At 38.4% G+C, this 140867-nt stretch overlaps 15 protein-coding genes and 1 long non-coding RNA gene across 19 annotated transcripts in view; 10 read left to right on the top strand and 6 right to left on the bottom strand.

Moving 5' to 3' along the window:
- LOC126609406 (serine/threonine-protein kinase BRI1-like 2) overlaps window positions 1-2431 on the bottom strand; it is a 3741-nt gene extending 1310 nt beyond the window's left edge. Inside the window, exon 1 of the mRNA XM_050277345.1 lies at window positions 1-2431. This exon is cut by the window's left edge and continues 1310 nt beyond it. Coding sequence (XP_050133302.1) covers window positions 1-2317 — 2317 coding nt within the window. The 5' untranslated portion in view covers window positions 2318-2431.
- Window positions 2432-16596: 14165 nt separating this feature from the next.
- On the top strand, window positions 16597-18598 carry LOC126608385 (D-galacturonate reductase-like). The gene is made up of 4 exons (XM_050276262.1): window positions 16597-17004; window positions 17435-17678; window positions 17785-17964; window positions 18172-18598. The coding sequence occupies exons 1-4, from the start codon at window positions 16685-16687 to the stop codon at window positions 18382-18384; spliced, it is 957 nt and encodes a 318-aa protein (XP_050132219.1). The 5' UTR covers window positions 16597-16684; the 3' UTR covers window positions 18385-18598.
- A 760-nt stretch (window positions 18599-19358) lies between these two features.
- Window positions 19359-21039, top strand: LOC126606477 (uncharacterized). 3 transcript variants are annotated; one of them, XR_007617216.1, is made up of 3 exons: window positions 19444-19766; window positions 20173-20331; window positions 20774-21039. It is a non-coding gene; the product is annotated as an uncharacterized LOC126606477 (long non-coding RNA). The 3 variants fall into 3 exon arrangements; XR_007617215.1 differs by having other exon boundaries at window positions 19446-19766; window positions 20173-20285; XR_007617214.1 differs by lacking the exon at window positions 20774-21039 and having other exon boundaries at window positions 19359-19766; window positions 20173-20454.
- A 26947-nt stretch (window positions 21040-47986) lies between these two features.
- Window positions 47987-49855, top strand: LOC126606293 (D-galacturonate reductase-like). Its single transcript, XM_050273664.1, has 4 exons — window positions 47987-48409; window positions 48659-48902; window positions 49000-49179; window positions 49393-49855. The coding sequence occupies exons 1-4, from the start codon at window positions 48090-48092 to the stop codon at window positions 49603-49605; spliced, it is 957 nt and encodes a 318-aa protein (XP_050129621.1). The 5' UTR covers window positions 47987-48089; the 3' UTR covers window positions 49606-49855.
- Window positions 49856-52928: 3073 nt separating this feature from the next.
- LOC126606292 (transmembrane 9 superfamily member 3) lies at window positions 52929-56292 on the bottom strand. The gene is made up of 7 exons (XM_050273663.1): window positions 56060-56292; window positions 55886-55926; window positions 54953-55538; window positions 54708-54845; window positions 54472-54628; window positions 53890-54374; window positions 52929-53436 (listed from the first exon to the last, which is right to left on the bottom strand). Exons 1-7 carry the CDS (start codon window positions 56209-56211, stop codon window positions 53217-53219), a joined length of 1779 nt encoding a protein of 592 aa, XP_050129620.1. The 5' UTR covers window positions 56212-56292; the 3' UTR covers window positions 52929-53216.
- A 6925-nt stretch (window positions 56293-63217) lies between these two features.
- Window positions 63218-80264, top strand: LOC126606289 (sodium/hydrogen exchanger 8-like). Of its 2 annotated transcripts, XM_050273660.1 has the most exons (22): window positions 63218-63611; window positions 72830-72880; window positions 72982-73073; window positions 73334-73411; window positions 73481-73638; window positions 73826-73927; window positions 74000-74117; window positions 74526-74578; window positions 74655-74720; window positions 74930-74974; window positions 75069-75121; window positions 75565-75749; window positions 76232-76279; window positions 76417-76524; window positions 77138-77369; window positions 77547-77849; window positions 77991-78220; window positions 78316-78534; window positions 78613-78819; window positions 78953-79217; window positions 79328-79632; window positions 79731-80264. In XM_050273660.1, the coding sequence occupies exons 1-22, from the start codon at window positions 63407-63409 to the stop codon at window positions 80094-80096; spliced, it is 3489 nt and encodes a 1162-aa protein (XP_050129617.1). In that variant the 5' UTR covers window positions 63218-63406; the 3' UTR covers window positions 80097-80264. The 2 variants fall into 2 exon arrangements, with proteins under 2 accessions (XP_050129617.1, XP_050129618.1); XM_050273661.1 differs by lacking the exons at window positions 63218-63611; window positions 72830-72880; window positions 72982-73073; window positions 73334-73411 and having other exon boundaries at window positions 73496-73638; window positions 73831-73927.
- A 3492-nt stretch (window positions 80265-83756) lies between these two features.
- LOC126606291 (sodium/hydrogen exchanger 8-like) lies at window positions 83757-91883 on the top strand. Its single transcript, XM_050273662.1, has 23 exons — window positions 83757-84312; window positions 84823-84873; window positions 84981-85072; window positions 85336-85413; window positions 85483-85640; window positions 85832-85933; window positions 86006-86123; window positions 86546-86598; window positions 86675-86740; window positions 86955-86999; window positions 87093-87145; window positions 87451-87635; window positions 87990-88037; window positions 88174-88281; window positions 88534-88765; window positions 88957-89259; window positions 89381-89493; window positions 89674-89805; window positions 89901-90119; window positions 90199-90405; window positions 90617-90881; window positions 90992-91299; window positions 91399-91883. The coding sequence occupies exons 1-23, from the start codon at window positions 84105-84107 to the stop codon at window positions 91729-91731; spliced, it is 3477 nt and encodes a 1158-aa protein (XP_050129619.1). The 5' UTR covers window positions 83757-84104; the 3' UTR covers window positions 91732-91883.
- Window positions 91884-98226: 6343 nt separating this feature from the next.
- On the bottom strand, window positions 98227-99989 carry LOC126606532 (protein XRI1-like). Its single transcript, XM_050273918.1, has 5 exons — window positions 99813-99989; window positions 99483-99673; window positions 99283-99364; window positions 98937-99173; window positions 98227-98741 (listed from the first exon to the last, which is right to left on the bottom strand). The coding sequence occupies exons 1-5, from the start codon at window positions 99931-99933 to the stop codon at window positions 98452-98454; spliced, it is 921 nt and encodes a 306-aa protein (XP_050129875.1). The 5' UTR covers window positions 99934-99989; the 3' UTR covers window positions 98227-98451.
- Window positions 99990-102417: 2428 nt separating this feature from the next.
- LOC126606435 (non-specific lipid transfer protein GPI-anchored 15-like) lies at window positions 102418-103185 on the bottom strand. The gene is made up of 2 exons (XM_050273830.1): window positions 102762-103185; window positions 102418-102678 (listed from the first exon to the last, which is right to left on the bottom strand). The coding sequence occupies exons 1-2, from the start codon at window positions 103093-103095 to the stop codon at window positions 102662-102664; spliced, it is 351 nt and encodes a 116-aa protein (XP_050129787.1). The 5' UTR covers window positions 103096-103185; the 3' UTR covers window positions 102418-102661.
- A 1395-nt stretch (window positions 103186-104580) lies between these two features.
- Window positions 104581-106393, top strand: LOC126606601 (L-lactate dehydrogenase B-like). Its single transcript, XM_050273991.1, has 2 exons — window positions 104581-105262; window positions 105679-106393. The coding sequence occupies exons 1-2, from the start codon at window positions 104645-104647 to the stop codon at window positions 106126-106128; spliced, it is 1068 nt and encodes a 355-aa protein (XP_050129948.1). The 5' UTR covers window positions 104581-104644; the 3' UTR covers window positions 106129-106393.
- A 4561-nt stretch (window positions 106394-110954) lies between these two features.
- Window positions 110955-114028, bottom strand: LOC126606622 (glutamate decarboxylase 4-like). Its single transcript, XM_050274004.1, has 5 exons — window positions 113787-114028; window positions 113418-113622; window positions 112755-112955; window positions 112110-112631; window positions 110955-111706 (listed from the first exon to the last, which is right to left on the bottom strand). The coding sequence occupies exons 1-5, from the start codon at window positions 113864-113866 to the stop codon at window positions 111182-111184; spliced, it is 1533 nt and encodes a 510-aa protein (XP_050129961.1). The 5' UTR covers window positions 113867-114028; the 3' UTR covers window positions 110955-111181.
- Window positions 114029-118942: 4914 nt separating this feature from the next.
- LOC126606352 (protein NRT1/ PTR FAMILY 8.3-like) lies at window positions 118943-122392 on the top strand. The gene is made up of 5 exons (XM_050273723.1): window positions 118943-119193; window positions 119717-119822; window positions 119904-120121; window positions 120274-120830; window positions 121333-122392. The coding sequence occupies exons 1-5, from the start codon at window positions 119140-119142 to the stop codon at window positions 122153-122155; spliced, it is 1758 nt and encodes a 585-aa protein (XP_050129680.1). The 5' UTR covers window positions 118943-119139; the 3' UTR covers window positions 122156-122392.
- A 576-nt stretch (window positions 122393-122968) lies between these two features.
- Window positions 122969-126258, top strand: LOC126606353 (protein NRT1/ PTR FAMILY 8.3-like). The gene is made up of 5 exons (XM_050273724.1): window positions 122969-123135; window positions 124065-124170; window positions 124260-124477; window positions 124573-125126; window positions 125229-126258. The coding sequence occupies exons 1-5, from the start codon at window positions 123088-123090 to the stop codon at window positions 126058-126060; spliced, it is 1758 nt and encodes a 585-aa protein (XP_050129681.1). The 5' UTR covers window positions 122969-123087; the 3' UTR covers window positions 126061-126258.
- Window positions 126259-126585: 327 nt separating this feature from the next.
- On the top strand, window positions 126586-129158 carry LOC126606354 (eukaryotic translation initiation factor 3 subunit I-like). Its single transcript, XM_050273725.1, has 7 exons — window positions 126586-127165; window positions 127257-127384; window positions 127498-127617; window positions 127714-127803; window positions 128159-128245; window positions 128350-128429; window positions 128886-129158. The coding sequence occupies exons 1-7, from the start codon at window positions 126766-126768 to the stop codon at window positions 128959-128961; spliced, it is 981 nt and encodes a 326-aa protein (XP_050129682.1). The 5' UTR covers window positions 126586-126765; the 3' UTR covers window positions 128962-129158.
- Window positions 129082-130421, bottom strand: LOC126606355 (short-chain dehydrogenase reductase ATA1-like). Its single transcript, XM_050273726.1, has 2 exons — window positions 130124-130421; window positions 129082-130038 (listed from the first exon to the last, which is right to left on the bottom strand). The coding sequence occupies exons 1-2, from the start codon at window positions 130261-130263 to the stop codon at window positions 129222-129224; spliced, it is 957 nt and encodes a 318-aa protein (XP_050129683.1). The 5' UTR covers window positions 130264-130421; the 3' UTR covers window positions 129082-129221.
- Window positions 130422-130764: 343 nt separating this feature from the next.
- On the top strand, window positions 130765-133496 carry LOC126606357 (NADH dehydrogenase [ubiquinone] 1 beta subcomplex subunit 7-like). Its single transcript, XM_050273727.1, has 2 exons — window positions 130765-131288; window positions 133269-133496. The coding sequence occupies exon 1, from the start codon at window positions 130960-130962 to the stop codon at window positions 131266-131268; it is 309 nt and encodes a 102-aa protein (XP_050129684.1). The 5' UTR covers window positions 130765-130959; the 3' UTR covers window positions 131269-131288; window positions 133269-133496.
- The last annotated feature ends 7371 nt before the right edge of the window (window positions 133497-140867 follow it).

The raw sequence follows: 140867 nt of genomic DNA, 5'->3' as shown, positions 1-140867 counted from the left end.
CTGTATCCTGATCGCTCGGAGTCGTGGATGGTTGGTCGTTGCTGCTCTGGCAATCGGGCAATGGGACCCCACAGAGTCCAGGGTTGTTAGCATACTGGGTAGCAGGAAGTGTACTCAGCTGACCCCTAGAGGGAATTTCTCCGGTTAACTCATTGTTGGACAAGTCAATTTGCACCAAGAAAGATAGGTTCTCCAAAGAATCGGGGATATGACCCTGCAGTCTGTTATGTGATGCATCAAACACCCCTAAATCTTTGAGCTGACCAAGTGATGCAGGAATCTCACCTGATAACTGGTTGTGGGATAACTCAAGAACTTGCAACGCAATCATGTCCCCCATTTCTTCAGGGATTTTCCCGCGAAGCTGATTGTATGATAGATCAAGATACTCCAGTGTTTGGTATTTTGTAAAGAGACTCAGGACAGGACCAGAGTACAATCTGGCGAAGTCACAAGTCCTCAATGTTGGGTCCTGCTGAAGCCTTTCAGGTCGGATTCCTGCAAACTCTAATAAGCCTCCCACTCCTTTACAAGAGTTTCCCACATTCCGTACAAACACCAAAGTATTGCCGGAGAGTATTCCGCTCAGTGCTTTAGCTCCAATCTGCCTCCCAAGTCGAGGTGGGATCTCTCCGGTGAGTCTGTTGCTGTTCAAATCCAACCAAACCAAACTGCTGCAATTTCCGAGCTCTCCTGGTATCTTGCCACTCAAGCTATTGTTCCCAAGTTGTAGAACCGCCAGTCGTGTCAATAGGCCAAATTCCTCTGGGATTTCACCACTGAGTTGATTGCTTGTGAGTGATATCCATTCAAGGTTGCTGCAGCTGAACAATTCAACTGGGATTCCACCACTCAGATTGTTATTATTGAGAATAAGATCCTTGAGATTCTTGCATTTTCCCAAGTCTGGTGGGATTTTCCCCTCTAAGCCATTGTACCATGCTATTAGCTGCTGCAAATTCTCCAGCTTCCCAAGCTCAGCTGGAATCGAGCCGTTGAGATAGTTCAAACTAAAATCGATCGTCTTCAGCTGAGAACATTGTGACAGTTGAGCAGGGATTTCGCCCACAATGAGGTTGTCCGGCATTCTCAGCTCCTCAAGTGACGAGGCTCCTGGACATATATCTGGTGGGATGACACCGGATATTTTATTAGAACTCAAGTCTATAACCTGTAGGCTTTTGCAAGCTGATATGGAACCCGGAAGTGATCCAGAAATGATGTTATTCCTCAACACCAAGCTCTGTAAGGAGGTGAGGTTCTGAAAGATAGAATCTGGTAGGGGACCTGTCAAGTTGTTGTTAGAGAGATCGAGAAGCTCCAGCGAAGAACACGAGGAGAAAGAGGCTGGAATTGGGCCGGTAATGTTGTTAAACGAAAGCTTAAGTTCGACAAGCAGAGCGCATGCATTTCCTAATTCAGGAGGTATCCAACCGGTTATCTGATTGTGAGAAAGATCCAATCTCTGTAGACTGCCCAGTAGCCCAAACGATCTTGGGATTTCGCCTGTCACATTGTTGGTCGATAAACTCATAGTTTTGAGACTGGTGCAGTTTGCCAAGGACATAGGAATGGAACCCGTAATACGGTTTCCTGACAAATCAAGCTGCAACAAAGAAGGGCAAGAGTACTTCTCAATTCTCAGACCAGAAATCGACCCGGTTAGATTGTTGTAAGAGATGTCGAGGGTTTGAAGTTTGTCGGAATTCAACAAGAGATCTTTGGGTAGAGGACCGGTTAAGTTGTTAAAAGCAAGATTCACAGAGACAAGATTTGGACATTTTGAGGAAAGAGTCTCAGGAAGAACACCGAAAAGTGCGTTGAAAGATAAATCGAGCTGTTTTAGAGCATATGGGAGTTGAAGCAAAGAGGTTGAGTTTATACTGAATTTATTGGAAGGCAAATTTAAGACAGAAAGCATGTCTAGAGAGGCCAAGGGTTCAAAAGAGATTGTCCCAACAAGAAAACAACCGCTAAGATCGAGCTGAGTTGCTCGGTTCATGGAGCATGTAACTCCATACCAGCTGCACGGGCTGGTGCCGAGCTTCCAACCCGACAACACGCCATTCGGGTCCGTGTCAATCATCTTTTTGAAGTTGAGAAGAGAAACTGCGTCGGTTTTGATCGATGGAGTGACTTGTTGATCAGCTGTGGAAACAGAAACAAAGTGAAGTCCTACCAATACAAGTATTGCAGACAGATGAAGAAAAACCTGGACCGGATTGAAGTTCTCCATTGTCGAAACAAGTTTTAATTCTCCGGAAGACAATTTAGAGAGAGTGCGAGTGAGTGAGTGGTGTGAGTGAGTGCATATCATGAGAAAATGTTGTGAGAAAGGAAAGGAGGGAGCTTTAGGAAAAGGAGATGCTTTATTGTGTTTAATAAAATGGACAGAACGGAACGTGGAAAGGAACAAGAAAAGGGCATTAGAATGTGGTTGGTGGTGGGTTTGTACTTATACGGTTCTTGAGTACCATGAACTGTAGAGATAGAGAGAGAGAGAGAGGAGAATGTAGTGAGAGATTGAATTGACTTTTGGTCAAAAGAAGTAGGATCCACATCCTACAGACAAGTTTTATCTAAAGATCGGCGCTATATCCTTAAAAAAATAGTTTATATAAATAATATTGGTTTGTGTATATGAATCAAGAGCCACTCTCTGTCAGTAAGCGTGAGAAAGTTCCCTATTAGGAAAGTGAATGAGCATTATACATATATATAGATATATATACGCACCCACACTGTCCCTATGGGTATTTCAGTCGTGTTGTTGCATGCATTTCACGAGGGAGGAGGAGATTGTAACTAGAAATATCGATACATGATTGTATATTATTGGTGACAAAGTAGATTTTCTCGGAGAAGAAGAGGGTAGAGTAGTGTGGGACCCAAAGGCTGAAATTTGAAGGAGAAGGAATGATACTGTTCCATTGCCCTGCCTGGAAAGATAAAAATGTAGAGAGGAGGAAGCGAGTGAAGAGAAACAGAGAGAGGCCCACAGATACAGGGGGAGGCAACATCATCAAGGCAGTCTGGGCGTTAATGGCATTTGGCATGGGAGGTTATGATGCCTCCAATTTTTGCTTTTCTTTTAATGCCAAGAAGACTCTCTCAAAATGAGACTCTACATGAAATTTATGTTACGTCACAATTTAACGTTAGTTTTTGCACCAATATTATAAAACATTACGCCAAAAACATAAGGTAACAAAAAGTTTATGGGTAGTCCCCCCGCTTGTTTTACTTTTCCTTTTTTCTTCTTCTTATTAATAAAATCCAATAGAGGGGGATGAGCCGGGGATTTCTGGGTACAACAATCTTTTATCTATCGAGGGAGGGTTGGTGCCTTGCAAGGATCGTTAATGAAGAGCTAATCTCGTCTATTCCTTGTCTACAAAATTTATATTAAAAAAATAAAGTCCATAGATAGATAGTATCATTTTTGAAAGTCTCCTTAGCATTTCTCTTCGAAATAATATTCATCCTCTCCAGCCCCGGATTGGATTGGATTTCAAACCATATAATCTCAGAGTTTAAAGTAATGACCTTTATGGCTGGTTTATGGGACCATTTTTGTGCTCTGTTTAACTTTGATAGTTGATGAAATGATGCATCTTCTCTTGGGTTCTGATATGTAAAGTCAGCTACTATCCTACTGCTTACCTGTATTATGATCATCTTTCAAGCAATCCATCATATTGGCCTCATACAAACTAAATAATTGCCAACGTTGTCTATAGTTCAATCGGTTACTGATGTTGATTAGGTCAGTTGATCCCGACAATGCTTCTTCTTTCGCAATCAAATTCTAATTTCTCTTTTTGTAGATTAGAGTAGTATGCAATACCGCTTTGTTTAAAAAAAAAAAAAAAAAAAAAGATAATTAGTTGTTAATGCCTTGCATCCAACCAAGAGTAATTGATGAGGGGTGAATTCAACAAGTGAAGATCAATTTTGTATTATGATCTTTAGTATGAACATCAAAATGAAACAGGAAAAAATACGTGAAATTAGAAACAAAAATTTTAACCGGTTGGATAAATTGTAGAGTTTTGGTAATTTTAGTACCATTTTATTGCTAATCACTTCATATCAATCAATCATTTGATTAATGATGGCATCCTAACATTATCGTGACGAGGTAGGAGACCGCAACCGATGATCCCTGGATGCTCGTTCTTCATAAAAAGAAGAGCAATGCTTGAATCACGACATCTGCACGCGTAAGTAACTATCAGTTATTGAAGCAATTGAGTTTCATGATAATTTAGGCGACTAAAGGCAGCATAATTCTAAAAAGAAGTAAAGAAAAGCCTTAGCCTCACTCCTAAATGAACTTTATCCTGGCGCGTGATAGATGAGCATATACAATGAAGCAGATTGGTGCCTCCCACCATTTTTCAACCCAATTGCTTAGAGGCATAGACCCAATGAGAGAACTAGGAAGCATGGAAATCCACTCACTTCAAAGCATACAGAGACAACTCATGCTATGGGAGGATTGCATTTTGACCATAATAAAGGTCTTAGAATCTTTAATTATTAAATTTATAATTAGTGCCTTAATTTGTCCTTCTGAATAATCATTTTCATTTTGGCAACCCGCTGTTCTTGTATAAATCTTTCGATTTCGTTTTCAACAGTTATCGATTGTACTTCTTTTTTGCTCGGTATAAATAAGAAAATGATTTTCACTTATTATTTTTCTCCTTGTAAAAACCATTGTTTCATTTTACTCTCTTAGTTATGTTTTAATTTATTCAATCAAGGGGTATTTTGAAATGGGTCTAAAGTAATTAAAAATTAGACCTATTTCAAAAATAAGCTTATAAAAATTGGACCAATTTCAAATTTTTCCTTCAATCAAATCATCATAAATAAACAGAGATTGAGAAAAAGATGTGAAAATCACTTCCCTACAAATATTTTGTTGCAATTCTCTGTGTGCTCTGAGCAACGAGGGCAATTAGGCAAAAGTGGAAATGCCATCATAAACTGTAGTTCTAGAGGCATTCAGCAACTTCCGGGATCAGAGCCTGAAAAAAGAGAAAAAAACTGTTTGTTTCCTTTGGTTATAGTTAAAAGAATAATTACCATCTTCACAGCTTGGTCAACTTTGGGGAGAAGAACCCTAAGCTTTAAACCTTTTTACAGTTGTGGATAGAGCCTGACAACTTTTGAGACAAACAAATCAAGATATGCGTTTTACTCACCGCTCTTAAGTAATGGTAATGATAATTATCCTATTTATTATCGTTTGATGAATTTAATTTTGAGATTTATGTCTATCTACTACATAGATCTTAAAATTTAAGCTCCGTGACAAATAAGATGATGAGCATCACCATCACTTGAAAGCGATGAGCAAAAAATATTCTCATAAAGAAGCTACAAACTTTGGTTAACAACAACTTGTTATATGTTCAAATCATTAATTTTTATTAGCTTGGATATCTTATCGTAATTCTTATTCACTTGTGTTGTAATTAACGTATTCCCAATGTACAATAATTCCTATCAACTAGAAAACGAAAGGAAACGAAAATGTATACTCAGATGAATCATACGTGAATGATATGTAATGCAATGTAAGCCACTCAAGTTTAGCCAATTTTGACGGTCCATGAAATGATAAATTCCCCATCCCATCAAAAGCTATGGAACTTGAAAACACCTTCTACCCCAGCAAAGACTTGCACGCCACGGGAATCATCTTCATCATTTGCATAGGTCCCTTTTTTTTTTTTTTTTTTTTTTAACTTTGAGTTTTTTAAATCCTAATATTTTCTTGGCAAAGATTACACAAAGAAGGAGGAAATTGAATTTGAAATTGGAGTGACAAAAACTGAAGGGATGTGGTAGTTCTTGGGGTCACCACCAATCATTTGGATGATGTAAAAATGCAATTAGTGGGAAGTGATACATGTATGAGTCGGGGGCCCTTTGGCGTGCCATCAACGACAACTTGGTCTTACCATTCTTTCTACATTTGTGCCATTTGCATCAAAAGCCACACCCCGATACTAGTTCCCCCCTATATTTTCAATATAGTTAGTGATTTTCACACTTTTTTTTATTCGCAACGGTGTTTAATGATTAAATTATTTAATTTTTAGTCTATATTTTAAAGGGTAACTTTGTAAAGAACCAATCGAATTATAAATTGCAAAATCTAGTTTTTAAATGAGAAATATAGTTCATTTATTAGTTGAATAAACGTTAGATGACTAAATGACTTTGGTTTAAAGAGCGACTTAAAAAATAGACAGTTCGAACCGTTGTTTACCATTGCAGAATGAGAATGAGAAGCGATAAGGATAACTTGGGATTTGTTTTAGTACCAATTTCTAGTGAATTACGGATGAGGGTTCGGGTGAAAACAAATGAGATATGTAAGATGTAACTGGTGGGATTTGATAAGCATGAAGATCTTGGTAGGGCCTATTGTAATCATATATGTTTTGGACAAGCTTACCTGTTGAAATCCTTATATTAATAAATTCCATTCATACGCACAATTAAATTAGAGTTTAAACATTATGCCTGCAGCCTCACAAATGCTACAGAAGAGAAATCATTTTGAACGTTATAATTAAAAGTAATTTTATCTGAGATTAGTACAGTAGAAAATAATGATAATGGATCTTCCTATGGGGCCTTTTTTGGTCGAACATTGGGCTTAAATTTGGTGTTACAAGATCTTAATTTCTCTTTGGACAAACTGTGATTGGACTTGAATTTATGGAAGCAAACCCAATATATTACTAACAAAAAAAAAAAAAACCTAATTATTTGAAAAATCAATAGCTAAAAATGATATTTATTCGATAGATATTTTCTTACAACGTTTTGAATAATAGTTAATGTTTTTTATATAAGCGATCGTCTATACTAATTTATCAAAATTATGTGGTGGAAGATTTGAACTTAGGTGGTGTACGGAAAGCAATACTGCTATAACAAACAAGGCTAAGCTAATTTCTACAAGGCTAAATTGTCAAAATGGTCCTTGAGATTTGCATAACTCATCACTTTAGTCCCTGATATTCCAAATCGATAAAAGTGGTCCCTGAGATTGTCCACCATCCATCATTTTGGTCATTCCGTTAAAAACTCTATTAAGTGTCCTGGAGCTCTTGGCCGGAAGTTTGGGCAATTTTCAAAACTTCGTAACTCAATTGTTTCTTAACCAAATTTGACCCATAATATATCAAAATGAAGATAGGAAAGTGTAGAATAAGATTATACCTATTTCTAAGCCCAATGGTTGCCAGAGATGGCCGGAAAATAGCCTCAAAGTTGACTGGTCCGAATGAAAACTTGAAAACTCGTCGAAAACTGGGTAAACTTTAAACGTTCATAATTTCTTCAATACTCAATGAAATCAAGTGATTCAAAAATGAAAATCATACTTCTTGACGAGACGAAGATAATGGTACTTTTTTCGATGGCTAATTCGCCATGGTTTGGCCGAAAAATGGCTCAAAAGTGGCTATCTTGGTCTCAAGTTAGCCACTTTCAAGCCATTTTTTGGCCAAACCACGGCGATCTAGCAGTCGAAAAAGGTACCATTCTCCTTGTCTCGTCAAGAAGTATGATTTTCATTTTTGAATCACTTGATTTCGTTGAGTATTGAAGAAGTTATAAACGATTAAAGTTTACCCAGTTTCCGGCGAGTTTTCCAGTTTTCGCTCGGACTAGTCAACTTTGAGACTATTTTCCGGTCATTTCTGGCAACCATTGGGCTTTGAAATAGGTATAATTTTATTCTACACCTTTCTATCTTTATTTTGATATATTATGAGTCGAATTTGGTTAAGAAACGATTGAGTTACGAAGTTTTGAAAATTGTCCAAACTTCTGGCCAAGAGTTATGAGACACATCTATTTAAATTATATTTTATAAATTATATGACGTAGTTGTGATGTTGAATTATTACTTAATTTACATCCGTATATTCTATTGGTGACACTTCACATAGTTTGCAAATGTAATTTAAAAAGTTGTTTACCTAGCATAACTCTTTATCATAAGGTTATAGTTTCCCATGGCCAACATCTTTTAATTCATTTTTAAGGGGTTTTGGACCTAAACCAACAGGTAAACTTATTTTACTTTCATCGACATGCTCGCGACAATTTTTAACATAAGATCTGCAGCTTACAATTCAAAGCAGTTTTGAGGTGAAGCCATTTCAGAAGCGCTTTCTCTTGGCCTCATCAATTCCCAGAATGACCTTTTCATCACAGTACTAGAAATTTCGGCTTTACTGACAAAATCAGTTTGTCGGCAAAGGGTCTTTTCCGACGAAATTTTTTGTCACACAAAGCATCTTGTGTAAGATCTTTTCCGAAGAATTTTGGTATTTCCTCGGCTTTGAGCTCAACCGTCAAAATTGTGCCTGCCACTAAAATAGTTGACAGAATAATATGTCAGCAATTGTGTTATTGCTCGTCAAAATATTTGTCAGCATAGATTTTCCACGACAAAAATATTCGTCCAAAAAGGTAGACTTGGCATTCGTGTCGTATTTTCTGTGTTCGTGTCGTTTGCGTGTCATACCCGATATCTTAACGAGTCGTGTCATGTAACACCCGTTAAAATAAACAGGTAAAATGACCCGACCGTAAATCGACCCGATAATATTAACAGGTAATATGACCCAATCCATTATCCGTTAAGGAAAATATATTTTAAATCAATAAATACTCAAATGAAAAACATAATATTAAATAACTATATTGTCACATCCAAACTATAAAAACGCATTTTTCTTTTAAGTATATTTTCACTTATCTAAAGTCTTTAATAGTTTTTTAATTAATGTAGAAGTGTAAAAAAATATAGAAAAAATATATAAACGCTCGTAATGACAAGCTTTACAACTTTCATGAAGAGCTTAACTTCGAAATTCGCCACTATAATCATATAAATCATAGATCAAAATTTAACCGTTGATTGTTGTTTACATTTACGCTCCATTGTTCTCATCAAATTTTGTTTTTCAGATTTTCTTTTTTGAAAACTTGATCTATTAGAGGATGTAGGAAGATGAACGGTTTGGATGGTTGATATTATATTTAGAGTTTTACGGTTAGTGAAAATATTACTGATGTTTATAAAGTTTCTACAAACTATATGACATCGACTCATATTTCAGTTAATCGTAAATATTGAAACGTGATATCAAATATCTGAACCGTTCATCTTCTTACATTCGCCAGATGATCATGTTTTCAAAAATGAAATTCAGTAAGAAGAATAAAGCGTAAATGACAATCGACGGTTAAATATAAATTTAAGGTTTATGAATTATAGTGTTGGATTTCGAAGCTGATCCCTTCATGAAAGTTGTAAAGTTTGTCACTATGAGTGATTGTATATTTTTTTTACATTTTTTACACTTCTACAATAATTATTATTAATTTTATTAATTTTGCCCTCAAATAAAAAAACATTATTCATGAAGGCCTGGAGGATTTTAAAAATCTAAACGATAATGTAAATGTAACCATTATATACTCGTGGAGGAATAATGATGAATCACGAGTGTTTATATATTCTTTCACATTTTTCATACTTGTATGTATGTCTTCTTAGTTCTTGGCTATACAAATACTATATTAGTTTATTTTAATTTTGGACAACAACATGTTAAGTAAAATTTATCCTGGTAATAATAATAAGGAGAGCATAATAAAAATAAATAATGACTAAAACTTTTTTTTAAAACTTATATAGAATAATAATACAAAGCTATATATTTAATATAGAATATATTGTATATATTAATATGGCTATTGTATTTTATAATAAATCTTTTAGTAATTAAACTTTAAAATTATCAAAATAATTTTTTTCTTAACGGGTCGAAACAGGTTACCCATGTGTATACCTGTTAAGAACCCGTTATTAACAGGTCACCCGATAATGACCTGATAAATTATTGTTTTAATCCGAAACCCGTTATTTTCGCGTCGTGTCAGAATTGCTGAGTCTACAAAAAGGTGAAACTCTTTGTCGACAATTTTTTTTTCAGCTTAGTACCCAATGCCGACAAACTCTTTGCCGACAATATTTTGCCGGGAGAGATTTCCATTGCCGAAACGCAAAACAACATTATGAAATAATGAAGAGTTACAAATTAAACCCATCAATATACACGTACCAAATGTTATATAACATTAGATATAATGCATCCACAAACAGTAGAGTAAGTATATTGGAAAATGAGTAGTTTGGTATCTAAACCATTCGCAGATGAGTAATAAGTTCCAAACGAAAAAGGAGTCTGGTAAGCATTTATGTCATCCTCATCCTCACCCACATGTTTATCGGAATTTGTGTGTGGTGGTACAATCATTGGGGGAGGTACAAACCCAAGGGCTTTCTTCGCTAGCTGCTGCATGGTTTGCCTCTACGACCGTATGAAAAGTCCAAGACTTTACTGGACTTCTACGCGAGCTGCATCAGCTGCATTCACTCTCTGATCTGCTGCCTCTCGCGCTGCTCTCTCTGATGCCAGCTGCTCCTCCAACTGCTGGGGTGTCAATGAAGATCCCTTCATCCTAAAAAAGATTTAGTCAAGACAGTAGAATTTAATGCAACGTCAATTATATAACTAAAGTAGAATGTTTATCATAACCTCAAAATGTAAAACTTACAAATTTGGCCTTAGCAGTATCATTGGTCCAATTCTTATTATTCCTGGCATATGCTATATCAAAGGTATCAATCTTCGGAAATGGGACTTAGTTCCAAGATTACATATTGTTAGATGACAAATATGAGCCAAATCTGTCTAATTATGGGCTTGGGAGGAAACCAGTAGAGAAAATGATGACACTGGTGGTGTTCTATCATTTGCAGCGTCTAATTCTAGTCTCACTGCTTCACTGAAATTCTGTTTTGTCTCTTTTATGGGGTTTGATTTTTCTGCAACTCTGGATATGTTTGGAGAAAGGACAAGGATTGTCTGCCCTCCCACTTCCGGTGCCCTCCCGTGCCCTCTTGTTTGTGTGGTCACGGTTAAGCCACGTCAACATTTTATATTACTATCCATTTTTATCTTATTATCTCTATAAAAAAATAATATAAAATGTTAACGTGATTTAACCGTGACCACACAAAACAAGAAGGCACGGGAGGGCATCGGAAGTGGGAGGGCGGACAATCCTTGTCCTTGGAGAAATGAGTATGGACTCTTGAGCTTTATGGTTATTTAGATTATGGTTTGTGCTAAATTGAGAAGTGTGATGTCTGAGAAGATAGTTCAAAAACTTATTGAGGAGTCTGTGTAGTATATTTCCTTATCACAGCTTATAATGTCAAGCTTAACAAACATTCTAACAACTTAAGTTGATGTGACATTGATTACACACGGTAATCAATAATCAAGATCACGATGCTGACTGGATTTTTATCCCTTGTAGCATAACGTTTCTGCTTACGGTTAGTAATTAGCATAACAATATTCAATTGTTCAATGATAACGCAACATTGCTCACAAAAGTATAAATATTATTTACTTTTGAAAGAAAATGATATCCACACAGTGAGCTCTATTTGAATATATGAAAGACATTACCACATCATTTCCTTTTAGGGAAAAAGTTGTTTGCATGATTAATTTATATATTCAAGACCGAAGTTTGAAAATTTCTTTCCCCACGCTAATTTGATGTATAATTAATAATAATATTATTGATTACTTTTATGAAAACAGAAGAAGCATGGTTTATGTACAACGCACCTTTGTGAAAGCAAAAACCCACAATCTGGGAAAAGGGGTTCCAAATCCAAAGTTAGTTTTCCATTTGCACACATGAAAAAAACAGATCGCAGTTTATTTTTGAATTTTAATTCATATTTGGTTGATGAATTTCTCCAAGGTCAAGTTTATTATTGACTCCTGGCCAACAAAGAAAAAGCTTATGATTGACCAAAGAATGAATCAAGTTTATTAACTTATTACATTACAAAGAAATTAACGGAAGAGGGAGAAGGGAGTTGAGGAATTGGGTTGTTTGGTCAGTAATGTTGGCTAACTTCATGTCTTCATGCATGCATGCGTGCATGTCTATCGACTGGTAGAAATTTGTATTGTATCAACAAAACAAGGTAGTATATTATGTGTTATAACATACGTAGATAACAGAGTTGATTTGCTTTATTTTAAGATATATTTTTTGGTTAATCTCAATTTACTATCCTGAAGTTTCATGGTTTTCAACATTTATTACATGAAGTTTTTTTCATCCCAAAATGGTACCTAAAGTTATAATCTTGGGATACTTTCATACATCCGTTAAGGTTATTGTTAAATCAACCGTTAACTGATGACGTACCCACGTGAACAATGACTGAGCGCCACATAAATATTAAAAATAAATTAAATTAAAAAATTTAAAGTAATTAAATAACTAAAATTAAAAAACTAAAAACCCCATTTCCTTTCCCTTCTCCTCCTCCGCCTGAGCTACCCTCTTCTCCGAAACCCCATTTCTCCATTTCCCTTCCTACCTCCTTCGACGAAAACCAACTGGAACTGGGAACGTGCACGACATCGGCATTGGACCTGATTCATCACTACGTTCTCCACCTGGGTCCTGGAGCCCAACCCTCTATCGCTCCGCTCCTCCCCTTACTTCCCCGGTCACCTCGTCGATCTGGAACGCACCCTCGAATCCATCTTCTCCTTCTCTACATCCTCCGCGGTAGTCGATAATTAGAGAGGCCCAAGAGCCCAGAACCTTCTAGGTAATTTCACTCAATGCTAACCGGGATTGTAATTGAACCTAGAAAGATCTCTGGTGGGTCTGAGTCCATTCCGAGTCAGACTCGACACGCAGCTCGTAGAACCCACAAAAAAGGAGAAGAAGCAGAGATAGGCGTTGGAGGAAACTAGTAAGCGCTCCATTGGCAGTCTTTTGACACTCTCAGTTCATAAAAAATCTCAGACCAAAATCTGGATACCAATCAACCCCATTTCCAAGATTTGGTTTTGGAAGAAAAACTCAAATCTTGAAAAAGTGTAATTTATTGTTGTAATTTGATTACATATCTTAGGGGCGAGGGAGATTTATAAGAACCAAAGTCACATGGGGAGGTGGGTAAATGAAGGAGGATGATCATCTCTTTGCCTTGATCTCAGAAACCCAGAAAGAGTTCCTTATGGTTTAGCTTTTAGGGTTATATATCCACGTGGCGCCCATAAAGAAGAAGGAGAAGAAGCATAGATAGGTGGTGGAGGAAACTGGTGGCGATGGGGTTGGATTGGAGGGTGGCTAGCGGTGAGGGTGGATTGCAGGATGTGTAGATGGGGATTGAAAGGGTGGTTGGGGATAGCGATGGGCAATCATTACTACGGACGGGTAACAGCGGTTATTTATCCACAACCGATTATTCTCATACCCACATAACGGTTTACCCGTTGGGTAATTGTCTAAACGGTTACACCCATACCTATAACCGTGTACCCATTTAACCGTAACCATTTAGTACCCGTTTACCCATTTATCAGTTTTAAACCCGTTTATCCTTTTTTTTTTACAATTTACTCATTTTTCACCCATCTACGTGCTTTTTTAACAACTTGAAAATTAAAAAAGAAAAATTTGTCATAATTTTTTTTCTAACAATTAAACACCGTTATAGGTACATTCATCATACATTTCTGCATTTTAATTTTTTAAGTTTGTATATCATTCCAATAATTGAAATAATAGTTTACAGACGATATTTTTAACTGTTAGCAATGAAGGTAATATAAAATTTACTAAGTATTATTGGGTTACGAAAACTGTTAAAAGACAGTATTATTGGGTTATTTGAGTCGGAATGTAAAATAGTAACATAATATATATAATGGACCATGAAATTTAAAGTGGTTAAGGAAAACTATATTATATTAGCTATAGAAATCATAAAACTCTGAGATGAAAAAAAAAACTTTATATACTAAATGTTGAAAAACGTAAAATTTTAAGATAGTAAATTAAGATTAATCTTATATTTTTTATGTTTATTTACTTACATTATGACATATTGTGAATTACTTTATGTTCCGAATATACTGAAAAAGGAACAGTACTGTTGACTCGTTATACATGTCAAGGAGTTTGACTGTTCAACGAGCGTACATTATGGGTTGGAAAATTGGAAATCGAGCGTATAAGACAAAATTAAGAAACAGTCTATAAAAAAGGCTACAGAAATCGTATTTGTTCTACAAATTTCCAACGCCTTGGTCGCCAGGTAATGCTTCACATTTTTTTCAATTGCCAATTAATTAAGGGTGGTGTATTTACATATTTCATTTTCTCTTTTACACATATTTTTTAATTTTAAACAGTATGATGGAATGAGTATGTGAAAAGTAAAAATGGAAATGTGATAGCACCATCATTAATTAATCAGTTGGTTACAAAGGGTCCTTCTCATGCATTATTAATTTTTTTTTAACAAACGATATCATTTATATTAAAGAGGAGGGAGTTAGGTTAAGCCTCACAATGAACTAACAATAATGTGGTTCAAATTCATCTTTGACGAGAATCGAACCTAAAACCTTTAACTTACAAGTAAAAACAAAAACATGACTAGATCGTAGTATTAAGTGACATGCATTATTGAATTAATTCATGCTTCCTCTTAAGTCTGAAAACTGAATCCAATAGAGTTATCCAATTCTAAAAGGGGTGTGCTATCCACACACCCATTTTTACTTCTCACACACCCTTTGTTAATTTCTGTCCGTTGATCTTCTTCAATTCATCCGATCCAACGGCCGAAAACCAAAAAGGTGTGGGATAAGTAAAAAGGAATGTGTGGATATCATACCCCTTCTAAAAAATAAAAAAGGATTAAAATTATGAATGTAGTTGGACGACTAAATATTTATGCAGTTTTTTACTCCAGCTTTCTCTATTTGCACTGGCAATTTGTCTAATAAATTAATCTCTCGCTTTGACTAAAAAGAGGGTAAGAAAAAGAATGAGTTTTCGTTTCATATTGGAGCCAGAACCAACATCAGTTTGTCTTTATTCGATAGTTACATGTTACTGATTCTTCAACTGGAATGTTCTGTTCGACATATTCAAGTCTTTGCGAAAAGTCGTAGGTCACAATAATACTGTAATTCAAATGTCAAGTAAGCAAGTCAACTTCTAAATCATTATTGTCTAAGAGTAATATTATTCATACCATATTTTTATACCATAATTCTATATCAGCTTAGGTGACCTCTAATATGGACAGCCACATTATTTGAAAAATTTGCAAAACATAAGGAAAACAAAGAGAAAGACTCATCGTATACCATAATCATCATTTAATTAATTAATTTTTCTTAATTATTAGTTTAGTAAATAATGAACTAAATTTAAAAATCTAATTAATTCAAATGATGTGGCTGTCCACATCAAATGCCACCTAAGGTGATATGAAAGTATGGTACAAAAACATGGTATGAACAACATTACTCATTGTCTAATAATACGAATTTCAATTTCTAAGACATTGTTTTCAAATAATAAAAATTTCATCGATGCCAGTAAGCAATTCAAATTTGAACTTTTAAAACATTATTGTCTAATAATACTGTAATCCGTATCTTAGATACTCACAGCATTAACATTATTTATCTGTTATTGGTGAGCAACTTGCGTAATGACCGATTCTCATAATCGAATTCGAACATGTTTACTTATTTAAAATGAGAAAAATCTTGAATAAAAATGAAATAAGAATGATAAGTACAATAATTGTTCAAAGTATGTAAATAACAACCTCCCTTGGTGATCTTGAGCTCGTACCTGATTTTTCATGTAAGACATACCTAATTTCAATGTGCGATCTAATTACTTTTACATTTCGAACACCAAATCGGCCACCTCCTGATCTTCGACGCAAGCCAAGGCAATAAATCATATCCAGCCAGTCCAGCTGAAAATGTGTCTAAGATAGCATAATGAATGTGTTTCTACGCACTGACAATATTTCTTTTCTTTCGCACGATATCTTTATCTTATTGAGTTATAGTCCTAGGGTAATATATATATATATATATAATTTATATGCTCATAAAATTTTCTTTTAATAAAAAATTATATTTATACTTGAGAGTGAGATCAATGAGGATGAGCAAAGTCACACAACAAAATTTGTCATAATAATTTAGTATCAAATTTGTCAATCACGTGAGTCAAATTTAAAATTTCTTACTTACAGAACTTCAATATTAAGTGACAAATTCATAAGTAAGTAAGATGATATGTATAATTTGTAAAAGCAAATTTTAAAGAAACGTAAAAAGCCAGGCTAGCAACAAAATTCATAATTTTGTTTACATTACATTTGGTATTTTACATTACATTTGGTATAATTTGGTATTTTACATTACATTTGTTTGCCGGATAGATACGACTACGACATATTCTGGTAGGCCAAAAACCAAGAAACGTCTTTTAACCGCTGCCATCACACGTCATGACATTCAAACCATAAACTGTAACTAAATAAATGACTTATGACATGGTCTACACGCAGGTGCATGCCTATATAAACGGAAGACAATGGTAAAGCTGGATACCAAGATATCTTCTAGTTCCATAGACTTCTCTCTAATTTCTTGACGAGAATATTTGAAAGCTTAAATTCTTGATCGGCGTACGCTAATTAGTAATGACGCCAATGATAGTTCCTGAGGTAACACTGAGCTCCTGTGACACGACGATGCCAGTGATCGGCATGGGGACTTCATCGTACCCTAAAGTTGACCCTGAAACAGCCAAGGCTGCAATTCTTGAAGCCATCAGAGCGGGCTACCGCCACTTCGACACTGCCTTTGTATACGGGTCAGAGCAAGATCTGGGGGAAGCCATAGCTGAGGCACTGCGTCTTGGACTCGTCAAGTCCAGGAGTGAGCTCTTCATCACCACCAAGCTTTTTGCCAGCTTTGCTGAAAGAGAGCTTGTAGTGCCTGCCATCAACAAGAGTTTAAGGTTTGAATGATAGTATGACAAAGGGAGGCAGATTGTTTGCATATTCTTATTGCTTTTTGTCTTATTATCTCTATAAAAAATCAATATAAAATGTTGACGTGGCTTAACTGTGACCGCACATAATAGGAGGGGATGGAAAGGGTACCCAAACAGGAGGGCAGACAATCTACCTCCATGACAAAGTTACAGTTTAATCAATCAATTCATATTTCATATTATTAAGGACTCGTTTGATAACATTTCACGTTTCAAATTCCAATTTTAAAAACTCACAAAATAGCTTTCAATTTTTAGTTATAAATTTTCTGATAAAATAAAAACTGAAAAATCAAATATTTATGAAATAGCTCCTAAATGAAAGTTGAAACCCTAGCTAATTAACTTTTGTTTGCTATTAGTTAACACTATAAATCATGAATGAATTATGTAGGAATCTGCAATTGGAGTATGTGGATATGTACCTAATACATTGGCCCTTCAAATTTGGGAAAGTGGTGAGCTCTATGCCAGTGGAAAAGGGGGTGCTGCTACCCTTAGACATCAAGTCAGTTTGGGAAGGCATGGAAGAATGCAAGAGATTGGGCCTTGCGAGGGGCATTGGCGTGAGTAACTTCACTTCCGAGATGATTGAGGACCTCCTTTCCATCGCCAAAATCCCTCCCGCCCTCAACCAAGTACATATACATTCCTACTTTATGATCAGTTATCTTTTTATATATACATGCATGTATAAGGCTATATATTTTATTTGTTAATTCATTTGTATGTTATACTATACAGTTGGAGATGAACCCACTTTGGCAGCTGAAGAAACTGAGGGAGTTCTGTAAGGCAAAGGGCATTCATGTAACGGCCTACTCTCCGTTAGGTTCATCCGGGACTAAATTTGGAGGCAACAAAGTCTTAGGCTCAAAAGTCCTCCAAGACATTGCCTTATCCAAAGGAAAAACAACTGCTCAGGTAGCTAGTTAATCAGTCTTGAAGACGAAGTTAAATTCCCTTATAATGAATGGTTCCACGGTACACATGTAACTGAAGAAAATGATATTGTTTTAAATTAGTAGTGGACCGCTGAACTGTCTCTAAAACTTTAATAATTAGCACAACTACTTTTGTTTAATTTGCCACCTAATATAAATTTTCTTCTTTCTTTTTAATGATCTGCAGATAGCGTTGAGATGGGTGTACCAGCAAGGGGTGAGCTTGGTAACAAAGAGCGTCAACAAGGAAAGAATGAATCAGAACATTGACATCTTCGGTTGGTCCTTGACTGAGGAGGAATTAGACGAGATTAGTCGTCTTCCTCAACACAAAACAATCACCTTCGCCTCAATTATGGGACCGCATGATGTTGTGCTCCAGATCGATGCTGGATTATGATCAATCCATCATTTCAGATCTTCACTTCATCCTAGCTAGGATCCCCCGTACTCTTTTATCTTTTATTCTTAATTATACTGTATTCTTTTTCTCTTTCTTTTGCCGTTCAGAATTCCATAAGTTTCCGCAAGTTCCACGGTTGTTTGGAACTTTCGGCATATATGTGTGTGTACTAGTCGAAGTTCCATAATATATCCAATTACTGTTCCCGCAAGTTCCACTGTTTCAAAAACTAAGACAAAAATATTAGTAATTGAAAAAAGGGGCTTTTAGATTTAGGTCATAGAATGTTTTTAGGAGTGAGTCCAGTTATCTAATTATATGTTTTGATTTCTTTTATACTCATTTTATATTTTCTAAAAATATTAAAATCAATTAAAATCTTCTAATATTATGCATTTTTCAACTCCAAAAAATATAATTAATATCTTATAACAAAAAAACTAATATACTAACATAAATTTATCTACAAAACATTCTAACAAATATATGAATGTATATTATACCTATACATGAGATATGAAATCTAATTAAAAGGTAGAAAAAAATAACATACCTACAAGTAAGACACATTAATCTGTGACATGTTGATTATTAAAAAAAAAATCTGTCATATAGGTAGATAAATATAATTAACCTGTGATATAAGTTGATTATAAAAATTAAAAATAAAATATATAAATAGGGTTTAAAGCAGAAGGAAGAATAAGAAATAACAAAAAGATAAACAAAAAGAAATAAGCAAAGAGATAATTGGGAAGAAATTTGATTTTAACAATAAATCTTATCATTGAACTAGGGCTGGGCAAACGGGTACAGGAACCGCGGGTAGGGGCGGGTAATGACGGTTCGGGGCGGGTACGGGCCTGTTCCTACTTTTAAAAAAGAGAAACGGGGCGGGCCGGGGCGGGCCTTTGTGATTTTCGGTTCGGGCCGGTTCCTAGAGTATAGGAACCGCGGGTACCTGAACCGGCCCGTTTGTAATTAAAATGAATGGACCAGATTGATGAATAAGCTACCATATCTAATCTGAGCCGTTGTTTTAGTTTTACCTAAGTTCTCTATCTTTCTCATCCCCGATTCCCGACTCTCTCACTGTCACTCTCTCAAACTCTCAGACCTCAGTCCCTCGACTCGACAGTTCCCGTCCTTCGACTCCCTCGACTCCCTCGACTCCAATCCCCTCACCAACCGTCGATTCTCCTCGACGAATACAACGGCACCACCCATCATCCTCCTCGACAACATCCCAGAGAACCCAAGCCATCACCCTTGCCGTCGATTCTCTCATGTTCGACAGCAACCCCCGCCGTCGTGATCGCCATCACCCCATCACCGTCGTCGAGGACACTGGTACCAGCCATCATCCCTCTAAAATTTAGGTAATTTTGAATTAGGGTTTTGTTATTAATTTGAATTTTGGGTGTAGGGATTTTAGGGTTTTTAAATTGGAATTTGGGATTTTGGGGTTTTCGGGATTTTAGGGTTTTTAAATTGGATTTTATGTTTGAAGATATGACTCCAATTTGTTATAATCGGTCCATTGAGGAGAGGCATGGACTTGGTAGCTACAAATCTCTGTCTTCTTAATAAAAACTATCCGGATTAGCAAAAACCTAGTCACAACTTTGTTGTTTTCTCCACAAGCTTGTACATTTAGTTCGGATTTTGATAGCATGGTGCTCACTATCCATTAGGCAGAAAAGGTGTTGGTTTTCTGTCCATTTTTTTCCCATGAACCAGCGACTTCCCGTCTTGTTTTAATGATGTTACTTTGCCTACTTTCAGCTTTCTGCTCTTGGAAGGTATCTAGTTTGAGGTAGCTTTGGGCAAGATGGCAGGAAAGAAGGGATAAAAATGACGGGTCTTCGGATGACAGACGGTCTAATGCTGATGAATAGGTTTTCATATGTTGACTACGCTTGAATTGGAACATAGAAACTGCAAGTTACTTTTTGGATTCCTTGAGTGTGCTTAGTAAAGAAAGTGTTTTCTGTTTCATTTTCCAGTCTTGATTTCGTTACGACTTATAAGATTTACTGCTAGTTATTAGATCCGTTCATTGTTTTCTGGGATGTGGTTTTACGTTCACACAACTTCTGCATTGCCTAGTGAATTAAAGTGAAAGAATGTCATAGTATAATAACATGATGATACTTCTCAGCCTTTTTGGTCTTTTGTCGGTCAACAATCTGTGTGTTGTGTGTTCACTCTGTTTAATTGTGCTGCCTGCTTGTGTTTCCCATCCCAGAGAGTAATTATTTGCTTTGAACCAATCAGAAAGCAACAAAGTCAGGGTTTAAATTATGGTTTAAAGTCAGGGTTTAATTATTTGCTGCCTGCTTGACATTTTTTCACGTTTCTAATAAAATCTGTTTATGTTATGCAGGACACACCTCTGGAGAAGTTGGAGTCGGACATACCTTGGTTAGACTGATATAATTCAGTGGCAGAGGCAGAGGCTCTCTCTTTTCTAGCGGAGTTCCAGTGGCAGAGGCTCTCTCTTTTCTTAAACAGGTGGTTTTTAATAAAAATGTTGTCACTAATAAGACTGCATTATTGCAATCTGTGCAATGTGTTTTGTGCAAACTGCAATCAGTGTAAACTGGAATCTGTGCAATCTGTGCAATATGTGCAATTTTTTTCAAACTGCAATCTGTGATTTTTTCCATACTGGAATCTGTGCAAACTGTAAACTGGAATCTGTGCAGTTTTTTCAAACTGCAATCTGTGCAACAAACATTTTTAAACAGCAAAAAAAAAAAAAGGACCCGTGTACCCGGACCGAACCGGCCCGTTTCAACCAGGTCGGGTAAGGTCCGGTTCCTATTTTCAGATTTGTAATGCCCGCCCCGGCCCGCCCCGTCTCCTTTAATTCAGGGTTCGGTCCGGTCCCTTCAAAAATGGGCCCGGCCCGGCCCGTGCCCAGCCCTACATTGAACAGATAACTATTGATAATTAAATAATTAAATATAACAAATTGGACTTATTTTAATAAACTAGACTATTCCTACTATTGGCTTAAAAAATTGGACTTATATCAAGTTTGCCTTTGAAAAAAATAAAAAAATTGGGAGCCTGTTCATCTTCCACATCTCCCTCACCCAAACATATGAAAATTCAATCATCATCTTCCACATGGATGTCACATTCAAGAATCCTTCGAACATAATCGTTCGAGTTATGAATTCCAGTCGGTTTCACAATTGCTTCATCCTCCTCTTCCTCCGTCCTCTTCATCTCCACTTCCCTTATGTTCTCCAACCACTTCACAGAATTCATCAGCTAGCCCTCGTCCTCTTTATCTCCACCTCCTCTCCCCAAACCCCAAGTCCGTCCTCCTGTCACGGCTCAAACTTCCTGGTAGCGCAGGACTCCACGGCGTAGCCGGAGTTCTTGGGATCGTTTTTTATGGTGATTTCGGCGGAGCGGTTGATGCAATTGATGTAAAATCTGAAATGTTTCCAAAATAGGCTTCTTCGGAGACTTGAATTGGATTTGATGCTTTTGGACATGAAATTACAAAGGGTCTGCCATTCTTTTTATTTTTTCAATTACCAATATTTTTGTTTTTTTTGAACTCAAAAAGAAAAAAAATGAAATAGTAATTGAGTTGGAGTAAAAATCGATTGGGCTTGAATTTTATGAGGGGGACAAGTGGAAAGAAAACGGCTAGTTTTTAAACACAATAAGTATGAAGGGTTGATAAATTCATCCTATTATCCTATTTTTTTCACCCACATTTTAATGAAAATATTAGTGACATGTTTATTCTTATAGAAAAAGACTTTTAAACCCAACCCCTTTTCTCCCCCCCCTCAACCGTCTCTCTTTGCGTCCCTTGTGGTTTGCTCTCTCTTCCGTTTCATCTCTTCCTCGGCTTCAACAGCCACGACAGAAAGTTGTTGTTGGTCTAAAACTTTCTTGTAGCCTAGACCGCAATAGTTACTTATTGTTGGAGAAGGCAAGAGACTAATGACCATCCAAATTTCAAAGGAAACAATAAGCTCATTTGGGATTTTGCCCTTGTATTATTTCAGTACCAAGATTGGAGATTTTGGGTTGAAAACAGAGGCAGAGGATCAGAGGAAGCATGGGAGATTGTGGTGGTGGAGGAAGGGCAAGGAGAGGAGGAGGAGAAGGAGAGCGGCGGAATGAGAAGAGGGAAGGGATGATAAGGGGAAAGAGGGTTAGTTGTCCTTCGTGGGCTACTCTTTCTTCCCTACTTTGTCTTCTTGACTTGCAACCATGGCTACTAATTAACGCATTTGGCTACTACAGGAAGTTCAAGGAGGGTCTGGGGGTGCAAAGAATGAAGGTGTAGTGGGTGGGAAAATAAGGTTTTAGTTTATTACATTTTTTATAATGGGTGAAATTATAAAGTAACTCCTCTTGTGTAAGTTTATCTTACATTGTCGGTCCCAAGCTCGGATAAAGGATGAGGGAGAGGGCGTCAGGTAGTCGACAGTCGACACTCCTAGTTACGTCGAATCCTTATGGAAAATGAATCCAGAACAAAATCGCGCTAAACCTAGGGCGTCACCCGTAAATGACGCGCTGTGTGGCCCGAGCACAGTGACAAATGAGCAAGGGTTGTTGTATCTTAATCGACACCCGGATGCAGTGTTAAATGAGCAAGGGGGTCATAGAAACTTCTTTTTGAACAACTCCACTCAAAGTTGTTTGGAAGCATATGCTTCTGTCAACTTTACACATGACACACAAAAGAAGTACTTTGATCCTATTAGACGAGGGAGGATGAATAAGCTAGGACAGAAGGGTAGAGTTCAAGAGAGTAAAATGCGTTTAGGAACGTGGAATATAGGAACCTTGATGGGAAAATATATGGAAGTAGTGGAAGTTATGGTGAGGAGATGGATAAGTATTATGTGTCTACAAGAAACTAAGTGGGTTGGTCTTAAGGCAAATGATCTAGAAACTCAGGTTTTAAACTTTGGTATTCGGGCACAAATAGAATGAGAAACGGTGTTGGCATCATCATGGACAAGACCTTAACACAAGATGTTGTAGATGTCAAAAGGGTAGGAGATAGAATTATGGCAATCAAGATTGTAATAGGACAAGAACTCATCAATGTGATTAGTGCGTACGCACCTCAAGTAGGGTTGGATACGAGTTTGAATGAGAAATTTTGGAAATATCTTGGAGACTTGGTGCAAGGAATTGCTCAGACAAAGAAAATATTTATATGAGGAGATTTAAATGGACACGTGGGCAAGGAGACATGCAACTATGGAGGTTTTCATGGTGGCCATGGTTTTGGGGAGATAAACGAGAATGGGGAAGCCATCTTGGATTTTGCAATGGCATATGATCTCTTCTTAGTCAACACCTTATTTAAGAAGAGAGAAGAACATGTGATCACCCACAAGAATAGATCGGCAAAAACACAAATAGATTTTCTTCTAATGAGGAAAAGGGATCGTATAACTTATAAGGATTGCAAAGTTATACCGGGAGAGAGCTTGGCTAATCAACATCGCTTGTTAGTGATGTATGTACATATCAAAAGAGAGAAAAAAAGAACAAGACCTGAAAGTGCGCAAGGACTAGATGGTGGAATCTAAAAGGAGAAAAACAAGTCATTTTCAAAGAGAAATTATTCACCCAATGCGTATGGGATAGAGAGGGGGAAGCTAGCCAAATGTGGGATTTCATGGCTAGTTGTATCCGAAAAGTAGCAAAAGAGGTATTAGGAGAGTCCAAAGGCTTTCCTCCACACCAAAAGGAATCTTGGTGGTGGAATGAGGAGGTACAAACAAAGGTGAAGGCTAAGAAGGAATGTTGTAAAGCCCTATACAAGGATATGACGGATGAAAATGGTGAAATGTATAGAATAACGAAGCAGGAGGTGAAGAAAGCTGTGAGAGAAGCTAAGCTAGTGGCTTATGACGATATGTATAAGCAACTAGATACCTGTTTGTACCATACTTGACCAATCCCGAAACTACCGAGCACCGGCCAACGCTATACTGTCAAGGACCCAGAAGAGTTCCCCTCCGACCAGGAGGCCAATCACTACTCGACACGTGTCAAGATTAAAAGCCAATCAGAGCGCAGCACGTGTCGACATCAAGAACCAATCACAACATGACACATGTCAATGTGACAAAGCTACAAGTTTTTCTATAAATAGGGGTCATTCCCCCACAATATTGCCTAATGCCATTTTGTGTTAAATCATTCACAAGAACTCACTAAATTGAGAGCTTGATCCTTTGTACTTGTGTAAGCCCTTCACTACTAATAAGAACTCCTCTACTCCGTGGACGTAGCCAATCTGGGTGAACCACGTACATCCTGTGTTTGCTTCTCTGTCTCTATTCATTTACGTACTTATCCTCACTAGTGACTGAAGCAACCAAGCAACCAAGCGAAGGTCACAAAACCTGACACTTTCTGTTGTACCAAAGTCCTCGCTGATTTTGTGCATCAACATTTGGCGCCGTCTGTGGGAACGACACTTATTCCTACTCTCTTCAGCTGTGTCAAGCTGGTTTCTATCATTCGTACACTTTCTTTTGACCAGGCATCCCTCTCCAACATGGGAAGCGAAGGAAGCCACAGCACACAGAATGACACCCCCCTTGCACATAGTGCGAAACAACGAAAGAATGAAGGAAAACGAGTTCTTCTTCAAGCTAAAGTCGATGAGTTGGAAGCTCAGAACAACAAGATAGCAATGAAGAATGAGGTCCTCCAGGAGCAATATGAGAAGCTCTTCGAGACACTCCACGAAGCTAGGCAAGCTCAGACACGCGAGCTTGTTGCCCCCGTGGAAGTCAACCATCAACTGGGTGCCCTCCAACATGGAGGGTCACATGCATTCGACATAGATATCCCTGATAGGGAACAGATTACCCCTCGACTTGATAATCAACATGAGGCTTCTCTTAACCCAGTTGCTTCAACCCGAACCATGAGAAGTGGAGGGAGACACCTCTTTACTGAAGGGGCAGAAGGATCGAAAGCCGTCTTTCGCGATTGTCGGGATTTCCTGAAGCAACGTCGAGAGAATTCCATCCATATAAGCTCAAAGATTAATGACCCAAGGATTTCTGAGAGACTCGGTCCCCTGCCACGGCCCAAGCCGGCCACCAATTTGGGGAAGGGGCAACAAGTCCCAGAGAGACATGAGGGTACAGGGGACTCAGAGGTGTTCCGACAGACATACCCTGGAAGCCAGTACAGCGAGTCCAGGGAAAAATCACATGCCCTTGATCAAACCTTCCTAATTCCAAGAGGAGATGGAGATTTACGAAAGAAAGCTCCAGTGACACATAACTCCGCTCAGGACCCCCTTGTCCTACAACTTCTTGAGGAAGTAAACAAGTTGAAGGCTGAACGTCAGGCTGAAATACCTGACTGGAACCAACCCAGGCCTGGCCCTCTTACAAGGAGGATCCTCAACACCCCCCTTCAAGCAAAGACAAAGCAAAAGCTTGGCTTGCAACTTTATACTGGAAAAGAGGACCCGATTGAGCACCTTAACCTCTTTGAGTCCACCATGGCATACCGGATGCACACCGACGAAGAGCGATGTCTTCTCTTCCCCTCCACCCTCTCTGGTGGAGCTCTAAATTGGTATTGTCGTCTTACACCTGAGACGGTAGACTCATTTGAGGAATTGAGGAAACTATTTGTTTCCCAACACATTTTCCAAACCGATCGCTTGCACTCTGCAGATGACTTGTACACTATCCGCCAGAAGCCAGACGAGTCATTACGTATGTATGCTGGCCGCTTCAGCCATGAATACTCCCGGTGTGCCGAAGCAGATGACAAGACTGCCCTCAAAGCCTTCACGGCAGGCCTACGTGATTGTTTCTTTAAATACATGATCAATGCCAATACTTGGAAGACTTACTCTGAGGTGATGGCGCAGGCTTATAACCATGCCTCCGCCGAGGCAAAGACATATCAGGAGAAACCCCCTACAACCATCCTTTATCAACAAGTGGGAGGTGGAAGCCAGACTCACCTAAATGAGAAGACCTCGACTTCCCAAACAGCAGTGGCACCTCCCCATGCCTTGCATAATGCTTCACCGAATCAACAGACATATCAATTTCAAGGCAAGAGGAAGGATTTCCATCCTCACCACTCTCCTTTCAGTAAAAAGAGTAAGGGACACTATCCCGATAACCAAGGGTATCGCCACAATAACGCTCGCCCCCAGGCAGTCAATGCAGTGGGTCAAACCCGCGTCAAGATACCCCCTACCCCAAGGTATGAGACATACACGCCCTTGAATGCCACATGCGCGGCCATTTACCCCAGCATAGCTCACCTGATACCAAAACCAAAGCCGAGGCACCCAGATTACACGCCCCCGAATAACGCGGGCACGTTTTGTTGCTACCATGAGCATAACGGCCATGATAGCGAGAAATGTATCATCCTCCGTGATCGTATTGAAGCTTTGGCACGAGAAGGAAAAATTGATCAATTCCTTCTTCACCCTCAAAGGGATAACCGTAACCAACGCCAGGTGAATGTCATATATTCCATAAGCGGCGGCACACCCATATCTGAATCTTCCAATAGGGCCATGAAAAACAGTGAACGAAGTCTGAGGCCTGGTCACCAAGTGTTTCACGTGGAAGACATCAGGGGAGGGAAGTATCAAAAACCTAACTGGGATCCGATATGCTTCTACCCTGAGGAAGAAAGAGGCATCATCTACCCTCATAACGACCCATTGATCGTGGAGGCTCACATAGCCAACTTTGATGTTCGACGAATCCTCGTAGACACAGGGGCTTCGGTCAATATCATGTTTGCCGAAGCTTTCAGGGCGCTCAGTGTAGCTGAACACTTGCTCGATCGCTCGATTTCTCCTCTGATAAGCTTCTCCGGTGATATCGTGCAACCCTTAGGGAGCATACATTTACCCTTTACTATTGGTACAGGCCCTTACACGGCTACCATTACCACTAACTTCCTAGTGGTTGACTGCCCAACGGCATACAATGTCATCTTTGGGCGCACAGGCATCAATGACCTCAAGGCTATGGTATCCACGCATATGCTGTTGATGAAATTTCCAACCCCCCATGGCAACGGCTACATCAGAGGAGATCAGCTTAGTGCACGATCATGTTACAACACTTCAGTTAAGCAACAACACTTGCCCGGACCCAAGGAAACCCTGTCTGTACATGACCAAGTCACAAAGACCAGCTTAGATGAAGCGAACTTGGATCTTCCTGATAGCAACAATCAACCCGATGATCCTCGAGATGACTCTTTCACCCAGCAAGCCCAACCTGCTGAAGAGTTGGAGAAGGTACCTATCTCAAGAGATTATCCAGATCGCATGGTGAAGATTGGCACCACATTGTCACCACCCCTTCGGTTAGCATTGATATCTTTTTTGAAAGAGAACACTGAAGTCTTCGCCTGGTCATACGAGGACATGCCAGGCATCTCTCCCGATGTCATCTGTCATCGTTTGAGTATTGACCCCAAGATCAAGCCGGTGAGACAGAAGCGAAGATCTTATGACGCTGAACGATACGAGGCAATGAAAGCAGAAGTTGAAAAACTCAAAGGCATAGGCTTTGTCCGCGAAGTCAATTACCCGACATGGGTAGCAAATGTGGTCCTTGTTAAGAAAAATCCGACCAAAGAAAGTCTTTTGCTTCAAAAGGTCTTGTGGAGAATGTGTGTTGACTACACCGACCTAAACAAAGGGTGTCCGAAAGATAGCTTCCCTCTTCCTCTTATTGACAGACTTATAGACTCTACGGCCGGGTGTGAACTCCTGAGCTTCATGGATGCTTACTCAGGATACAACCAAATCCTCATGAACCCTTCGGATCAAGAACACACAGCCTTCACTACCGACAGAGGACTATACTGCTATAAAGTCATGCCTTTCGGCCTAAAGAATGCAGGAGCGACTTATCAGAGACTAGTCAACTCAATGTTCACCGAGCAGATTGGGAAGAGCATGGAAGTTTACGTTGATGATATGTTAGTCAAGAGCAAACATGCTGACCAACACATCACCAACCTATCTGAAACTTTCACTATTTTGAAGAGGTATCGAATGAGGTTAAACCCCAACAAATGTGCCTTCGGCGTAGGCTCTGGTAAATTCTTAGGTTTCATGATTAGCCAACGAGGCATTGAAGCTAATCCCGAGAAGATCAAAGCAATCCTCGACATGAAGGAACCGGTAACTTCAAAGGACATCCAGAGCCTTACTGGCAAGGTGGCAGCCTTAACCAGGTTCATTTCTAAGGCCACAGACAAATGTGCTCCCTTTTTTAAAGCACTTAAGGGAAGTAGGAAGTACATTACATGGACTGATGAATGTGCCGAGGCATTCAAAAACCTCAAGGAGTACATGAGTAAAGCCCCTCTACTCTCCAAGCCCGAGGTAGGAGACATTCTCATTATCTACCTATCGGTATCAGCTTCAGCCGTAAGTTCCGTTCTCATTCGAAAGGATGGGAATATTGAGCGACCTGTCTACTACGCTAGCAAAGCCCTACAAGATGCGGAGACACGATACTCCAACATTGAGAAATTAGCTCTAGCATTGGTCATGTCTGCTCGGAAACTTCACCCTTATTTCCAAGCACACGCCATCATCGTGCTTACCAATCACCCTCTTCGACAGATACTCCAGAGTCCTGACACGTCTGGGCGAATGATCAAATGGGCGATAGCATTGGGTGAGTTTGACATCTCCTACCAACCAAAACCAGCCGAAAAAGGTCAAGCAGTAGCAGATTTCATTGCCGACTTCACATATCCGGTTGACATTGCTTCTACACCTGAAGAAGTGGCTTCATTACCCCCGGAAGCTCAGAAGGTAGAATCAACGACCTCAGCTTGGAGTCTGTATGTTGATGGCTCATCCAACCAACAGGGCTGTGGAGCGGGACTAGTCTTGACTACGCCCGACAAGGTAGTAATGGAGTATGCTCTTCGTTTCAAATTCAAGGTATCAAACAATGAGGCCGAGTATGAAGCCCTTCTGGCAGGATTACGTTTGGCCAAACACCTCGGGGTTAAACAAATTGATATTTTCAGTGACTCCCAATTAGTGGTCAACCAGGTTACCAACAACTTTGATGCTAAGGACAGCTCCATGGCAGCATATCTTGCGCAAACACAACTTTTGCTCAAGCACTTCCACTACCAGATCACCCAAGTTCCTCGAGCGGCAAACAGTCATGCAGACGCCCTGGCTCGCCTCGCCTCAGCTGTGGAAGACAAGATTGGAAGAAAAATTCATGTCGAACTGTTGGCAACACCAAGCACCATGGCCGCAGAAGTATGCAACTTACAACAGGGGGATAGTTGGATCACCCCGATCTATAATTTCCTTGCTCATGGCACCCTCCCAAATGATAAAGTCCAGGCTAAGCAAATTCGATACAAGTCTACCCGCTACCTGATCATCAATGATCAACTCTATAAGCGAGGTTTTAGCCTGCCATACTTAAGGTGTCTTACGCCTGCCGAGGCGGAAATCGTCCTTCGGGAAATACATAAGGGAGTCTGTGGAGATCATGCTGGATCTCGGTCCCTAGCACACAAGACTTTTCGCCAAGGATATTACTGGCCAACACTCCACCAGGATGCCATCAAAGTATCCCGCTCATGTGACAAATGTCAACGATATGCAACTATTCCTCATTCCCCTCCAGAGCCTCTTACTCCTATGATCAGCCCTTGGCCCTTCGCCCAGTGGGGACTTGATTTGATCGGCCCAATGCCGGCAGGGAAGGGCAAAGTCTGTTACGCAGTCGTTGCAGTGGACTACTTCACAAAGTGGGCCGAAGTAGAACCCTTGGCAACCATTACTGATGCAAAGATAGAAGACTTTGTGTGGAAGAACATCCTTTGTAGATTCGGCATTCCCAATGCGATAGTCACTGACAATGGGCGACAGTTTGACAACAAGAAGTTCAGGTTGTTCTGCTATAAGTTCAACATCAACTTATGCTTTGCCTCTCCAGCTCATCCCCAGTCTAATGGACAAGTTGAAGCCATCAACAAAATAATCAAGCGCACTTTGAAAACCAGCTTGGACAAAGCTAAAGGCTGTTGGCCAGAATTTGTACCCCAAGTTCTTTGGTCATATCGCACTTCATATCGGACTTCAACAGGAGAAACTCCATTCTCACTTGCCTTTGGCACAGAGGCGGTTGTCCCTGTTGAGCTCGAGCAAGCAACATTCCGAGTCCAGAACTACATTCAAAGTGAAAATGACAAACAACTCACCCTCAACTTGGATTTAGTCGAGGAACACAGAAACCAAGCTCACTTGAGGAATGTCGCCTACAAGCAGCGCATCTCCAACTATTATGACTCTAGGGTCAAGCTTCGTTCTTTCAAAATAGGAGACTGGGTCTTAAAGAAAAGATTACTCTGCGACAGAGTCCCGAGTGAAGGCACACTTAGTCCAAACTGGGATGGACCGTATGAAGTCATTGGCATCAGTCGCCCTGGCTCTTACACACTTAGAAGCTCCGATGGCAAGACCCTTGGCCATCCATGGAACGCTGATCACTTGAAGTACTACTACAAATAGACTCACGATGTACAAGTGTTGAGCTATAGCCGTTCGGCATCCTATGTAATGAAGGCCATTTGGCAATGAATTCAATAAAGAGGTAATTTAGCCAACTCAGCCCTCACTCTTTTACATTCCTAGCAAGGGAACACTCAAGTGTTGAAACCTCAAAGCAGATATATCCAACACGAAACAAAATCTAAGTATGTGTCGACAAGACTATACAAAGAAAGGAACAACCAAACAATGGCTTATATCCAAACAATAGATCTATTCATACATAGCCAAACATGCATTAATAATAGTGCAAACACTCATAAACACCTAAAATCCAAAACTCTCAAGCTTATAACATGGGCACATGTTATACACACATCAGACTACTACATCCAGAATACATGCAGATAGTAAAGACACTGCTATTCATTCTCATCTGAAGCCGAACCCCTGGCAGTATCATTCCGCGTCCTACCATCATCCTCTGCATCCCCAAGATCCTCTTCACCATGCTGAGTCTGTGCATCAGCACTACCTTCATTATCAGACTCATCTTCGCTGCTAGGATCAACAGCAAGGACAAATGTCTCGCCCTTTCGATGATGCTCATCTATATCTTCGTGGTATTTTCGAAGAATGCTCCCATCATCATAACGATCAAGGACGGCCATCCATTTCCTTTTTTCAAAGCGAGCTTCTTGAGCACAATAGGGTTTAATAGCAAGATGAAAGGTCGAAGAACTTAAGTACTCTTGCACAGCAGCCTCCCTTTCAGTTGGAATGCTCTTCTCCAGTTCAGAAATCTCAACTAAGGCACCATCCAATTCTCCCCTAACCTTGGATACTTCCAAGGTAGCCACCTCCAACTGTTTTTTAGTTGCCTCAAACAATTTCTTAAGCCTTAGGTTCTCACTATTTCGCCTTTTCAAGCTCTCCATGGTTTCATCCTTCAGTTGGAGAGCCTGAGTCAAAAGTCCCTTATTCCTTCGGGCCTCGTCCACAAGCTGCTTATTCTCCTTCAGTTTTGCCTTGTACCGCTCAACCTCTTGCAGTCTGTCGTGATACTCGGCCATGACCTGCATGGCAAGACGATCATCACTACCTAAATAATGATAATAAAGAGGAAAAAGTAAGGAAATGACAAAGTAACACTCACATATGAAGACAGCTTCAACATCCGGTCGCAATCCGATTCATCCTTAGCTAAGGGCTCTCCGAGCTCATCGAAGGCGAATCGACGCCCTGCCAAGCAATTGTTGATATCCCCAAAATCCTTTGGCCGCGTGGCAACCCTCAAGTCCTTCCACGGGACACTGCCAGCTCTTTCCTTGCCTTTCCCCTCATGGCGGGAACCAGGATCACTTTCCTGGACAGTGTGCTCCATAGTAAGAGGATGAGGCAACAGTCGGCTCCCTTCTCCTGCAACTACGGCAGTAGCATTATCAACGGTCTCGACTCCAGTCTTCCTAAAGGCAGGCCCCTTAAGGACCCCATCTTGGGACTTAGGTCTAACGGATGGTTCCCCTCGGAACTTATGAATTTTCTTATGCGGTAGGATGTCTTCCGAAGGAACTAACACTGGTGCTTTCCTTTTATGGGTGCTAGTCCCTGTTTTCTTGCTTACCTTCTCCACTGCATAAGGAAAATCAAAATAAGAAATACAACTTTCCAAATAAAGTAAGGAATTGAGCTAAGTTTACATGAAGGATACAACTTACTCGATCGTCCCTGGCTCTCGGAAACTAAGGGTTGAAAACCGTACCGACGAAATAAGGGTCGTAGCTTGCTTAAGTGTCTATCCTCTTTGGGCACCCTCAACACCTTCTCTATGTCAGATAGCTCCTGCCCAAACAGTTGGATGGTGCCCCGCGTCACTACATGAAGCAAAGTGTTAGAAGCAAGAAAAAACCACAACAAATAGCAAATAGTACGAACGGTTGATACGTTACAACCTACAGTCTGGAAGTGAGTAAGCACACGTCGCTCAGGCGTGACACCCTTATCATACTCCCAATCATTATACAGAAAGCACCAACGGTTTTTCCATGTGTAGTATGCCTTTTTCTTACCATACACAATACGCTCTCTCTCACTCCGACATGCACACTCGGCATAACCAGTGCATGATTTTGCTGGGCGCATCTTGTAACAGTAACGCCACTGATGGAAGGAAGGCTCACACAACCCACACTCCATCCAAATGATATAAAATCCAATCAAAGTATCCCAGAAACCAGGATTGAGTTGCCCAGGTGCATATCCGATCAAAGATAACATCTTTTGCAACCACGGATGTAAAGGTAGTCTCACCCCTAAAGTCAGTAATATCTGGGTGTAGAACATAACATGACCCTGGGGAGGCTCAGAAGGCCATTCTTCATCATGTACCAAACGTATCCCTACACTACGAGGGATATTACATGACTGCCTTAGCGCCTCAACCTGCTTCTCATTATCTAACAAGTTATTCTTTAGATGGTCTGCTGTGAACTCAGAGCGAACTATGGGTATGGCATAAAAAACAACCCCCTCACCCAACGCCATGGAGGAAGAACTAGCAATAGCTAAAGTTTGACGGTTGGGAAGATCATCCAATGTTTCTCTAGTACCGGACTCTAACAAAGACCCTGAAGACTCCGACATTGCAGACTCAGACTTAGAGCTAAAGCTAGAAGAGCCCTCATCACTAGAACTTCCAGGCTCTGACATCTACAATAAGAAGAAACAAATTCTATCACTACATGCATGATCAAAACATAAGGAAGTTCCTATATTACCCACATGAAGATGGTGCAAAGCGATGCCGGAACCCTTCTCAATCAGAAAGCAATCCGTCTTCCACAGTCACTACAAAACAAGCAAATGAAGACCGTGTCAAGCGCCAAAAAAAAAAAAAAAAAAAAAAAAAAAAAGCTTCATCCAAAAAGCTTCACCCGAAAAGCTTCACCTCCAAAGCTTCACCCACAAAGCTTCCCCTAAAAAGCTTCACCCACAAAGCTTCACCCAAAAAAAGCTTCACCCGAAAAGCTTCACCTCCAAAGCTTCACCCACAAAGCTTCCCCTAAAAAGCTTCACCCACAAAGCTTCACCCAAAAAAGCTTCACCCGAAAAGCTTCACCTCCAAAGCTTCACAAGGGCCCAAAAGCTTCATCCAAAAAGCTTCACCCGAAAAGCTTCACCTACAAAGCTTCACCTAAAAAAGCTTCACCTAGAAAACTTCATCTACATACTTTCACCATCAAAGCTTCACCATCAAAGCTTCACCTAGAAAGCTTCATCTACAAAGCTTCATCTACAAAGCTTCACCATCAAAGCTTCACCTAGAAAGCTTCAACACCAAAGCTTCACCTACAAAGCTTCAACACAAAACCTTGCTCCAAATAAACAAATTTTGTTCACAAAACCTAAACATTTTTTGTTTTACACCCACAAGGGCCCAAAATCTTCCTTCTTATTTATTCACTTATATATGTTCCCAAACATATTATGATAGATCAAATAATAATTCAAAGTCCAAAATTTCGTTATGGACAAAAATACAAGCAATTCACCAGTACTGAAGTTGCTACAAAAACTGGAATCTTCCCCAGCCTAGAAATCCAACAAAGCTTCGCCTCCTTTTCTCTATCAAATTTTTGCAGCTGCTGCTTCTCTCCAATGGAGCTGAATTTTGGACACCCTCTAGTTCTTGAGCAGATGAACAACTTTCAAGAAGGAACCATTTCTGTTTGAGCCACGGAAATTAAAGTGTTGAAGCTCCAAGCATGACAGTCGGATTCTTGCAGATTTCGAAGCTGCTGTGATGTTTCGAAGATCTGGAAATATTTAACCATTAGTTCATTCTGAATTTTTGATATGTTATGAAAGAGACGATGAGGAACAACTTCAATGAAGAAAGCATGCTGATCTGAATAATAGAAAATGGAGTTTCGAAGCTCACAACAAATCTGACGGGTTGACAGACAAATAATAACCAGTCATTCATCATACCTGAATTTCTTGAGTTATACAGCTCCGAGGGATCTCAAATTTGGATATGTTGTAGTTCACAAGCTGAGGAACAACTTCAATGAAGAAAGCATACCGATCTGAACAAGATAAAATGGAGTTTCGAAGCTCACAACAAATCTGACGGGTTGACAGAAAAATAATAACCAGTCATTCATCATACCTGAGTTTCTTGAGTTATACAGCTCCGAGGGATCTCAAATTTGGATATGTTGTAGTTCACAAGCTGAGGAACAACTTCAATGAAGAAAGCATGCTGATCTGAGCAAGAGAAAATAGAGTTTCAAAGCTCACAACAAATCTGACGGGTTGACAGACAAATGATAAACAGTCACTCATCATACCTGGATTTCTGGAGTTGTACTGCTCCGACGGCTCTCCAATTTGGATATGTTGTAGTTAAGGAATTAACGAACAACTTTCATGAAGACAACTTTGTGATTCGACCTACAGATGATGGTGTTATGTTGAAAAACAATTCCGGTTGTTAGGGGAAATGAAAAACAATTCCACCAAAGAAACATCATTATGATGTTTCATCATTATGGTGTTTTCATCATTATGATGCTTTCATCATTGTGATGCTTCCATCATTGTGATGCTTCCATTATGATGTTAATGCACCAACGGTTACACCTTCTGCAATTCCACTTATTCGGGCCTAGCAACCTTCATCAACAAAATCTATGAAGAAAAAGTCCGGGGCTATTAGCAAGACACCTCATTCGTCAACTCCCTCGACTAGAGACTTGGGGGACTCCCACCATATGCTACTACGCCTTGGTACTCAAAAGTTCGTGACTACTCAGTGACTTGGATTTTTCAAGTCTCCAACCGAGAAGTTTTCCTCACTCGGGAAATTAAGGGAACACTACCTCAAACTACATGCTTCACTCACAAAGCTTCAACAATACAGGTTTCAACAAAAGCAAAAATTCAAAGAACTTTATGAAGAAGGCTTTGGTGTATTTAACACAATATGTTGAAATGAAGCAAAGCTTATTTATTAATATTTTCGATAAGCCACAAATATGTACATATACATGAGTCAAAATAAACAAACAAAAGGGAGCCTTCACAAAGGTTGCTTAGGGGAAGTCTCAGCAGTCGGTAGAGCCCCAGAAAGAGAAAGCACCGGAGGGTGGTTATCCGGAGCCTCAGTACTTGACAAAACCCCAGAAGGAGGAGGCATTGGAGGTTCATCATTTAAAGCTTCATTACCAGGTACAGCCCCAGAGGACGAAGGCAATAAATGCCTTTGGAACAAACCCACAAACCGCTGATGATCAAGTAAAACCTTACCATCAGATTCCTTCATCTGGTCAAGCTTCCTCTTCATGTTTGTAGCATAGTCATGGGCGAGCCGGTGCAACTGCTTATTCTCATGCTTGAGCCCTCTAATCTCCTGTTTGAGACTCATCACTTCAGCAGCCAATGATTCAACTTGGCGGGTTCTAGCAAATAGGCGTTGGGCCATATTAGACACAGAACCTGCACACTGAACACTAAGAGCCAGAGAGTCCTTAACAGCCAACTCATCAGACCGTTTGGAAAGTAGTCTGTTATCTTTGGGAGTGAGAAGGTTCCTGGCCACCACTGCAGCGGTCATATCATTCTTCATCACAGAATCCCCAACGGTAAGAGGACCAGTAGGGGATATGAAGGATGGGCGCCATATGTTGTCTGGGGAAGGCGTGGCTGTCTCTTCTCCAAGGTTCAAGTCAAAACGACGGTCGGAGGGTCCAGACATTTTCAAATGTGTTGAAGAAGGAAGAGGTCAGACAAATCAAGATCTTAGAAGTGCAAGAAATGAGCTTCTACTGGTAGAGATTCAAGTGTGCTGTGGAACTTAATGCCAGCCTCTATAAAAATCTGCACTCGATCGAGCTTCAGAAATCGAAGAGGCGTTTGCTTTCTCAAAAGCTGGGCTGCTCAGAGACCACGAGGGCCGATCTCAGAAATCGAAGAAGCACCTGCTTTTTCAGCCTCGTCAGCACCTGTCACATGCACACTCAGCTTTGCGGAAATTACGGGCAATCTGTCGAAGATTTCTGGTGAAGTAGAAAGCACGTGAATCTTACTGTTCAATCACCGCTCTCCATATGCACCATCAACTCCTCGGGTACCACATATAACTTTGTCAAAGATCTCTGACAAAGTTTAGGCACGAGAATTTCGAAGTTCCAGCTACCCTACTATTACCCATAAGGGTAAAGGAACAGCACCACTGCTTGACAACTGGAAAGTCCCTATGTGTGTCGACCTCCGTGTTTTGCGGCAAGACAGGTTGGCAAGAACATCCAACCTTTACTCACATTCGAGAAAAGACTCCCAACATAATTACTTTCTCAAAAACCGGAGTAGCACCGCTTTCCGAATCTCGAGAGTCAGATCCTCGACGTGATTGCTTGTTCGAAAACCAAAGAGGCACAACTCTCAGAACTTCGAGAGCCAGATTTCCTTAGATAAAGCTTGTCTGTAATCTTCACACGTAATATCAGCTTTCCAGATACCACATACCACTTTTTCAAAGTGCTCTGACAAAATTAAAACACGTGAAGCTGGCAGCTCCCACTACATTGCTGTGACCAAGAAGGGTAAAGGAATAGCATTACTACTTGTTATTGGGAAATCCCTATATACATTGACCTCCCTCCTCAACGGACAGGCAAACCTGCAAAAATGCTCAACCCTTTCTCGCATTCGAAAATGCACCCTCAACATAACCTCTCGAAATACTCAGCTTTATTTCCCCCCGATAATACCTCAGCAAATAAGCCACACCAAGAACAAGAGTATCTCATATCATCAGGGTCGAAAGCAAGAGTATCCCATATCATGCTTTCTCCCTGTCTTTGTCTTTGTCCTTGTCCACACCTGCAGGACAAGGAGAAAGAGAGCAGTCAGTCGGAACCTGAAATCAAACCTCCAATTTGGAACTGACTGCCTGGAGCCTTTGCCTGGTCGCTTACTTAGCATTGCTCTCGAGTACTCATCCTCAACTGCTATCAAGGTCACGAATTCCACCGGCAAATACCTCATGACAGTTGATCAGATATTGGCTCTTTACACTGAAGCTGCCAAGCGTGAATGAGTCACTATGAAGGAATGTTCTGAAGGACCATTTAAATGCAAAGGTTGCACACCACTTCTGCCATGCAAAAGATTGAAGCAGAAGGTTCAACGGTGGGCTGAAACAGATCACTACAGCACGACACCTTTCCATACCACATTCATTATTCCGTCAACAGCAAAAGTATCCCATATCATCAAGGTCGAACGTACTCTAGATTTGATGGACTTGTTTTGACCCTCAAATTTTTGAGTCGGCCTTATACTCTGAAGGGCACCAGAAAACCCTCCAGCACAGTTCAAGAATAAGCCTGTGGAAAGTTACTTCTTCAAAAGCAAAAGTATCTCATATCATCTCTTATCCATTTGCTTCTCCTTATCCTGGCAGTTGAATGAGAGACAAGGAGAAGGAGAACAATCAACCGGAAGCCGAAGTCAAACCTCTGATCCTGGGTTGCTTACTTGGAAGTTTGACTGCTTACCTTGTCTGTCACCTCTTTCGGCAGATCTCCTAGCTCGGCGACTTGGGGGACTCCTACTATAGGGTTTGTATCGCACTTGACCAAGCCCGAAACTACAAGTAAGCTTCAAGTGAAATTGATACATTACCTTGTGCGTCAACATCAGCTAAGTACACCATTCCCGGATGGAGGAAAGGTACTTCCAGAGAAGGGCAGATGAAGATCAGACCACACTTCGGTACTTAGAAGTTTCGTGATTACTCAAGGGATTGGATCTTGCAAGTCCCCAACCGAGGAGTTTCCCTCACTCGGGAACTTAGGGGAGCACTGTTTGTACCATACTTGACCAATCCCGAAACTACCGAGCACCGGCCAACGCTATACTGTCAAGGACCCAGAAGAGTTCCCCTCCGACCAGGAGGCCAATCACTACTCGACACGTGTCAAGATTAAAAGCCAATCAGAGCGCAGCACGTGTCGACATCAAGAACCAATCACAACATGACACATGTCAATGTGACAAAGCTACAAGTTTTTCTATAAATAGGGGTCATTCCCCCACAATATTGCCTAATGCCATTTTGTGTTAAATCATTCACAAGAACTCACTAAATTGAGAGCTTGATCCTTTGTACTTGTGTAAGCCCTTCACTACTAATAAGAACTCCTCTACTCCGTGGACGTAGCCAATCTGGGTGAACCACGTACATCCTGTGTTTGCTTCTCTGTCTCTATTCATTTACGTACTTATCCTCACTAGTGACTGAAGCAACCAAGCAACCAAGCGAAGGTCACAAAACCTGACACTTTCTGTTGTACCAAAGTCCTCGCTGATTTTGTGCATCAACAATACCAAAGAAAGAGAGTTAGATATCTATAAACTAGCTAAAGCAAGGGAAAATAAGACAAGATACCTAAACCAAGTGAGGTGCATCAAGGATGAGGATGGAAAATTTCTTGCTACAGAGAACGTGATCAAATACAGATGGAGAGATTATTTTCATAATCTTTTCAATGAAGGACATGAAATGAGTACTTCTTTGGGGGAGTTGAGTAACTCAGAAGAGTGTAGAAACTACTCATTTTGCCGCCGAATCAGGAAAGAATAAGTGGTTGTAGCTTTGAAAAAGATGAAGCATAGAAAAACAGTGGGCCCAAATGATATACCAATTGAAGTGTGGAAAGTCTTGGGAGAGACGAGTATAGTATGGCTCACAGACCTTTTCAATAGGATTTTGAAAACGAAAAAGATGCCCAATGAGTGGCGAAAGAGCACTTTGGTGCCTATCTACAAGAATAAGGGCGACGTACAAAATTGCATAAACTATAGGGGTATTAAGCTAATGAGTCATACAATGAAGCTCTGGGAGAAAGTCATTGAGCATAGATTGAGGCAAGAGACACAGGTTTTGGACAACCAATTCGGGTTCATGCCAAAGTGTTCAACCATGGATGCAATTTATCTCTTACGAAGATTGATGGAAAGATATAGAGATAGGAAAAAGGATTTACACATGGTCTTTATAGATTTGGAAAAAACATATGATAGGGTCCCAAGCGACATTCTTTGGAGGATTTTAGAGAAGAAAGAAGTACGAGTATCATATATCCAAGCTATAAAGGATATGTATGATGGAGTAAAGACTGCCGTAAGAACTCATGAAGGACAAATTGAAAGCTTCCCCATAACTGTTGGGTTACATCAAGGCTCATCTTTAAGTAATTACCTTTTTGCATTGGTAATGGATAAGTTAACGGGACATATTCAAGATGATATTCCTTGGTGTATGCTTTTCGTAGACGATATAGTGTTGATAGATGAAACTCAGGAATGGGTAAATGTGAAGTTTAACCTTTGGAGAGAAGTGTTGGAATCTAAAGGTCTTCGCCTAAGCCGATCAAAGATAGAATATATGGAGTGCAAGTTCAATGCAAATGGAGGCCAAAATGAGTTAGGGGTGAGGATCGGAGATCAGGAAGTACCAAAGAGTGATCGCTTTCGCTACCTAGGATCGATCTTGCAAAAGAACGGAGAATTAAATAAAGACCTCAATCATAGAATACAAGCTGGATGGATGAAATGAAAGAGTAACTTCGGTTGCAAACTGCTGGAGGACCTTCTCTCTCTCTTTCTCTCACATTAGCGTCAGTAACTTTGGTTGCAAACTGCTGGAGGACCTCCTTTCCATCGCCAAAATCCCTCCCACTCTCAACCAAGTATGATTATTTTTGTGGATATGTATGCATACACATACAATCAAGTTAAACCGTCTATATTTTAAGTGATCATTCAAGCATCATATCTGCAAAAAATGGTCCAAAGTTCAAGATTGTTATGTCATCTAAACGGTATTCGGCTGGGTTGAAGATTTAAATTTAAATATGTTTTGTGGCTGGAGATGAGCCTAGCTTGGCAGAAAGAAATTGAGAGAGTTCTGTAAGGCAAATGGAATCCCATGCTACAACTTACTCTCTTTTCGGTGCAGCTAAAATTAAATGGGAGACAATGAGACAATAGTGTTTTAGGGTCGCATGTCCTCGATGACATTGCCAAAGAAAAGGAAAAACAACGGCTCAAGTACATTACGACTCCTTCGTTCTTTACATATATCTTTCGATCTTCTCCCTTCCAATATCACTTGTATTGGTTGTACTTTTTTTACGTGTTCTCGATCCTCTCGCTTCAACAATGCATACATTAAAGCATGGTAACACAAAGCTTCAACAAGGAAAGAATGAATCATAATCTTGACATCTTCGATTGGTCTTTGACTGAGGAGGAATTAGAAATTCAGAATGTAATTACAGTAACTACATGAAGTTCATTTGCGTATGGTAGCCATTGTATTGTAATATTTACCCTATTTGTATACATTTCAAGTGTTAACTAACTGGTCGTAGGTTCGAATTCTTCTTGCTAGAGCTAGATGGGCCTCTCTGAAAGCTTCCCCTCATAGTTTTGGATTCTCGTATTAGCAAATAACAAGTCATATGGTCAATTATTAGAGGGTGATGCTATCCACGAACCCATTTTTACCTCTCACACACCTCTCTCTATTTTCAGCTATCAGATCAAATGAATTGAAGAAAATCAATGGACAAATTAGATAAAACAATAAATGAGCGTTTGTTTGCCCTCACTAACTGTCACTGGACTAGACTGGACTAACTATTAGTCCAGTTTGGTGTTTGTTATCATGTGAGACTAGTCTTAATGAGACTAGCCCGAACTCGCCTACATTAAAGGCTTCACTAAGAGATCTTACTGAGGCCCCCCAAAAACTACAGGATTGCTAGTCCCGTCTCCCCCGCGCCTTTTCGTCACCGTGTCTGCTAGAAAACTCACCTTCATCTCTCTAAAACAGAAATAAGAAGTCACAGAAGATATTCCATTAAAGACTGGTCTTCATATCTCTAAAAACAGAGCAAAAACCAAGAACGAAAAAAAAAAAGGGAAAAAAATTCACTTCTTGCGCAATTAGCAGAGAAATCAAGAAAAGAAAATAAAGGAATCCACAGTTCTCTGCCCACTCCCAACACCTCATCATGCTCAGTTCGAGAACCAAGTCATATATAGGTTCAACCACGACCTCAATGGAGATAGAGAGGTTGGGGATTTTGAGTGAATTTTTTGGGTGGGGGATGAGATGGGTTTGTGGGAAGAGGTGGTGAGGAAGATTGCGGATTTTAGTTGCATCGTTGGTGAAGCAAATGGAGAGATTCTCTACCATCACTTTGGTTGCATCGCTTGTTTGGGTTAGAGAGAGACGGTGGGAGGGAGAGAAATGGCCAGTGGGTAGGAGGGACAAAAATGGGAAAAAGGGAAAGGGAGCAGAAGGTTACAGGATTGGAGAGGGATTAGAGAGATGATTCTAGAAGGAAAAAAAAGGGGAAAAAGATAAACTAATAATAATATATTAATTAATATATATATTAAATTAATATAAAATATTTTAATATTGTAATCCTACTTCTTAGTCCGACACTGCACCAAACGTTTCACTAAGCTAGTCCAGCTTAGTCTAGTCTAAGTCAGTCCAGCTTAGTTCCTTAAGCTAATTCAGTCCGAGATAGTTCGGTGCAACAAACGCACCCTAAGGGTAAGCTAATATGGAAAAAAAAAAGTCATTTCAGAGAGTTAGGTAAAATGTGGCCATGCAACAAGCTCTTCTGTTCCCCCACATTAATGCTTCTATTCTATTACATACACTTAGTGAATAATAGTTAAGGCAAACTCTAAATTGCCCCAAAGTTTCCCAACGCCTAAAGCAAACGTTCAACAGAGGCCTCGAAAGACTTGATTCAGGAAAGCTCGTTGCTTCCTCTGCTCCTGAATGCACCCTCTCGCCTACCTTCTAACAAAAATCACGACTCTTTCCTATGATAAAAAAAGGAATAAACGATGACCTATTCAACAAAACGATCAACCGACCACCTACTGATCATACTTGATGGACTTGTAAATGTGACGAACAAACAGCAAAGCAGCGCGGAAACTTACGGTGCCAAGCATGAGAAAGAAGCAGTAGCAAATGTAGGCCATGTAACCGAAGAAGAATGACGTTTGCATAAAACCAGACATATCTGATCGGGCGTAGTAATAATACAAGCAGTAACCATATATGAAGAGGCCAGTGGGTCCACCGCATGGGAAAGACCTGTCGCAAATCAAGAACTCTCATTAGTCCAGCCACACAAGTCATAGAAAAAGGAAAACATATTCAATAAATATATGCTCTGCTATATGGATTCAGAGTCACGAAGAGATGGGTTCACAGAGTCATAACTCAAAAGTAATGACACTAGTCACTGAAAGCATATAACATTATAGGGAAAACAACTTGAAAACCCCGAAGATCATTAGTACCAAACAACTTCTACCCTATTTATGCAAAGTATATATAGAAATTTGTAGTTTTGGACAAACGATAAAAAAATCAACACTATATTAGACATTACTGATAATCTATGTATACTGTTATGAAACGAGCACCACAAGTTGTCTCTCAAAAAAAAAATTTGAAGAATCCATTAAGGAGAGGAGACTCTCTCTATATATATATATAATTGAAAAAAAGGAATAACATCTTATGTTAAAATCTAATTTATAAGTTCATTAAATCTAACAGTTGAGATCCAATACGATCAAAATCTAATGGTAAAAGAAAAATCCAACCGCCCCAAATTAAATCTAATGGCTAATACAATTTGAAAAAAAAAATTTAAATCAAAGTTCACCCAAAAACTCTTGTTTCATGTGATTTTTCAATATTTATCAGAATTTAAGTTAAAATGTCCATAAAAATAAATTATGATAGTTTACATAAGTTTTTTTTTTTTAAGTCATTTTGAAAAAAAAGTTTTAACCTAAATTCATTCTTTAACTATCTCGGGTTAAAAATTTAACCCAATATAGTTGGAGCAGAAAAACCGTTTTCTGGGTTAAAAATGTTAGATTTGAACTCAAAGGGTTGGAGATGGTGATAACCAAAAATAGAAGAAATGTAAAAATAAGGCTTTGAGTAAAGGCTGGTTTGGTATTGCTGTGATTTGAAGAAAAAAAAACTGTTTATGCTGTGCTGTGAGAATAACCGGCTGTGAAATAAAGCTGTAGAGTGTTTGGTAAATTTTTTTGTAAAAATGCTTTTGAAAAAAAAAAGCAGTATTATAGTGTTTGGTAAACTTTTATGTAAAACAGATGTGAAAAAGCCGGTTTTTCAAATCTGGGTTTTGCAGCTTCTTGTTTTTGGCTTTTTTCACCTAAAATTGTAGAAAAAAAGCTGAAGCTGAATGTTTACCAAACACAAAAAAGCTCCCAACTTTTTTTGATACCAGCTTTTTTCATAATCACTTCAGTACCAAACCAAGCATAAGTCTCTCTCTCTCTCTCTTTTTTCAGAATCACTTCAGTACCAAAACAAGCATAAGCCTCTCTCTCTCTCTCTCTCTCTCTCTCTCTCTCTCTCTCTCTCTCTCTCTCTCTCTCTCTCTCTCTCTCTCTCTCTCTCTCTCTCTCTCTCTCTCTCTCTGAATGGGCAGGGATGTGAATGTGTCCGCACCGACCAAAAAGTTTCACCGATCATTCCTACTCTCTCTCTCTCTCTCTCACTCTCTCTCTCTCATAGCGAAGCACCAGATGATTGAATGGGCAGGGATGTGAATGTGTCCGCACCGACCAAAAAGTTTCACCGATCATTCCTACTTGACGTTTGGACGAGTATTTTCAAAACGTCGGTTCACTATCATTAAGGGAACTTCTTGGATCACCGCTCTCTCTCTCTCTCTCATAGCGAAGCACCAGATTATCGAATGGGCAGGGATGTGAATGTGTCCGCACCGACCAAAAAGTTGTTATTATCTCCTATTTCAAAGACTGCGAACCAATATGTCGGCATGCATTAATGTATCAGTAGACAGCGAATGAAAATGCGGCCTAGCTTAATTAGCATGCATGCTTTCAGAAAACAAACCGGCCGATACGTTGTTCCAAGACTTTGTTATCCTCCTTTTTCAAAGTCTACAAACCAATATTTCAGCATGCATTAATATATTTTATATATAAGTAGACAGCAAATGAAAAGGAAGTGGTCCTTGAGATTGTCCACCATCAATCATTTTGGTTATTTGATGAAAAATTATGTTAAATAAGGATCAAAATGACAAAATTACCCTCAATTTAATAAACAATAGGCCAAAATGATTTGGCAAAAATGAGGGTATTTTTGTCATTTAATCATTATTTAATAGAGATTTTTCATGAAATGACCAAAATGATTGATTGTGGACAAACTCATGGACAAATTCTATTGTTTTCAAGTCTCAGGGATCCAAAAGAGGAGTTATGCAAATCTCAGAAATCATTTTGACTAAAAAGTAAAAAGTCTAATTAGAAATATGGAACAATCAAACCTAGTCTAGTAAGGAAGTCAATAAAAGCTTCTATGTTGGCTATGAGTTATGACTTTATGCTAGCGCTAAAAAGTTGAACATGAACTCCTTCATTGATTTATTTAATACAAGCTATGATCTACACTAACTTAACTTAAATTACCAAAAAAGAAATTCAAACTTGAGTTCAAATAGAAGAGCACATTGCTTTTGCCAACATAACAAAGCCAAAGTCTGCAGCTCTTACAAAATCCAAGGAAAAAAAGATTACCAACTATACGTTTAAGGGTTAGTTATTCCTCTCCGGATCTCTTCCTCCTAATCCATCAAATCAGGAAATCCGTGTTATTGGAATTTGATCCAACGGCTGAAGTTATTATAACTTTTAAAGTGGGTCCCTATTTGTAGCCGTTTGATCAAATTTCAACGACACAGATCTTCTGATTTGGTGGATTAGGAGGAAGAGATTCGGAGTGAATCCTTTCCTGGTTGGAGGATACAGAGGAATATTGATACTCTTGACGGTGTAAGATCTCCTCTTACAACTTTTACTTTTGTTGAAGAAAATAATAGTACTGCAGCTTGACAAATTCATTTGTGTTGTAAAAGTTGTGGGGGTGAATGCCCACATGCTTTTGGCAAAAGGTGAGAAGACTTTAGAATAGTAATCATGTTGTTGTAGTATGAAGTTTGTCAAAAAACACCCATTTGACCTTTGTAAGTTTTCACAGGAATGACTCTATTTAAAGAGCACTTTGTGTGTGATCACTACACACTGCAAAAAGGAAAAGAACTGAAAGCAATAATATCAGTATCCTTCACTTCCTTTTTTTTACGTGCAATCATTTTGTGTTATAGTTACTAAATTAAACAGTGTAATATTTTGCATCCGCTTCGTTTGTGTCCCTAACAAAAGTTATCTCTCTAACTTTTACCTATTTATAACAATTTGTTAATTTCACCCCATCTAAATAGTTTATTCTTCATTCTATTTCAATCACGAAATTAAAGATAAAGTCAAAGCAGACACGTGTTTATTCACGGTGGTTAATTAGTCAATGTATTACACAAAATAATGTATTCACGAGCTCCATTGGAGAGTTTAGGTCTCTGCTAGGGAGGCAGATTGTCTGCCCTCCTTTAGACAAGGATTGTCTGCCCTCCTTGTTCCCGTGCCCTCCTGTTTTGTGTGGTCACGGTTAAGTCACGTCAACATTTTATATTGTTTTTTATAGAGATAATAAGACAAAAATGAATAGTAATATAAAATGTTGACGTGGCTTAATCGTGACCACACAAACAAGAGGGCATGGGAGGGCACAGGAACAAGGAGGACAGACAATCCTTGTCCCCCTTCTTTTGGACAAGGATTGTCTGCCCTCCTTGTTCCCATGCCCTCTTGTGCCTTCCTGTTTTGTGTGATCACAGTTAAGCCACGTCAACATTTTATATTGTTTTTTTTATAGAGATAATAAGACAAAAATGAATAGTAATATAAAATGTTGACGTGACTTAACCGTGACCACACAAACAGGAGGGCATGGGAGGGCACAGGAACAAGGAGGGCAGACAATCCTTGTCCCCTCCTTTTACCATGCCCTTCCCATCCCCTCATTTATGCGGTCATGGTTAAGTCACATCAACATGTCTTATTATCTCTATAAAAAAAATCAATATAAAATGTTGACGTGGCTTAACCGTGACCGCACAATGTAGAAGAGGATGGGAAGGGCATGGTAATGGGAGGGCAAACAATCTGCCTCCCTCTGCTAGCCCAGTTGTCTTGTCCGGGCAGAGCCCTGGTCGATGAGTCATGACCTCTTTTTTTTTTTTTTGGAAACCGAGTCATGACTTTTTACGAAAACAGAAGAAGCATGGTCTATAACTTGAGAAATGCTAAAGAGATTCTTTCAAAGTGAGAATTTTTTACAGTTCATAGTTTTACATTAATTTTCGTACCAACATTATATACCATTATGTTAAAAATATAAGGTGACAAAGAGTTCATAAAAAATCATTTTTGAGAGACGTCTCCTAAACTTTATATTTGCAATAAAATATTAGGCCAGATGTGGACATGTACACATATATACAACGCACCTTTTGTGAAAGCAAAAACCCACAATTTGAACACCTGAAAAAACAGATCGCAGTTTATTTTCTAATTTTAATTCGTATTTGTTTGATGAATTTCTCCAAAGTCACGTTTATTATTCACTCTTGGCCATCAAAGGAAAAGCTTACTATTGACCAAAAAAATGAGTCAAGGTTATTAACTTATTTCATTACAAAGATAGAAGAGGGAAAAGGGAGTTCAGAAATTGGGTTGTTTGGTCAGTAATGTTGGCTAACAGTGTCTTCATGTGTGCATGTCCATCGACGAGTAGAAATTTGTATATGAACCAACAATACAAGGTAGTATGTTACGTGTTATAATATAGGTAGATAACATATTTAATTCGTCTTATTCTTAAGATATATATTTTTAATGCTCTTTCACTTATATTATGACACATAGTCAAATTACTTTGTGTTTCGTATACACTGAAAAATCTTCATGAAGAGTATTGTTGTCTCGTTGTCCAGGTGCATGCCTATATAAACGCAAGACATTGTTACAACTGGAGGCCAAGATATCTTCTAATTCCATAGACTTCTATCTAAATTCTTGAAGATAATTTGTAAGCTTAAGTTCTCGATCGACGCACATTAATTAGTTAGTAATGACGCCAACGATAGTTCCTGAGGTAACACTGAGCTCTTGTGACATGACGATGCCAGTGATCGGCATGGGGACTTCATCATACCCTAAAGTTGACCCTGAAACAGCCAAGGCTGCAATTCTTGAAGCCATCAGAGCGGGCTACCGCCACTTCGACACGGCCTTCATTTACGGGTCAGAACAAGATCTCGGGGAAGCCATAGCTGAAGCACTCCGTCTTGGACTCGTCAAGTCCAGGAGTGAGCTCTTCATCACCACTAAGCTTTTTGCCAGCTTTGCTGAAAGAGACCTTGTAGTGCCTGCCATCAACATGAGCTTAAGGTATAAATGAGAGTATGACAAAGTTATAATTCAATCAATCAATTCAGATTTCATAATATTAAGGGCTCATTTGATAACAGTTTAGTTTTCAGATTTTTATTTCCAATTTTAAAAACTCACAAAAGTAGCTTTTAATTTTTAGCTTTCTGGTAAAGTGAAAAAAAAGAAAAATTTATCAAACAGCCCCTAAATGAAAGTTGAAACCCTAGCTAATTAACTTTTTTTTTTAATCATGAATGAATTATGTAGGAATCTGCAATTGGAGTATGTGGATATGTACCTAATACATTGGCCCTTCAAATTTGGGAAAGTGGTGAGCTCTATGCCAGTGGAAAAGGGGGTGCTGCTACCCTTAGATATCAAGTCAGTTTGGGAAGGCATGGAAGAATGCAAGAGACTGGGCCTTGCGAGGGGCATTGGCGTGAGTAACTTCACTTCCGAGATGCTTGAGGACCTCCTTTCCATCGCCAAAATCCCTCCCGCCCTCAACCAAGTACATTTACATTCCTACTTTATAATCAGTTAGTTTTTATGCATGCCTAAGGCTATATATTTTATATGTTAATTAAATTGTATGTCAAAATACACAGTTGGAGGTGAACCCACTTTGGCAGCTGAAGAAACTGGGGGAGTTCTGTAAGGCAAAGGGAATTCATGTGACGGCCTACTCCCCGTTAGGTGCATCCGGGACTAGATTTGGAGAAAACAAAGTTTTAGGCACAAAAGTCCTCCAAGACATTGCCAAGTCCAAAGGAAAAACAACTGCTCAGGTGCTAGTTAATCAGTGTTGAATGTCTCATGAAGTTAAATTCTCTTATAATAATGGTTTCACACACCGGACCATCTCTGAAACCTTAACAATTAGGACAACTAGTTTTGTTTAATTTGCCAACTCGCCCGAATATATATTATATACATACAATACATATATGTAGCTTGGCATTGCACTAGTTAATTTTTCCTTTCTTTTTAATGATATGCAGATAGCCTTGAGATGGGTGTACCAGCAAGGGGTGAGCTTGATAACAAAGAGCTTCAATAAGGAAAGAATAAATCAGAACATTGACATCTTCGGTTGGTCCTTGACTGAGGAGGAATTAGACGAGATTAGTCGTCTTCCTCAACAGAAAACAATTATCTTTGCCTCAATTATGGGACCGCATGACGTTGTGCTCCAGATTGATGCTGGATTATGATCAATCAATCGATCATTTCGGACCGTTTCTTTGATGACTTCATCCGCTAGGGCTTTGATATAGCTAGCTAGGGTCGCCCGTACTCTTAGTTAGACTGTATTCGTTTTCTCTTTCAGAATTTCATAAGCTTTTGTAAGTTCTACAGTTGTTTGGAACTTTCGGCATCTGTTCTGGTTAAACTTTGCACGTTGTTTATGTATTTTATATCGTATCTTGAACAGGCATAATAAATTCTTGTGCTTTTTAATTACAGAGTTCGTTTGGATCTGTATATGTGAAGCTCGTAGGCTTGGTTGTATAATCTTCAATGAACTTTTATATTATGTTGGACCACTGTTCTAAAAAACGGCCTAGGCGCTAGGCGGTGGTGAGCTGAGACTTTTTCTTGCAAATTTGGTTGGAAAAATCGGATTGGCTAGGCGGCGCCTATGCGGTGGTGAGCCGAGGCGCTAGGTGGGGTAGGCGGGGCTAGACGGAGCTAGGTGATTTTTTTTTTAATGAAATTAAAAAATAAAATAAAAAATCTTATCTAAGTCTAAGTGGTTTAAAATTGTGAACTTGTTATACATTTGTCATTCTACAATACTCCTCACTATGGTTATATGGCATATATGCTTAATGTGTTTTTAAATTTTGAACTTGTTGGATACTCTTTATGCATTTTATAATTTTTTTTATTATCTTATCCATGGATTTCATAGAAGTATAATTTTTTTTAAGTGTCAATATGCACTTATTTACAAGATATACAAGAAAATTACCTAATTCCGCCTATGCGCCCGCCTAGATCCCGCCTAGCCGCCTAAGCGTTAGGCGCTAGCCCGCCGCCCGACTAACGCCTAGTGTTTTTTAGAACCTTGTGTAGATACTGGAGACTCAAGAGAGTATTTTATGTGTTCGGGATTGTCTGGATGAAAATGATTTTTTTTTTTTGGACCCATTGCGCACGTTCGGGGTTAGAATTTTAGGAAAACTAATGAAAATGGCTTGAAAACTTTGAGTTTTAATAATAAGGACAAAATAAAGGGTAAAGTGAATAGTACCATAATTGACTTTTTAGTGTAAAAATGTGGTTTTTCGTTAAAGTGAACAGTATCAGGTGCTTTTCGTTAAAGTTTCTTAGAATTTTTCTTCTTCTTAGTCAAACTTAAAGTAATACCATCGCTTGTAACTTAATAATAAAAATGATAAGATGAATGACAGCCACATTTTCGTTTTGCCTTTCTCTTTGTACGTTCCCCGCTCATTATATGCAACGTGGACATTGCTCTCACTTGAACAATTTTCCTTCCACCATCACCCCTAATAATTTTCCTTTCCACTTGTTTGGTAATTGTTTCCGATTGTAAACGACTTTCTAATACTTGACGAGTAGTACGTGGGGAGATTTTTCAATGTGATCGTCACTTGAGATGGTACATTACGTGTCATTATATAAATAGTGGGATTTGTGTGTTAAAAGGTTAATAACTTAAAAAGTAAAAAATCTCACCACTTACATAAAAATACGTGATGTATCATCTATGTTTCTGTCACAATTAAAAATTTCTCGAGTACGTGGACATGCACTTAATACACCGGCCATCCAAAATTGCAAAGAGGTGAAGGGTAGGCCTGTTGAAAAGGAGATGGTGTAACCCTTGATATCAAGTCTGTTTGAGAAGGCCTGGAAGAATGCAAGAGACTCGGCCTTGCCAGGGGTATTGGCGTCAGTAACTTCGGTTGCAATCTGCTCGAGGACCTCCTCTCCATCTCCAAAAACCCTCCCGCTCTCAACCAAGTGTGATTATTTAGGAGTCTTAACGAAACACTCATAGTACTATTCACTTTTAATGTTAAGAACATTTTTACTCTAAAAAATCACTCAATACTATTCACTTACAACACAATTTTGTCCTTTTGGTTAAAACTCAAAGTTTTCAAATCATTTTAATTAATTTTGCTTTATTTATATGGATATATGTACATACAATCGGGTTAAACTGTCTATATTTTAAGTTCTTATTCAAGCGTCATATCTGCAAAAAATCGTCCAAAGTTGACAATAGTTTTTGTGGCTGGAGGTGAGCGGCTTACAAAGAAATTGAGAGAGTTCCGTAAGGCAAAGGGAATCCCAAGTTACAGCTTACTCTCTTTTGGGTGCAGCTAACAGTCAATGGGGAGACAATAGTGTTTTAGGGTCGCATGTCCTCCAAGACATTGCCAAAGCCAAAGGAAAAACGACGGTTCATGTACGTTATGACCGCTTCGTTCTTTACATGTATCTTTCGATCCTCTCCCACCCAATACGGCTTGTACGGAATCTTGACATCTTCTATTGTTCTTTGACTGAGGAGGAATTGGACAAGAGTAGCCATATTCGCTCTGCGCTCACTGCAAATGAAAACTGCTGCTCGCCCAAGTGGGGCGCCGGTGGTTGTCTTCTCCTTTTCGATGTGGGACAAACAAACATTTTGGAATCGCCAAGTCAAAATAAAATGTAATGAAAGCTACAAACTATGATTTTATAACTCGAGTGGACAGGAAGGTATCATCCGCTGGAATACATGTAAAATAATATAATTAGAAATTTAGAGAGAAATTAGAGTAACTTCATGGAGTTCATTTGAGTATGGTAGCCATTGTATTGTTTTATTTACCCTATCGGTATACCATTCAGGTGTTAATTTACTGGTTGTAGGTTCGATCCTACATGGGAAGATTTGTTTCATTCCAAAAGTGGAAACTGAAACCCCCATCTGCTAGTGCTAGATGAGCCTCTTTAACCCGATACAAAAGGATACGAAAATGACATGTTTTGAGTCCAACTGTTAACGAGTCATGTGATTATCGGGTCACCCGTTAAGAACACGTTAACAAGTCGCGTCATTATTGGGTCAGCTATTAACATGATGGGTATGGCACGTGAACGACATGAACATGAACTGTTTGCAAGGTCTAGACATTAGACATGGCAATTTCTTTCCAACATGAAACGACATGACCTATTAACGAGTCAACTTTTTATCGGGTCACCTATTAAAAACCCATTAAGATAACATGTTTCACACAATACGATCGTTAAGATAATGGGTACAAAATAACAGGTATATCATGAAAACAATACAAACACGGTATGCACGACCCATTTGCCAAGTCTATATTTTCAGATTCTCGTCTTAGCAAATAACAATTCATTTGGTCAATTATTAGACGTAATCAAGGGCAATCGTGCATCCAAAATGTAGCTTTGATTCCTTCTTTCCATCGATCATTTGATTCGAATGTAATTAATGAAAATGCTTAACACAAATGTACAATTAGACAAAACAACAAGGCCAAGCTAATATGGAAAAAAGTCATTTCTGAGAGTTTTTTAAGTAAAATGTGGCCATACAAAAGCTCTCCTGTTCCTCCACATTAATGCTTCTATTCTATTACATACATTTAGTGTGAAGTGCCTGAAGGAAACGCTCAACAGAGGCCTCGAAAGACTTGATTCGAAAAAGCTTGCTGCTTCCTCTGCTTCTGGAGGCACCCTCTCGCCTACGTTCTAACAAAAATCATGACTTTTTCCTATGATAAAAAAGGAATAAACGACAACCTATTCAACAGAACGATCAACCGACCACCTACTCACACTTGATGGACTTGTAAATGTGACGAACAAACAGCAAAGCAGCGCGGAAACCTACGGTGCCAAGCATGAGAAAGAAGCCGTAGCAAATGCAGGCCATGTAACCGAAGAAGAACGATGTTTGCATAAAACCAGACATATCTGATCGGGCATAGTAATAATACAAGCAGTAACCATAGATGAAGAGGCCAGTGGATCCACCGCATAGGAAAGACCTGTCACAAATCAAGAACTCTCATTCGTCCAGCCACACAAGTCACAGAAAGAGGAAAACATATTCAATAAATATATGCTCTGCTATATGGATTCACAGAGTCACGAAGAGATGGGTTCACAGTCATAACTCAGAGGTAATGACACTAGTCACTGAAAGCATATAACATCGTAGAGAAAACAAATTGAAACCCCGAAGATGATTAGTATCAAACAACTTCATCTATCGAATTTCAGAAATTTTCATACTTCGAAACATATTATGAGCATTTCTTGTATCTTATTTGTTTTTGCTTTTGTTCATTGTATAATTTTATGGTCCTTCGTATCTACAGAAAAGTTTAATTTAGAAAACACTAAACAAAAAACAAAGCAGAAAACTAAACTAAACTTAACTTCTAGGAATATAAGCAATATAACCTACAATAGAAGCAAGATTATGAAGATTTGTTTACCTCCACCACCACCCATGATCTTCAGCAGCAAGTTGGAAATATGTCAAAGCCACAGTTATAAAGGCAGTGACAATCAAAAGAATAATAAATACAATAAACAGGATGCTGTAGATTGTGTAGATCCTGTGACCCCAGACGCTGGCAAATATGTAGTAAAGTTCAATGTATATTGCACTGAAAGGGAGAAACCCTGCCATTGCCATCTGAGGAATGGTCGTCCTGTACCATGGAAGAGTTGGAATTTCTCGAGGATACTTTGTGGTGCGGACAGGAGCTTGAAATTCAGCCTTGCTGTTTTTCCCGGCGATACCACCCAAGACAAGCAATGGTGATGTTACCAATGTCCAAATAAGGACAATTACCACAATAGTACCAAAAGGAAGAGCTGCAGTTGCACTATAAACAATTGCAACAGTGTTAAGGAAGCAGAAAGTCAGGAACAGGGGCCCGCAGAAAAGGCACCCGGTAAGTAACAAGTTTCTCACCTGTCAACCAGAAAATGGAAACTAAATGATTCCATTTCACTTTAAAAGCATAAACTATAACCTGCATTTGTCGCAAACAGAATCCATTTAGACTTACCCAGTTTTTTCCTTCAAGCTGACAATAGAAAGAAGTTGCAGTATATCCTGCAATGCCAGAAGTAAGTGCATATATGACCACAAGCGCAGTGAATAAAGCTCCTCGGTTGTATGGATAAAATACACCAACCAATGCCAGCATGAAAATGAATATTGTGCTGGAAATGAAGAGAGGGCCAGACATTAGCATTTAGTACTAACATTTAATAACCAAAAAAATTGCAATAAGATCCTCACAGAGTGAACAGCTGGGTTCCAGAACCATGGGCTGCAGCAAATAAAGATTTGTTCTTGGGGAACCGGAAAACATCACCATGAATGTACTTCCATCCAGTCTCTTCTTGATCATCAGCAGCTTCCTCATCTTGTGCATACCTTAATATAAAATTAAACAGATATAATAAGTGACAATAAATTCTAAACAGAAAACCCAGATACTTTCAGAAAACATCAGGCTTTAGGGCTCAGAAATTAAATCTCACTTCATGAAATCGTTCTTCAGGACTCGCATGAGAATCGTTGCAAGAAAACCCGTCAAAAGGAGAACTGTGACGCATGAATTTATGATTGAGAACCAATGGATTTCCAAGTGATGTGGCAGTGAAGAGGACTGTGAGTATTTATCCATTCTATTCTCAAAGGGAATGTTAGTATCCGACCATCTCACACTGTACATGAAATCCGCATCAACATCCTTGTCCTCTGTCAAGTCTACAACAGAATGAGGGTCCATCTTGGCGGTGATTTCAATCACACGGTCTTTATTGTACCGAGCATCAAATTGGATATGCTTGTAAAGAAAATATTTGTATTCCCTTGGGTCAGTTTTTCCTTCCTTGTCAACCTTTCCCAAAAAGCCCCAGATGGGCAAGTCATCATAATACATTTGGAAGTAGTAGTCTTTTTTCACAGCAGTTCGAAACTGCGCAACTTCTTCCTTGGTCAGCTTCCTTCTACAAGCAACCTCAGAGTCCTTATCTTTTCTAAACTCAAGCTTATAAGGAGCACTAACAAGCCGATCTCCATTCAACACCTCTCCAAGCGCCTCCCTTTTCTCCTTCACATCACCTAACATTTACATTCATTCGCCGCCGAATTAATAACCAAAAGAGACAATAACACAGCAAATGCATCAAGAAACAAACTTCGCGAACAGAGCCACAATCAAGAGCTGCATCATTATCCTAATTTTAAAACCCTAAACTTTGCCTCTATCAATCGAAAATGTTTACAGGGACAATCATCCCCAAGTTCCCAACATTTTAACTCCTCGAAATAGAAATTCCAAGTGAAAAATCCTCACGACAAGTTACTATTTCGGAATTTTATGCACATTTTTTGGATTTCGCAGCTAAAAACTTACACAATTGCATATGGAATGAGAATGTAAAGGCAAAAAGTTTGAGATGGAAAACCTGCTGAGCAGAAGGGCAGATCAAAATACCGATACGTTTCGCTGCAACGAAACAAACAGATACAAAGACAGATTAATAATCTTAAAAAAATCAGAAATTGCATGAAGAATTTCAGAAAATGGAGGTCGAAATCCAGATCGGAAGTCAGATCTGGAAGAGATTTGATAGGATTACCTGGGGTTGTGGAAGGGCCCGACTTTGTTGGCGTAGAGGGGGACGGCGTCGCCTTCGTTGTAGCGGTGGTCGGAGGCGTCGGATCTGACGTGAGTGGCAGTGCACGCGATTAGAGCCGCGAGTAGGAGAATGGGCGGGAGGTTCATCTTCATTGTCCTGTCGGGGAAGAAGAAAAATAAGATGCAAGTGATATTTTTTCAACTGGAGAAAGTAGGAGAATGCACGAACCAACAACGGAAGCAACCGTATAATATATTTCTTTTCTATTTTTTTTTCCAGTTTCGAATGTATCTATTTTTTTTCTATTTTTTTTAACAATGATATTATTTATCCAGGGGATTGAGAAGTGGGTTAACCCTTATAATGAGCTAATAATGTGGTTGAAATCCGCATTTATCTAGAATCGAACTTAAGACCTTTCGAAGAATACCACTAAACCGTAACCGTACTATTAACTGGCTAATTTATTATTATTAACAGAGAGTTCGAAATTATTATTATACTTTAGGAGATGGGAATTTTGAACTCAAGATGCATGAAAATCTAATATTCTTATCCTCTAAGATATTAGACCACATGTAATTTCGATGGTATAAACAACCTATTGATAAAATATTATTTGTTAATTAAAATTTTATAAAATGACATTGGATTTTATATAACAAAATACTCGTTAGAAAAAATATTTTTACATAACTGATAACTTTTTAAAAAGTTAATCATAAAACCAATTGTTATAAAAATAAAAAATTAATCTTATAAAAAATACTTTAAATACTTTTATTATTTAAAAATATTTTCTCTAAAAAAACTTATAGTCAATTAAAACATTTCTCAACGAATACAAATAGACTTTTAAGAATTGGGCTTTGATGATGTTTTTTGCCAATGGGTGATGGAGTGTGTGCAAATTGTGTCGTATAACGTGGTTGTTAATGGTGAGGCTACAGGTTATATCACACCTAGTAGGGGGATTCGACAAGGGGACCCGCTATCACCATTTATATTCCTCATCTGTGCAAAAGGTTTTTCATCCTGACTTCATTATGAGGAAAGGGCGGGAAGTATTCAGGGCATGTCCGCGACCTCTCTTGCCGAGCCCATATCCCATGTATTTTTTGCGGATGACTCTGCTTTATTTTGTAGAGCTACGGAGATTGAGGCTTATAATATTAAATGTTTGCTCCAATGGTATGATGTGGGTTCTTGCCAATTTATTAATTTGGATAAGAGTTCGGTCCATTTTAGTGTGGGTTGTTCTTCGAGGTTGAAAGCTCAATTATCGCACGGTATAGGGATTACGCACAAGGAAGGCTTTGGAAAATATTTAGGTATACAATCAGATTTTAGGGCTTCGAAGAAAAAGATGTTTGAAGAAGTACAGAATAAACTGGATGAAAGAATCAGTGGTTGGGCGTAACAATTTTTGTCGATAGCCGATTGCGGCAACTTTACCTATTTACACCATGTCATGCTTTCAATTGCCTATTCAATTGGCAAAGGAAATTGAACAAATTATAGCAAGATTTTGGTGGAGGGATCAGAAGACGAAAAAGGGTGTCAATTGGCTTGCTTGGAAAAAAGTGGCGAATAGAAAGGCTTCTGGAGGTCTTGGCTTTAAGGAGATTATTGACTTTAATTTAGCAATGTTGACTAAGGTAGGATGAAGCCTGATATGCAACCCGGAGTCGCTTTTGGCTAAAGTTCTTAAGGCTAAGTATTACCCTAATTCATCGTTTCTTTAAGCATCAGTGGGACGAGGAACTTCACGGGGATGGAAGGGAATTTTACAAGGGAGGAAAATATTGAAGTTTGGTGTTGGTGATGGGAGAAATATTCAGGTTGTTGAGGATCCTTAGTTGCCCACACCAAGAACATTTCGACCTATTTCAAGACATCTGGAGATGCCTAAGATGGTTGCCGATATGGTGTCCATTGGAGGAACATGGAAACATGAGGTCATCGAGAGGTGTTTTATGTAGACGAAGCACATATCATTTTGAGTATGTTGTTGAGCCAGTTTGGGTGTTCTGATCGTGTCATTTTGGCACTATACTCGAAATGGAGTCTATTCGGTGAAATCAGGATATTTGGTAGCCTAGTAGATGAATAGGAATGGAGAACTTGGACAGAAATAGGTGGGGCAATCCAGTAGGGATGATAATATGGACTCGGTATGGAGGGCTCTTTGGAGTTTGAAAGTTCCTCCTAAGCTCTGCCATTTTATATGGAGAGGATGTCGGAATATAGTTGTTGTCCATACCAACTTGTAACGCAAAGGGATTCGTTTGAGTACTAGATGTCCCTTCCGTGATTGTGAGGAGGAAACACAAGTACATATCTTTTTTAAATGCTCATTTGCTTGTGTCTTTTGATTTGGTTCTTCGCTCCAATTAGATGTGACCACAGTGGTGGGGGGATGATTTTATACAATGTTGGAATTGGTTGTGTGCGAAGTATGGTAAGATGGAGGAGGCTTGTGCGTTCATGCGTTGGGTGGTGTGTGGTTTATGGAGAATATGGAAGTATCATAATAGTGTGGTGTTTGAGAAGATTGTGGTAGAACCCAATGTTGCAATGCAGTTACTTCAGCAGCAATGAGAGGAGATTGTGGGAAGTGATGAAGATCTGCTGCCGTGCAAAGTCCCTGGGCAAGCTGGGCAAGGGATGATCTCGAATAGGTGGATAAAGCCACCATTTGGAATAATAAAAATAAATTGTGATGGAGCCTGGTGTAATAGTACTGGTGTGGGAAGATATGGGTGGGTAGCGAGAGATTTTGCGGGTATTTTCAAAGGTGCGGGCTGTGTGGGGAAGGTTCTATGTGGTTCGAGCATCATGGCGGAAACGGAAGCACTTAGGATGGCTGTAATGGCTTTGGTGGAAAGGGGATTTGGTTATGTTCATTTGGAAACTAATTCCAAGTTCCTTGTTGATATGATTCATGGAAAACTGCAACCTAAGGCAACCATGGAAGCTATTTTGTGGGATATTAATACTATTAAGCAACATTTATGTTCTATTGAGTTTCTTTACACTCCTCGTGCCTGTAATGAGGTTACGCATCTTGTGTCATCTTATGTCACGCTTGGGGGGGGGGGGGTGGGGGTGTGTTTTCTTGGGATGAGTTTGAGCCTGAGTGGTTGTTTAACACTTTGACATCTGATATAAATATTTCGATTCGTATCTAATAATAGCTACTCTTTGACCAAAAAAAAAAAAAAAACTTTTAAGAATTGTAAAACATTATTCTTTATAATAATTTGCTATTAAAAAAATTAAACATTGTACAAATATAATTATCAAATCGGAATTGTACTTTGATTCAGTACAAAAGAGAATTTGGTATTTGACCCAAAATAAAACAAACTGCAAAGCTGATTTAAGGCCCCTCTCCCATTAGCCCATTAAGACGATTTTCAGAGGCAAGCAGTATCGTGACATGCCTTATTGCGGACAAAGATATTCATTTCACTATCCAGAACTCAAGTATTAGATAATTTGGACTGCTCAAATTGAGTAAGATTGTATTCATTAACTCATTTCACTAGCTCAACTTGCACAAGCTAAAGATTATGATCTCTCTTTCGAACAACCTAAGGGTCCAAATTTCCTGATCTTTAAACTCCGGACATTAAGGTCCAGAGGGGACCCAAATTTCCATACTACAAAGGGTCGGTTACCCACCTTCATATGGTGTTCGTGTGAACGGATTCACCTTTGACTTATGAACACATTATAATTCAACAACAAATAAGTACTCCATAAAATATCACCCGCCTGACCCTAATTTTATAAAGCTTAATTTTAATGGGTCGGTCAGTCTTCAGAATGTAGTTGCTGGGTTTGTGTTAAGAAATGATCAAAGGAATGTTTTGGATGGCTATTCCTTCAATGTTGGTGGAGCTACGATTTCCGAGGCAGAATCTATGGCGCTGAAGGAGGGTATTTCTTTTGCCCTTAAAAAGGTGTTTCTAAGATCTAATTGGGAGGAGATACAAGATATCTAATTGGGAGGAGATACAAGATTAGTCATCCACTCTATGCTTGGTAGTTGGTCTGCTCCCTGGAACTTGAAGACTACGATTGCAGAGATTCAAAGGCTGATGACAAAATTCCAATCCATCTCTTGGCGGCATATTTTTAGGAAAGCTAATTTTATTGTAGACGCTTTTACCAAACATTACCTTAGTCTTCATTCCAATCATATATTGGGATGGTGTTGTACCAAACTTTGCCAGCCCAGCCATAAATTTCGATTTGGTTGGGGCCGGTTGTTCTTGTGTTTCCCCTCTTTAATATAAGATATAAAGTTTGATATAAAGAAAATTAGCATGGCCCGAGAACAAAAATGGCACGCATAAACTAAGAACGGTTCTAACTTTTTTAGCAAAAGGCTTTATAAGTTAAGTTATTTAAAACATTTATCCATTCACTCGAAATTCTAGATTCGATTATCCTTCTTACATTATGGTTAGCATATAAAAATGAAACTAAATAACACCTACCAACCTACCACCTCATTACCTGATGCTATTAACATTATTCCATCGATGCGAATGTGTTTCAAATTACAATATTGCCCTTGTTAAAGTCATCAGTTCCTCAGTTGTGACAAAAAAATAATTAAAATTAATTAAGGTGGAAGATTAGAGCAGACACATAATGATGTGGACGTGTGAGAATTAAGGGGCATATTTTAATCCCCCCCACATGCATCGATGATCTTGATTTCGTAATTAAAATAATAATATGCCATAATTATTTGTTTAACTAATAACACATTTGATGATTAAAATAAAGCCTAATCCAATCCCCACACCTGATGCAGAAGAAAATTAACAGATAACGCAAACAATTTGTCACTTCTGTTCATCTTCTTCCAATTTTTTGTTTGTCTTTCTGTTCTTTGTGAAAAAGCGGGGAGTCCAGCTCACAAGACTATTGAGCAGCGTGCTATTGACACATACAAATAATTGTAGATAATAATAATATAATAGATTTGTCACCTGGTATTACGGTCTAGTTTATAAGTGAAAGATTTTAGGTTCGATTCTTATCAAAAGTGAATTTAAACTACATTATTGCTATCCCATTCTGAGTCTAAACCCACCAACTCTTACTTAGTGTAGATAATATCTTTTGTTCAAAAATAATAATATAGTAGCTTTGATTACCATAGAAAATTAGGCAGCATAAGGCAAATATAAAACTCATTTGAAAGTACTAAAGTACTTTTAAAATGACTGAAAACATTTTAAAGAAAACATTTTTGGGTTTCAAAATTTTTTACCATAAATACTTTCAGTTATTTTAAAAGTACTTCCAAACAAGTAATAGTATATGATTTTTTTATGAGCTACATAAGTTAAGCTTGACAAATACATGTAAGCTATGTTAGATACATGAATCAAATGCTTACCCTATCTTTTGGGCTATAATCTAAAACTAGAATATTGGTTGTGTTTGTACAACTTTATACGCTGAGATATTCGAATCGTTAAAATCCTGATATAAAATGCATCAGAACAACGTAGAATTTTTGATATAAAATACATGGGACAACATAGAATTTTCGATTAAAATGTTGCATAGGCGACAACTAGGTGAAAATAATGACTTAGAAATTGTTTAGTCAAGATCTGTGATCTGTAGGTAAACATAGAAAAATAAATAAATAAATAAATAAAGAATAAACTATTGATTTGCCCCCTGAATTATCACCAAACTTTCGATTTCCTCCCCGAACTTTTTAATTGGAAAATTAAGGACTTAAACTAATTTTTTTGGCCGATTTGCCCCTGCTGTTAATTTTTCATTCATTCCATCCAAATTTCTGTTAAATGGAAGCATGTGCACAACATGTGTGGGTATTTCGGTCGCTTTATTCTTTAAAATAATTGAAAACCTTAGATTTCTATAATATAAACCTATGCAAATATGTGTGATTTTATAACTTTTGTGTCTGAATGTCTAGTGAAGTAAAGTTTTTGTTCACAAATGAGAGTTACGTGGTTTGCACATGATAAGAGTTAACGTTAATTTGGATGAAATCTATTAAAAACTAACGGTAGGGGGAAATTGGCCAAAAAAATTAGTTTAAATCTTTAATTTTCCAATTAAAAAGTTTATGGGAGAAATCGAAAGTTGGGTGATGGTTTAAGGGGTAAATCGGCAGTTTACTCAATAAATAAAATAGTAGTCACGGGACTCTGATGGCGCATTTATTAATCCGTAATCAAATTGAGAGGAATTGAATTGAGGGGGAATTGGATTGAGGAGGAATTGAAATGAGGTGGAATCAGAATCTGATTCCTGTTGAAGTTGTTTACTAAAACTGTCAGGAATCGGAGTATGAATGATGTTGAATCCATATAAGTTGTTTACTAATTCATTTCAATCGGAATGAAAACTAGGTTGATTACTATATTGCCCTTACATAAATGAATTATTTTCATACTAATTAATTAAATTAAATTCTTAATTAAATTTATATAATAAAATTCATCTACATAAGCATGTATAAATAGGTTTTATTTATTTATTAAAAGATGGCAATAATGATGTTGAGTTCATATAAGTTATTTACTAATTCACTTCAATCGGAATGAAAACTAAATTGATGACTAAATTGCCCTTACATAAATAAATTATTTTCATACTAATTAATTAAATTAAATTCTTAATTAAATTTATATAATAAAATTATCTATATAAAAATATATACATAGGTTTTATTTATTTATTAAAAATGACATAATGAGTGTCAAATGAAGGGCAATGTTGGAATAATAAGAAACAAGTGAGGGCATTATTGGAATAAAAGATGCATTCCCGATTCCCTTGTCCTCATGGAATTCAAATACCTCACAAAACTAGGGAATCCGGTTCCTCCAATTTCAGGAATTGGATTCCTTGTTTCATGTGGGCTCCACCATTTTTTTGATTCCTTAATATTTAGTAAACACCGGAATAATATGTAATCGAAATTCAATTCTCTTTCTTTATTCCGATTACCTGCCATGAATTCATTGTTAGCAAAATCACCAGGCATTACTTGTCAGTGATAGAACGAAACGTGACTGACAGTGATCATATCAATCAGCTTCAATAATCTTCAATTATCTTCTCGGAGTATATAAGCGGGAGGGTGCACCTGGAAGCTGAGAGCGCGCAACTGCTTTTTTTTCAGCAGCAAAAGCCGCTCGTGAGTCTCCACCACTAGTATGCTGCTGCTTATGGCTTAATCAGAAGTCAAAAGCTGAAAGCTTTAAGCTTTTTAAGCTAGGACTGAAACAGGAATTCAAATTGTGGTGGATATTTAGTAGAGCTTTTGAGATTGGAGAAATGGCGACGGTGACGGCATGGCAGTTACCGTACAGAATCTTGGCGGCGGAGGAAGAAGAAGATAGCTCGTCGGACCCGACGAACGCGGTGGCGTTCGTGGGGTTGTGTTTGGTGTTAGGAATCGCCAGCAGGCATCTGTTGCGTGGTACCAGAGTTCCCTACACTGTCGCTCTGCTCATCCTTGGCATTGGCCTCGGCTCCATAGGTCTCTCTCTCACTCTCCTCCATTTATTCTTCTTCTTCTTCTTCTTGTTATTATTATTATTTTATTTTAATGATTGGGTTTCATCTAATGTTAACTGCAGCTAGTTATCAAACTTTGTATTTTTGCTGATTTCAGTGATTTGAATCTTAAAAATGAACAAAAAAAGTTAGGAGCTTGTTTATATGATATGGTGGATCCGTGGCAATTTTGTTTCTACACAATTTCTGACACATGTGGAGTTCACTGTCCTAATGTATTTCAACGATCTGAACTCTTTATCTTTAGAACATCATTCATAGATCATTTTCGCAAAAACCACTAAAACATTCATTTGTAGGGAAAAAAATGGTCGAATACGATTCTACAAAGATACCCTAAACACTTCAATCCAACAGTTAGATGGTTTTAGATTTGGGTGATTTTTTGGTAGACATGATTTTTGAGGGAATACCTAAATGATAAATTGTTCGGATTGTTAAAATACATTGCGAACTCCGCCTATGTCTTACATGGCCGGTCCCAAGCCCGGATAAAGGAGGAGGGGGAGGGCGTCAGGTAGTCGACAGCCGGCACTCCATGATCACGTCGAATCCTTATGAAAATGAATCCAGAACAAAATCACGCTAAAGCTAGGGCGTCACCCGTAAGTGGCGCGCTGTGTGGCCCGAGCACAGTGATAAGTGAGCAAGGGTCGCTGTATCTCCATCGGCACCCGGATGCAGTGTTAAATGAGCAAGGGGGCCATAGAAACTTCTTTTCGAACGACTCCACTCAAAGTTGTTTGGGAGCATATGCTCCTATCAACTTTACCCGGGACACACAAAAGAAGTACTTTGATCCTATTAGACGGGGGAGGGTGAAGAAGCTAGGACAGAAGGGTAGAGTTCAAGAGAGCAAAATGCGTTTAGGAACGTGGAATATAGGAACCTTAACGGGAAAATCTATGGAAGTAGTGGAAGTTATGGTGAGGAGAAGGATAAATATTATGTGCCTACAAGAAACTAAGTGGGTTGGTAGTAAGGCAAAGGATCTAGAAAACTCAGGGTTTAAACTTTGGTATTCGGGCACAAATAGAACGAGAAACGGTGTTGGCATCATCGTGGACAAGACCTTGGTACAAGATGTTGTAGATGTCAAGAGGGTAGGAGATAGAATCATGGCAATCAAGATTGTAATAGGACAAGAACTTATCAATGTGATTAGTGCGTACGCACCTCAAGTAGGGTTGGATACGAGTTCGAAGGAGAAATTTTGGGAAGATCTTGGAGACTTGGTGCAAGGAATTGCTCAGACGGAGAAGTTATTTATAGGAGGAGATTTAAATGGACACGTGGGCAGGGAGACAGGCAACTATGGAGGTTTTCATGGTGGCCATGGTTTTGGGGAGAGAAACGAGGATGGGGAAGCTATCTTGGATTTTGCAATGGCATATGATCTCTTCTTAGCCAACACCTTCTTTAAGAAGAGAGAAGAACATGTGATCACCTACAAGAGTGGGTCGTCAAAAACACAAATAGATTTTCTTCTAATGAGGAAAGGGGATCGTATAACTTGTAAGGATTGCAAAGTTATACCAGGAGAGAGCGTGGCTAATCAACATCGCTTGTTGGTGATGGATGTACATATCAAAAGAGTAAGACAAAAGAACAAGACTTGGAAGTGCCCAAGGACTAGATGGTGGAATCTAAAAGAAGAAAAACAAGTCATTTTCAAAGAGAAGGTAATCACCCAATGTGTGTGGGATAGAGAGGGGGAAGCTAGCCAAATGTGGGATTCCATGGCTAGTTGTATCCGAAAAGTAGCAAAAGAGGTATTAGGAGAGTCCAAGGGCTTTGCCCCACACCAAAAGGAATCTTGGTGGTGGAATGAGGAGGTACAAACAAAGGTGAAGGCTAAGAAGGAATGTTGTAAAGCCTTATACAAGGAGAGGACCGATGAAAATGGTGAAAGGTATAGAAAAGCGAAGCAAGAGGCGAAGAAAGCTGTCAGAGAAGCTAAGTTAGCGGCTTACGACGATATGTATAAACGACTAGATACCAAAGAAGGAGAGTTGGATATCTATAAACTATCTAGAGCAAGGGAAAAGAAGACAAGGGACCTAAACCAAGTGAGGTGCATCAAGGATGAGGATGGAAAGGTTCTTGCTACAGAGAACGCGGTTAAAGACAGATGGAGAGGTTATTTTCATAATCTTTTCAATGAAGGACATGAAATGAGTGCTTCTTTAGGGGAGTTGAGTAACTCAGAAGAGTGTAGAAACTACTCTTTTTATCGTCGAATCCGGAAGGAAGAAGTGGTTGTAGCTTTGAAGAAGATGAAGCATAAAAAAGCAATAGGCCCAGACGATATACCAATCGAAGTGTGGAAACTTTTGGGAGAGACAGGTATAACATGGCTCACTGACCTTTTCAATAGGATTTTGAAAACGAAGAAGATGCCAAATGAGTGGCGAACGAGCACTTTGGTGCCTATCTACAAGAATAAGGGCGACGTACAAAATTGCATGAACTATAGGGGTATTAAGCTAATGAGTCATACAATGAAGCTCTGGGAGAGAGTCATTGAGCATAGATTGAGGCAAGAGACACGGGTTTCGGACAACCAATTCGGGTTCATGCCAGGGCGCTCAACCATGGAGGCAATCTATCTCTTACGAAGATTGATGGAAAGATATAGAGATAGGAAAAAGGATTTACACATGGTCTTTATAGATTTGGAAAAAGCGTATGATAGGGTCCCAAGAGACATTCTTTGGAGGATTTTAGAGAAGAAAGGAGTACGAGTAGCATATATCCAAGCTATAAAGGATATGTATGAAGGAGCAAAGACTGCCGTAAGAACTCATGAAGGACAAACCGAAAGCTTTCCCATAACTGTAGGATTACATCAAGGCTCATCCTTAAGTCCTTACCTTTTTGCGTTGGTAATGGATGAGTTAACAAGACATATTCAAGATGATATTCCTTGGTGTATGCTTTTCGCAGACGATATAGTGTTGATAGATGAAACTCAGGAAGGGGTAAATGCAAAGCTTAACCTTTGGAGAGAAGTGTTGGAATCTAAAGGTCTTCGCCTAAGCCGATCAAAGACAGAATATATGGAGTGCAAGTTCAGTGCAAATAGAGGCCAAAACGAGTTAGGGGTGAGAATCGGAGATCAAGAAATACCAAAGAGCGACCGTTTTCGTTACCTAGGATCTATCTTGCAAAAGAACGGAGAATTAGATGGAGATCTCAACCATAGAATACAAGCTGGATGGATGAAGTGGAAGAGTGCATCCGGCGTGTTATGTGACCGCCGTATGCCACTGAAGCTTAAGGGAAAATTTTATAGGACGGCAATAAGGCCGGCGATGCTGTATGGCACAGAATGTTGGGCGGTGAAACATCAACACGTACACAAAATGGGTGTAGCGGAGATGAGGATGCTTCGTTGGATGTGTGGGCACACAAGAAAGGATAAGATTAGGAATGAGGATATCCGGGGTAAAGTAGGAGTAGCCGAAATTGAAGGAAAGATGAGAGAAAATCGGTTACGGTGGTTTGGACATGTGCAAAGAAGGCCTACTGACGCTCCGATTAGAAGATGCGACGATGGGACAGAGGTTCAGGGCCGAAGGGGTAGAGGAAGACCTAGGAAAACTTTGGAAGAGACTCTAAGAAAAGACTTAGAGTACTTGGATCTAACGAAGGACATGACACAGGATCGAGCACAATGGCGTTCTAAGATTCATATAGCCGATCCCACTCAGTGACTTGGATTTTCCAAGTCTCCAACCGAGAAGTTTTCCTCACTCGGAAAATTAAGGGAACACTACCCCAACCTACATGCTCCACTCAGAAAGCTTCAACATACAAGCTTCAACAAAAGAAAATTCAAAGAACTTAGCGAAGAAGGCTTTGGTGTATTTAACACAATACGTTGAAATGAAGGAAAGCTTATTTATTGATATCCCCGATAAGCTACAAATATGTACATATACATGAGTCAAAATAAACACACAAGAGGGAGCCTTCACAAAGGTTGCTTAGGAGAAGTCTCAGCAGTCGGTAGAGCCCCAGAAAGAGAAGGCACCAGAGGGGGATCATTTGGAGCCTCAGTACTGGACAGAACCCTAGAAGGAGGAGGCATCAGAGGTTGATCATTTGGAGCTTCATTACGCGGTACAGCCCCAGAAGACGAAGGCAATAAATGCCTTTGGAACAAACCTACAAATCTCTGATGATCAAGTAAAACCTGACCATCAGTTTCCTTCATCTGGTCAAGCTTCCTCTTCATGTTTGTAGCATAGTCATGTGCGAGCCGGTGCAACTGTTTATTCTCATGCTTGAGCCCTCTAATCTCCTGTTTGAGACTCATCACTTCAGCCGCCAATGATTCAACTTGGCGGGTTCGAGCAAATAGGCGTTGGGCCATATTAGACACAGAACCTGCACACTGAACACTGAGAGCCAGCGAATCCTTAACAGCTAACTCATCAGACCGTTTGGAAAGTAGTCTGTTATCTTTGGGAGTGAGAAGGTTCCTGGCCACCACCGCAGCGGTCATATCATTCTTCATCACAGAATCCCCAACGGTAAGAGGACCAGTAGGGGAGACGAAGGATGGGCGCCATATGTTGTCTGGAGAAGGCGGGGCTGCCTCTTCAACAAGGTTCAAGTCAAAACGACGGTCGGAGGGGCCAGACATTTTCAAAGGTGTTGAAGAGAGAAGAGGTCGGACAAATCAAGATCTTAGAAGTGCAAGAATGAAGCTTCTACTGGTGGAGATTCAAGTGTGCTTTGGAACTTAATGTCAGCCCTTATAAAAATCTGCACTCGACGGAGCTTCAGAAATCGAAGAGGCGCCTGCTCAGAAATCGAAGAGGCGTTTGCTTTCTCAAAAGCTGGGCTGCTTAGAGATCACGAGGGTTGATCTCAGAAATCTAAGAGGCGTTTGCTTTCTCAAAAGTTGGGCTGCTCAAAGACCACGAAGGCTGGTCTCAGAAATTGAAGAGGCGCTCGCTTTCTCAAAAGCTGGGCTCCCCAGAGACCACGAGGGCCGATCTCAGAAATCGAAGAGGCACCTACTTTTCCAGCCTTGTCAGCACCTGTCACGCGCTCACTCAGCTTTGCGGAAATTATGGGCATTCTGTCGAAGACTTCTGGGGAAGTAGAAAACACATGAATCTGACTGTTCAATCACCCACTTCCCACACGCAACAATAGCTCATGGGTACCACAGAAAACTTTGCCAAAGTTCTCTGCCAAAGTCGAGCACGTGAAGCTTGCAGCTCCCACTACATCGCTCTGACCAAGAAGGGTAAAAGAATAGCAAAGAAACAGCACTAACAAAGTTTAGACCCATAAATTTTGAAGGTCTAGCTACCATATTATTACCCACAAGGGTAAAGGAACAGTACCACTGCTGGATAATTGGACAGTCCCTGTGTGTCAACCTCTGTGCTTCGTGGCAAGGTAGACTAGCAAACATGCCCAACCTTTACTCACATTCGAGAAAACACTCCCAATAAGATTGCTTGCTCCAAAATCGAAGAGGCACCGTCCTCCGAATCTCGAGAGCCAGACTCCCAACATGACTACTTTCTTAAAAATCGAAGAGAGGGTAAAGGAACAGTACCATTGCTGGATAATTGGAAAGTCCCTGTGTGTCAACCTCTGTGCTTCGTGGCAAGGTAGACTAGCAAACATGCCCAACCTTTACTCACATTCGAGAAAACACTCCCAACAAGATTGCTTGCTCCAAAATCGAAGAGGCACCGCCCTCCGAATCTCGAGAGCCAGACTCCCAACATGATTACTTTCTAAAAAATCGAAGAGACACTGCTCCCCGAATCTTCGAGAGCCAGACCCCCAGCGTGACTGCTTTCTCAAAAATCGATGAGGCATCGTTCTTCGAATCAATCGAAGAGGCGCTCGCTTTCTCAAAAGCTGGGCTGCTCAGAGACCACGAGGGCCGATCTCAGAAATCGAAGAGGCACCTACTTTTCTAGCCTTGTCAGCACCTGTCACACGCACACTCAGCTTTGCAGAAATTATGGGCATTCTGTCGAAGACTTCTGGTGAAGTAGAAAGCACATGAATCTTACTGTTCAATCACCCACTTCCCACACGCAACAATAGCTCATGGGTACCACAGATAACTTTGCCAAAGTTCTCTGCCAAAGTTGAGCACGTGAAGCTTGCAGCTCCCACTACATCGCTCTGACCAAGAAAGGTAAAAGAATAGCAAAGAAACAACACTAACAAAGTTTAGACACATAAATTTTGAAGGTCTAGCTACCATATTATTACCCACAAGGGTAAAGGAACAGTACCACTGCTGGATAATTGGAAACTCCCTGTGTGTCAACCTCTGTGCTTCGTGGCAAGGTAGACTAGCAAACATGCCCAACCTTTACTCACATTCGAGAAAACACTCCCAACAAGATTGCTTGCTCCAAAATCGAAGAGGCACCGTCCTCCGAATCTCGAGAGCCAGACTCCCAACATGACTACTTTCTCAAAATCGAAGAGAGGGTAAAGGAACAGTACCATTGCTGGATAATTGGAAAGTCCCTGTGTATCAACCTTTGTGCTTCGTGGCAAGGTAGACTAGCAAACATGCCCAACCTTTACTCACATTCGAGACAACACTCCCAACAAGATTACTTGCTCCAAAATCGAAGAGGCACCGCCCTCCGAATCTCGAGAGCCAGACTCCCAACATGATTACTTCCTCAAAAATCGAAGAGACACTGCTCTCCGAATCTCGAGAGCCAGACCCCCAGCATGATTGCTTTCTCAAAAATCGAAGAGGCATCGTTCTCCGAATCTCGAGAGCCAGATACCACAGACCACTTTTTCAAAGTGCTCTGACAGAGTTAAAACATGTGAAACTGACAGCTCCCACTACCGTGCTATGACCAAGCAGGGTAAAGGAATAGCATTACTACTTGTTAGGGAGACTCCTATATATGTCAACCTCCATCCCCAACGGACAGGCAGACCTGCAAAAATGCTCAACCCTTCATCATATCTGAGAGGGCACTCCCAACGAAGCCTTTCGAAATATTCAGCTTTCTTTCCCCCCGATAATACCTCTGCAAACAAGCTATACTAGAGCAAGAATATCTCATATCATCAGGGTTAAAAGCAAGAGTATCCCATATCATGCTTTTTCCCTGTCTTTTCCTTTGGCCTTGTTTTTACCTGCAAGACAAGGAGAAAGAGAGCAATCAGTCAGCACTTGGAATCAAGCTTCCAGCCAAGAACTGACTGCCTGGAACCCCTTACCTGATTACTTACCTGACATTGCTCTCGAGTACTCATCTTCAACATCTTATGTTTCCAGGGAAGATTCTGCATCTGCTTGAGGAACAGATAGGGCAAGTGCGAAGGATACAAGGAAGCATGTGGAGACAAGCGTAACAGCACACGTGCCGATACATCCATTACTCTGTCAAAAGCAAAAGTATCCCATATCAGCAGGGTGGAACGTACTCTAGATTTGATGGACTTGTTTTGACCCTCAAATTCTTCAGTCGGCCTTATACTCTGGAGGAAACCAGAAAACCCTCCAGCTCAGTTCAAGAATAAGCCTGTGGAAAGTTACTTCTTCAAAAGCAAAAGTATCTCATATCATCTCTTCTCATTTTTCTTCTCTTTATCCTTCATGCTGCTGCAAGATGGGGAGAAGGTGAACAATCAGTCGGAGCTCTGATTGCTTACCTTGTCTGTCACCTCTTTCAGCAGACCCCCTAGCTCGGCGACTTGGGGGACTCCTACTACATGGTTTGTATCGCGCTTGACCAAGCCTGAAACTACAAGTAAGCTTCAAGTGAAATTGATACATTACCTTGTGCATCTCCACCAGTTAAAGATACCACCCCTGGATGGAGGAAGAGTACTTCCAGAGAAGATGCCACATCTACCTATGAGACAGATAAGGCAAGTCAAGACGACTCCACACTCCGATACTTAGAAGTTTCGTGATTACGAGATCATTCTCCCACAATATTTCTTAATGTCATTTGTACTAAATCATTCACTTGTACTCACTAAAGGAGAGCTTGAACCTATGTACTTGTGTAAACCCTTCACAATTAATAAGAACTCTTCTATTCCGTGGACGTAGCCAATATGGGTGAACCACGTACATCTTGTGTTTGCTTTCCTATCTCTATCCATTTATATACTTATCCACACTAATGACCGGAGCAATCTAGCGAAGATCACAAAAAGCGACCGTTTTCGCTACCTAGGATCTATCTTGCAAGAGAACGGAGAATTAGATGGAGATCTCAACCATAGAATACGAGCTGGATGGATGAAGTGTTAGAATGCATCCGGCGTGTTGTGTGACCGTCGTAGGCCACTGAAGCTCAAGGGAAAATTTTATAGGACGGCAATAAGGCCAGCGATGTTGTATGGCACAGAATGTTGGGCGGTGAAGCATCAACACGTACACAAAATGGGTGTAGCGGAGATGAGGATGCTTCGTGGGATGTGTGGGCACACGAGAAAGGATAAGATTGGGAATGAGGATATCCGAGGTAAAGTAGGAGTAGCCGAAATTGTAGGAAAGATGAGAGAAAATCGGCTCCGGTGATTTGGACATGTGCAAAGAAGGCCGAATGACGCTCCGGTTCGAAGATGTGACTACGGGACAGAGGTTCAGGGCCGAAGGGGTAGAGGAAGACCTAGGAAAACTTTGGAAGAGACTCTAAGAAAAGACTTAGAGTACTTGGATCTAACGGAGGACATGACACAAAACCGAGCGCAATGGCGTTCTAGGATTCATATAGCCGACCCCACTTAGTGGGAAAAGGCTTTGTTGTTGTTGTTGTTGTTGTTAAAATACATTGCGAATAGGACCCCACAAAAACGTATGTTAAAAGTTGTGTAAAAAGAGTGGTGCCACGGATCCGCCCCTTATATTTATATATCAAAATTCAGTGGTTTTAGGGTGATTTGTGGGGGCAAGGATTAAGAAAATTAGCAGCAGCATCTCAACAGTGAGATTTCTAAGCATAGAAGTAGGAACGGAATATAAGGAGGAATAAATGAACAACAACCATGAAATTGTAGTGATGAGACACAAAACTGCTTTATTCTTTGTCAGCCCATTTCGGATGGTGGGATGATATGATACTCTCTGGCCTCTGCTTTATGTCTTTATTAGGAGTTAATTGTTTGTTTTAATTAATATTTGCTAATTAAAAGTTGATAAACATGTAGAATATGGCACACATCATCAAATGGGGAGGATTGGAGACGGAATTCGAATTTGTAAGTTCCAGCTTTACATCTTTGCTAGCAATTGCAACGCCGATTATAGGCTTTGGATCCTTATGGTGTTTTGACTTGGAGGGCTTTCTACTGTGGTGCAGGGGCAAATATTAATCCTACACTTCTATTGGCTGTTTTTCTGCCTGCCCTTCTTTTCGAGAGTTCGTTTTCTATGGAGGTGCACCAAATAAAGGTCACTTTTCTTCCTCACATATTCTCATTGTGCAGTTTTAAATATTTGAGTTTATATAGTTTTTAATTTTGTTCTTCCTTTACCATGCTGTTGTTCTGCATATTCACAATCCTGGAAAGTATGAAACATATATACAGCAATAAGACCAACAAACGTTATTTTGGTGCAATTCTAACCTTAGCTTTCTGCAAAGTCACTGGTTGACTTGAAATTGTCCCAGATATGAAATGAACCGGCAAAATTTTCTATTTTTTGTGCAGAGGTGTATGGTACAAATGATCATACTAGCTGGTCCGGGTGTTCTAATATCAACCTTTGTCCTTGGATCTGCTTTGAAGGTATCCTAAACTTTGCTAATTAGACTATATGTTGGAGTTATATAATTATATTGTCATATTCAAATGCAGCTCACTTTTCCTTATGACTGGAGTTGGAAAATATCACTGTTGCTTGGGGGGCTTCTTAGCGCTACTGATCCTGTGGCTGTTGTTGCTCTGTTAAAAGAGCTTGGTGCTAGCAAAAAATTGAGTACAATAATTGAAGGAGAATCCTTGATGAACGACGGGTATAGATTTTTAGCGACCTAACACTATCTCAAGTCAGATAATCCATTCTCTACTATCCAATATTTACTGTAGGTGAACCATGGGTGGTTCATATGTATGAATTGTTGTGCTGTTGTTTTTTACAACATTTGTGTAAATTATGCCTTTCGTATTTTCTCCTGTCTGAATTTGTTTAATTTCGTCCAGGACAGCAATTGTGGTGTATCAGCTATTTTATCAAATGGTCCTTGGAAAGAGCTATGACTGGGCCGCCATAATTAAATTTCTATCTCAAGTCACATTTGGAGCGTATGTCTCACATATTTCTTTGAGTAGAGATGGCAGATTTGTTTCACATAAATAACTCTTTTATCGTTCCAGTGTAGGCATTGGTCTTGCTTTTGGCATAGTATCTGTACTTTGGCTCGGGTTCATTTTCAATGACACAGTGATAGAGATCACACTAACACTTGCTGTCAGCTATGTTGCTTACTTCACTGTATGTTCCTTTCCAAAATTGGATGCTTCATCATATGATTATTGTTCCAAATTGCTTATTGTCATGTCAATAGATATGTATGAAATTATGAATTGGTGCAAAATTCTTACGACTGAAACCTGTCATAGAAATGCTATAGATATATGTGACAGGGAAGTTGGCTACTTGCATGTATGATCCTTTCCAAATTTATGTAAAATATTCTTTTGATGTCACTTTTTTCCCAAAAAATAACCAATGATTGTTAACAATAAACTATGTTTCTTATGGTTTCTACTAGTGTAAAGAAGGTTGATGTATTCCATTTAACATATTATAATGCATTTCACTTATCTGGAAAAATATGTGGTCATTAGTTGCCTGTTTTGTGTATGAAAAAAACTCAGATATTTTATTTGGGTGCCACAGGCTCAAGAGGGTGCAGACGTGTCTGGTGTCTTGACGGTGATGACTTTAGGAATGTAAGCTGAATTTCCCAATAAGGTCTCATTTCTCACTTGAGAATACATTTATCCTAATGTTATAATCTGTGGACAGGTTTTATGCTGCAGTTGCAAGGACAGCTTTCAAGGGTGAAAGCCAACAAAGTTTACATCATTTCTGGTATATCGTGTGGTTGTGGTTATCACTTTAAACTAAGGCTGGCTGTTTGAATAAACAAAGGTCCAATTCATGAGTAAATTCATCATATAGTTAATAATCTCTTAAACAGAAAGATACAGCAAATATGCGAATAGTTTGATAAAAAAAATCTCTCTTGAATCTACTCTTCATGAAATTTTAATTGCCCGTACTCTATGCATCTTGCACAGGGAAATGGTTGCTTATATTGCTAATACCTTAGTTTTCATCTTGAGGTAAGTGCATAATACAACGCTCTTTAGTTGCATTTTGTTTTGTGACAATAACAAAATGGAAAACAAAACACATATTTTCTGTTTTTCTTTTCAGTGGAGTTGTTATTGCCGAAGGCGTTCTTAGTGGTGAAAATATTTTTAATCACGGTAATCCTTACTTTTCAAACATAGAGATATGCATTTATGTACTCATTTTTGCATTCATAAATATATGTACTCACTTGGTCATAACTGAGCACACGCACACACATACACAGGCAGATCAGGTGTGGACTCTTCCAAAGTACAAAGGCCGAACAATAGATCTTAGCACTGTTGCATATTTTTGTTGTTTCCCACCATATATCTTAGCTCCTTAACTTTGTGGATTTACCTTCTAAATATTTATTTTTCTTGTAATATCTTTCAACTTTGTTTGCTGATTACTATATTCTTATCGTTCAATATAGATTGCATACATTAAGAAGGAAGAATGAAAGAAGAAAACGAAAACTATCTTTTGGGTGGTTAACATTTTAGTGGATTATCTGTTAGTTCTTTTATGACTGGTTCTATTTAACTCTTTGCAACTCTAATTGTTTTTGTTTCAGGAAAATCTTGGTTGTACCTCCTTCTTCTCTATGTTTATGTACAAGTTTCCCGGTTCATAGTTGTTGCGGTTTCATTTCCCCTTCTCCGGCATTTTGGATATGGTTTGGACTGGAAAGAGGCTATAATCCTTATATGGTCAGGTCTGCGAGGGGCTGTAGCATTGTCACTTTCACTGTCAGTGAAGGCAAGTTGTTAATTACAAACTGTTGTTTATGCAAAGCAAAATTTAACTTTTATACCTTGTGGTTAAAATTCAATCTCTACTGTTTGTTAATTTCATAACTTTTTCCTTTTGAAGTTGGACGGTGCATCATAAACTTTTCCGTTCTCAATAAACCAGCTGCTAAACCTCCATTTTTTGAGTTTGTGAAGGAAATGTTTCACTCACACATCTAACTGTTTGCTGTGTCAAAAGTGATTATTGTAGTCTACATGCAATTCTATTAGTTTTTAGTGCATAATCTGACAAGGGGAAGCATCTTACATTTGAAAAGATATTCCCCCCACCCCACCCCCCATCAAAAAAACCTTTGAAAGTTTTACGTTCATATCGCTTGTTTGTGCTCATGGCATTTTCATTTCATATTATTTTCCTTTTATTTATTTTTTCCTTCTGAATACCCATGATTTTTATGGCTTCTAATTGATTTACCTTTATTCTTGTAGCAAACTAGTGACAGCTCTTCACTTATCAGTTCTGACACAGGAGTCCTTGTACGTATCTGGAGCATGAGCGCACACTTTCTTCTGTTTCATTGTATAGTATGCTAGATTTGCAAACAAGACTAATTAATTTATTTTTGGACACCGCTTGATATACTTATTTAAGCAATCTGTTTAAATCTTTGCAGTTTGTTTTCTTCACTGGCGGAATTGTCTTCTTGACACTAGTTGTGAACGGTTCCACCACACAATTCATTTTACGCCTTCTAGATCTGGACAAGCTATCAGCAGCTAAGGTGAGGTTTAACTGTCCTTCAAAATATACAACTGCATTGTCCTTGTAGACCTGTGGTACTGCTTTACGTTTCCCTTTCTTTGTTTTGGGATTATAATTTTAAGTAATTCCTCAACATTTCATACAGCTATTAATCCATTTGAGTGCAAATAATAATTGTCGAGATTAGTTAGAGGAGGTCTATGCTCGGGCACTCGTTATGAGAATTTTCTTCCGTGTATGCATTTGGTTTAGGATGTGTGGGCACACGAGAAAGGATAAGATTAGAAATGAGGATATCTGAGGTAAAGTAGGAGTAGCTGAAATTGAAGGAAAGATGAGAGAAAATCGGTTATGGTGGTTTGGACATGTGAAACGAAGGCCTATTGACACTCCAATAAGAAGATGCGATTACGGGATAGAAGTTTAGGGCCGAAGGGGTAGAGGGAGACCTGGGAAGACTTTGGAAGAGACTCTAAGAAAAGACTTGAGTACTTGGATCTAACGGACGTGGCATAGAACCGAGCGCAATCGCGTTCTAGGATTCATACAGGTGAACCCACTCAGTGGGAAAAGGCTTTGTTGTTGTTGTTGTGTGCATATGGTTTATATATCTATATCTTTGTTTGTTACAGAGGCGCGTGCTGGAGTACACAAAATATGAAATGTTGAACAAAGCATTAGAGGCTTTTGGTGATCTTGGAGATGATGAGGAGTTGGGACCTGCTGACTGGCCCACTGTGAAAAGATATATTGCAAGCTTAAATGATGTTGATACCGAACTTGTACACCCTCATGATGCAACAGAAAGTGATAATAATCTGCACGTTACACATTTGAAGGATATACGTGAACGTCTTTTGAATGGTAAATTTAGCAGTATTTATATTTCAGTTCCAGTAACTGTCAAGCTTAGGCATTTGTTACGTCTCATATTTCTGAAACGTAAATCTAAAATGCTTAAGGATACCGTTGTGAAAGTTACAGGTTGCTATATCTAACTGTGGCCTCATTTGCGAATACAAAAAAACCATTTTAAATCAGGAGTCCAAGCTGCTTACTGGAACATGCTTGATGAGGGAAGGATTACACAATCTTCTGCAAATATTTTGATGCAATCAGTAGATGAAGCGATTGACTCGGTTTCACGTGAGCCTTTATGTGACTGGAATGGTTTAAAAGCTCATGTTCATTTCCCAAATTACTACAAGTTCCTTCAAACTAGTGTTTTCCCTCGGAAATTGGTAACCTATTTCACCGTGGAAAGGCTGGAATCTGCATGTTACATTTGTGCTTCCTTTCTCCGTGCCCATAGAATTGCAAGGCAGCAACTTCATGATTTTATAGGTTATTTCTTTATTTTGAGTTAATACCTTTTGTGATTGTCGTTGTAACGTAAGAGTGGAAATTGTTTTGGTTATTATCTTATTGTAGTAGCCCTATATTTTGAAAAATATGTAATTGTTCTTCATGTGCTTATTTATTCAGGTGATAGTGAAGTTGCTTCTATTGTCATTAATGAAAGTGAGGCAGAAGGAGAAGAAGCAAAAAAGTTTCTGGAAGATGTTCGTGTCACATTTCCTCAGGTTCTGCGTGTCGTAAAAACAAGACAAGCAGCATACTCAGTTCTAAACCATTTAATTGAATATCTCCAAAACCTAGAGAAGGTTGGCATATTGGAAGAAAAGGAGATGCTTCATCTTCATGACGCAGTCCAGGTGTGTGTTGGGGATTTTTTGTGTCGTATAATTATTTAGTGTGTGCCTCACTCATTGATGATTATAGATTTTGTTGCTATATTGTTTTCATGCAGACTGATTTGAAAAAGCTTCTAAGGAATCCCCCATTAATAAAGATCCCAAAAATAAATGATCTTATTAGTCTCAATCCTCTATTGGGGGCCCTTCCGCCTTCAGTTCGTGAACCACTTGAAGGTTCTACCAAGGAAACAATGAAATTGCGTGGTGTGGTGCTTTACAGGGAGGGATCCAAGCCTACTGGTATTTGGCTTCTTTCGACTGGGGTAGTCAAGGTAATTTAATGTTCGATGCTACAACATTTTCTGTTTTTCCTTGCGGATAATATCATGGATGAGAATTATTTGTGGCAGTGGACAAGTAAGAGCATAAAAAACAAGCACTCGCTGCATCCAACCTTTACTCACGGGAGTACTTTGGGCCTGTATGAAGTGCTAACCGGAAAGCCCTACATTTGTGACATGATCACCGATTCTGTGGTTCTCTGCTTTTGCATTGAAACTCATAATATACATTCAATGCTCCGGTCCGATCCCTCAGTAGAAGACTTCCTCTGGCAGGTATTCTTTTACTAAAAATTTCTACTTTGTAATGCCGGACAAGTGAAAAGATAATATGATGATATGAATTTTGGAAAGGATTATGGATTTATTATGATGTAACTGATTTTATTTAATTCCATTTTGTTTTTAGGAAAGTTCTATTGCTCTTTTGAAACTTTTCCTTCCACAAATATTTGAGAAAATGGCAATGCAAGATTTGAGAGCTCTTGTTGCGGAAAGGTCAGTGATGACGATATACCTAAGGGACGAATCTTTTGAAATTCCGTACCGTTCCATTGGATTTCTGTTAGAGGGTTTCGTTAAAATCCAAGGTGTCCAAGAAGAACTGATCACATCACCTGCACCTCTATTCCCCTCACATGGTTACCAGAGCTTCCAGAATCTGGAAACATCAGGTGATATCAAACTTCTATTTCGAAAGATACTTGTCGGAACTAGTTTCATTCTTGCATAAACCACTTCCGCATCGTTAATGCTAACCAGTTTTGCTGCTAATTGATCACAGGCACCAGGGTAGCCAGTTTTTCTCATAAAGGATCCAATTATCTTGTTGAAACAAGATCGAGAGTGATTATATTTGACATCGCAGCATTTGAATCTGACAGTGCTCTGATTAGGCGCTCACCCTCGTTTATATCAAGTGCAGTTGATCATCCTCATAGGTCTCTTACTAGAGAGCATAGTGGTCTTATGAGTTGGCCTGAGCAAGTTTTCAAAGCAAAGCAGCAAAAGCAGAACCCCGAAGGGATTGACCGACAAAACAACAACTTGTCTGCGAGGGCTATGCAGTTCAGCATTTACGGCAGTATGGTAAGCTCAGTTTCTTGATGTTCTTTAGTACTTGGGATTTGATTGTGGTTTTATCTTTTGGTTCAAGCTAACTTATTTTCTTATGTTATGCAAACAAGGTGAATGTGAATCAGAGGAGGCGTGCTCGAAGTTTTCCGAGAAGTGGTCCGGTTAATCCATCACACACCGTGTCATATCCAAGCATGCCATCATATCAAGGCCGTTCACACAATGTGTCATATCCTACTGTTCCATCATATCACGGCCGTCCACTGGTTTCAGTCAGATCAGAAGGGGCAACAACTGTGAGAAAGAACCTTGAAGTGAGAAAATTCAGAGGCCCAACAAATCCTCCAGGGCAGCAAAGTACAGACCCATATAAGAGCCATGTGGTAGAGGATTCGAGTGATGAATCGGGTGGTGAAGATGATGTAATTGTGAGAATCGATTCCCCAAGTACGCTTTCTTTTCCCCAGGCTCCTTGAATGTTTATCTCATGATTCCGAAAACCACGATTGTAATGTTTGATTCACTATCGTTCCAAGTATCAAAACAAAGCGTCTCTGTAATATTTGTTTTTGTTGGATCGTAGAGATCTTATACGTGACATCAACTATCAATCATTGTAGAAATGAATAATTAAAGTTTGCATATATTTCGATTCGCTCCCCGCTCCCTCCGAGATGAAGAATTACACTTATGTCTGTAATAATTTGGCAGATGTTCAATCTTATACATGAAACTTCTGCTTGTCACATCCAGAAAAAATATTTCTTTCAACATTCTACGTGTGAGGGCCGAAATATAGCCTCTCTCTTTAACCTCGTAAAGCATTCCAACCTCGAAACGCCGAGGCAGAGGTACCCCGAAAGCAGGCAGAGAAGACCGACAGTTAATTTGCAGAACTTCACAATCCAGCACTCCTTGCTGCTTCCAAATAGATCTCTCTTCTCGGACCTCTCAAGTATCAGATGGAAGACGTCCTGAGGTGCTCTGTAGATGTGCCTGCAAGCTATTAGTAACATGACTAACAAAATCGTCTCCCTCGAGGTTTAGGGGATCTGCGTAGCCATACTGAATAACGCATCCATAAACTCCTTTCAGGCCGAGTTTTGTGACGACAATCCTCTCGTGATGGGCAACCTCCGGAACCAAAAGGTATCGAAGAGTAGTTAACATAGTGACCTGGTGAAGGGATTACATGTTTTTATCATGGTGTCAAAGAATCGGAGTGAGCCCGTCTTAAATGTTGGTGTACAAGGAGCACAATCCAGGAACCCTTTGAACACTGGGATCAGATAATAGCTGTTCAAGCCTGTCTAAGGTTATCTTAGAGTCAATTCATAGTCTAGTTTCCTCTACCAACCACACAAGATGAAGGCGAGGATAAAGGATATGGCAAACGGAATCCATCCATCTTCTGCGATCTTCGTGAAGACTGCACTCACGTAAACACTTTCCATCGCGAAGAATACGCACAAGTGAAGAGCAACCAGCACCGGTGGTGTTCTCCATATTATGATCATTACCAGTGTCAGTAATATTGTGGTGATGAGCATGACTAGATTCACAACAACGCCTGAGAAAAAGGGTGTCGCGATATATATATATATATATATTAGACAAACGCATATATAGGTTAACTTAAACGTATATATTTATTCCCACCTTATTGTTGTCTACATAATAGAGCCGTCCATAATGCGAGGCTGATTGAGACAATGACCATTGGTGGCAGAATCGATGACAACAGAAACCTCAGACGCAGTCACCGGCGTCGAGTGCAGTGGTTGATCCATTAAAACACCACCACCACTGACACACTGTCGCCAAGTCCCCAGCTCGCTTAGAGCCTCCCCGAGTCTTAACAACTCGGAGTCCGAGTCCGAGCGACAAGCTGGAGAAGGAGGAGGAGGACTAATTCCCCTTTAAATTTTTACTTACAATTTTTTGTTACCAAGTCGCAATTTTTTCTTCATATCTGCAATTTTTTCATCGTTGCTAGGCCCTCCTGCTGATTGCTGAGAGCATGTCTGCTTCTTAATTTACGCTCGTTTTTAGTGACATGAATGAAATCGTTTCATTCATAAATATTAATAGTACTCCTGGATATCAAGCACTTACTATCAAATGAAAGCTAGTCGTCAGTCAGGGTTGAGACAGTAAGGTCGTTCAGGCTTGCTATGAACTGGTACCATGGATGACGGCGAAAGAGGCACTTGTAACCGATAGCACTGGACTTGCTTACTCGAATTAGTCTTACTAACTATTCTCAAATAGAATGTGCTCATGCAAGGAATAATGGACTTACATTAAGATATCTTTTTCTTCCTCATTCTGATTTTGGTTTTCATATCACTGATCTTGGTTTGCGCTTTATGGCATTTCTACTATAAAAAAAAAAAAATCCAATCCCGCAAAGGATTGTTCATGGAACTACTATCGAGATTCTTCGGACAATACATGAATACATAGAGGTGACAACAAAAGGGATAAGAATAAAGTGAGGAAGTAGGATTGGAAAGGGGTGCACTAGTGGTATTTGAGGAGTTGGGTTTATGTGATTATCTTGACTTTTTTTCAGCTTCAAGGGATGTTGTTCCAAATCATGAATAACTTCATTTGATTAGATTTATGACCTAGATGCATTTATCACTATTTGATTTATTTAACGGTTAAAATTCAACGCTACCAAATCTTCCAAAATCTATATGAATTCTGTAGAAGTTTACATAATCATATGAAATCACTTATCAAAATCTAAAAATCTAAAAATCTTCTCAAATCCAAGTTACTGTTCCCCAAAATCTTAAGTTTGCCAACGTCCCAGTGACTTCCAATTTGCAACAAGGGATCCGCTGGACCTCTAAATGGGTGGCGCCCACTCATCATTCGGTCCTTTTGCATGCATGTTTGTTTTTGCCTTTACGTCGGGTTCAATCGAAGGGCTAAACATCCCACACACGACAAGGATTTGTATAAGACCGCCAGGTACATTTGTCACGGTTGTCTTGTGCTAATAAAATGGGAAACACGTAACATAGTTTTGTATTTGTGTTGTGTAAGTGATTCTAATTACAAACATTCAGCACACATGTCATTGTTCTCCTCAGACACATGCTATTGAAGTAAGGCAACTGGTTGAGACAAAATAGGAAATGTCAAGTGATTGAAAGATATGGGAATCTAAAAAAGAGCTTAATACCTTCTCTAGTTAAGTAAAATTTAAACATCGCTATACCAACTGATTACGTGTGAAAAGTCAGTTATCTGACCCGTTAATATTCATATGTGAATTTCAATACCCTATATAATCAATAATACATACGAAGTTAAAGGGATTTAAACTTCAAAAAAAGAAAGCCAACTAATTGATCAATCGTATCATACTTCTGTGGGAGATCGGGACACCTTGTCTTCCAAAGTCAATGATTTTTTTTTTTAACAAACAATATGGGCGCAGAGGAGTGGACTAAATCTCATGATAAGCTAACAATAATGATGAGATAAGATTGTAATTTTGTAAAATATGTGAGAATATATTTAGGGGTGTGCTATCCACACACCCCATTTTACTTCTCACACACCCTTTGATAATTTCTGTCCATTGATCTTCTTCAATTCATCCGATCCGACGGCCGAAAATTAAAAATATGTGTGAGAAGTAAAATGGGGTGTGTGGATATCACACCCCTATATTTATCATTTGAAATTTTCATTAAATGAACACTAATTACAATGCTTTGAAAAGACAACACTTTTTTAGAAATATAGTAAACTCTGCTTCTGCTTTTCTATGTTTTTCTACCGTCATTGACACCAGTTTAAAAAAAAACATTTTTTTTTTTGTTTTGTTTTATCAAACACATTTAATGTTCCAAATATTTTAATAAGCTGTTTTTTTTTAAAGCACAACATTCTCAATCCAGCCCTAACTGCGCTAAATCAGTATATGGGTAAAGATCCTCGAACGATATGAGTGTCATGATGAAAGTTGTTCTGTTTTTCTACTATCATTGACAACAGTTTATAAAAAAAATATATATATATTTTCTTTTACAAAACACATTTAATGTTTCAAATATTTTAATAAGCTGTTTTTTTTTTAAAGCACAACGTTCTCAATCCAGCCCCAACTGCGCTGAATCAGTATATGCCTATATGGATAAAGATGAGTGTCATGATGAAAGTTGTTCGGCGGTCTGAGTGTCAAACTCTAAAATGCATATGCGTGTAACTGGTCATAGTGCATCTCACTTTGATGGGGAAGCTGATGAAGTGACATGTTTTGACGAAAATATTGGAGACTGCTCGTGATGGCCAAGTCTGCCCAGGGCGAATTTCAACCGCAAAAGCCGCCCGCGAGTCTCCACCATTAATCTCTGCTGCTTAGTGCTTAATGAGAAGTCAAAAGCTGAAAGCTTTTTAAGCTAAGACAGAAACCGGAATACAAATTGTGGCGGAAATTAAGTAGAGCTTTTGAGATTGGAGAAATGGCGACGGTGACGGCATGGCAGTTACCGTGCAGAATATTGACAGCGGCGGAGGAAGAAGAAGATAGTTCGTCAGACCCGACGAACGCAGTGGCGTTCGTGGGGATGTGTTTGCTGATAGGAATCGCCTGCAGGCATCTGTTGCGCGGTACCAGAGTTCCCTACACTGTCGCTCTGCTCATCCTTGGCATTGGCCTCGGCTCCATAGGTTTCTCTCTCTTCCTCTCTCCTCCATTTCTCCTTCTTCTACTACTAGTTATTATTATAATTATAATTATTGGGTTTAATCTAATGTTAATATTGAAGCAAATTCTCAAACTTTGTAATTTTTGCTGGTTTCAGTGATTTGGTTCTTAAAAATGAACAAAAAAAAAAAGTTAGGAGCTTGTTGTTTACAATGTTGGATTATATTTACATATATGTATTGTATATGTGTATGTATACATCAAAATTCGGTGGCTTTTGGGTGATTTCTGGGGGGCAAGGATTAATAAAATTAGCAGCAGAATCTCAACAGTGAGATTTCTAAGAATAGCAGTAGGAATGGAATATAAGGAGGAATAATTGAGCAAACCATGAGACAGAGAACTGCTTGATTCTTTGTCAGCCCATTTCAGATGGTGGGATGATACTCTCTGGCCTCTTCTTTGTTTCTTTATTAGGAGCTAATTGTTTGTTTTAATTAATATTTGCTAATTAAAGGATGATAAACATGCAGAATATGGCACACATCATCGACTGGGGAGGATTGGAGATGGAATTCGAATTTGTATGTTCCAGCTTTACATCTTTGTTGAAATAGCAATTGCAACGCCGATTATAGGCTTTGCCTCCTCGTGTTGTTTTTGACTTGGAGGGCTTTGTACTGTGGTGCAGGGGCAAATATTGATCCTGACCTTCTATTGGCTGTTTTTCTGCCTGCCCTTCTTTTCGAGAGTTCGTTTTCTATGGAGGTGCACCAAATAAAGGTCACTTTTCTTCCTCACATATTGTCATTGTGCATTTTTCAAAATTTGAGTTTGTATTGTTTTTAATTTTGTTCTTCTTTTACCATGCTCTGTTGTTCTGCTTATTCACAATCATGAAAAGTCTGAAACACTTATAGCGCAATAAGGCCAACAAACTTTATTTTGGTGCAATTCTAACCTGTAGCTTTCTGCAAAGTCACTGGTTGACTTGAAATTGTCTCAGATATGAAATGAACCAGAAAAATTTTCCATTTTTCGTGCAGAGGTGTATGGTACAAATGATGATACTAGCTGGTCCCGGTGTTCTAATATCAACCTTTGTCCTTGGATCTGCTTTGAAGGTATCCTAAACTTTGCTAATTAGACTATAGGTTTGAGTTATATAATTATATTGTCATATACAACTGCAGCTCACTTTCCCTTACGACTGGAGTTGGAAAACATCACTGCTCCTTGGGGGGCTTCTTAGCGCCACCGATCCTGTGGCTGTTATTGCTCTGTTAAAAGAGCTTGGTGCTAGCAAAAAATTGAGTACGATAATTGAAGGAGAATCCATGATGAATGATGGGTATAGATTTTTAGTAATCTAGCACTATCTCAAGCCAGATAATCTCTATGCTCTACCATTCAATATTTTGTGTAGGTGAACCATGTGTGGTTTATATGTATGAGATTGTTGTCGCTGTTGTTTTTTACAGCCTTTGTGTAAATTATGCCTTTCGTATTTTCACTTATCTGAATGTGTTTAATTTCGTCCAGGATAGCAATTGTCGTGTATCAGTTATTTTATCAAATGGTCCTTGGAAGGAGCTATGACTGGGCCGCCATAATTAAATTTCTCACTCAAGTCACATTTGGATCGTATGTCTCACATATTTCTTTGAGTAGAGATGGCAGATTTGTCTCACATAAATAACTCTTTTATTGTTCCAGTGTAGGCATTGGTCTTGCATTTGGCATAGTATCTGTACTTTGGCTCATGTTCATTTTCAATGACACCGTGATAGAGATCACACTAACACTTGCTGTCAGCTACGTTGCTTACTTCATTGTATGTTCCTTTCCAAAATTGGATGATTCATTGTTAAGTTCATATGACTGTTATTCCAAATTGCTTGTTGTCATGTAAATAGTTATGTATGAATTGGTGCAAAATTCTTACGATTGAAACCTGTCATAGAAATGCTATTGATAGTTCAATTACTTTTACGTGTGACTGGGAAGTTGGCTCCTTGCACATATGTTCCTTTCTCCAAATTTATGTAAAATATTCTTCTGATGTTCTTTCAATAACCAATGACTGAAGACTGTTAACAATAAACTATGTTTTGTACGGTTTCTTCTAGCGTAAAGAAGATTGAAGCATTCCAGTTTACATATTATAATGCATTTCACTTATCTGGAAAAAATTTTGGTCATTAGTTGCCTGTTTTATGTATTAAAAAACTGTGATATATTATTCGGGTGCCACAGGCTCAAGAGAGTGTTGGCGTTTCTGGTGTCTTGACGGTGACGACTTTAGGAATGTAAGCTGAATTTCCCGATAAGATCTTATTGCACACAGGAGAAAATATTTAGCATAATGTTATAATCCGTGGACAGGTTTTATGCTGCGGTTGCAAGGACAGCTTTTAAGAGTGAAAGCCAACAAAGTTTACACCATTTCTGGTATATCTTGTGGTTGTGGTTATCACGTTAAACTAAGGCAGTTTGTTTGGTTAAACAAAGGTTCAATTCATGAGTAAATTCATCATATAGTTAATAATCTCCAAAACAGAAAGATACAGCAAATATGTGAATAGTTTGATAAAAAAAAAAAAAAGTCGCTTGAAACTACCCTTCATGAAATTTTAATTGCTCGTACTCTATGCATCTTGTGCAGGGAAATGGTTGCTTATATTGCTAATACCTTAGTTTTCATATTGAGGTAAGTGCATAATCTGACACTCTTTAGTTGCATTTTGTTTTGTGACTATAATAAAAGGGAAAACAAACACATATTTTCTCTTTTTCTTTTCAGTGGAGTTATTATAGCTGAAGGTGTTCTTAGCAGTGAAAATATTTTCGATCATGGTAATCCTTACTTTTGAAACATAGAGATATGCATGTACTCATTTTTGCATTCATAAATATATGTCACTTGCTTGGTCATAACTGCACACAAGGACACACGTAGGCCGATCAGGAATTTCTTTTTTTCAACTTGTTTCCCAGTTGCTAAATTCTTATTGTTCAATATAAAGTACATTAAGAGTGAAGGATGAAAGAAGCAAACGAGAACTACCTTTTCGGCGGTTAACGTTTTAGTGGATTATCTCTTAGTTCTTTAATGACTGGTTCTATTTAACTCTTTTTAACTCTAATTGTTTTTGTTTCAGGAAAATCTTGGTTGTACCTCATTCTTCTCTATGTTTATGTACAAATTGCCCGGTTCATAGTGGTTGCAGTTTCATTTCCCCTTCTCCGGTATTTTGGCTATGGTTTGGACTGGAAAGAGGCTATAATCCTTATATGGTCAGGTCTGCGAGGGGCTGTAGCATTATCACTTTCACTGTCAGTGAAGGCAAGTTGTTAATTACGAACTGTTGTTTATGCAAAGCAAAATATAACTTTTATACCTTCTGGGTAAAAATCAATCTCTACTGTTTGTTAATTTCGTAACTTTTTCCTTTTCAAGTTGGATGGTGCATCATAAACCGTTTCGTTCTCAATAAGCCAGCTGCTACACCTCCATTTTTGAGTTTGTGGAGGAAATGTTTCATTCACACATCTAACCGTTTGCCGTGTCAAAAGTGATTATTGTAATTGTAGTCTACATGCAATTCCATTAGTTTTGAGTGCATAATCTGACGAAAGGAAGCATCTTATATTTGACAAGATATTTCCCCCCTCACCTTTGAAAGCTTTATTCTTGTAGCAAACTAGTGACAGCTCTTCACTTATCAGTTCTGGCACAGGAGTCCTGGTACGTATCTGGAGCGTGAGCGCACACTTTTTTCTGTTATATTGTATAATATGCTCGATTTTCAAACATAACGTATTAATTTATTCAAGGACATCACTTGAGATTCTTATTTAAGCAATCTGTTAAACCTTTGCAGTTTGTTTTCTTCACTGGTGGAATTGTCTTCTTGACACTAGTTGTGAATGGTTCCACCACACATTTCATTTTACGCCTTCTAGATCTGGACAAGCTATCGGCAGCTAAGGTGATGTTTAACTGTCCTTCAAAATGTACAAGTGCGTTGTCCTTGTAGACCTGTGGTACTGCTTTATGTTTCCCTCTGTTTCGGGATTATAATTTTTAATTCCTCAACATTTCATGCCGCTATAAATCCACTTGAAGGTAAATTATAATTGTCTAGCTTAGTTAAGAGGATGTCTATGTTTGGGCACTTGTTATGAGAATTTTCTTCCGTCTATACATTTGGTGTAATCGCTATATCTTTGTTTTATTACAGAGGCGCATGCTGGAGTACACAAAATATGAAATGTTGAACAAAGCATTAGAGGCTTTTGGTGATCTTGGAGATGACGAGGAGTTGGGACCGGCTGACTGGCCCTCTGTGAAAAGATATATTGCAATTGATGTTGATACCGAAACTGTACACTCTCACGATGCTTCTGAAAGTGATAATAGTAATAATCCGCACGTTACAAATTTGAAGGATATACGTGAACGTCTTTTGAATGGTAAATTTAGCAGTGTTTATATTTCAGTTCCAGTATCTTTCAAGCTTGGGCATTTCTTATGTTACATATTTCTGAAACGTAAAACTAAAATTCTTAAGGTTACTGGTGTGAAAGTTAAAGGTTGCTATATCTAACTGTGGCCTCATTTGCTAATACAAAAAAAAAAAAAAAAAAAAACCATTTTATATCAGGAGTCCAAGCTGCTTACTGGAACATGCTTGATGAGGGAAGGATTACACAATCTACTGCAAATATTTTGATGCAATCAGTAGATGAATCAATTGACTTGGTTTCACGTGAGCCTTTATGCGACTGGAAAGGTTTAAAAGCTCATGTTCGTTTCCCGAATTACTATAAGTTCCTTCAAACTAGCATTTTCCCCCAGAAATTGGTAACCTATTTGACTGTGGAAAGGCTGGAATCTGCATGTTACATTTGTGCTTCCTTTCTCCGTGCCCATAGAATTGCAAGGCAGGAACTTCATGATTTCATAGGTTATATTCCTTCTTTCCAGTTAATACCTTTTGTGATTGTTGTTGTAACGTAAGAGTGGAAGTTGTTTTGGTTATTATCCAGTAGCACTGTATTTTGAAAAATATGTAATTGTTCTTCAAGTGCTTATCTATTCAGGTGATAGTGAAGTTGCTTCAATCGTCATTAATGAAAGTGAGGCAGAAGGAGAAGAAGCAAAAAAGTTTCTGGAAGATGTTCGTGTCACATTTCCTCAGGTTTGTTAGTTAAGTTTCTTCATGGATATACTGATCAGGCTGGATTCAAGTTGGAGGGTTTTTAGCCGAAGTACATTTAATCCACCGTCTATAGTTAAAACTTTCCTCTGTGTTCTTGCTTAGGAAGAATATTTTAGCATGAGATTGTCTTGTATGAATTTGTATATTTGGAATTCTCAGGTTTTGCGTGTCGTGAAAACAAGACAAGTAACATTCTCAGCTCTAAACCAGTTAACTGAATATCTCCAAAACCTAGAGAAGGTTGGCATGTTGGAAGAAAAAGAGACGCTTCATCTTCATGACGCAGTCCAGGTGCGTGTTGGTGATTTTTTGTGTCGTATAATTATTTAGTGTGTGCCTCACTCTTTGACGATAATTGATTTTGTTATTATTTTGTTTTCACATAGACTGATATGAAAAAGCTTCTACGGAATCCTCCATCAGTAAAGATCCCAAAGATAAATGATTTGATTAGTCTCCATCCTCTAACGGGGGCTCTTCCGCCTTCAGTTCGTGAACCAGTTGAAGCTTCTACCAAGGAAACCATGAAATTGTGTGGTGTGACGCTTTACGAGGAGGGATCCAAGCCTACTGGTATTTGGTTTCTTTCCACTGGTGTAGTAAAGGTAATGTGATGGTTTGAAGCTTCTACATTTTCTCTTTTTCATCACGGATAATATCATGGATGAGAATTATTTGTTGCAGTGGACAAGTAAGAGCATAAAAAACAAGCACTCGCTGCATCCAACTTTTGCTCACGGGAGTACTTTGGGCCTGTATGAAGCGCTAACCGGAAAGCCCTACATTTGTGACATGATCACAGATTCTGTGGTTCTCTGCTTTTGCATTGAAACTCATAAGATAAATTCAATGCTCCGGTCTGATCCGTCGGTCGAAGACTTCCTCTGGCAGGTATTCTTACCAAAAATTTCAGCTTGTTACTACTACCAAAATGACATGAAGAGTGCTGTTTGTCAAAGTTTCAGTACTTTCTCAAAATAGTGTTTTAATCAACTTTGTAATGCATGGCAAGTGAAAAGATAATATGATTATTTGAATTTTGGAAAGATTATGGATTTTATTATGATGTAACTAATTTTATTTAATTCCATTTTGTTTTTAGGAAAGTTCTATTGCTCTTTTGAAACTTTTCCTTCCACAAATATTTGAGAAAATGGCAATGCAAGATTTGAGAGCTCTTGTTGCGGAAAGGTCAGTGATGACGATTTACCTAAGGGACAAATCTTTTGAAATTCCGTACCGTTCCATTGGATTTCTGTTAGAGGGTTTCGTTAAAATCCAAGGTGTCCAAGAAGAACTGATCACATCACCTGCACCTCTATTCCCCTCACATGGTTATCAGAGCTTCCAGAATCTGGAAACATCAGGTAATAATAAACTTCTTTTTCGAAAGATACTTGTCGGAACAAGTTTCATTCTTGCATAAACCACTTCCGCATTGTTAAGGCTAATCAGTTTTGCTGTTAATTGATCACAGGCACCAGGGTAGCCAGTTTTCCTCATAAAGGATCCAGTTACCTTGTTGAAACAAGATCGAGAGTGATTATATTCGACATGGCAGCATTTGAATCTGACAGTGCTCTGATTAGACGCTCATCCCCATTTGTATCAAGTGCAGTTGATCATCATCCTCATGGGTCTTTTACTGGAGAGCATAGTGGTCTTATGAGTTGGCCTGAACGAATTTCCAAAGCAAAGCAACAAAAGCAGAACCCCGAAGGGATTGACCAACAAAACAACAGCTTGTCTGCGAGGGCGATGCAGTTAAGCATTTATGGCAGTATGGTAAGCTCAGTTTCTTGATGTTCTTTACTACTTGGGATGATTTTGGTTTTATCTTTTTGTTCAAGCCAACTAATTTTCTTATGTTGTTATGCAAACAAGGTGAATGTGAATCAGAGGAGGCGTGCTCGAAGTTTTTCGAGAAGTGGTCCGATTAATCCATCACACGCCGTGTCATATCCAAGCATGCCATCATATCAAGGCCGTTCACACAATGTATCATATCCGAGTGTTCCATCACATCACGGCCGTCCGCTGGTTTCAGTCAGATCAGAAGGGGCAACAACTGTGAGAAAGAACCTTGAAGTGAGAAAATTCACAGGCCAAACAAATCCTCCAGGGCAGCAAAGTACAAACCCAAATAAGAGCCACGAGGTAGACAATTCGAGTGATGGATCGGGTGGTGACGATGATTTAATTGTGAGAGTCGATTGACCAAGTCGGGTATTGTAGTAGATTGAGAAGATATAGTTTGTAATTATTTTAGTTAAGAAAAGGTATTGCTGTATTTTCACGTCAAGTCTCTATTCCGCCTATGCCTCAAATAAATAAATATGCTAATAGCAACTGCGTTTTATTTCCAAGTATCTCTCAACTTGTATAATTACATATAGCGTACTTGCTCGTATTTTGGACACACTGCCCATGCCTTAAGTAAATAAATATGCTAATAACAACTGCATTTTTTTCTTTTCCAAATATCTCTAAACTTGTATAATGATATGTAACGTATGTGCTCGTATTTGGACACACTGAATTGTGAAATAGAATGCGCGTATAATACATAATATTATACAAATACTGACTTGTGCAAATATAAATAAAGCTACCGTACCCTACTTGTGTATGAAAATACTGACTTGTTCAAAGCCGAGGACAAAAAGAGAAAATTTGAGAGAAACGCGTCTGGGAGAATTAGGGGCTTAAAATAGAGTAAGTGGGGTGGTGGTGGGTAAGAGCTTTTTTATAGAGAGAAGAGTAAATGAGCAGACCACCACCACCACCACGACGTAAACCACCGTACGCGTTGCTTACTCGGTTAAAACTCGAAAGGACATCCCTACGCGGCTTCAACGCACCCTAATTTATAACCTAGTCCATCTTGCTGTCGGCAGCTTATCACAAACCGCCTCCACTTCACTACTGCCTCCCTTTCTTCCGACGGTCACCCGCCACTTCATTACTACCAAGCTAGCTACGAGTAGAAGCACCGACCAGTATCTGAATATGGCTGCTTCTGCTTCTGCTTCTGCTTCTGCAGTGAGGGGAATGGCGGTTCCTCGCAGTAGTCGCTGGATTCCGAAACGCGGCCAAGTTCTGAAGAGGGTTCTGAAGTCCATCTTTGCTTGTGTCTGCTTTGATCAAACAGCAACTACACCAAACAAAAACCCTTCATCTGTTTTTCCTTATTGATCAGTTTATGTGAGGATTTTAGTACGTACGGACTTGGTCTAACTTCATTTGTCATGCATTTTGTTGCTAGGGTTTCTTTTACGCGTACACGTTTAGATTGTTTTTTGTTCATGAATTTTGATCGATCAAGTAGTAATAATAATAATAATTGAAATTTGGGCCTCTGTCTTTGTTTTTGTTTCTCTTTGATTCAAAGATGGCAAGAACACGTCCCCCATTTTGTTTCTATGCTTATATATCCTTGAGAAATAAATGAATGTAGAAACACAGAGGACTTTTATGGCGGCCATTTGTATGCGTGACGGAGTTCGAGTTTGGACTGTCATTTGACCAAAATATTCAGTAAATTTGTTTGATTTAAACGACTTTCACACTAAGTACAGTCGTATGCAATCATCAAGGGGTACTAAAATATAAAGCTATTTCGTACATCCTTTAAAAGTAAGGAAAACTAATGAAAAAGGCTTGAAAACTTTGAGTTTTAATGATAAGGACAAAATAAAGGGTAAAGTGAATAGTACCATGATTGACTTTTTAGTGTAAAAATGTGGTTTTTCGTTAAAGTAAACAGTACCGGGTGTTTTTCGTTAAATTTCCCTTAAAAGTATCCTATGTATAACATGGTTGGACACTGCTATTAAAAGTTTATCTTGACTCACTATATGAATAAAAAAAAATATTTTATATATGCCGCGCGCGTGACATCTAGACCCATAATTCCCATTTGCATTTTGGATAATGCTTGTGTTCCCTCCATGAAGCTAGGAACCTACTTGTCCTTCTTTTATACAATTAGCGAATTTTTAGCGTCTGAAAATCATAATTTGAACATTTCATTCTCTTTATCTCCATCTAAATATCGTATTAGGAAAAAATCTTTGAATTTGGAGATTATTTAGTCATCCATACGTGTCAAACTAATCAATGATTTTTGTGACAGGTAACATCCTTGTAATAAACCGTTCATTTGTTTTATGCACATAAATAGTTAAAAGATCTCCAAATTGATTTTTTTTTTTTACAATTATGATCTTAGATGATGATAACGAAAATAAACGGTTATGATTATTATGTTTGAACTATAAAAATTGTTAATCATATATGGAGAACAAGTATTCTCTCATTGTCCGTTTGTTCTTTCATTTTTATCCAAGATTGAGATGGTCCACTACCAAGACCTTAAGTCGGATCCGGATCGCAGGGGCCAAACTACAACTGGATGCCTTGTCGCTTGTCAGCAAGTGTAGGCCAAAACTCAACGGTGAACACGGTGTGCACATCATAAATCTATTGAGAAGAGAACCTCTCCGGATCAAGTGATCCGAATGTTTGAAATTTCATTTAACGGCCCAAAATTATTATAGTTTTTAAGGGTCAAAACAGGTGGACCATTAGATGAAATTTCAAAGGCTCAGATCACTTAATCCGGTGACCTTGGTGGAAAAGATCCGGAAATGATCTCTTCTCAAATCTATTGGCTCTAACGTTAGCCACGTGGCCCATGTCATGGAGATTCTGTACTACCATTAAATATGTCATGATGCTACATAGTTCTTTTTTGCCTTGGCCTTCTTCGGGTAAATTTGAGCCATGAACAACTTCTCGTAGCTCATGAACTAATTACAAAACCTACGTATGTACATCCCCTTATGATGAAGGTAACGATTTCTGGAATGGTCAGCTCCCATAGTGTGATGACGGTGTGTTATCATATTAACGGAAAAAAAAATTATAACTTAATAATAGTATTTAATTTTGTAATTGAGGGAAATTTTTCATTTTCAAACATGCTCGAAGGATTGTGCTCTAATTCTCCTCCTACAATATCGCTTATGTGAGATAACATTATGTAAGTGGTTACGTTGCCATAAATGAGAACGCATGTGAAATGTGGTTTACTTACTTTTCGAGAGTTAATTCCTTTCTCTAATTACTAATAGATGTTTTTGTTTTTCGGTCGAAAACTTGTCTGTGATGTTTGACCAATGACCAATGAGTATTGACCATGTCTTGCAGTGGGAAAGGGGGCAAATGGTTAGTCTGAGTTCAAGCTTTGGACTTTTGACTTTTATTTTGACCAATCACTTACATGGCGGCTGCACTCTGCAGCAGCCAATCACATATAGTTATTTGCAATTTCCTCACGGCTAATTATTGGCCCAATATCGATTCTGAAGCAATCATTTAATAATGGGCCTTCGTGGGCTTAGTGAACTATATCAATATAATTTGAGTGGTCCTCTGCCGTTCCTTCAATTATTTGTTGTCAGATTAAATGAATTAAAAAAAATATTAAAAGACATAAATCAACAAGAAATTTTTAGAAAGTAAAAATTTCTATATAGATAGCATCGCTCTATAATCTATACTTTTAATCCCCATAGCAATATAATCCATGTTTTAAATGAGAAAGATTGGGGATTTGGAAAAGAAAAGGTCGATGATATTCTCACATATACCAAGGGATTTTCTTTTGCTAATTTAAAAAAGATATTCAAGAAATAACGAGAATTTTGAAAGAAACATGTAAGAGAGACCATATATTTAGATAATAATTTGTAAATCGCATAATGTTGCTGTTGATATTGGATTACTAAAAAAGTTTAAAGGTGAAATTCAATCAAAGTGTCACATTGTATGATTTACAATATATGATTTAAGCAAATAATCTCTTTAACATCAATCACGATAAAAATATTGGATCCCCCTAAAGCGATGCTAATTGAATACAACACTAATCATTACTATATTTTGTTGGATTTTTCATTCAATGAAAGAGAAAAATCATGCACATGACACAAACCTGATATTAGTGAGGGGTTTACGGTTTTGGAAAGAGATCATCTCTGGATCTCTCCCTCCAAAAGCCCAAGGATCAAGTAATCCGAGTCTTTGAAATTTGATTCAAAGGCTAAAAACAGAGAAGTTAGTAAAAACTTTTAAAAGCTATAATAATTTTTGGCTGTTAGATCAAATTTCAAATGTCTGGATCACTTGATCCCGGGGCTTCGAAGGAAGAGATCCGGAGAAGATCTATTTCCTACATTTTTAACCAAGTTCTTAACAGAGAAGTTATCTTCTTTTTGGAACATCAAATAGTGTGTGGAGATTATTATATTACCTTTTGACCCTTTTCTTTTTTTTAATTTGAAAGGTCGAATATCAAAATATTAAACGAAGGATAATACTTGTATTCTCCTTTTAAGGAATGAACTTATCATTCTCCCCATATAAGTAATGTATATTCGTCCTACAAATTTTATAATCATAATCATTTAATTTGTTAATATTTATTTGAAGATCACTTGTACAAAATATCATTTAAATGAGTGATCATGACTAGATGTATATAAAAAATCAACAGTGTAGGTACCAAGTAAAATGCTCATTTTGATACGTTTGGATGATTAAGGGATATTTCTTATTCAAATGATTTTTTATACGAGTGATCTTCAAATACTGATAAGAAATTGAATGATTCTAATTATAAAATTTATATGCTCAAGACTCGTTATTCGCAAATGAGGGGATATGTGCATCCCTGTATGAGGAGGATGCAAGTATTATCTTTAAATTAATACAATTCTTTTACTTTCACTCTTTGAGCCACCCTACTCATCCTTTAGGTCTTTTTTGCTACATGGTTCTTTGATTTTTCTCTTTTTTCTTTAATTACTTTTCTTTTTGGAATATATATATATATATATTATTTTTGTATAACCCTTTTTCTTTTCTTTATATATAACTCACCTAGATTCTGCAAATCCAAAGAAATTTGGGCATAAAAAAGTAGGAAAAGCTATCTTCAACTTAAACCAACAACAATGATTGTTCTAACGAGACAAAACACCAATCCTCGTCACTCCTTTGCCACTCTCGCACAAAGCAATTTGTACAAGGACGTCGTATGTAGCTACTACACAATACACACGCCGCTAGGACTTCTGCAACATCTATGGGAAACGTGATTACTGTGAGTCTGAGCATTCGTGTGATCTGCTCAACCGAGAAAAATTAGGTTAACAACTAAAGAGTGCCCGACTACATTATTTGTAAAGTATTTTATGTAAAACATGAGGCTCCAATATTTTTGTCCTATCAAACTACATGAATGTTATAATTACTTTAATCAAACAACGCTATCGAAGTTTATTTCAAAGTTGTATATTAGAATTTGTCTTATCGAATTGCATGAATGTTCATAATTACTTTAATCAAACAGTATTATCGAAGTTTCTCTTGTCGAGCTCAAGTCGTATTATATTAGAATTTTGTATCACAAAAAGTCAAAGGTTATTCGAGGGTAGTGAACGATCATCAGTGCAGCACATATAAGAGCAATTAATTAAAACAAAGTATATATAAAACTCTCACTTGGGTGCATGTTTTCATATTTATGGTCCCACATGTTTGATATTGTCCGATAATCCATGCGATGTTTTTGAATTGTGGGCATTGACCTAATTACTGACCTATGTATTCAAGAAGACATGCACCACAGAACATGAAGAATGTATGCCTTAGTAAACACTAAACAATCAGAGAACAGTATACTCTATGATTGGCGCACTGCTTAGAATTAATTACATAATTAACCTACTGGGTGCCTCATGATCCCCATGCCTTAGAAATCTTGGTCGATCCGATGTATACATACATACATACATACATATATATGTTCATATTGGAAAATGATTTGATTTTTACTTTTTAGTGGTAGTAGTTGGAGTCTTGGAGAAGAAGGTCTGCAGCAGGTAGCTATGAAAAAAGGTAAAGCTAAAGGTAAACGATGGGAAATGGAAGATGATAAAGCTGTCATTGTTTCAAACATTATATGTACGTAAGGTTTTGAAGTGCGCAGTGCTAGTGATTAAATCCATCCATCTTATGTTGAAAAATTATTAATGGGTTAGGTTATATTACATCTCATCGTCAATAGAAGAAATATTGATGTAGTACGTAATGGGGCAAACAAATGTCTAATGAGGCGTGTTAAAGCATCTGTACAGTATTTTTATTGTTTATTTTGTACAGTATTTTTATTGTTACTGATATGCCTTTTACTCGTTTTATTTTGTGCAACTAATGTTAATCGTTGTTGTCTAGTTTTGCATCTGTACAGTATTTTTATTGTTTGATAGTCATAACTAATGAGATCTGATGGATATATTATGCACCCCTCCAATTGTCCCCACTTTAACAAATCAAATGACCAAACTGATCTACTTTTACTTTAGTCTTTACGCCTTGCGAAAACTGGGGCATAGCAGAGAGAACATATATTGCCTTATAGGCAGGTCTCTGTGCCAGACGATATATTGGAAGCTTTAATCTTTGAAGAGGCATTTTCGTTCGTATTCTCTTCTCTCTCTTTCTTTCTTTTTGGGCATTTTCTTTTCCTACTTTAATTCCACCATGTTAATTATTATGACCTCAGAAATGACGTTCTTGTTGCACATCTAATACCTCAGTTACTCAGTAATCTACACAAAAACTTGAGTATTAACAGAGACTTAATTAGTAAATAACAATTCTTAATTATGTGTACGTAAAAGTAAACCCATAACACATGCATGTTACACATGGACTGTGGAAACATATATAGGGTTTTCTATACAATTCACAGAGATCGAACATATTAATTTAAACTAATTAACTAATTAATCAAAGATGGATCGAACTCATGCATGCTAAGTATATCTAGCACCGAGGCCATTCACTAATTAGATGACAATGATTAATTTAACCTTTGGTTCTGATAATAGTGATTGTGCCTCTGCCCTGGGTTTGAATCCTGGTAAGGGCCACCACAGCTTTGCCAGAAAGGCCAGGGCCATCGGCAGACACGCATGGTCGACACGCAAAGTCCCCAACTGGGTGTCGTACTGGCCGTGTTGGCGGCATTAGGATTCTCTCATTGATGTCGTTCAAGGTCACGTCGCCCTCTACTCCGCCCGGCTTCACCAACGCAAATGGATAGACCACCCTTGTTATCACCCTCTTCTTTTTTTTCTTCTCATCACCACCACCACCTGTATTAGAGAACGTGTCAACAATGCCGTCAATTTTGTTTAGTAATGCTATTTAGGCACACATGCTATCATACTCTCTAATACTAGTAAATCCTGTATGACAGGTAGGATCCACTTCAATTAGAGGGTGTGTATTTTATGTGTTTATATAACATTATTAAATACGTATAGTACTAGATTCATATGCTTACATACCTACAGCTGGAACAGCAATATTGGTTAAAAAAGTTTCTTTGGGAGCAGGTAAATAATCAGAGTTGGTGTTGGCCGCGTCTTTGCTAGAAGAAGAAGAGGAGGAATCAAAAGCTTCGGGAGCTGACATTGTTGGCTCTTCTGGTGTGTTTATCTTTGTGCCGACTATGTCGTTTGTGATCTCTTCGGACACGAGTCTGCTCATTGGTGTGGTTATACTTACAGGATCACCTAGAAGAACTGAAATTTAAACCATTTTAATACTAATTAACTATAAAACAACAATTAAGAAAGAACTAAAACTGTTATAGATAAGCTAAAATAAAGTAATTAATTATTACGTAATTACCTGATGGCCCAGAACTGGAAGTAGTTAGCTGGCTCATGCAATCAAAATTCTCAGACACTTCCCAGTCTGAATTCCAGTACCCCTGTTTATAAAATTTAAGTCAGAAATTGGCTCAACATTTATGAAAAAGCTCTTACGATTATAAAAAAAAAAACTAGGCATGCAAAACGAGAGATCTCTCGAACACGCTAACCCAATACCTTCGCAAGAAGAGCAGTGGAGGAGTCTTTGAGCTCGTTATCACCATCGGTATACGCGAGCAAGCGTCTTCTTTTGGATCGCTCGCTAAATTCAACCAAAGCGTCTTCTAAGTACCCCGTCGAGAAATCCGACTGATCTACATGAGGCGATGAGTAAAATGCTGCATTCATCATCATGTACTCTTCCATAGCTGCACATATTATTCAAAAGTTATAATTAACCCTAGCAAACTAGAAATATATCACTGTGTTATATTCAACGACAAGTAAATATAAATGTAGACAAAAACAGTGAAAGGAGAGAAACAAAGGAAGAAAAGGTGGAGAGACCTAAAGACATTCTGTCTGTGTTGAGGACTCCAAGGTGGCTGTGACAATCCCAACCTAGGGAAGAGCTGTGAAGGCTACTGTTTGTGAAAGCCATGGACATGGAGTGATGAAGCTCGCCCATCTCTCTCTCTCTCTCTCTCTCTCTCTCTCTAAAAGTCTTAACGACTCACTCACTCAGACCCATACGTTTCTTTTTATGGGCAAAGCCATGACATATATAGAGAGAGTGGAAAAAGTGAAAAGAGATTATATGAATTTGGGAAAAAAAATTTAATTGTAATCGGAACACGGATGGTACACCACGTATTTTTATATACGTGGTGGAAAGTTTTATTTTTTAAGTTATTAACTTTTTAACATACATATCCCACCATTTGTATAATAACACGCGGTGTACCACCCTGTGTTTCGGTCACATTGAAAAATCTCTCAAAATTGGATAATATTAGGTAGACCAAATTTTCAAATTAAATGTGCAAATTAAATGATGTGTCACTAATAGGAAATAAACACATTAATTCATAATAAGTAATTATTTAATCATCAACAACTCACATCATTTAATTTACAAAATTTAATTCAAAAACTTGGTCTACCTAAACGTAATAATACTCAATCAACGGCAAATATGTTAGACAAAAAAAATTTTAAAAAGAAAAAAAAGTGTCTCTTGGGATTCGCGAAATGTAGTCTTACTTTTAATTTTGCTTTGGTTAATAAGAAATATGTGGGGGACTAAATAATTGCAAGCGTACTCATGTGATGATGTTGCATGCAAAAGCAAATATTGCAAGGCAAAGATGATAGATATGCCCTAGTACTGTTAGACACAATTCAAATTTCAGCTTTTCCTTTTCTGTTTTCCCCTTCAATGTTATGCTTCCCAACCGTTCTCCTTTTTGAGACTTTTTCCACAACCTTCTCTCCATTGTGGGGTTTTATCACTTATTTTCCACCTGTAAATTTTCTTTGCTCGTTCGCATGCATTGGGTCCACCTATTGGCATGCTTGTGGTTGGTAACTCGAACGGAGCGAATCATGAGAAATGTTTTTATGTGCCGGTCATACTATTACATTGTTATCAAATATTATAATTTAGGTAGATGATGAGATTAATTTTGCTTATAATTGGTGAAAGACATAAATCAGAATGATTTATATACCGGATCGTTACATTGTGATATAGTCAGTAAACTACACTAGTACAAACCATTATGGAGTGGGTTTAGTGGTTGAGGACAAATTTTAAGTTTGTATTTCACACAACACGTCTTGTGTTTGATTTCTATAACGTAAATGACATAATTATGGCTAGGGGTGTGCTATTCACACATCATTTTTTACTTCTCACACACCCCTTGTTAATTTCTATCCGTTGATCTTCTTTAATTCATCCGATCTGACGGCCGAAAACCAAAAAGATGCGAGAAAAGTAATAAAGAGTGTGTGGATATCACATCTCTTATGGCTAAAAAAAATTTTAAATACATATGTGAAGCTTCCTGACCTCCTAAAGAGTAAATTGCTATAGTGAAGCCGCCAAATAATGAAAATGATACTCCTGTCTTACACATTCATGGTGATGTAACAATCGTGTTGATAAAACACACTCGAGGAGGAAATTTTATTTTACAAAGAGGTGGGTGCGTGGGACCAGTATCCTTTTGATCATGGAATTTGAATGGCCAAGCTTTGTCTGATGTAAGTCACCTACATCGTATTTCGTGTGGACGTTGACTGATGTACAATCCGACGGCAGAGCATGTTTCTTTGATATGTCGTACAGACTTATTGTGTGGTGCTTTGTGCCAAAAGACACTGATCTTCGAGTCCAACGGTGGGGATCAGAATTGGCCGATCCTTCGTATTAGTGCTTTTAATCATATATAATTGAGAGTTAGCCCCATCGACAGCTGGATTCATATCGATTTACTGCTGGTAATCAGCACTATAAACACAGTTTAGTGGAAGTTTTAGCATTAATCCTTCAATCCGTTATCTGTGTGAGAAACAATTTGAAATTCAATAAAAATGGGACCCGGACCCCAAATTATAGCTGTTTTCAAAGTAATAATATAAAGCTTCAGGGGTTCTACACTGCACATGCACATGCACATAAGACACAGCTTGATAAAAATATCCAAACCCGCAAAGTTTCTGATAAGAAATCATTGTGCATTGTTTTGGTAATGGCAGTGAATAATTCATTCAGTGCAAATAGTCTAACATAAAAAACACTGTTATTTCATTCATTTTTTTCCTTCAAAATTTCATTATTATTAAAGAGAAAGTTCAAAACTACTACAATAATTTAAATAAAAGGAAGTTTCAAATCCGAGACGCCTAGGTAAAAATCCAACTTATTTCATTCATTTGAATTGGTTTTAAATTTGAAATTATTAAATCTCTGCTGTCTCACATTCTATATTCATGTACAAATACTTTTTTTCCCTTTTTTGGGGGGCAATTTTTATTCACTATTTCCCTTGTTTTAGGACAGTTTCGTTTTGTTTTTTTTGTTTTTTTTTTGGAAATATAGGACAGCTTTGTTTTTTTATTTATTTATATACTATCTTTTTCGGTTGTAGCCAGAGAAATAAGAGAGTTAGCTGGTAAGGATAGGGACCATAATCTATTAAGAAATATTACGACAAGAACACCACATTTAAATAGTACGTTAAAGTAAAGTAAAATAGTAGTGTGCCCAGAAGAGTCAACGATCACAGCAGACAGCAAATCAAATGACCCATCGTTGCATGTTATTCCCTAATTCAACGTTGAAAGACATTGGATGTTTCTGGTCCCCCTTTATACATGTATTGCTATGGCTGGACTCTTCTGACTTTGGCTTATGGCACCACGTACCCTGCAAATCAAACAATTAATTTTACAACACCAGTTACCCTTTATTTTGTATGTCTAAATAATATTACTTATGTAACTACTTACTTCCGCACTTCTTTCCGGCAGGTCGTTTCCTGATGTTGCATCGCTTTGCAATGGTGATGGCAGTGGCGGGATTAATACCGGCTTGCTTTGCCAAAGGTGACAACAGAACAGCGCAAAGGCATTTTGGGGTAGTCTTAATCAAGGCACCAACTTTGGTGCAGCAAAGTTGGGGAACCTTGGCCCTCACGTCTCTGGCCGCACTCAAGCAAGGGCTCAGGCTTGTTGCTGCTGACCTAATCGGAGTCTTTCCACATTCTCCAGCTGCAACAACTTCCTCAACGAAAACGTTCGTAGCCAGCAGAAACAAAAACACAGAAACAATGAAGGCTTTCATGTTGAAGCTCAACGTATATATTTGCAAGATTACTAATCAAGTTTGCTTGATTATATATCTCTTTGCACTGACCTGATGAACTAGCTCAATGAACGGGTATATATATAGCATGAGGAGAATGATGCGTTTTGCAGTAGTGGGGTGGTTGTGGGATTGTGGAAGGATGACTATCAGGGTTTGTGGCTTAGTTTTCAAAGATGTAATCATTTGGGACGAACTGCGTAGAGTGTTCACACTGAGTGATACTTTCGCAAGGTGACACATAGTTAGATTTTTGCTTTCCTTTGTACCTGTAGAGTGCTTTAGATCTCTTTCATTTTTTTTTCTAGCCTCATGCTTTATGATTCTTCACATGCATTGTTGGGAGATATGCTTTGAGTAGGTGGTATTCGAACATAACATCCGGGGAATCTGTGAAAACCCACAACACCTGGCCACATCTGATTGAATTCAGAGTTGAACAGACAAGTTATTTCCTCTATGTGTATTGCTAGTTAGACCAATTTTGTATATCAAAATTGCAAGTCATGTAATGTGTCACTAATAGGAAATAAACACATTAACTAAAATTTAAGTAATAATCCAATCATCACCAACCACATCATATGTCTTATATTGCCGTATGACGTCATCACACCGTCATATGTCTTACATTGCCATTTGGTTTCCTTAGCATTACATTTCCTATATATGTAGTCATCACACCGTCTTGTGATATTTTTGTTTCATTGCCACTATAACACGTTGAATGTTCATGTATTGGTAGCACAACTTAATAGAGTAACAATCCAAATCATGTAGTGAAGATCTTTTTAGAAAAAATCTAAATCCACTCGTATGTAATCAAAAGCATTTCTAACGTATTTGACATAAAAAGTGATTATATCTTTGAATAATCTAAGCCACAAACCCTGATAGTCATCCTTCCACTCGTATGTAATCAAGTGTGTATAGATTGTAAAGCATTTGAAAGCGTTTTTATTTTATTTTATAAAGTACTACTTCTGAAAGTACTTTCGAGTGTTTTTTCTAAAAAAAAAAAAAAAAATTTCTAATGAAATTTCAACACTCTTCCATCAACAACAACGCTTATGAACATAGCTTAAGAATAGCATTTCCAAATCGACTCTAAAATTTCCTCCCAATATGCAAGCTTTGAAGATGAAAGGGCCGTATTTCTTGTAAAAGGCCCATTAATTCTATTGGACTTTTATGCAGATTGAAGATGCGGGCTGCTATATATCAATTGAGTTTTCTGATTCTAGAAGACCCATTAATGGATTGAACGTTCTGAAGTAAATCGCAAGACAAGGAAAGAGAGAAACTTCTTCCCTCTCCGGTCCAGATTCTCCATTAATCTCCCAATTTCCCAAGGCATGTCCAAGTCTTCGATGACAGCGTTGACTGTTGAAATGGAAGGAAATCTTACGAATCCCACCGACCTCCCCTCCCTCTCTCCGACGCTATATAACTCCCCCTCTGTCTCTCCTTCTCTAACATCATCAAACACCACAAAATACACAACCTAAATTACAGACCCACAAAAAACATGTCAACCATGCACAAGAGCAGTTCAGGATCAGCACTGGGTCCGGGAGGCCTGGACTTAACCCAAGCCTTCTTCAAGCCCATCTCCCGCGCCGACCCACCTTCCCCCACCAAGCGCCATACCAAAATCTCCGTCGTCGGCGCCGGCAACGTCGGCATGGCCATCGCCCAAACCATCTTAACCCAAGACGTCGCCGATGAGCTCGTCATTGTCGACGTCAACCCCAACAAGCTCCGCGGAGAGATGCTCGATCTCCAGCACGCCGCCGCCTTCCTTCCCCGCACCAAAATCATGGCCTCCGTTGACTACGCCGTTACCGTCGGCTCCGACCTGTGTATTGTCACCGCCGGCGCCCGCCAGAATCCCGGAGAGTCCAGGCTGAACCTCCTCCAGAGGAACGTATCTCTGTTTCGAAATATCATACCGCCGCTTGTCAAGTACTCACCGGACACCATCTTGCTGATCGTGTCCAACCCTGTTGATGTCTTGACTTACGTGGCCTGGAAGCTATCAGGGCTTCCCAGCAACCGGGTTATCGGGTCGGGCACCAACCTCGATTCCTCCAGGTTCCGCTTCCTCATCGCCGATCATCTTGACGTTAACGCCCAAGATGTGCAGGTAAATAAATGGTATATTGCATGTACTATTTTGTACTATTAAATATGTATGTTGAGTCAATTTTAGGGTTTATAGAGATGACACGTAAACTTATTTATTTTTTTTCAAATTTAATACTTCCGAAAAACATAATCCTAGAATCAGTTAGGATATAAGCCTATGATAGTTTTCGCACATCTCTGATCAGTATTTTACTTTACAAATGTCATAATCAGAATTATTCACTTTAAAGATCATTTTTTGTGAATATGCAGCATCAAAACTGTTTATTTTTTTAGTCATAATCAAAACTGTTCAAATTTTCTTTCATTTTGCCAAGAAAGCTGCATTTTTATTTTATTATATATATATATATATAAGTTATATAGTTTTGTGCTTGTACTAATTTACTGTTGAAATATGGTATATATGTGTAGGCTTACATAGTTGGGGAGCACGGTGACAGCTCCGTGGCGCTGTGGTCGAGCATAAGCGTAGGGGGAGTGCCGGTGTTGAACTTCCTAGAAAAACAGCAAATAGCCTATGAGAAAGAGACACTAGAAAACATTCACAAGGCAGTTGTGGAGAGTGCTTACGAAGTGATAAGTCTGAAAGGGTATACTTCATGGGCAATTGGCTACTCCGCCGCCAACCTGGCTCGGAGCATACTGAGGGACCAGAGGAAGATCCACCCTGTGTCGGTACTCGCCAAGGGCTTCTACGGAGTGGAAGGAGGGGACGTGTTCTTGAGCCTGCCTGCGCAGCTTGGGAGGGGCGGGGTGTTGGGCGTGGCCAATATACATCTCACTGATGAGGAGGCACAGAGGCTGAGGGACTCTGCTAACACCATTTTGGAGGTCCAAGCTCAGTTGAACTTGGGAATATGATCCAAATAAATTATTATCACCTAATTATTTTTGATATAGTATTCTCTCTATATAGGGCATAGCTATAGCCTCTATGAGAGAATGCGATGGGTTCTTAATTTTCCATTCTGTTCAGTTCGCTAATTTTGGTCTAATTATTGGAAAGTGATTTACTGAAATTGAAAATAATTAAATAAACAAAAACATAAGGCAAGCTTTGGAATTTTGAGCATCAATCATCAATGGAAAGAATCATTAATTACAACTGATTATATTTTTTTTGGGATTTCAAGCTTGTGTAAAGTGATGTTATCAAAACAAGGTGTTTGACATTTTCTGGGAGGCGTTATTTTTTTTTTTTTTAACAAATAATATTATATATCATATGGGAGAGTGAACTAAATCTCAAAATGTAGCAATAATGTCATTCAAATTCGCCTTTGATGAGAATCGAACCTAAGACTTCTCACTTACAAGTGAACAACACTACATCCTGACTTTTGGGAGACGTTATTAAAGAGGTAAAATCACAATAACACGTAACAACATGAGGTATGAAACATAGGTAGCCGAGTCATCACCGGAGGAGAGACCCTTTCCCCATATATCTTCTCCTCCTTTGTCGCCAACGGAGAATTGAACATGAGGTCTAAGTGGTTTACTTATAATTAGACTACGTACATCCATATTGGTAAATGTAACATGTATTTCACTGCGTATAAGGATATTACTGTTCACATTGGACTATTGGAATGGAGATAGATGGGTTTGAGAGCCTTTTACCATAATACAGAAGTGGGAAAATATGAGAGTGACCCTTGAGTGGACAAGCTTCTATGATTTGGGGGATTAGTGGTATGGCCTTCGATCCTTTTCAAAGCTTCCTCAATAATGTTTCTATGTGTGGTCCAGACTAACAATTACTGATCAATGACAAGGCACTTAACAACTATAGCCAAGGCACTTAAGAAAAGGTCTCCTAAAACAATTTAAATGGCTAGTACATATTTACTACATTGCAAAAGATGAAGAATTGGTACAGAGGAAGAGGAAGATGATAGAGAGAAACAAGAGAGATTGTATTGATTGATTAGAGAAATTGTATACAACTGAACTTAAGAAAATGATAGCTATACAATCCCTTATATATAGCCATATATCCCAGTTGCAATAATACCCTTCTAACTATATTTCTGTTATATCAGTTATTACTCCCCCCTTAAACTAAACTTGGAGTATCCAAGTGAAGTTTGAACTAGTCAGGTCTTGTCAAAATTAGAACTGCTTTCCAACTTTCTGTCCTGCAAGTCAATTTTTGGACCCATGGGTCTTTTGTTCGGTAGGCTTGATGGTGTGAGATTCTTGTTTCCATTCCTTCTTGTTGCAATAATCAGCACGTGCCTCGTTATACAACACAATATGATCATCACTCTCACCTGCCGCACCCCATATTATGTTTGCAAGCTCCTCGTTGTTCCAATCAAACATGTCTGAAGAAGCCACAGTTAATCGCAAAATCGAAACCGAATTCAAACCACTTTGAATAAAGTTAATGATCCAACATTGTAGCACTTTTAACTACACCAACTTTGGATTAGCCTAATAGCAAGCTTTCTGGAACAAATGCAACAAGTAACTCTCTGCATTTTACTACTGCTGAAGCTAAACCGTAGTCCCAACAGATTTTCGACTTTGAACAAAGAAGCCATAATAACACACTCACTGTATATGCAAATTACCCCTCCTGAATCTTTACAGAGACTGGCACCAAATCAACCAAGGAGAATGACACTCCAAGAAACCAAATCAACCAAGGAGAATGACACTCCTGATAGCTTCCTAAATCTTCCCATATACCAAAATGTCAAGAAACCAAATCAACCAAAGAGAATGACAATCCTGATAGCTTCCTAAATCTTCCCATATACCAAAATTAACCAAGGAGAATGACACTCTAAGAAATCAAATCAACCAAGCAGATTGACACTCCTGATAGCTTCCTAAATCTTCCCAGATACCAGATAAAGAGACAGTAGAATTTCAGCGAGGCAGAGAGACATAATTGGACACCATAAAAATTGCACAGTTCATGGTTCGAAAATCCAGCAAACCAAATGAAGTCCATGACAAACACTGATCTTGACAAAATAGCGAACATTTTCTTACTGAAACGTTTAATCAAACAGATTATGTGCATCGTGAAAACCAGAAATCAAGAACCTGATAAGAACTTTAATCTAGAGCCAAAGCATGCAGAAGAAGCAAACCAGAAACCTTGGCAAATCAATCTACCAACTAGCAACAACCATGGCTTTCCTTTCTCGCTCGCACACACTGAGAAAACCAAGATTGAGCAAAACCCGAGTGAGAAATGGCGGTGGGTTTGTCTCTAAACGCCGTAGTTCGACTTCCCTCGAGGACCCACGAAGATAGTCTGGTCAGGCACTCATTGATTTTCTTATCTAAACTCAACGAACCCAATTATGTCCGGCGAATAATCTCTCTTTTTCCGGTCACATTCCTATGGATTTGATCGGCAAGAACGCCAGAGCGGTGACTCCTGTGAAAAACCAACATGGGTCTTGATCCAAGAAACACGACAACTCGAGATACATTGAGAATTTAAACCCCCAATGTTTCCCCTGCGTTGAAATCAGCGGCGAAGTCCCAGAAGACTGCTGAGCAGAAGCGGGGCCGCCTCACGCTGGTGGTTGAATCAAAGGGGAATGATCACTGTCTCTTATCAAAACCAAGGTTAAAGACAAATTTTGACGAAACACCAATTCCTCTCTTTATTAATTGTTCCCTTCCACCACCGCAAAATGACCACATTCGATGGAATCCAAGAATCTCGCGGCACCCAGAACAACGCCCAAGTTGAAGACCTCGCTCGCTTCGTCGTCCAAGAACACAGCAAGGAGAATGCCCACCGAAAAACTTATTGAAATATCTAATGAAAATTTGAAGAAAAGCTAAACTGGGAAAAAAATGAAAACAACTAAGAAGTGTAATCACCAGAATCCATGGTGTGAGCCTGGTGGCTCTGATTCCGTATTAACTACATTGCAAAAGATGAAGAATTGGTACAGAGGAAGAGGAAGATGAAGATGATAGAAAGAAACAAGAGAGATTGTATTGATTGATTAGAGAAATTGTATACAACTGAACTTAAGAAAATGATAGCTATCAATCCCTTATATATAGCCATATATCCCAATTACAATAATACCCTTCTAACTATATTTCTGTTATATCAGTTATTAGTACATACACACAAGCTGAGAGATTTTTCTATGTACCAAGAACATGCTCCGGCACACCAAATATTATAATACAAGTGGTTATATTATCATACTCACACCAAATATTATAATACAAGTGGTTATATTATCATACTTGGTGTGTCATGCCGTGTACCGGGAACAAGCTAATGACCTCGCTCTGTGAAGCCGTATGTTTATTAACTTTGAATTGTGTTTAAATCAAGTACATAAATGCTTGAGAACTTAATTTGCTGAAACAAAAGTGCTTGGAATATTCGAAACCCCAAGTATATATGTCATGGCATTGGCAATTACCTTTACTCTATGTTTGGATGAAGAAATTTTAAAATGACGAAAATTGAAATGACAGAATTTTATTTTCTACAATTTGTGAATTTTTTTGTTTGGTTAACCTAAAAAAACAATGGAATTGAATACGGAATTGTTATTTTTAAACTCTCTAATGAGTCAATATTATATTATATATTTCACCCTATTCTTAGTATAATTTGATAATTATTTTGGTAGAATTTTGATATTTTGCTTTATATTTTCAACATAGGACATTCGACTTTCTCTGGAGAAAAACATGATCAACTGGATGAATTTTGGAGTGATTCAAATTGGAAGGCGTTCGTGTGTCTCTTGTCGTCTTTGTGTCAAAGTTTGGGACTTTTCTACCAAGCGGTTATTTTCTGGTGATTAAATGAAGGAGTAGTGCGCGTTGCTAAAGGTGACGTTTCTGGGCTTAAACTGCGTTTTTGGAGTCCAAGATGACCTCAGATGGGTCGTGGCCTTCTGGAGAAGTGTTTAGAATAGTCCAAGCTTTAAATCCAGCTATTTTGGCTAGTTTTGGAGCTGATTTGGGTCCAAAACGTGGTTGTGCAGATTTCTAGGCGAATTTACCAAGTCAATTTATGATTATGTTTCCTATTTTATTTTAATTTATTTAGTTTCCTAGTCTTATTCTAAGACTTTTTATTAGGAGGATTTTATTTAGAGTAGTATAAATAAGCCTTTTGGCAGACCTAGGGTTTGGGAGAGAATGCATGTATTTTTTTTGGAGAGAAGATTTGGAACAAAGCTTGGAGATTTCAAGACTTATACTTTCAAGGTATTTTCATTCTTTTTCTATTTCAATAAAGACTTTGTTTTAATTAATTAGTTGGGAATTGATTTCACGTCAATCTATTTAAAAGAATCCTTGTGGAGAACGACCTTGCTTGAGCCAATGATACTATAATAACCTTGTTTCTCTTGCAAGTATTTTAGGTGTTTTTAACTCTTTTGCGCATGTGTTAAAAATTCTATCACTCTCAATCATGGGAATTGGGAAATGACATCTATTTACATAAAATTTAACTTGGGAATTAGAGATACCAAATTCCAAGTTTTTTTTTTCACACGGAAATTCTAAATTTCTATGTTTATGAATTCAAACAAGGGAATTGTTACATGTCAATTTATAAATTCTAATTTTTATCCAAATTCCAAGTTTATTTTCCTCGTTAAAATCCAAACACTTTCTAGTAATTGTGTGGATGCAACAGAAAATCTTGGTATGCATCTAAAAGCCCACAAAAGTTTGGTATATATTTTAGAACTGCCTTGGTTATATTTAACCCTCAAAATTAACATCGCTCTCAGTTAGTACTAGCTGAAAGTATTTGATCAAATGCCAAGAAACAAAAACACCAAAACAAAAGAAACAAAAACTCCTACCACCGATCTAATAAACTCGATCTCCAACAACAAAGAGTTAAACTTAGTATGGATTACTTAAATTGTTTATGTTATGTTTGTCACTCCGACTAGTAGCATTTTGCACCGTCCGTCATCTGGCCATTCTCTGTGTCTGTCCCACCGTTTCCATATGCAGCTCCATTTGCGCTCACTTTGTGATGACAATTTTCAACAGCAGCAGCTGGTGGCAACTCACCGTTTCCATTTGCAACTCCATTTAGAGACAGTTTATGATGACCGTTTTCTTGAATGGCAGCAACAGGATGCAGCTCATCGAGCTCTTTCAGCACAGCGTTGATGCTGGACAGAAGGTACTCAGCCCTAGTGCGAGAGAAGTCTCCCCTTATGACAACACGGAGCAAGGCCACATGCTTAGCATCCGCTGGCATGTGATATGCAGGCACAATAAATTGGTGCCGACGCAAACCCTCCGACACCTTAAACTCATCGTAACGGATTCTGTCCTTTAGTGAAAAGGCCACCACCGGAACCCCAATGTCCTTTGACAGTATCTTAAACTGCCCGGTTTTTTCCACTCCTTCTTTCACCACCATCGCAAGGTAGTGACAGTTTTCCATAATTTCATGATATCCCTGCCCAAATTTGCAGAAATATACATTAATTATATGCATGAGATCATTAGTATATTTGAACCCAAAAAAGAGATCATATAAATATATAAATATATATATATATATATATGTGTATATATATATATATATATGTGTGTGTGTGTATATATATATATATATATATATATATATATATAAAACAAGTGTGCCGCATTTGAAGTCAATAAAATAAGTTTTACACACACACACACACCAAGTGTGGCACACTTAAGGTCAATAAAAATAAGTTCTTTCCAATCAAGGTCAATACTACTTGTTCATATTGACCTCGTTAAAAGCACAAAGTGTTAATTGGCGCAATCCTAATATTGAAATTATTTTGTAACGTCAAACAAATTACACTTTTAATCAATTAGAGTCTCACCTCAAAACCAAGTCGAATGAGCTGATAATATTGAGCAAGAACCTGACTAGACCCTTTTGAGAAATTGAGGGTGAAGGTGGGCTGGTCAGCTCCAAGGTAATTGATGTGGAAGATTAGGTCTTCAGGCAAGTCCTGTTTGCTCCTCCAAACAATCCACCCTATTCCGGCGTAAACAAGGCCATACTTATGACCGCTCGCATTGATGCTCTTCACCAGTGGAAGACGGAAGTCCCATTCAAGATCAGGGTACAAGAAGGGCGCGATGAACCCACCGCTCGCCGCATCAACATGAATCGGAGTGTCCCATCCAGTTTGCTTGTTCTTTTCCATCAAAAGATCGTTCAAGAGCTTGACATCTTCGAATTCGCCATTGTAAGTGGATCCCAAGATGGCAGCAACGCAGATGGTGTTTTCATCCACCATCTCCACAGCCTTGACGGGGTCCATTACATAATAGTCTTCCCTCACTTTCACTTCCTTCAGTTCTACTTCAAAGTACCTTGCAAATTTCTCCCAGCAAACCTACAAATACTTAGGGTGTGGGTTATGAGTGACAAAAAAAACAACTAGGGTTTATAAAATTTAGAAGAAAAACCCCAAAATAAGAAGAGATTGTGACATGAAGAGAATAAATTACGTATGTACCTGAACATTGGCACCAGTGACTATGTTGGGCTTGTCATAGGGTTTGCCGATAGCCTTCATCTTGTTCTGCCACTTCCTCTTGAATGCAAGGCCCGCCAGCATTATGGCCTCCGATGATCCTACTGTTCCCGTTCCGGTCGCAGCCTCGCCGTCTTTGAGTGGTGCATTAAAAAGATGGGCTATCATATTGACGCACCGATTCTGAACACATGTAATTAACACATCATGATCAGTCATGATCACTCTTGAGAGGGAATACAAAATTATATTAATATCGATTCCGCTTTGACCAAATTTTTAATTACTTTTTTTTATTCTAAAAAACTCGTGAGGTGTCGTGTGTATATAGACAACAAGTTCTTGACCAAAATAGATAAAACAAAATAAAAACACAAAGCTACCTAAAGGTTCGACTAAAAAAAGAAAAAAAAAGAAAAAAAATGACACTACCTAAAGGATTTTGACACAAGTAGTTGGACATATATTAAGTACTTGACGCTTTCCTTTTCGACAAATTTAAGCGTTTGATTCTGAGTCAAAATTTTTATCTTTCCTTCCTCCTTGGACATAATAAAAAAGGATATATATTTTAAAATTTTGTAATAGATCTTTGTTCTTTTTTATTTTTTTATTTGTTATTTTTTGGTGGTCTAGACACGAGACCTGAAGATCAGTGGTAGCAGGGTACTCATCCATGTCAACATAGTTCTTGTCGAGGGACTCCATGATAAGCCTTTTAGCCTTCTCCTCCATCGATGTTGTCACAAACGAAGCCAAGTTCAGCCTTGGGTCCGCATCCAACCTCAGCTCATCGTCTATCATTTGGAACGCCATGTCCTCTGGCATTGAATTCTCAGGCATCTTGTACCTGCACCACCAAAACCATAATTAATATCAATATATTATATACATATATAGCTACCGCAAACCATGCATAATTGCTGACAATACTACGGAAAAGGTGATTCAAACTTAGATGCCATGGAGCAGCATCATGCATGATTAATTCACGCAAAACAACGAGATACATACTTAGCCGGTGACGTTAGGATATAGCTAGTGGTGGAGTGGAGCGACACATCGGACTCTGAGAATGTTTTCGAGAGCCCCATGGTGGATCAAACCAGCAGAGAGAGAGGAAGGACAAGTAATTAGGGCAGAGCAGATATCACACAATTAAACTGGCTAGCTAATTGTAAGAAAAATTGATTGATGGGAAAGGGGTATATATACGAATTGCAGACGTGAGATTGGGGTTGCTTGGAGAGGAGGGTTGAAGACCATATATGGTATTTATAGGGATATCTTACTCGTTTCTTCTGTCTGTGATAAATCTTACCAGATTCTCATGATCAGCACCATTCAAGGAAAGTCGGGGCTTGTTTATTGTCCTGCCTGCCTTTAAAATTTCTAGAAATAGCTGAAAGAAAAAAGTTGATTGATTAATTATAAACAAAAAGAAAAAATAATAATTTCCTATTGTATTTGATTGTATCTCAAACAGAAATAATATTATAATAAGTTACTCTTTTTTTTATCAATAACGATGATTTCATTCCACTTCAATAAAGCATTACACATTTGGGAACATTCAAACTTTTTGAAGAAAAACAATATTTAAACCTTTGGTAATAAATTAATAAGAGAAAGACTAAATTTGTAGATATGATTTTGTAAACTAAATGATATAGAAATTGATGATTAGATTATGATTTAACGTTGACAAACGTGCTCATTTCTATTAGAGACATATCATTTAATTTGTAAATTTTATTTACAAATTTAATTCTTTAATATTACCTTTAAACTTTAATCACGTAATTTTTTGTGGCGAATCGTTACGTGGAAGGAGAACAATTGAAAATACAAAACTTTATTGACCACGACGACGATTTTAGGCAAAAATTCTGGATGCAGCATAATTCAGTTCCTGTGTGCGTACTGCGTGCAATGGTCGCGACGAGACTAGAAGTCATCGTAAACCGTTGAACTTTAATTGTTCAAAGCAAAAGCTAAAGGGAAACAAGAATGGCCCTCCAAGAGAAAGCCATGGGAACTGACCAAATCAAATCTCTAATTGGTAGAGAGATTTTTCAATGTGTTTGGAATATGGTATTATATAAGTAGAAGAACATTTGGAATAAAAATTTCTTTCTACTTGTATAATAATATATTGAGTACCTCCCCGTATTCCAGGCACATTGAAAAATCTCTGTAATAAGTGATGCCAGAAAGTTTGATCATATTTTGTAAGTCACATAATGTGAAGGTTGATGATTGGATTCTTTCTGTAAATTATTATAAAAACAGTCCAATTATCAACCGGCACATCATGTAGTTCATAAAATATGATCTGAAAATATGGTCTCCATAACAATTTCCATCTCTAATATATTAATTTGAATTATTAGATTTGAAGTTAAAGTTTAATTTCCAATTAATACGGGTCAATATCGAGGAGTATAGTTGGTACGTATGAACGCAAACAGAACCATCGGCATTTTGCATTAACACATACATATATTCCTTTTATTTCAAAACAACTTTTAGACTTGCAAACGAACTAATTCCATTGAAATATTCCTTTTATTTCAAAACAACTTTTAGACTTGCAAACGAACTAATTAATTCCATGGAAAATTACGCGTACATGTATCAGGTATGTGCTTACCAGTTCATACTAGCACATTAGGTAGGAGCATAAACATATATATAGTCAGAGTCCTGTTCTCTTAAACTACTTATCGTTGGATTAAGATCGAATGATGAGTGACCACAATGTTGTTGGATCATGAGAGGGAGTCAAATATGTGACTTAACATAAGGAAACAATATTATCGTGCACATCTAACTAATGATCAATGTGAAAATATTGTTTGAATGGAGCTAGCAAATTTATTGAAAACCATTCACCAATGGAACTCAAAGTTGTCCACCTTAAATATGCATTTGAGGTTGAAGTTTGAACAAATGGTGAAACTCAAAGTTGTCCACCTTGAACATGCATTTGACGTTGAAGTTTGAACGAATGGTGACATAAACTGAATCAAGCAAATGACCAAGGTAATTAGTTGACTAATTACAATCGTCTCCTTTGGAGTGGTTAGCAAGTGAAAATAAAACAAGGAATGGCTTTTTTTTTTCTTGGGGAGGGGGCAATTCGATTACAATAGTCTGTCCCTAATTATACGATATATGATATCTGAGTATAATATAATTTCCTAAACTAATGGCCTAATATTGCCATTAACTTTCCGTGATTTTTTTTCCACTTCATTGAATTGTCTATTTGCTTTTCTTGTCTACGTCGTAGACGACTCATGTGAAGCGGTGATATGATTTTACTTTTTTTTTTCTGTCTAATAATTTGTATGAACTATCTTCAAGTTTGGTTTTGATTTCTCTTTAAGAGCGTTTGCTAGCTTGATTGTTCTCTATAGGTGAGTTGCTTGATTTTAATTTTTGTTTTCGTGTGCTACCTTTTTTGGATCTATGTGTGAAGCATGAAACCTTTTGATTTGCTAGATCTACTTCACTTGGTGTTTTGTGATTATGGAGGTGATTAGGTCATGCAATCAACCCATGGGTTTCGTACTCCCTGTCTCAATATATGACTTGAGATTTTGTTCTCACATGGTCTACGTGTAACACGAGATTTAATAATTTTATTGACCTGTGTAATATTGCAGTTCCCGATGAGTTCGGACGAATGCTTGAAGTCTATTCATTGTTTTGCAATTAGTAATGCTTTATTGTAATGTTTTTAGACCTAGTTTGCAATGACCTTTTGGGGATCGAGTTATCCATTATATATATATGTATTTGTAATGCTCTTTTTTTAATAAATGAAAGATCGTACTTTTCTTAAAAAAAAAAAGAAGTTTCAAAAAATGAAATTGATCTTTTGGTTGGACTCAATGGATTAAGAATATGGTTTCGTTGGAGAAATTCTTCACTAAATAAATTTCTTGAGCTTTTATTTTAAGAAAAATTAATGAAAATGACTTAAAAACTTTGAGTTTTAATGATAAGGACAAAATAAAGGGTAAAGTGAATAATATCAGGATTGACTTTTTAGTGTAAAAATATGGTTTTTCATTAAAATGAATAGTACCGACAGTTTTTCGTTAAAGTTCTCTTTATTTTATGAACTATAATGCATAATAAAGGGTGTTTAAGTACGTAGGGCATGAGCTCATCATACACTCCATAGAAAGCAAGAGGTTTCGAGCTCACGGTTTGAAGTGGAGAACAGAAACCGGCGACCCGGTCATCCAGGCGTTCGGACCACCTCCTACAGTTTCACATATTGGGACGCGGCAAACCGGTTATACTAATTGACCAATAGATATTTGACACGTGTCATGGGATGAAACCATACATGTCGTTGTTTTTATACGGGCTCAAATTTACTTCTGGTGACCCAAATACAATATATACAATTTGGGCCCAGAATGTCAAACCCAGTGTTTAGGAAGGCATGGACCCAAACTCCTCCTTCCCCCAAACATGATACTAATATGGGTTTGACCATAGCGGAAATTTTTAGAGGGCATTGCTACTCAGTAATACGATTTAGTGAGAATTTCTTTTTCAGTTTTTAAGTTAAAAGTCTAACATTTGGCTTATGTGTATTGCGAGTTCATACCATATTATTATTGACGAAGGTCTGGTACAAACACGTGATTTATATTTTATGAAAATTAGACAAAGGTCTTATAATGTCAAACAAAATATATGATTTGAGAAAATTATTAGTTGGAAGAAAATTAAATACAATTGAATAAATAAAAGTACGATATCACCTCATAAGATACTGAGATTGTATAGGAAAGAGAATTAATTTGCCATCAATGTGTAATAGAATACCTCCTAACGGTCCATTCACGAAAGTGCTTTACGAGTATATTTGATAGAAAACTTAAAAACGTTTTTCGTTGTAAAACAAACCACTAGGCGATTTTTGATAAAGCTTTCATTTGTAAGAGCTCTTTTAAAATGACATAAAAATGATTTTGGAGAAAAAGTTTTTTGTTCCAAAAGTACTTTAAGTGTTCACTTATATTTTTAATAAAGATTGGTCCCAACAAATATTTTATTTGATAAAGATTCTAAAAACATTTTTACCAAAAGTGTTATAAAAATTTCAATATCTTCTTCTCTACTATTTAATATAAGCCTTTTTGTCAATTAAAAAATGGACCAAAAAAAACCATTCTAGCTGTATCACCAAAACTTAAAAAAAAGTCAAATTAAAAGTTTTAAGCAGTATAGTAAATGCTCGTTTGGATGTGCTTTAAAAATGATTGAAAGCACTTTTAGAGAAAATGTTTATGAATTCTAAAAAAATACTTTAAGTGCTTTCAGCAAGAAGCATCAATTATGTGTTTTTTTTAAGGAAGCATTTTAAGTGCTTTTCATGATTTATTTTCATTTTTATTAAGGATTGGTTCTAAAAATATTTTCATCAAAAACGCTTTTAGGTATTTTAAAAGTTCATCCTAAATCACACACAACACAAGTTTGCTGTTTTTTTCCTCTTCCTCGCAAAGATAATCCCTCTCTATCCCACATTTTGTTCCACTACGACCCTCTCCTTAACTTCCAACTCGTTAAAAATAGATCACTACGGTCATAAAAAATAAAAAAATAAAAACAATATATTTCTATCACACACGTGCACGTGGGATTGAGATATACTTCGGATCTTTGAATTCAGAGTCCGCAAATTGAGGGATCCGGACCTCTCAATATCAATTCTACTGCCTCTATTAGTCCATTTCACTAGCTTACTTCACAAAAATTTAAAAATTTGAACGGTACAAAGCTCTCTCTCTCTCTTTTGAACAGGTCAGATTTCTCAGTTCAAGAGTTTCGGACACAAAAATCCTTAGTGGATTTCATTCCATGCATGTGTGACTTTTGCTATTATTTATAATTAAAAAGTAATACTATCTACACATCTATTTTTATTTTTCACACAATTATTTTCATTTCAAACTTGAACGATGACAAATGCGCACTTACGAAGAGATACTTACCACACAAGCAGTTGAGAGACGAAGATAAGAGCATTTTACGGCCAAGTCGAGGAAAGAAAACGAAAAGAAATCTTTAATCTTTACCCTTGTCGGTTAAAACAACCTGGCCATTTGACGTCCGCAAGTCCAACTCCCAAGGTTGTCTTCCGTTAAGAAACTTAAACACGACACCTTGCCCTTATACTTGTGTTATCCATCCACGCTTCCGACTTCCAAGACGGAAAATAATAATATCTCTGTTCCTCTTTGTCCTTCAGAACACAGATTTTCTATTTGTATTTCACTCGCAGAAGAAGCAGAGCGGCGGAATTAGAGGTCGTGGAGAGAGAGAGAGAGAGAGAGAGATGGGTTCTCTTCAGGAGGAGGAGCGATCGCTTTTGGAAGATGGACTTATTCAGGTTCCTCTCTCTCTCTCTCTCTCTCTTCAATTTTTCATCTGAAAGTTGTGATCTTTTGTGTTGATTTCGATTTTTGGATCTCAAAAATTTGCTTAGCTGCTGTTAGGGATTTTGAATTTTTAATATTAAACTAAGATTCGATTGGGAAGGTGGGTTTGACTTTTAGTCAATTGGTGTTTTGGGGAAGCTATTTTACTTAGGTGTATGATTTGAAGTTAATTGGGTATCCTGCGATTTGTGTTCACGTTTGAATACTGATCATCTGATGCCATTAGTGGGTTTGGGATTGTTTTTGTTCGTCTCCAAGTGCTTTTTAAGAAGCATTTAGAGTAGGTGACCCACCAGAAGCACTTACGACTTTACCTGTGAAACGCATACAGAATCTCTTGAATTAATAAAGATGGCAGTGTGTTTTTAATAAAAGCACACTTATGAACAGAAGTGTTTCCTATGGAAGGAATCCTAAACGAGGTTTCGAAAAGCGTGACACTATTCACATGATGTGTTTCTGTTGCATCTGCAGAAGGAAGGTGACGGGCTGTACACTGGAGACGGCTCGGTTGACATTAAGGGGAATCCTGTTCTGAAACGAAATACTGGGAATTGGAGAGCTTGCCCCTTCATTTTAGGTGATGTTTTGTTCTTCACTATACATAGCTCTTGTGCATCAAAGATGTTTACGTGATTGTAGTGCTTATGTTATGTTACAGGTACCGAATGTTGCGAACGTTTGGCCTACTATGGGATTGCCACTAACCTGGTTACTTATCTCACACACAAATTGCACGAAGGAAACGTGTCTGCGGCAAGGAATGTTACTACTTGGTCAGGCACTTGCTATCTTACACCTCTGATCGGGGCTGTTGTAGCAGATGCTTATTGGGGGAGATATTGGACGATTGCTGTTTTCTCCACCATTTACTTCATTGTAAATACAAATTCAATTTTGTTTTTTCTTCCCATCTTTTGGGTGCTTATAGAATTTCATTCATATACATGCGCACGTATATGTATATGTATATGTATTTGGGATTAGAGCATATAAGTTTTGCTGATTTGTTCACTAATTATTTGGTGTAGGGGATGGGTACTTTGACTCTCTCTGCATCAATTCCTGCGTTGAAGCCTCCAGAATGTGTGGATTCGGTATGTCCTTCCGCTTCTCCGGCCCAGTATGGAGTGTTCTTCTTTGGACTCTATCTGATTGCTCTGGGAACTGGTGGCATCAAGCCATGTGTTTCATCCTTTGGGGCAGACCAGTTTGATGATACAGATAAAATTGAAAGAGTAAAGAAGGGATCCTTCTTCAACTGGTTTTACTTTTCTATCAACATCGGTGCTCTAATATCGAGTTCTCTAATAGTCTGGGTTCAAGACAATGCTGGGTGGGGTTTAGGATTTGGTATACCTACATTGTTTATGGGCATTGCTATTTTTAGTTTCTTTTCAGGCACACCCCTATATAGATTTCAGAAACCAGGGGGAAGCCCTGTTACAAGAATGTGCCAGGTTTTGGTTGCATCATTTCGTAAGTGGAATTTGGACGTCCCTAAAGACAGTAGTCTCCTTTATGAAACACAAGATAAAGTCTCTGCCATTAGAGGAAGTCGTAAGCTGGAGCACAGTGATGAACTGACGTAAGTTTCTTCTTACTGTGTTATTTCCTTGGGAATAATTATTTGAATTTTACAGAATCACACATTTTCGCAGAAAACTTAAATGACGAATCTTCGAATTGCTGCACAAAAGAAAATGGATTTTTTTTTGTTTTTGTGCTATGTTAGTACAGTCTGTTCCTTTGCTATTCTTCATGTTATATTACACGTAAAAGTTTGATCACCTTTTATCGATGTCCAAACTACTGTAAGAGATTAGTATGTCATGAAGTGGGAGGCGCGTTCTGTATAAGCTCTCTCTGAAGTTGAAGAATAATTGGACTTTTTATGGAATTTGTGTTAGTTGTTTTGAAGTAGTTGGTTGGTTTTGTGTCCTAGTTAAAATAATGAAGTTATTTTCTTATTCCCTACTATTGAATATTGATACTGTGCAATGTTCTGAATGTATAACTTACATGTTTTTCGAAGAACTCGACCACAGTATCAATTGTTCCAAAAAATCTGAGCTTTGTTTTTGCTGCAGATGTCTTGACAAAGCTGCTGTGATATCAGAAACTGAGACCAAAACTGGGGACTTCTCCAATCCATGGAGGGTTTGTACTGTAACACAGGTGGAGGAGTTGAAAATTTTAATCCGCATGTTTCCAATCTGGGCTACTGGAATTGTCTTTTCTGCTGTTTATGCTCAAATGTCGACTATGTTTGTGGAGCAAGGGACGATGATGGACACATCTATTGGTGCTTTCACCATTCCCCCAGCCTCCCTCTCAACATTTGACGTCATCAGTGTTATTTTCTGGGTCCCCGTGTATGACAGGTTTATTGTCCCAATTGCTAGGCGATTTACTGGTAAAGAAAGGGGCTTCTCAGAGCTGCAACGGATGGGTATTGGTCTCTTTCTTTCAGTGCTATGCATGTCGGCTGCTGCTGTGGTAGAGATTAACCGGTTGAATCTTGCAAAGGAGCTTGATTTGGTTGACAAAGAGGTAGCTGTACCGATGAGTATCCTTTGGCAAATACCTCAGTATTTCTTGTTGGGTGCTGCGGAGATATTCACATTCATTGGGCAGCTTGAGTTCTTCTACGACCAATCTCCAGATGCTATGCGGAGTCTATGCAGTGCATTGTCGCTTCTGACGAATTCATTGGGGAACTATCTGAGCTCTTTGATTCTAACACTCGTAACTTACTTAACAACAAAGGATGGAAATTCTGGGTGGATAACAGACAACTTAAACGGAGGTCATCTGGATTATTTCTTCTGGCTCTTGGCTGGACTCAGCCTCTTGAATATGTTGGTGTACGTTGTCTGTGCCAAGAGGTACAAAAAGAAGAAGGCTTCTTAAGGCTTTCTCGCGGTGGCGCCTTCGGCTCACCCTCAAAACCGCAAACGGAAGAAACTGAAGAAGTGTTAGTAATGCTTTTCTGATTTGATGACGATGAATAAATCACCCTGTTACCGGTACTTTGTAAATAGAAACTACAAGCTCTGCATTTTCCTTCAAACAAAGTCATTTGTGATTATAAAGAAATGTGTGTAATTCACAATGATTCTTTCCATAAGTTCTGCAATTTTTAAACCATTCGTGCTTTCTGAGTTTCTTCTCCTTGGTGGTTTGACTGGTAACCCTGTACAAGAGATGATGTGGCCGGGCAGCCCTATCGAAGTTTCCTGGTGGGAGTTGGATGCACAGCATTTTTGCCTCATTTGTCATAAACTAAAACCCAAGTTCTTGCACTCGAACTTGGATTTTTGGCGAATTGGTTGTGGTATTTCTCTGTGAAGTATGAAAAGGAATCGATGGAATTGTTGTTTTGGTTTCTGATCTGACGGTCATATTTATAATGGCGTAATTGAGTAGTTAAAGCCGTTCATGTTTATCTTTAAGAACGGTTGTAACTGTTCACATAATCGGTTTTATCCTTTTGGAAAAAAACTCAATGCAAAAATAAAAAATGTAAACAACAAAAACCTTATCTCACTAAGTGAATATCTGAAAATGGAGGTGCAATTTGCACTTGATGAGTTGATGGTGATGGGGGTGTGTTGGCTAACCATTGTTGCGTGTCATCGACAAATTAAACGAATGACAGTGAAGTCTATGGACTCAGGGCTACGGGACCTTCAATTACGTCACCTTTTCATCAATTATTGCTCGCGCGACGAACCAATAAAGGTTTGATTCTTTTTATCTAATCGTCTTTTGGAGTCTCTGAAACAACAGAGAATATATATATATATATAGAGAGACAGAGAGAGAGAGAGAGAGATAGATAGATGGCTTCTGAGACTGAAGAGACAGCACTCTTAGAAGATGTTTTGCAGGTTGTAATCCTCTACCTCTTTCCATCTGCTCCTTAAATCTTAGCACTGCACAATAATCTGAATGAGTTGTATTTTACTTCTTTTTTATTTCCCCAATATTTCCGTACATTCTTCTGCATCTTGAAGTGGTCTGATTTCATGTTCGTGCCATCTTTGCTGTTGAATCATAGATTTGTATAACTAATCTGGGTTTTTCTAAAAATAAAAAATATAGAAGCAAATAAGTTGACTTTTGCTTTCTGAGTGATTGTACCAAGTCTTCCAGGCAGTCTCCAGGGGTCAGCTTCGACTTGCTGCAAATTTATGGAGTGTATTAATTGAGATTTTATGGGATTTTAATTTTTTTAATGAATCAAGAGGTATTCAATCAGGATTTTAAGTGATTCTTTGAAATTTAATGGGTATTCAATTAGGATTTTATGATAATTTGTTAAAATATTTAGAAATCTGGTGTATTCATTTAGAATTTTACAAAAGTTTATAACTTTCGAAGTATATTTAATTAGAATTTGAATTATCAAATTTTTACATAGAATCTCTAGAGTTAAAACTCTATAAAAATCTATTAAAATTTCTCAAATTCCCAATTGAATACATCCGTTAACTCACTTCAGAATGCTGTCCTATCTTAGTGGATCGAGCGCTGAATTTTGATTCATACATTTCGGATTCGAAACTCCTCCTGAATTATTATAATAGTCCCCGTAATAATAACAAATCTTTCAAAAAAAAAAAAAAAACTCACTTTGGATTACGATCATGTTTTGTTCTATACGATACCTATCGCTGCAAGTTTGTGCGTGGATTGTACTAACACATACTCAGTTTACATCACTTACATTCTCTCTGTCCCGCTTTTGTTTTTCCTTCGGTTTAAGATCATGTTTTGTTCGACATGATCTGTACGATGTTTTGTGTTGTGTCTCCAGAATGAAGGCGGTGGCCTCTACACCGGAGATGGTTCAGTTGATTCCAAGGGGAACCCTGCTCTCAAAAATAATACCGGACAGTGGAAAGCGTGCTCCTTCATTCTCGGTGACATGCTGTCTTTGACATTTGCTCTCATGTGTCCGATAATCTGTTCTTTTCGTAATAGTTGTAGTGTGTGTCTATATGCAATGCAGGTACGTTCTTTTGTGAACGGTTGGCCTTCTACGGGATTTCGACCAATCTTGTCAACTATTTCATCGACAAACTGCACGAAGAAACTGTCGTTGCTTCAACGAGTATCACTAATTGGAAAGGAACTTGCTACATTACACCCCTCATCGGGGCAACCTTAGCCGATACCTATTGGGGAAGATATTGGACAATTGCCGGTTTCACTACAGTCTACTTAATTGTAAATACTAGAAGTGATTTCGTTTTTTTTTTTTTTAACATGAAAGTTCATGCATCGATTTTCCTCACTTGTTGAATGATTGTGATTTCGTGTAGGGAATGTGTACTCTGACTCTCTCAGCATCAGTTCCAGCACTTAAACCTGCTGAATGTGTTGGTTCCGTATGCCCTGCAGCTACTACTGCACAGTATGCAGTGCTGATTGCTGGACTATATCTGATTGCGTTAGGGACAGGTGGGATCAAACCTTGTATATGGCCATTTGGGGCAGACCAGTTTGATGATACCGATCCCAAGGAAAGAGTGAAGAAGGGGTCGTATTTCAACTGGTTTTACTTTTCTCAAAACATTGGTGCTGTTATAGCAAGCAGTTTACTGGTGTGGATTCAGGAAAATGTTGGGTGGGGTATTGGATTTGGAATTCCTACAGCGCTTATGGGCGTTTGTATTGCAAGTTTATTGATTGGCACACCTCTATACCGATTTCAGAAACCAGGCGGAAGCCCTCTAACAAGAATATTCCAGGTTTTGGTTGCAGCATTCCGTAAAAGGAATGTGAAGGTGCTCGGGGACAGTGTTCTCTATGAAACACAAGATAAAAGTTCTGCCATTGAAGGGAGCCGTAAACTGGATCACAGCAATGAACTGAGGTAGTCCTCTTCCCTTTAATTTTCCAGGATTCGGTTGCATATTTCACGAAACATTGCTTCTGGAATACACGGTGCTTTTAATCTACCCTGTCTTTGCTGCAGGTGCCTTGATAAAGCTGCTTTGATCACAAACACCGAGATTGCATATGGCAACTTCTCCGATCCGTGGAGGCTCTGTACCGTTACACAGGTAGAGGAACTGAAGATTTTGGTCCGCATGTTTCCTATCTGGGCCACAGGAATTGTGTTTTCTGCTGTGTTTGCCCAAATGTCAACACTATTTGTGGTACAGGGGAAGCTAATGGATAGAACTGTGGGTTCTGTCACCATTCCTGCGGCCTCTCTCTCATTTTTTGATTTCGTAAGTGTCATCATCTGGGTCCCCATCTACGATAGGATAATCACCCCAATCGCTAAAAGGTATACACACAAGGAGAGGGGCTTTTCGCAGCTGCAACGGATGGGAATTGGGCTGTTCGTGTCCATTCTATGCATGGCAGCTGCTGCATTGTTAGAGATTAAGCGATTGCAGCTTGCCAGGGAGCTCGGTTTGATCCACCAAAAGGTTGCTGTTCCACTGAGTATACTTTGGCAAATTCCCCAGTACTTTTTGTTAGGCGCCGCAGAGGTCTTCACGTTCATTGGACAACACGAGTTCTACTACGAGCAAGCACCAGACGCGATGAGGAGTTTGTGCAGCGCCTTGTCGCTGCTGACGAATTCATTGGGAAATTACCTCAGCTCGTTGATTCTGACGATCGTAACATCCATCACAACCGAGGGCGGGAAGGCTGGATGGATTCCGGATAACTTGAACGAGGGCCATCTCGATTACTTCTACTGGCTTCTAGCCGGACTCAGCTTCTTAAATTTGGTGGTGTACATGGTGTTTTCCCGAAAGTACATAGAGAAGAAGGCTTCTGCTGCTGCCTAAGATGTTCTTCTTCGACAAGGCATTGTTTTCCAATTGGTATACATAGATTGAAGTTTGATTTGAAACATGTTTCCAAGATGCTGCTATTTCCACAATTATATGGGAATGGGTCCGCGAAACTACTTTTTTATTCTCAAATTTTTCACACGTTTATGTGGTGATCAATTCGTAATATATTTCAACAATCCGAACCGTTTACATTTGAGGTATTCTTTCAAAAATCATGTTTTGCCAAAAATCACCAAATTTTGAAAACTACGTGACCGTTGGATTAAAAGGTTAGCGTTTATTTGTAGCATCGTAGTGTCGGGAATTAATGTCTATCGTACGCGATCTCAAAGAGAAAAATCTATCATACATGATCTTAACCTTGCTTTGCAAATAGATTGTTTCCACGGCTTGAACCAGTGACATTTTAATCACAAAAAAATAATATTTTCGTTGCACTAAGGCTCGTCCACTTTACTACAAATGATGATTATGTGCATATAATTTGATACAAATATATTTCGTAACGCCAAGCTTGGGCCTAAATTTCTGATTCCCAAAATCCACCGACTCACGCCCCGTTTTCTCAACCCGAATTGGCGTTAACCTAAATCATTCTTCCAAAACTCTCGTCTGAATCTGCCTCTCTGCCTTCGCCATCCCTACTCCTTCGAAACCCTAATTCTCCGTCGATTCCTTCCTTCTCCGACTTCGACGATGAGACCGATCCTGATGAAAGGGCACGAAAGGCCCTTGACTTTCCTCAAATACAACAGGGACGGCGACCTCCTCTTCTCCTGCGCCAAGGACCACAACCCCACCGTCTGGTTCGCCGACAACGGCGAGCGCCTCGGTACCTACCGCGGACACAACGGCGCTGTCTGGTGCTGCGATGTGTCCAGAGACTCCGCCCGCCTCATTACCGGCAGCGCCGATCAGACCGCCAAGCTCTGGAACGTTCAGACCGGTCAGCAGCTTTTCACCTTCAATTTTGACTCGCCGGCGAGGGCTGTCGACTTCTCCGTCGGCGATAAACTCGCCGTCATCACCACCGACCCCTTCATGGACGTTACGTCGGCGATTCACGTCAAGCGCATCGCCAGTGACCCCGAAGATCGTAAGCTTCTTTGATTTTCCCTCTCCTGTTGTATTGCTTTTGGGTTTATCTAAAATTGGATGTGGAATAATCGGCGGATTCAAACTTTCAGAGGTTGGGGAATCGGCTCTGATACTCAAGGGACCTCAGGGAAGAATTAACAGAGCTGTTTGGGGCCCTCTGAATAGAACCATCATAAGCGCTGGAGAAGACGCAGTTATTCGCATTTGGGATTCTGAGGTGAGTGTACATTGTACATTGGCTCGCCGTGACGTTTTTCAATACTTGCATTGGAAATTTGAAAGCTTTTTCTTTAATTTGATTGGCTCTAAGTGTTTTCGATTAACTTGCAGACTGGTAAGCTACTTAAGGAGAATGATCCGGAAGTGGGTCACAAAAAGACCATAACTTCACTTGCAAAATCTGTAGATGGTTCCCATTTCCTCACCGGTTCGCTAGATAAATCTGCCAAGGTAATGCATCTCATAATCTTCCTACTTTGTTAACAGAGTTGTATATAGGTTTCATATTTTTACTGAGTTTTGTGTTTTGTGTTGCATATGTTTTAGCTGTGGGATACTAGAACGTTGACTCTTATCAAGACCTACGTGACAGAGCGTCCAGTCAATGCCGTTGCAATGTCTCCTCTTTGTGATCATGTATGTAACTGCAATCTCAATTTTGTTTCCATTATCTTGCATGTTTCCAAAATGTTGTCTTTTCGGTATTTCATTTACTAAAACCCGTCTCATTTGCATCCCAACTTGTTTTGAGTCAATAATTTGCTGACATACTAAGATAAAAGTGGAGTTATTACAAATATGATTAAATGCTTTCTATCCTTCACATACACGTACTGAATAGTTTGTGTGTTAGTTGCTAGTTTTGACTTTGGTGAATGATGATACGTACTAAGGACACTTATTCCTTTGTATCTCGTATATATGCACTATTTTCCTGGTTCATTATAAAAGTATTATTATATGAAAACAAAATTCCTTGTGGGCTATCCAGGTGGTACTCGGCGGTGGTCAAGATGCATCAATGGTCACCACAACTGATCATCGTTCTGGGAAATTTGAAGCCAAATTCTATGACAAGGTAAACCACACTTCTCTTTTTTTTGTCTTTAGCATGAAGGTTCTTGGTCGTTGTCTCTTCAGTAAGTGATTTTTTATTTTTATTTTTAATTTTGATATACATAGATTCTTCAAGAAGAGATTGGAGGTGTTAAAGGACATTTTGGACCTATAAATGCTTTGGCGTTTAATCCCGATGGAAAAAGGTATAATTAGTTCGTTCTCTTAACTACTTCTGTTGGTTTCATGATTTGTGAATGCATAATGAACAAACTCTTCTTAACTAGAGTTGGATTTGATTACCATTAGAGAGTTTTTGCTACATAGTTTAAGAATTCCTCATTACCTTTGTCTGTGCAATATTGATTTTGCTAATGTTGATCGATACCATTTTTCATGCTTATTGCGATATATTTTTACATGAACAATTTGTTTAGCTAGAAGATCTAATTTAGTTTTAAATCGAGATGAAATCATGCATAAACATTACACATCTTATTTACTTAAGTTGGTAATAATGGTATCCTTGTTTCTCAATTGATGATGGATCTGTTATTATCGGCTTGTATGAATTGAGGGAATTTTCCTGCAAAAAAAAGGAATTTCATGTTGCGTTTTTGAGGTTATCTTAATATTTGGGGTTTTTGTTTATTTTTTAACAGTTTCTCAAGCGGAGGTGAGGATGGTTACGTACGTCTACATCACTTTGATTCTGATTACTTCAACATCAAGATTTAGATCTGCAGCTTGATATTAACTCTCGCCTTGGAGGTTCGGGAAAGGCTACTTCTCCTTCCCAAACCGACCGCGTTGAGCATTTACTTTTGTAGTTCTGGGATTGTGATTCAACAAACCATGTTCTGTGTTTACTGCTTGTCGTTGGAAGGAAAACAGTTTTGTAGAAGATTTATAGATGATATAATCACATTCATCCATCTGGTTGTCCCAATAACTTTTTATTTAGAATTTGACTTGTAATTTTATAATCCGTCGGCGAATTACGCTGTATCCTTATCTCTATTCTGGTAGATGAAGCTCATGGTACTTACAGCAGAAGTATATCCCCCATCAAGAACGAGATTATGTCCGGTTATAAACCCGGCGTCTTCGCTGGCCATGAACAATGCAGCTTCTGCAACATCCTCCACAGTCGCCCATCTACCACGCAACGAGCTCCCCCTCTCTCCCACAATTCTGCCTACATCTTCTGCTGTCATGTCCATTTTCCCGAGATGCCATCTGTAGGAATCGACGAGCATCTCCGAAGGAACCCCGTGAGGTGAAATGTTGTTCACGCGAATGCCATGCACTCCCAGCTCGCACGCGGCACTTCTTGCCAATCCGTTGATGGCCGCCTTTGACAATGTGTAGGCATGTCCTCCAAGGCCTCCCATGATACCGGCCGAGCTCGATGTGCAAATGATGCTCCCTCCTCTTCGACCGTTGATCATGGCCGCTGCAGCGTACTTGATTCCATGCACAGCCCCGAGAACATTGACTGAGAGAAGGTGCATCACCTGCTTCATGTCGAGGGTGGTTATGCTCCCCGGGGGACCGGGAACACCGGCATTGTTGATCATGATGTCAAGTCGGCCTTTCCATTTGAGTGCAAGCTCGACAGCTGATTCAACATCAGCTTCCTTTGACACATCACAGTGTATGTAGCGGCCGCCAATAGAATCAGCCAGTGTAGCGCCTAACTCGTCGAGTATATCAGCAACGACGACGTGCGCTCCGTGTTGAGCGAGTAGCTTGGCTGTGGCAGCTCCAATCCCTCTTGCACCCCCAGTTACGACTGCAACTTTGTTCGCCAACCTAACCAAACTAGAGCACATAAAAACCACATATATACGAACAAACATAGAATCACTAGGAGTTTCGGCGAAGGTTTACAACCAACCTCTTTGAAGGCGGCCTCTGCGCTTCGTCTTCATCGTGCATCGGAATAGATGGCTCCATATTTTCAGTCAATTCGATTGAGTTTTTGACGGGTATATAATGCAACTTCAGATTGGTGTAGAAGCTAAAGAAGTTGAGCATTGCTCTTTACAAGTTTTGGTTATTCAATCCATGCACACTTTCCATTCCTTACAACTACTTCCAACCCATAAGAGTCCGGTGGCCTACTTTTTTACTTTTCTTTCTTCGTTTTGGTACAACCGTTTCACTTTTCCGTTTGAATTTTCACTTTGGTTATGAGCCTCCCCAAACTTTAAGGAAGGTCAATGCTCCTCCCATCGGTAGTTTTGTCGAGTAATCCATCCGATTAGGGGTATTTTTTGTCCATTTCTTACAGTACAAGCTTTTAAATTTGATGATGTGTGTCAAGTTTCAATTTCTCTTAATTTGTGTTACAGTACAAGTGTTTTGTCACGACGAGATGAAATTTAAACGAGACATTTAGGGAATGCCAAATTTTTCTTAAATTGTCTCTTGGCATTGGGCTTGATATGGGCCGAACAGCCCAATATTGTCCCTAGTGACCTTCAGCCCAATGTACCAGAAAACTTCTCGGTTTCTCTTCAATGACTGAAAAAAAAAAAAAAAAAAAAAAAACAGAACGGAAACCAGCAAGAACGAGAGGTATTTGTTATGGTGGATTATGGTTAACTAATATACAAATCCGCAACTCTGAAACTACCTTGAACACTCCGACACCGAAAGCCGTCGTGGACCGCCGAAGCCACCACCATCACAGCGCAGCCGGAACCAAAAGGGGCTGAATATTTCAAAGCAATGGCAGCTGAGGGAACGTCGAAGAAGATGATAGCAACGCAGGCGGAGATGGTGGAGAATCGGGTGCCGATTCCGTACAGAGACCAGTGCGCCCACTTGCTGATCCCTCTGAACAAGTGCAGGCAGGCGGAGTTCTACCTCCCATGGAAGTGCGAGAACGAACGCCACACCTACGAGAAGTGCGAGTACGAGCTCGTCATGGAGAGGATGCTCGCGATGCAGAAGATCCGCGAGGAGGAGGCCAAGTTGAAGCAGGGAAATAAGAAGGGGCAGCCGATTCCTCTCATTCCCAACACCGCCAACGCTTAGAACCCACCATCCGTTATTGGGTAATTCACCAATTCATTGTTTTGCTTCTTCTATTTCTTGTTTTTGGCATTTTAATTTCAACTTTTGGTTCTTTTATTGATGGGTTTGTTGTTAATTGCTCAGTATTGTGTGTTTTTGGGCTACTATTGTGGAATTTTTCGGGTCGATTATGGAACCTAGGGTTTGTGTTGAATTGGACTCAATGTAGTTTCTAAGAGAAATATGGGGTCTTGTATTTAGGATTTCTTCGCTCATGGGTTCAAGCTTGAAGAAAGATTTGGGTGGAGGGGTAGAAATTTGGGATTAAACATCAGCTGGTATCAGCTTGGGAATTTAACCAATGTTCAATTTTTAAGATTGTGTTAGCTCAGTCATATAAAAATCAATGATTCGGATCACCCTCTAATGAATGAAAAAAACATTATCGGCTTTGAAATCGGCATCTTTATCTAGTTAGTGGATTTTCCTTTTAGATCCTTTAAGGAGTCTTGGTAGTGTAGTGTGAATTATGTTGGTGTGCCGTTTTTTGATGGTTGTATATAATGCACTTGCTTTGTACTAAGATATAGCAAGCTTACATATAGCCTGAACATGCAGCAGCTATGTTTTCACATGAACATGTACAATTGTATTTTCATTTTAGAGAAGCCAATTGAAGACAAATCTGGGAGGATATGTATAAACTGGTCGGCGGGATTTATTTGTGTGTGAGATGTCCTTTTGCTTTTCTTCTTGTCTTTAAAGTAATTTATACAATGGAGCATTCAGCAGTGAAATTCTTCTAGTTGGTTAGTGAATTGAATGCCATGTTATGGAAAATTCAAGAGTCCCAAGTTTCTTTGTGTCATGTTAGTATGTGGCTGTTTGTCGGTCAATATTTGCAGATTTCAATAGAAGGATAATATTACAATTATTTTGACTCTAGAATTGGTTTTATTAGCATATCAGCATATCCTATCGCCAAGTGACTTAGGAATTTTGAATTACTTGCTAATTTATTAGAAAGTTCATAGGGTTGGTCACATATAGCGGGACTTTGAATGTGCCACCATTAGGTTAAAAGCCCAATGCTCTACCAACTGAGTTATAATCTCTGAGATACAACCTGTACTTTTGAATGTACACCTTCTGTACCCCAAGACAACAGAGCCGTCACACACACCCTGCGTCTCAGGGGGAACCAGAAAACGCCTTTCGTTTTCTCCTCCTTTTTGGTCCTTGCCACCTTCCTTGGTTTACCTCAGAGGAAAGGGCTGATAGACAGGCTGCTTAAGGATTGGGGAGGAAATATAGGGCGAGGTCATTTCAGATAGTTCTACGATGTGGGGGCATTTCAAGTTCACTAGCACTCCAAGAGGCTTCTTTGTCATTCTAAATCCCATTTAAGTGGGATTTTTAAAGGGGAGCACAACTCAAACTACTGATCAAATGCAAGCGAGAAGATGAGCAACTATCTAGCTCGTTCTCATAGTTGGACATGGAAGAGAGATTTTTCTGGCATATATATCTGGCAGCCCACATTCATGTATATCCTGCATCACACTCCCTCTTCTCTCTGTTTTTCCAGCGAAGTAAAACAAGTATCTCGACTAATATTTATGCACCCAAACCTAGGAAACCAAAAATTTCAAAATCTCATCATTTTGATTCATTCAGCCAAATAAAAACGTGTCGCCTTGATACATTTCAATCTTTCCCTCTTTGGATAAAAGAAACAGAAAGTGCTCATGGAAAAGTTTCAGATAAAGTAGTTTATGAATGTATTATCATTTCTAAGTACGTACATTTGTGCACTCAAATATTTAAGTATGCACACGGTCGTAACCCGATCACAATTGAAAGTCGAGAGTAAAAGACTTTCAAACAATACACTTACCCAGTTTCTGTTGCTGCTTTCGGCAACCGATGATCACATGGCCGGAAGCCTTATTTTTCAGTCTTACTTTCGTTAGTTCAATATACTGGGTCTGCCTGCTTACTCTTGGCTAAATTTTTTACAGGAAGCATAAATTTGTGAGGTGTGGATGTTTTGATGCTTCTTACCGCAACTGATGAGAAATTTCTCGGGACTCTTTTGTACCGAGACAAATGTTATAGACTCGGTCCTTTCGATTTCTCAGTTGTGCAACCAGTTTCATAGTATTCAAATAAATTTAGTCCCGCATTGCTTGACATTTGTATTCTGATTTTCCGAAACGGTAATTGCATGTTCTGGCTCTTTTACTGTATTGGATCGGTTAGAAAATGCATGGTAAAACTCTACGCTTCAACTCTTTTTTTTTTGCTTTTTGGGCGCACATTCGCTTCCGCTTTGGATCAAATTCAGTTATACTGGATACTAAGGAAGTCTTAGGAAGCCTGTGCTTAACTGGGATGCAATTGGGCTGGCCTCATTGAACCTTTGGAAAGCCCTCCACCGTAGAGGAGATAGGTTTCGGCCTTACAACCCCCTGTATCTTGAGTTCAAAACTTTTTTTTTTCGCTTTATTTGATAAATATTTTGTTTTTAGTTTTAGTTTTTTAATTTTTTAATTTTTAATTTTTTATAAATTGAAAGGCAAAACTTTGAAACTCAAAATAGTAGTTTTTCGTTTTAAGAGAAATGCTAAATAGATTATCTCAAAAGTGGGATTTTCATAGACTTTTTGTCATTTCATGTTTTTTGGCACAATGTTTTACAATGTTGGTATGATAATTAACGTTAAACTGTGAGGTGATAGAGAGTCCCTAAAGAGTCTTATTTTGAGAGAGGTAACGTGTGGGAGATCAAAATTTTAAAATAAATTTGCAAACCAAATGATATGTCACCAATAAAAATTAAACACGTTAATCAACGCATAAGTATAATCAAATCATCAATAAGCATATCATTTGATTTAAAAAGAGTAATGTTATTCATACCATATTTTTATACCACATTTATATACCACCTTAGGTAGCATCTGATGTGGACAATCACATCATTTGAAAAATTTGCAAAACCCAAGAAAAGGAAGGAGAAAGACTCTTATACCACAATCATCATTTAATTAATTGGTTTTTCTTAATTATTAGTTTATTAAATAATGAACTAAATTTAAAAATCTAATTAATTCAAATAATGTAGCTATCCACATTAAATGTCATCTAAGATGATATGAAAATATGATACAAAAAAAAAAATGGTATGAATGGCATTAGTCTCCCTGGTATTATCTTTCGGATAGAGTCTCTTTAACATTATTAATTTTTTTTAAGTTAGTAAACGGCCCTTAGACATCGCACTTTTATTTGGACTTTGGTAGAATTGAGAGAATAAAATAATAATGATCCAAATTGGAAATTGATTGCAAAGTGTGTATAAATCCATGACGACATTCACAGATGGCGTGGAAGTGAAGCATTTTGAACGTGGCAGCTATTGATGAGCGATGATGTCCCTTGCATGGCAGCTTACGTGCATGAGAGGATAGCTCTAGGTCTTGGAAACAGCCAATCGCATGTTTAGTAAAAGCAAATTACGATCAATTTGCGGTTTCATTTGTAACATTCAAAATTCAACCACCTAATTCCAATATCCCGTGGGCCCAACATCTTTATTCATCACATATTCCCTAGATTTTGACCATGCACATGTCATATATAAATATATATATATATATATATATATATATATGTGTGTGTGTGTGTGTGTAGAGAGAGAGAGAGAGAGAGAGAGAGAAACAAGGATCAAAGGTAATGTCCAACCAACAAAGCAAAATTATGATATAAAGGAATGGAGATCTTATTCCAAAAGTTGTTGGCAAGACAGTCTAGTCTTCTCATCGATCTAGCTGTTTGTACGCATGTGCGTAATGCTGATCATATACTATAATATGTGTAGCTGCTATATTTGAATTTTGACTCACATATGCATCTTTGATGTAGAATAGATGTTGGAATGGATCAAAGAACAATTTGATAAGTGTGTCATTGTAAGTTTTAGTTTCGGTGTCTAATTTGAGTTCATGATCCATACAACATAAGAGATTCGGCCCCTTTTCTTACTTAAGATGGTTTGCTTGTTCGGTTCGTGTCTTTCTTCGTCCGTCCTAGGGAGAGCTTTAAACAACTTAACATATTGACGCTATAGACCTCGTCAATGCTGAACAAACAACCTAAATGATCAAGTGGCCTAGTCCACCATTCATTTGCAAATTCCTATAGTGAAATAGAGATTGCTTGACCTCGGAAGCTAATTTACTTTTAGATTGTGCTGCATGTCGTGCCGTAACCTCTATCTATTCATTTATTTTGTAATTTTTGTATTTTATTTCATCTCAGATCAAAGTTGTCGTTCGGTTTTTTGGCTTATCATATGACGTAGAATGAAAAATGATAGCAGCAAATAACCTCTTAACTAGTTTATTAACAATTTTCCAATTACTTTTCTAGATTAAGCGTCGTTTCCTTCCCATATAATCTAATTTCTATCCTCATATCACATTGCTCCAATCTCATTTCTCTGAACGGGGGAACCTAATTAAATCAAGGGTTTCTCTGTCTTCAATGTTCATAACATACAGATGGGCCGGTGCCAACTTACTATTAACATATACGACTATGTTAATGCAGGTACTCAATTTGAAGAGGTAACCTACAAAAATCCACAAAGAAGATATGTACAAAGAACTGACACGCCGACGGTTATACCCACAAATGTACCACAAATTTCAAACTCCCTTTTTAACAAAGAAAATATAATGTAGTAAGTAACATCGAAGGGAATAATAATAGTCGCGGGCATGCAGCCATGCAATGCAAATGTCAACCAATTCAAAAGTCCACAAGGAAGAAAATAATTACAGCGTGTCTGGAATACAGACATATATGTCATATTTTATTATACAAGTGAAGAAATACTTAGATAAAAAACTTCTCTATACTTGTAAAATAACATATAACGTATCGTCTCATGTTTCAAACACATTAAAAAAATCTCTCCATCCATAACTTTTGAAAATATCTTATGTCAAAACTCAAAACAAACAATTTTTATGTCTATTCTTAGAATTTAAACAAATTAGAATTCGCTATTCTCTAGACGTCTAGGCGATGAAATATTTTCAGGAACAAACAAATCATAATTTTGTTTCTCTCTATTTCCAAACATCTTTTGATGTTTTGTAATGACTTCATCATAATTCTTATCAATAGGTTTTCTTTTTCTCGACATCTTTTGATGTTTTGTACTTTTATGAACTAATGAAATACCGATTGCTTGATACATGATAAATTTTTCATCATTTTTTATAGGAAGACGAATTGGTTTCAGTAATCAAAATTGAGACCTTGTGAGGTTCCATCTTTACGTTGCGTGTGATTACAATGCGACTCTGTTCGTGAAATATAAGAGGCCAAAAACCCTAACACAAAACAAATAATCTAGAAGCTTTGGTTCTACAGTCTTTTGTTTTTCAGAAATCATTCGTAACGTCCGGAGATCTGGTCGACTGGACCACTAGCCATAGCCAAAAGGGTACACACAGAAAGTAAAAGTTTATCAATCCAAATTAAAACAGCACAATAATTCAAACTTTTCACCTAATTCGATGCCTTGAGCAGTTGAGCTTGCAAAGTCAAAATATGGTGGGGATCGGATGGGAACCCTTTCTCTTCAATCATTCTTCATTTTCCAGAGTCCAGATCGGAAGAATAAAAAATTAGTAATCAATATCTACAACACACTAGTAATAATATTAATCATTGACCCCAAAAAAGATAATATTTTCATTCCTCGTTCATTCCCTTATTAATTCTTCACACGAAGATGATAAAGTGAAATAGGATAAGGACGGCAGACTTTTTATATTTTACGTGTGTTTACTTTTTTTAGTGTAAAAATATATCTCACATGAATTACACTAAAAATGCACCATTAATTAATTAAAGTTTATGAGATTTGGAAATTGTTTTTTTTTTGGTCAATAATTTGGAAATTGTTTTCAAACTTTGTTTTGTCTCTTATTTGCTGTCTGTGCATTATCATTTGATTTGACTTGTTAGCTAGAACATAGTAGAGAATATATATATATATAAATAGATAAATATAAACAGGGACGCAGATGTATATTGTGACCAAGATGGTCCCATGATTATCCGGAGCACGATAAATATATATGTGAATGTCGTACAAGAACTCTTTAAATGTTTGATATAAGTTTTTTTTGTGTTTATCAAGTATTTGATACTTTGGTGTATGCCTGCTAGGCACCAAGTTGTCTACAGTACTCGACAAATTTCTCGATATCACTCATCATATTGCTTCGCCATATATCAATATCTGTTTACATGTGAGTAACATGGTTTGGTTGACAACAACAAGCCCACCAAGAGTTCGATAAAATACCTTAGTGAATAAATTGAAATTTTTTTTGTATGGTTCGTGCTCTGTTTTGTGCTTTAACACTGGAACCTGCCAAAGTTCGAATCCTGAATGAGCCAATCAGCCACTGTATATATATCCAGATCTCTCTCTCACAAATGTTGGCCCTAAATTGTACTAGTAATCACACTGTGCAAAATGACAAACCTTGATTAAAAAATATAACAATTAATTTAAAAGTTCCTAGTGTTTGGCAAACAATTAGCCATTTTGATTTGGACTAATTTCACATAAGACATGCTTAATCAATCAAAGAATGCCCTGGACCAGAAGTAGGTGGAGCAGATAAAGGCTAGAAAGATGCTCAGAGATGATGTACATGCCTTGATTCTAATGTCTCTTTCGAGAGGTTTGAAATTATTTGTAGTTTATATGTAGGTTAACATATATAAATATATATTTGAATGTTGAACTATTATATAGTTAGCCATCGTTTTCTTTTAGAAAATTACATGGTTTGGTGTTGATTAATAGTCAATACCTTTTACAATGAGATTGAAGCAACTTTAGTGATCTTAAAGTTAGCAAATTATCCCCCCAATCAAAGGAAAATACTCTTTTGCTTTTTTCGGGGTAAGAAATTGTCAAAGTTATAACCTAATACATTGACCTCCGTAGTTGCCACCAGCTGAAACCTAGCTTGCATGGACGACCAGAAGGAAGGAATTGCAACCCATGATCTCCACGACTTTGCCTTTGTTGTGGTCACCGATGTGGGTCCAACTAATTTATCTCATCATCACATATTCCCCAGAAGAATGACACGCCCAGATATTTTATGATATAAATATTGTTAGTATACAAATTTAATCAGATGATTTCAACTTTCAACTTGAACTTTCAGTTCCATTCCATGCCATGGATGCCCGCCGGTAGTATTCTTTATCGTATTTCATGGTCGGTATATATGTATGACTTTTGATTGCGGCTATCTTTGACTTCCATGCTTAACATACACGAACTTAGCGTTTGGAAAGAAAGAAAGAAAGAAAGAAACATAGGTAAACGTAAAACAAGTTAGACCCTGGTTTCTTTCGATATATTTCGTTCACACCCTAAATTGGTTTAAAACTATAAATTTATATATAACACGTTTCGATATATTGTCCAAAATATTTCTTAAAAAAATTGAGCGTTAGGTCAGAACAACCATGATTGCACTTGTCTAAAATGAACAAGGATTGTCTGCCATCCTTGTTTCTGTACCCTTCCATATTCTCTTGTTTGTGTAGTCATGGTTAAAGTCGCGTCAACATTTTATATTACTATTCATTTTTGTCTTATTATCTCTATAAAGAAACAATAAAATTTTGAGATGGCTTAACCGTGACCACACAAAACATGAGACCACGGAAACAAAGAAGGTAGACAATCCTTGTCTGTCTAAAATTGTCTGTTGACATAAAATGCTGAAGGATCTAATATCTTAACATAGTGTATAATCATTTCCCCGATATAATAATATTTTAAGAAAAATACAAAATGATGAAGTCTGAGAACACTGTCATTTAAACTTTCTACTTAGCAATTCGATACCTTTACTTTATATAGTCAAGATGGTGGGAAACCATACTTTCTTCAATCATTCTTCATTCCCTAGACCGTGAAGGCTGGGCCGATTGGCTCAAGTATTGTCACTCAATATATTCGTCTGTATTTGTTCTATAATTTTTTTTAGCGAACATTGTAAATAGTCAAAAATGTATATATGATAGACATGTTAAAAGTGTTTTTTAGAACAACTTAAAAGACTACACATGTTGAAAAAATATCAAAATCCTAAAATTACAAACACATCAAAAATATAATATGTTTCTTCAATCGCGGAGGACCCTAAATCCTAAACTCTAGTTACAAGGACTACATAATTGCAAGTCCGAGAACTATAGTGGAGGCTCACGAGAAAAAGACTGCACCAATCTCTTATAATTTTGCAATGTTGACAAACAAGCGCTGGTTTAGAATCCAAGATTTGAAAAGCCAAGACCGTGGCCACAACCACGAAAACTTTCCTCGACAAAGTGAAAGTGCAAACACAGCTAGAAATTTAAGCCTCTCCTCGACAGAGCAAGAGAGCGACTACAACTAAAAATTGAACGTTTTTTTCGACATAAAGAGAAAGTGACTGCAACTAAAAATAAACAGAGAAAAAAAGAGGAAGAAATAAAAAAGGATTGCTGCCAACCCCAACACAAAGGCAATGATTGACGGCTAGGATTTTTACCTCTTGGTTTTCTCTAGCCACGGGGAGGAAAAAGAAATTAATGAAAATAACTTGAAAACTTTAAGTTTTAACGATAAAGACAAAATAAATAGTACCAGGATTAACTTTTTAGTGTAAAAATATGAATTTTCGTTAAAATGAACAGTACCATAAATTTTTCGTTAAAGTTCCAAAAAAAAAAAAACTAGCTAATGGTAGTTTAATAGTAAAACATAATTAAATAGTTATAGAATAAGAGTATAGTATTAGCATAATCTAGCTTCTTCTGAAATGTGACATTACACTCCACTATGTGAAAATACTTCCTGCAGCATGATATTATGTTTCTATCGTTCTATGTCAATTAACACCAATGATGGGTTTGCACAATGGTAACTTTCACAGTAGTTAAATGTCCATGTGGCGTTTTATGGTAATTATATAATTTTATGTACAGATAAATTAATACGTGACACTAATTACGAACACGCAATGTTGCCGTGGGTTTATGCTTATTCCGAAAATCCTTCTTAATGCATGGACAAACGCGTTGACAAAAAATACAAAACTTGGCATGGCAGCAAATTGTAGTTGCTGCAGTAGTTAGATTAAACGTTCCCGATCGAATAAGGATTACGGTGATGGAACAATAGGTAAGCTCCTAGGCTAGGGTACGTAGGGAACGATCGAACAGAATCGAATATATATCCATTGGTAGATTGAGTTTGGCAGCAGAAACAAGGCTACAAGAGGAGTCATAGGCTAGCAGAAAGAAAGAGGGGACAGATCGAGATCAACTATCGTATCAAGATTCCAGACGTAGACGTAGTCTTATTAGTCTACTGCGTCAATTAGCCCGGCGATTGACGAGACTCATCATTCAATTTCTTAAATTAAATAAACCCCTAATTAACCCATTCACCAAAAAGTTAAATAAAATAAAACTCTAACCCGAACCCTAACCCTAACCCACAGAGAGTAAATTCCAACCAA

The sequence above is a fragment of the Malus sylvestris genome, chromosome 16, assembly GCF_916048215.2.
Source record: "Malus sylvestris chromosome 16, drMalSylv7.2, whole genome shotgun sequence".
Lineage (NCBI taxonomy): Eukaryota > Viridiplantae > Streptophyta > Magnoliopsida > Rosales > Rosaceae > Malus > Malus sylvestris.
Note: the sequence above shows the minus strand (reverse complement) of the source record. Positions and strands in the feature narration are given on the sequence as shown.

Excerpts from the sequence above, each read along its gene's own strand:
- LOC126606291 (XM_050273662.1), top strand. The coding sequence starts at position 84,105 with ATGGCGACGGTGACGGCATGGCAGTTACCGTGCAGAATATTGACAGCG. Across the intron at positions 85,934-86,005 it reads ACTCAAGTCACATTTGGATC|TGTAGGCATTGGTCTTGCAT; the intron begins GTATGTCTCACA and ends TTATTGTTCCAG. Across the intron at positions 89,494-89,673 it reads TTCGTGTCACATTTCCTCAG|GTTTTGCGTGTCGTGAAAAC; the intron begins GTTTGTTAGTTA and ends TGGAATTCTCAG.
- LOC126606355 (XM_050273726.1), bottom strand. The coding sequence starts at position 130,263 with ATGCTCAACTTCTTTAGCTTCTACACCAATCTGAAGTTGCATTATATA. Across the intron at positions 130,039-130,123 it reads CAGAGGCCGCCTTCAAAGAG|GTTGGCGAACAAAGTTGCAG; the intron begins GTTGGTTGTAAA and ends TAGTTTGGTTAG.
- LOC126606353 (XM_050273724.1), top strand. The coding sequence starts at position 123,088 with ATGGCTTCTGAGACTGAAGAGACAGCACTCTTAGAAGATGTTTTGCAG. Across the intron at positions 123,136-124,064 it reads TCTTAGAAGATGTTTTGCAG|AATGAAGGCGGTGGCCTCTA; the intron begins GTTGTAATCCTC and ends TTGTGTCTCCAG. Across the intron at positions 124,171-124,259 it reads AGCGTGCTCCTTCATTCTCG|GTACGTTCTTTTGTGAACGG; the intron begins GTGACATGCTGT and ends TATGCAATGCAG.
- LOC126606352 (XM_050273723.1), top strand. The coding sequence starts at position 119,140 with ATGGGTTCTCTTCAGGAGGAGGAGCGATCGCTTTTGGAAGATGGACTT. Across the intron at positions 119,194-119,716 it reads TGGAAGATGGACTTATTCAG|AAGGAAGGTGACGGGCTGTA; the intron begins GTTCCTCTCTCT and ends TTGCATCTGCAG. Across the intron at positions 120,831-121,332 it reads GAGCACAGTGATGAACTGAC|ATGTCTTGACAAAGCTGCTG; the intron begins GTAAGTTTCTTC and ends TTTTTGCTGCAG.
- LOC126606293 (XM_050273664.1), top strand. The coding sequence starts at position 48,090 with ATGACGCCAACGATAGTTCCTGAGGTAACACTGAGCTCTTGTGACATG. Across the intron at positions 48,410-48,658 it reads GCCATCAACATGAGCTTAAG|GAATCTGCAATTGGAGTATG; the intron begins GTATAAATGAGA and ends TGAATTATGTAG. Across the intron at positions 48,903-48,999 it reads TCCCTCCCGCCCTCAACCAA|TTGGAGGTGAACCCACTTTG; the intron begins GTACATTTACAT and ends CAAAATACACAG.
- LOC126606292 (XM_050273663.1), bottom strand. The coding sequence starts at position 56,211 with ATGAAGATGAACCTCCCGCCCATTCTCCTACTCGCGGCTCTAATCGCG. Across the intron at positions 55,927-56,059 it reads GGGCCCTTCCACAACCCCAG|CGAAACGTATCGGTATTTTG; the intron begins GTAATCCTATCA and ends GTTTCGTTGCAG. Across the intron at positions 54,629-54,707 it reads GGAACCCAGCTGTTCACTCT|CACAATATTCATTTTCATGC; the intron begins GTGAGGATCTTA and ends CTTCATTTCCAG.
- LOC126606289 (XM_050273660.1), top strand. The coding sequence starts at position 63,407 with ATGGCGACGGTGACGGCATGGCAGTTACCGTACAGAATCTTGGCGGCG. Across the intron at positions 74,975-75,068 it reads ACCTTAGTTTTCATCTTGAG|TGGAGTTGTTATTGCCGAAG; the intron begins GTAAGTGCATAA and ends TTTTCTTTTCAG. Across the intron at positions 79,633-79,730 it reads TCAGCATTTACGGCAGTATG|GTGAATGTGAATCAGAGGAG; the intron begins GTAAGCTCAGTT and ends TATGCAAACAAG.
- LOC126606357 (XM_050273727.1), top strand. The coding sequence starts at position 130,960 with ATGGCAGCTGAGGGAACGTCGAAGAAGATGATAGCAACGCAGGCGGAG.
- LOC126606354 (XM_050273725.1), top strand. The coding sequence starts at position 126,766 with ATGAGACCGATCCTGATGAAAGGGCACGAAAGGCCCTTGACTTTCCTC. Across the intron at positions 127,166-127,256 it reads CGCCAGTGACCCCGAAGATC|AGGTTGGGGAATCGGCTCTG; the intron begins GTAAGCTTCTTT and ends TCAAACTTTCAG. Across the intron at positions 127,804-128,158 it reads TGTCTCCTCTTTGTGATCAT|GTGGTACTCGGCGGTGGTCA; the intron begins GTATGTAACTGC and ends TGGGCTATCCAG.
- LOC126606532 (XM_050273918.1), bottom strand. The coding sequence starts at position 99,933 with ATGGGCGAGCTTCATCACTCCATGTCCATGGCTTTCACAAACAGTAGC. Across the intron at positions 99,365-99,482 it reads CCACTGCTCTTCTTGCGAAG|GGGTACTGGAATTCAGACTG; the intron begins GTATTGGGTTAG and ends TTTTATAAACAG. Across the intron at positions 99,174-99,282 it reads TTCCAGTTCTGGGCCATCAG|TTCTTCTAGGTGATCCTGTA; the intron begins GTAATTACGTAA and ends TTTAAATTTCAG.
- LOC126606622 (XM_050274004.1), bottom strand. The coding sequence starts at position 113,866 with ATGGGGCTCTCGAAAACATTCTCAGAGTCCGATGTGTCGCTCCACTCC. Across the intron at positions 113,623-113,786 it reads ATCCTAACGTCACCGGCTAA|GTACAAGATGCCTGAGAATT; the intron begins GTATGTATCTCG and ends TTGGTGGTGCAG. Across the intron at positions 111,707-112,109 it reads TCATTCGACTTGGTTTTGAG|GGATATCATGAAATTATGGA; the intron begins GTGAGACTCTAA and ends AAATTTGGGCAG.
- LOC126608385 (XM_050276262.1), top strand. The coding sequence starts at position 16,685 with ATGACGCCAATGATAGTTCCTGAGGTAACACTGAGCTCCTGTGACACG. Across the intron at positions 17,005-17,434 it reads GCCATCAACAAGAGTTTAAG|GAATCTGCAATTGGAGTATG; the intron begins GTTTGAATGATA and ends TGAATTATGTAG. Across the intron at positions 17,965-18,171 it reads AAGGAAAAACAACTGCTCAG|ATAGCGTTGAGATGGGTGTA; the intron begins GTAGCTAGTTAA and ends AATGATCTGCAG.
- LOC126606435 (XM_050273830.1), bottom strand. The coding sequence starts at position 103,095 with ATGAAAGCCTTCATTGTTTCTGTGTTTTTGTTTCTGCTGGCTACGAAC.
- LOC126606601 (XM_050273991.1), top strand. The coding sequence starts at position 104,645 with ATGTCAACCATGCACAAGAGCAGTTCAGGATCAGCACTGGGTCCGGGA. Across the intron at positions 105,263-105,678 it reads TTAACGCCCAAGATGTGCAG|GCTTACATAGTTGGGGAGCA; the intron begins GTAAATAAATGG and ends ATATATGTGTAG.